The 119761-nt window shown below is 39.0% G+C and overlaps 3 protein-coding genes across 10 annotated transcripts; 1 reads left to right on the forward strand and 2 right to left on the reverse strand.

The window, feature by feature from the left end:
* Positions 1 to 8027: 8027 nt before the first annotated feature.
* Positions 8028 to 95865, reverse strand: LOC5569526 (embryonic polarity protein dorsal). Of its 8 annotated transcripts, none has more exons than XM_021848337.1 (9): positions 73235 to 73483; positions 72077 to 72337; positions 57751 to 57816; positions 30096 to 30515; positions 29642 to 30036; positions 29496 to 29574; positions 27621 to 27686; positions 26211 to 26273; positions 8028 to 8765 (listed from the first exon to the last, which is right to left on the reverse strand). In XM_021848337.1, exons 2-9 carry the CDS (start codon positions 72105 to 72107, stop codon positions 8146 to 8148), a joined length of 1740 nt encoding a protein of 579 aa, XP_021704029.1. In that variant the 5' UTR covers positions 72108 to 72337; positions 73235 to 73483; the 3' UTR covers positions 8028 to 8145. The 8 variants fall into 8 exon arrangements, 7 of the variants coding, with proteins under 7 accessions (XP_021704029.1, XP_021704028.1, XP_001652840.2 ...); XM_021848336.1 differs by having other exon boundaries at positions 73206 to 73483; XM_001652790.3 differs by having other exon boundaries at positions 73058 to 73483.
* LOC5569528 lies at positions 67871 to 69462 on the forward strand. The gene is made up of 2 exons (XM_001652789.2): positions 67871 to 69178; positions 69241 to 69462. Exons 1-2 carry the CDS (start codon positions 67886 to 67888, stop codon positions 69391 to 69393), a joined length of 1446 nt encoding a protein of 481 aa, XP_001652839.2. The 5' UTR covers positions 67871 to 67885; the 3' UTR covers positions 69394 to 69462.
* Positions 69368 to 70999, reverse strand: LOC110677244. Its single transcript, XM_021848338.1, has 2 exons — positions 69722 to 70999; positions 69368 to 69658 (listed from the first exon to the last, which is right to left on the reverse strand). Exons 1-2 carry the CDS (start codon positions 70886 to 70888, stop codon positions 69464 to 69466), a joined length of 1362 nt encoding a protein of 453 aa, XP_021704030.1. The 5' UTR covers positions 70889 to 70999; the 3' UTR covers positions 69368 to 69463.
* Positions 95866 to 119761: the final 23896 nt, after the last annotated feature.

A 119761-nucleotide genomic window follows, 5' to 3' on the forward strand; every position in this document is an offset into this window, starting at 1 on the left:
ATTAGACACATTTAAATTTTTGCTTCACAATTCCGATTGTGATGTATTTGCACTCTGTGAAACATGGCTTTCTTCTGAAGATGATCTTAACTTCTACGATTTTAACATTATACGCCAGGATCGAGATGATAATTACGGGGGTGTGCTTTTAGGGATCAAAAAGTGCCACTCATTCTACAGAATCCCCATCCCGACTTATCCAGGCATAGAAATCGTTGCTTGCCAAATAAACGTAAAGGGTAAAGATCTTTGCGTAGCTTCTGTTTATATTCCTCCAAGAGTTTCAATAAACCGCCGTCATCTTTGGAATGCAGTGTCCTTGCTCTCATCCCCAGTTCTAATACTGGGTGACATGAATTCACATGGTACTGGATGGGGCGAATCTTATGACGATTATAGAGCGGCTATTTTCTATGACTTATGCGACGATTTCAACTTGAACATTTTGAACACAGGTGAAGCGACACGTATTTCATCCGACGGCAAAGAAAGCCGCATTGACCTATCTTTGGGTTCAAGTTCTCTATCATTCGATTGCATGTGGAAGGTTATCGATGATCCCCATGGTAGTGATCACTTGCCCATAATAACCTCTATCAGAAATAATCTTGAAAGGTCAGAACAGTCAATTCAGGTTCCTTTTGACCTCACTAGGAATATCGATTGGCAAAAATTTGCATCAGCGGTAACTTTCGGTATCGAATCATTCAACACTCTCCCACCGTTGGATGAGTATCGATTCCTAACAGAATTGATTTATAAAAGTGCATTAGAATCCCAAAAGCAACGAGTTCCAAGTGCATCCTTCAAAAGACGACCAGCCACACCTGGTTGGGATGATGAATGCACTCAGTTGTATCGTGAAAAATCTAATGCCTTTAAAGCTTTTCGTAGATATGGTACCTCAGAACTTTATTTAGAGTACTCGAAGCTCGAAAAAAGACTGAAGAATCTTATTAAAGCGAAGAAGCGTAGCTATTGGCGACGTTTCATCGATGGCCTCTCGCGAGAAACTTCAATGACGACGCTTTGGAGAGTGGCTCGCAACATGCGAAACCGCTCATCCTCAAATGAGAGTGACGAATACTCCAATCGTTGGATATTCAACTTCGCCAAAAAGGTCTGCCCAGACTCAGTTCCAGCTCATCCGCCTTTTTGGGAAACTCCAAGAGACGATTCTTTGGACAGACCATTCACTATGCTGGAATTTTCTATGGCTCTTCTTTCATCAAACAACTCCTCTCCGGGACGCGATATGATTAAGTTCAATCTTCTTAAAAATCTCCCTGATATCGCTAAAAGACGGTTGCTTGACCTGTTCAACTCATTCATGGAGCACAACATTGTTCCACCTGAATGGAGACAGGTCAAAGTAATAGCTATTCAAAAGCCTGGGAAACCAGCGTCTGATCATAATTCGTACCGCCCGATCGCTATGTTATCATGTTTAAGGAAATTGTTAGAAAAAATGATCCTATCCCGACTCGATCACTGGGTCGAATCAAACAACATGCTTTCCAGTACACAATTTGGCTTTCGCAAGGGCAAAGGAACAAACGATTGTCTAGCGTTGCTTTCATCAGATATTCAACTAGCCTTTGCGGACAAGGAGCAATTGGCTTCGGTTTTCTTGGATATTAAGGGCGCTTTTGATTCAGTTTCCATAGAAATATTGTCAGAAAATTTGCACAATAGTGGACTACCTGGAATATTGAATAATTTCTTGTACAATCTGTTGTCAGAAAAACACATGAGCTTCACTCTCGGTCAACTGTCAACTTCCAGAATTAGCTACATGGGCCTTCCCCAAGGCTCATGTCTGAGTCCCTTGCTTTATAATTTTTATGTTAAAGATATTGACAACTGTTTGGAAGAACCATGCACGCTAAGACAACTTGCAGATGATGCTGTGGTTTCTATGAAGGGCCCACGAGCGGAAATCTTGCAAAGACCATTGCAAAATTCCCTTGATAATCTATCCACTTGGGCTAGAAATTTAGGGATCGAGTTTGCTCCGCAAAAAACTCAACTGGTCGTATTTTCAAGGAAGCGGAATCCTGCCCAACTAAAGCTTAAGCTTTTGGGAACAGACATCGACCAGTCTTTGACTTCAAAATACCTTGGGGTCTGGTTTGATTCAAAAGGCACTTGGCGAACTCATATTAGGTATTTAACGGAGAAATGCCAACAAAGGATCAATTTTCTACGAACAATTACCGGAACATGGTGGGGTGCTCACCCGGAAGACCTCATAAAACTCTATAAAACAACCATTCTCTCTGTTCTAGAGTATGGCTCTTTCTGTTTTCTCTCAGCAGCAAACTGCCACTTGATTAAATTGGAACGAATTCAATATCGTTGTTTGCGTATCGCCTTAGGGTGTATGCACTCGACACATAATGCGAGCCTAGAGGTTCTGGCAGGGGTTTTACCGCTACAGAACCGATTCTGGGAGCTCTCGCTAAGAATACTTATTAAGTGTGGAGTGAGCAACACACTCGTCATCGAAAACTTCGAAGAATTGCTCAATCTGAACACTCAGTCAAAATTCATGAGAGTTTATCTCTACTACATGTCATCTGACATTAGCCTTCCATGTTATAACCCTCCACGTGTACGCTTCTCCAATGACAGTTCCTCTGTTGAATATAATCTGTCCATGAAACAAGCTATTCATGGAATTCCAGATCAACTTCGATGTATAACTATTCCACGTATTTTCAACGCAAAGTTCCAGAATGTTGATTCCTACAGGAGATATTTTACTGACGGGTCACGTATAAATGGTTCCACTGGCTTCGGTGTCTTCAATGAAAATTCTTCCGCCTTCCGAAAACTTCAGGAACCTTGCACGGTTTATGTTGCTGAGCTGGCAGCAATCAACTTCGCATTGGGGATGATCTCAAACATGCCCGCAGACCACTTTTTCATCTTCTCGGATAGTCTCAGTTCAATCGAGGCACTCCGATCGATGAAACCTGTAAAGCATGCATCTTACTTTCTTACAAAAATAAGAGAGCAGATGTGTGCACTGGTCGAAAGATCATATAAGATTACCTTTGTATGGGTCCCCTCACATTGCCTAATTTATGGCAATGAGAAGGCGGACTCTCTCGCAAAGGTGGGCGCTGAGGAAGGTGAGATTTATGATAGACGAATTTCACACGATGAATTTTTTCATTTAGTACGTCAAAGTTCTCTTCACGGTTGGCAAAGCGATTGGCTAAATGGCCAACTGGGACGGTGGTTACATTCCATAATTCCTAGAGTTTCCTTGCGAGCCTGGTGGAAAGGTTTGGACGTAAGTCGAGATTTCATTCGCGTAATGTCAAGACTTATGTCCAACCATTACTCGCTAGATGCACATCTACACAGGATTAACCTCGCGCTGAGCAATATTTGTAATAGGTGTGGTTCCGGTTATGATGACATCGATCACGTAGTTTGGCAGTGCCCGGATATGGACGCCTCCAGAGCGCAACTTTTGGATACCCTTGCGGCCCGAGGTAGACAACCCTATGTTCCAGTTAGAGATGTGTTGGGCACCCGCGATCTTATTTATATGGTCGCAATTTACGATTTTCTTTGCTCGTCTTGTATAAAAGTTTAATTCTCTTGTGTTCTCTTCCCCAGTTTTTTTTTTTTTGTGTTTTGTCCCCTTTGTGTTGGATTGAGGATCCTGGCCATCCGGCAGTCGAATACCGGCAAGAAATCGCTACCAACGCCATGAAACAAAAATCAAGATGCCACGTTATACCTCCCGGATGAGCTGCTGAGAACCCTGATCCCAATCCCTACCATGTCCTTCCTTCAAAAATTGTGACCACTAACCTCGAGCTGCCACGAGTACTCTGGCTCCATCCCACATTAATGTTGAAAAAGTCAATTAATTGTATGTAAAAAAAATACAAAACATGAATTTCGGCTCCGTAAAGCGTTGAACGCATTTGAGCCTCAAATAAACGAACTAGATAAAAAAAAAAAAAACTAAAGAGCCCACATTTGCTAGATCACCATCTCATCGACGCTATGTAAATTCACGCATTTTGACTTGCCACCCATCTGAATCCGCAGTTCATGGGACGTCGAAGCTTCAATTTGTCATGCTGACGTCGATGTTCGTGCAACATCCCAACAGACGGTGCGATCAGTTCGTCAAACAATTGGCTCCGCCCACCGGTGGTTTGAGAAAAATCAAACTCGTTTGATTTTGGCCGACAGATTCACCAACCGTCAAATCGGTTTCACAAACTGTCAAATTGGTTCCTCAAGCAGCATCACACACGGTCAAATAGAACACCAACATGAGCATCAACCTGGGGGCGGAGTCAATGTTGGTCAAACCGTCTGAGCGTCTGTGGGGTGCATAACGCTACTATGGGGCTCTGCACAAAAATGTTCCTCTCCCTTTCACTCTTCCATAAAATTTGTAAACAACAAGGCCAGTAAAAGTCAAAATCCCATGCAAAATCAAAACAATGCAGAGCCCCATTAGTGAGCTGGCAGAGCAGTTGAAAAGTCTTCAAAGTGAACTAGAAGGCGCTTGGTCGGCATAAAAAAAAGCATTGAAAAACCAACTTCAGTCACCAGAACAACTTCTCGAACGACAGTCAGACCAAAGAGATTTAGTTCACTGCTTGGAAACAAATCTTGAAGTAATCAAATCCAGCGCTAAGTTAGCCAACATTTGCCTTCAGTGTGTAAACAGGTACCGAATAGCTACAGTCATCTCTCCCTTACTCGATATTGAAGGGACCATCGAGTTAGGGAGGTATCGAGTTACAGAACACAAAAGCAGTGCAATTGCGTTCCAAGGGACCATCGAGTTAGCCATGAAAACCAACTTTTACTATGGTTCTCTAACTCGATATCAAGATATGGAATATCGAGTAAGGAAGAGTTAACTGTATCAACAAGATCCCCTACCGTGTTGGAGAAAACGTCAAAGACCTAGTGCGAGGAGTCCTAAACTTTTTGGGAGTTATCGAACTGGAGGCACACACTACCGACTGCTTCAGAATTCCGGTAAAGCCATCCAATTATAGCGACCGTTCTATCTCTCCAACTATCGTCGTAGTGTTCAGACAAAAAGAAGCGAAGGAAAATGTTCTCAAACTGTTTTTTGGAAGCAACAAGCAAGCCAAGCTAGCCGTACTTCACTTCGGCCTTGCCTTGGAGTACAGATTTCCATTTACAGATTTCGAAGTACTGTCAATTCAGTCGTTCAGAATCCGAAACCTTGCGCTGCGTCTCAAACAAAGGAAACTCATCGATTCGGTCTTTACCCGAAACAACTCAGTGTCAGTTTGATTCGGAAAAGATACACTCTCTTCTCAGATACCAATCATCTGCTGCAACTGACAGCTACGGCTATTGGCGGGCATACTTCAGCGGACGAGTCATCGATCTTCTTTGACGCCATATCTGCGGATAGTCTGGATAGCTACCACCAGAAGCAACAAATAAACGATCAGTAATAACAAAAGAATGACCATGGCAGCCAACGGTAGTCACCTTCGAATTGCACATTTGAGCGTTCGTGGCATCGAACGACACATCGATGGAGTTAATTCTCCATAAAAAGCAGTACCACTTCTTCGGCCTGAGCGAGACCAAACTTAAAGTCAGCGCACCCGTCGGACCAATCAAGATTCCAGGCTACAACTTTATTCGACATTCGCTACCCTGTGGGAGACGACGGGGTTCCAAAACTTGTGAAGGAGTAGGATTGTATGCAACGACTGCATAACACTTTGTACGACACGCAAAGCTACACCAGAAGCTCCAGAGGGAATTCGGTTTTGACCAATCAATTGTCCAGTTGATCGAGTCCTTCTAACAAGATAGAAGCCAGGTGGTCAAGCTTGGAGAAGAAATCTCGGCAGAAAGGATTCTTGTAGATGGTACTCCTCAGGGATCGTGCCTCAGTGCGTTGTTGTTCAGTTTATTTATCGTGTCATACCGAAATTAGGTATTGTTCAGTTGTCAATACCTCAATTTGGTTTTACGATGGTATTGAAAAAAAATCTTTAAAACAATTAAAAATACTTCATTGAGGTATTGAAAAGCTATTGAGGTCTGCTGGAGGTATTGAACTACAATTGAAAAATTTCATTTTTATATGAAAATCCATCAAGTATTATTGAGGTATTACAATACCTGATCTAGTTATCAGTTTGGTGTTCGTAGAATATGCTTGAGGTATTATTTGAGGTATTTTACCTCTTATGCAGGGCTCATTCATACCTCATTCAGGTTGTAAGTATTGGAAATTATCTGGTATGGAATACCTCAATTTGGTATTCAGTAGTTATTTTCTTCTGCTCGGGTAAACAACCTCTTCCCGAATCCGAAGAAAACCCAAAGCATAGTTTTCTGCAAGGCAGGACGGATCACTCCTAGTATCGATATTATCTTATGATGCACTTCCACAGTTATCAACTGGGATGATAAGAGATCCCGATCTTTGGAATATGATGACCAACATGGTGGTGTAAATAATGTCTGGCTTACAGCGCAACTGGCGAGGAGAGCAGCGCTTGACGTCGGGACGTCGGGGCGCTGATGAACCGGAAGCCAAGCTCCCACCGGAATTGTCGGACTAACCTCGGCACTCGATAAGTCAGTCTGTTGATGAGAGGAGACCATCGGGCGCGATACGAGTAGGCTAGATCCTCCGTCGGGGACTAGACCGAGTAGAACGAGCGTAACGTAGTATCGGTAATAAGTCGTCGAGGCGCCTGTGAACCGGAAGTCACCCTCCAACCGGAATTGCAGAACCGACCCTGACGCTTGGCCGACCACCATCGAGTCGGAGTAGGCTAGATCCTGCGCCGGGGACTAGCTGAGTATATCGCGAAACAGCACCGGCAAATGGTTGTCAGAGCGCCTGTGAACTGGAAGTTTCCCTCCAACCGGAATCGCAGGATCGACCTCGGCATCTGCCCGGATAGCATCGGTTCGGAAGTACGAGCATATCACCGGCTTGAGGCGTCGGAGCGCCAGTGAGCCGGAAGCCATCCTCCAACCGGAATCTCTGGGCCGACTTCGGCACTCTACCGGCCAACAACGGAGTATGAACAATGCGAAACGTTACCGGTTTCGGGAGATATTCCCGCGTCGAGGTACTCTCCATCGAAGTAGGCTAGCTTCACCGTCGGGAACTAAGCCGAGTAGTATCGATCACAACGAACCACCGGCTTTGGGTCGTCGGGGCGCTTGCGAACCGGAAGTTATCCCTCAACCGGAATCGCAAGACCGACCTCGGCATCCAACCGGTCCGCCATGACGAGCAGAAAAATGGAGTCAAGCGCACCAAGAAAACACAGCAGCATCCATCGAAAAATTCTCACATGGCCCAGGCGTGTGGTCGGCCCCAAAATGTGAGTGACGTTGAAGAGACAAATTGCAGCCAGATTGAATAGAGCAAGAGGTGACGCAAAGGCGTAGAGGCATCAACAAGCCCTCTGCCTCCTGAAGTAATACCATGATGTAGTTCCAGGAGGACATCGGACTTGTAGCCCAAGCCAAAGAAAAGTGACGTGGTACAGAGTTGTTTTCCCCTTTTTTTTCTCTGTTACCGCACTCGAGACGTGCATCCGCAGTAGACCGTAATAGACCGTTAAGTGAGAACCACAGAGCCTAAACCCCATGTGCAACCCAGATAGCCGGATTAGGTGAAAGTTTCTAGCTTTGCTAGAAGTGCGAAAATTCTATAAAAAAAGCTTTCTTAGCCAAAGTTGCCATTTTCACATTCGTATATCGTGTGGCAGGTACAATGATACTCTATGCCCAGGGAAAACAATGACATTTCCATTATGAAAAGATCCTGGAACGACTGGGAATCGAATCCAGACATCTTCAGCATGGCTTTGCTACGGCTACAAAGCACTCGACTAAGGAAGGCCCTGAATAATACATGATTAACGTTAATCACCCAAAATATGGTAAGCATAGATAGGTACGAATTATTCATTGCTGTTCGGGTCACCATACAAGGTAATTCGGATTCAGAGAACAAGCTTCCATTTATATCAAACAAATACATCGTTTAAAACTGTCAAAGACAAAACTTAACAAATTAGATGTTAATTGGTAAAATCTATGTACAAATCGTTCGTCGCTTCTCAGTAAAGGTGCACTTGTTCACGGTTTGTTCAGGTTGTTGAGGTTCGTTGATAACCTGTCGAAACTGTCCGAGAGGGTTTCGGCCTCCTGTTGGATCCGTTGCTGTTCCTGCTTCATATCGGACAGGGTGTGGACCATCAGCGATTTCAGCTCCGACGAGTCCATGGTTAGCCAGGGGCTGCTGATGTTGATCTCGCCTATGCTGCCCGAGGGTTGAAACGAAGGAACCGCCTGAACCCCACTGGGTCCCGGCTGAGGCAGTTGATCCTGAGGGTCTATGAGATTGCTCACGTTGAACTGCTGTTGGTTGTTCATGTTGGCGGGTGGTTGGAACTGTTGTTGTTGTTGCTGCTGTTGGGGTTGCTGCAGGTACATGGGTTGGCCATTGGTCGGGGGCAGTGTGGGAAAGGCGTACTGATTCTGGAACTGTTGGGTGCCCCCCAGCAGGAAATCTGCATTCATCACATTGGGTTGATAGCCGCCCGGTGTTGGGGTCACGCTGGTTCTGCCGGCATTGTAGGGAGACGTTTGGCCAACTGGGGTGGTGTTGCCGTAAAGTGGGGATCGCTCGATTGGGGACGGGGACTCGTTCGGTTGACGGTAGTTTCCAATGAAGTTAAACGGGTGCGTCGGTGAATCTGGAAATGGAGAATTTAAAAATGGTTCAAATGGTTTGAATGGTTTTTGACATCTTACTGAGTAAATTCTTCTAAATCAAAAGTTTCAAGAAAACGCTACCAGCTTCAAGTTGGAATGTACTGAGCAGATTAAGTGCAGTTCTTGCTGAAACCAGGCCGCCATCGGCACATGTCGTTAGAATTCCAATTTTATGTCACTGATCGCCACCCTCTAGTCTTAACATATAATGACATAAAATATTGGGACGGACCTGGTGTAGTGGTTAGAACACTCGCCTCTCACGCCGAGGACCTGGGATCGAATCCCATCCCCGACATAGTCACTTATGACGTAAAAAGTTATAGTGACGACTTCCTTCGGAAGGGAAGTAAAGCCGTTGGTCCCGAGATGAACTAGCCCAGGGCTAAAAATCTCGTTAATAAAGTCAAACCAACCAACCACATAAAATTGGAATTCTAACGATGTGTGCCGATGGCGGCCTGGTTTCAGCGAGAATTGCAAAATTTAATTTGCAGTCGCGATAAGCAGGTAGTCATGGGTTCAATCCCATACCCGTACCTTTCCCCATACTTTGTAGTTGTATCTTGCCTTTGATTCTATCTACTTCTACTCCTTAATCTGTCGCATATAAAAACTATTCGTTCATAGTAATCGCTAGAACCAGAGACGGACAAAGAACCGTTTCTTTACGCTTCCATTCTTCCATAATTAAACACACATAGGCAGTCTGCTAACGGAAAGCAAGCCTCTTTGCCATAAAAAAATACTTTACGCGTATATCTTCTCGCATGAAATGGCGTAGATGCAGGGATATATCCGGTCTACTGTGAACCAGTTTTAATGGAACATCAATTCCTCCCCCTTCCCCACATTAGTCTGCATTCTGACGTTGCAGGCGCCATTGTTTTCTAAAATAGAAGATCACCAACACTTTTACACTGAGGGTGTTTGTTAGTCCCAAGCAATCATTTTGTGGAAGTGCAGTTAAGCCAGCGATACCGGAGTAGCAACCATGGGCGTTCGTTTAAGCTCAAGATCTCAGTTTCATGCGATAACTGAAATGGTTTTCATTCCAGACGGTTGTTATAGCCATTATAATTTTTATGTTAGTTTTTAAAGTTTGCTTGAATAATTTGTGTTTAGATTTTTGATAGTTTTTGTTCAAGAGTTAGGGATTCCACCATACGCGAATGGAAGTGTGGAAATGGAAGTGCCTCCGCGAAATATTAGATTCGGTTGGTGTCATTTTTTTTAAGAAAAGAAGTGTCTATAGCGGAAAGCCCAAGCAAAAGGTGATGATGCATTGAATCCAAACCTTAAATTTTAAGAAGCACAGGTCTGGAGATTTGCTGGTGATGACCAATCGATCATGTTTTCAGCTTGAACCACTGTCTGGTTCTATATATTTCTGCTCTTGAGGGTATGAGTTTTGGCATCGTTTCATATTCACCAAAAAACAAATCGTTTTATTTTGCGTCACCGCGTCGCCGGAGTTGTTTTTTTTTTCTCGTTTTAGTATGCACGCGTTCTGGAGCGGACGAGTCAGGTTTTCGCGTCGCTGCACAGTGGGACGAAATAAAAAAGTGGGACATGTGTGTTTGTGCTAAAACTATTGGGTTTAGCGTTTTGACATGTTCTACAAAGTTTCATCATCAAGATGATATACACTTGTGTTCAGAATAATAGTAGTGAAAGCTGATTTCCATACAAAATGCTCAACTTTGGCATGCTAAGGACTGTTCATTGTATAAAGTGGATACCTTGTGCATGCTGTATATCTTTTATTTCACCTACACTTTTTATATTAAATTTTAGGGGAGGGATTATTAGAGTACGTTTAAAACTACAAATTGAACTTTAACACTTCACTTTTGCAAAAAAATAAAATACTTAAATCACTAGTAAGGCGAGCGAATACCTTTAAACTCTAATGTGTGTTATCAATGAAATTTAAATCGCTTTTCTGTACATCGTACGTCTAGTATTGTATAATGTTGTGATAATAAAAATTCTCCAAAATAATTAAATTTCACACGAATATGGAAATATTAGCAGCAGCGAAGAAGTCTATCCCACGAACCAGTGGCCGAAGCGGACCAAAGTCAGTGCCATGGTGGTGCCCCGAGGCAAAGGCAGCCAATCGACGACGACGAAAGTGTCTTCGAGCACTCCGACGCCTACAGCAGACGGACCCAAACCAACCCGAGGCTTTGGCAGAATTCCAGGAAGCTAGAGCAGCAGCACGAAGAGCGGTCAAAGAAGCGAAGGAGAAATCATGGGAAGATTTCGTAGCGAAAATTTCCCCAAACAGCACGATGACCGAACTGTGGCGAACGGTCAACACATTGCGTGGCAACCGACAACAGCGACCGGTTGTACTGAAGCGGGCAAGCGGGTTTACGGACAATCCGAATGATGCAGCGGAAGAACTAGCGAAGTACTACAGCGAGAGATCGGCGACTTCAAGCTACCCTCCATCGTTCCAAATGGAGAAAGCGGCAGCTGAACTAGAGTCCACAGATTTTTCGCTTAACATCGGCGATGTATATAACATCGATATCACCCTAGCCGAACTTCTGTGGGCTCTCGACAAAGGGCGAGGTGCCTCAACAGGTCCCGATTCAATAGGGTATCCCTTGCTTCAACGGCTTCCCGTGTCCGTGAAAATGACGCTATTAAATCTTCTCAACAAAATCTGGCGAAGCGGCGATTTCCCCACCAGCTGGCGAAACACAGTCGTCGTTCCCATCCCTAAGCCAAATTTTCAAGACTCCGGACCTGCTGCATTCCGACCAATTTCACTCACAAGTTGCATGTCCAAGCTTTTCGAGCGAATCATAAATCGTCGCTTGATTACCGAACTGGAGTCAAGTGGGCGACTTGACAAGCGTCAACATGCTTTCCGTGCTGGACGTGGCACCGACACATACTTTGCGGAGCTAGAGAGGTCACTACCGATCACTGATGAGCACTGTTTAATAGCGTCTTTGGATCTATCGAAGGCATACGATAGAACCTGGCGCCACGGCATACTACGCACATTGAAGTCTTGGCGTATACGTGGCAGGATGTTCAACACGCTAAAAAGTTTCTTCTCTGAACGGATTTTCCAGGTGTCTGTGGATGGACACTTGTCTCGTGAGCACGATCTGGAAAACGGAGTACCGCAGGGCTCGGTACTGTCCGTGAGACTTTTCCTAGTCGCAATCCAACCCATCTTTCGGGTACTACCGAAAGTTGTTGAAATACTTTTGTACGCCGATGACATCCTTCTCGCAGTACGAGGACCGAAATCTGCCAACGTCCACCGAAAACTGCAGGCCGCCGTCAAGGCTGTCGACAAATGGGCGAAAAGCGTGGGCTTCGCCATATCTGCGACAAAGTCAAAAAGTATGTGCAGCCCAAATGCACGTCGAGAACCAGCGAATGAAATCCAAATCGATCGCACATCAGTGCCTAAGACCAACCGTCTAAGAATTCTGGGTATCACTCTTGACCGAACACTATCGTTCAAACCCCATTGTCAAGTGGTTAAAAAATCTTGCGAGTCTCGTCTTCGGTTACTCCAAATGATTGGGGCTAAACTCTTGAATGGCCTTGTGGGAATGTATAGCCTTCCAAATCAATGTAGCGTCTTCTCTGCGGAGGCGTACGCCCTTAAGATGGCGGTTTCGATCCCAAACCTTAGTACGGAGCTTGTGGTATTAACGGACTCGGCCAGCTGTCTTTTAGCTTTAGAAGGGGGGAAATCCAAACATCCCTGGATTCAGCAAGTCGAGCATATAGCCAAGAACAAACCGGTTCGATTTTGCTGGATTCCAGGACACGCTGGTATCAGCGGAAATGTCGAAGCCGATAGACTAGCGGGTGAGGCTAGAGGACAACCAGCAAACAATATTGCAATACCAGGAGAGGACGCTCTGAGAGCGATGAAGCAAGGTATACGGCACCGGTGGAATAGGCAGTGGTACGAATCCAGAGACTCGAAGTTACGAGAAATTAAGAACGATACGCACAGATGGGTAGATTACGGAAGCGCAGCCGATCAACGAATACTAACACGGCTCCGAATCGGCCACACACGGCTAATCCATACCTTCTTACTAAAGAAAGAATCACCACCAACATGCGAATGCTGCGGATCAGTGGTTGATGTACGGCATTTGATCCTTGAATGTAGAAAATTCGACAGACAACGACAAGGAAATGACATTAGCTCAACAAGTTTACAAGATGCATTATCGAATGAAGAAATTAATATGAAAAAGATTTTAAAGTTCCTTCATGACACAGGATTGTATACAAAATTATAAAGTTACTGTTAAAGCTATAGTGAACTGAATTGTATCAGAATGTAACACACTTTCTAAACGACACGAATGCACCCTTTTGGTGTCAAGTGTCGAAAATAAACAAACAAACAAGCAAACAAACCCACGTCACATTTAAAGCACAAAAGAAACACAATTGCTTTATTCTTAGAAGACCTTTCAAAGTACCGTAAAACGGGGTAACTTTGATAATGCGGGTAACTTTGATAGTGCGAGACCCCCTACATATTAAACGAAATAACGAAGTGTCTGTCAATCAGTTAGAAAAACGAATGCAATAGTAAAGAGTTTTAGTATGATTCTCCATGTCAAAGCTATTTTCGTTGGAAACAAGTGCATTTGAGGATTTTTATGCAAATATTTGAAATTTACAAGATTTTAGCATTTTTGCAGCGCTTACAAACAATCTGTTCTACGACCACTATTTGGTAATGTCATAATGAGTTCGTCACTAACCCATGACAGCCTAGTTATAGTAGAACATGAATTCGGTCTCAAATCTCTTAGCGAAAACCATTTTTACAAACAGGGACAATTTTTGTAATCTAAGTCAGAAATTTCCATATAGCTTTAAACGTCTAAAGTTATGCAACTTCCTATAAATGTTCCATAATTCATTCAATCTTGTTCGATTTATACTCCATTATTAAAGTTACCCCAAAACAGAAAACAGACATTCGATTATATGTCAAATTATATATCCCTTCAGAATAAATCTTTTGGCAATCTATCAAGTGCAATCGATAGCTAGGATGTCAGTACTTGTTTTAAAAATATAAATTGTAATTCTTTGAAACAGCGTGCATACATATTGAAGTTTCTTAGAAAAAACTATCAAAGTTACCCCGTTTTACGGTACATTGACAACCAACAAAATTGGCAACACTGCTGTGATAAAATCGATTTAATATTCCACGTACTATTTTCATAATATGTTATTCTAAGATTACCAATTGGAATATTCGGAGAAAACCGTTTACAATTTGCTGTAGATCGATAAATATGCGTACATGATTTTAGAAGTATGAGACTTTTTAGTAAAACTATCATAATCAGTCAAATTTATACTTAGTACTGTGGTTTAAACTCACGATTTAGCTCTCGTTTATACAAATATAGTATCTTTAGTAATCCAAACAAGTTTTGAATACGCTTTTTACTTTTCTCTTTTTCTGGGAGTGAAAGGATGGTGTATCAGCAAATTTGGTCATAGATGGATAATTCACTAATGTTACCTGATGTCAGAGAATGGTGGAATACACATTGATTTTTTTAAAGCCATACTTTTAGTAGAATGGTTTAGGGTACAAACATACAATTTATTCATAAAAATTAGGATTTTTGTTTTGCGAAAAAAATATTAAACTTTGACGAACTGTTTTTCTTGGGAGTTTTTGAAAAAAACTGTTTAGCTCTTCAACCAAAAGCATTTTCTAAGATCTTATATTTTCATAGCATTGTAGAATAATAGTTGAACAATGCACAGAAAACCGATTACGATTTTATCAATAAATAAAAAAGATATAGCATAAACAAAGTGTCCACTTTATAAAATGAACAGTCTTTATAAGTTTGTATCCCTATGACCAATCGGTATGAAATTTTTACAGAGAACTACAAATATACTGTTATCACAAAATATTAAATTTTTCACACTGCCTATTAAAAAGTTAAGCACCAGTTGAAATCGCTCAAAATAATAGTAGTTACAATAATTAAAATATCTGGTGTATTTTGAGTTTTTGAATTTTTCTTTGCTCATTGTTTCTGCAATTTCCACTCAAACTATAAATGTATGGATAAGCCAATTTTTTTGAAAAGTTGTTGATAAAGAAAAAAATACAAAAGAAAAACTACTATTATTTTGTGCGATTTCACCTGGTACTTAACTTTTTAGCCGCTAGTGTGAAAAATTTAATATTTCGTAATAACAGTATATTTGTAGTTCTCTGTCAAAATTTCAGACCAATTGTTCATAGAGAAACATAGTTACAGTATGCCAAGGTTGAGCATTTTGTATGAAAATCAGCTTTCACTACTATTATTCTGAATACAACTGTACACTGAGAAAAAAATACTTTTTTTTATTTATTGTCAAAATGGAAAACTGTCTAAGAAAGTATTGTAGGCGACATCATTTCATGAAAGTTTGTCGAAGACGGAAAAACTCTACCTCTTACACTGACGAAGTAAGAAATACAAAAAAATATGTATTTATTTATAGGAAGTGCAACTTTCAATTAAATAAACTGCTATGGACCCCGCAATTAGTTGTGCATATATTAACCCTCTCTTTCCCATGGTAGCACAGGTGATCTACCGATTTTCAATGAACGCTAGCTAAATCGAATTGGTACGAGTAGCTTAATGATGATTGGAATAAATTTATACGCTCATTTGTCTCATCAAACATCAAAATAAGTGACCTAAGGGTCAAACTATTGAAAAACAATCAAATTTTTTTTATTGAGATTTTGAATAATATAGCTTATTTGGAACAACTTTTGTTCAAGCACTTTTTTTTAGAAACGCCATTTTGATAGTTAAATTGTCGAACAATGCTGTGGGAAAGAAAGGGTTAATATAGATTGAGGAATATCATGATGCTTAAATTAGCTGCTACTACTTGCAACTTTACAAGATATGCACACTTCAATTGGATGTGAAAAAATGGGCAAAATTGTCGTAAATCTTCAAAATGAAGAGCTAGCACTTCAGTGTCTTCGGCAAAGATGTGTATTTTCACAGCACCTTGAACATTATAAAAATGTTGAAATTCAAATTAAGAAGTTATGGAGAAAATATGTTTTCAAGGGGGTACCCATCACTTCCCCCCTAACTTCGTCAGTGTAAGAGATAGAGTTTTTCCGTCTTCGACAAACTTTCATGAAATGATGTCGCCTACAATACTTTCTTACACCGTGCTCCAATTTTGACAATAAATAAAAAAGTTGATTTATTTTCTCAGTGTACATCACATGTAGTGAATTTTTTTTCAGTGTCTTAATGAAGTACTCAACAAATTATGAAACTTTGTAGAACATGTCGAATCGTTAAACTCAATAGTTTCAGCTCAAACACACTTTTTTATTCCGTCCCTTTGTGTATCGTATGAAAAATTTTGATTTCATGGTTTCTGAACTGCAGTTAGATTTAACAAATTTTTGAAGAATTCTGGCAAGCTTTTTGAGGAATTAGTGCCAAAAATTGTAGCAATTTTCATTGAAATTGAAAGGAGCAGGAATTCCTATCGAAATTTTAGGACCACATCGTTCCTATTTAGTTTTAATGGTCTGGAATTGCCAATGGAAAGTCTCGTGAAATCTATATAGCTTTTATTTTATAAAATTGCTGTCTCCTCTAGTAGTCTCAAGAATGATACAGATTAAATCAAGCACTAATATGACTTCCTAAAGTTATTTGAAAGCATCTCCTTGAGCAATTTTTCCAAACTTTTTCGAACTACCCCCAAGAGGGTCTTAACTTTTGTCCTAGAGACCCTTTCGGCCTATCAGTATTCGACTTAACGACCTTCGGGCTGTCAAAGTTTCGCCAATGGACATTTTGAACTGATTTTACAGCTTTTCCAAGAAATCAACTTGGTCTTTCCGCAACTAGGGTTGTCATGTCTATAACGGCTTAAACCAGCCGAACGCGTTTTGAAACAAAAAACCAGAAGTCACGGTGCTCCCCTGACCGTTATTATCAGAAAAAAATCTCCATCAAATTTGTGCTCACCAGTCGTTTTTTATAGCTAGGTTGCATGTCTGGGCAAAATTTAAAAAAAAAGTCGTAGGGCCCGTTTTTAAGTTACGCCCTTTTGATTGTTTAAGTCCACAATTTCAAAGGAAATCTGAAATATTTAAATGGGGTTTCATTCACCGTGATTATCAGAATAAATATATTGCTAGAATTGGAATCAAAGTTGGTTTATATAGTTATTTGTAACTTATGGGTGAAGTTTGGAATGAGAAAACCCACAAAATTTGGAGTTACGCCCTTTTGGAGGTTCATTAAATACACTAATGTGAAATAGAATTATCAGGCATTCTAATATCGTTAATCATGTTCAAATGTTTTCAATGACACATTGTGCTTATTTGCCATCAAAGTGTTTCACAATTAGCTGATTTTACTTAGGCTCAAATGCTATAAAGCATTACGGAGCCAATTTCACAATTTAACCAAACTAGTTTGGTGAACCCATGTACTTACGATTTAGATTAGTTTTCATGAAAATCATTGATACAAGTTGTGTAACGAAACCCATGTATACGTACAGTAGGGGACCGAAATCTATACAGGCTCCGAATACTTCATACAAATAGTAAGCGTTATGGGTAGCAGTAGTAGAACAAAAATTACAACGTAGAAAACAGCGATACAAAATGAAAGAAAATAATGCAAAGTTTAGAGCATCCGTTATCATTTTGTTTAATGGAATTTAAAATCGCAGCACTTACAGAGCTTAATTTTAATTATTTTGTCTTCGTCAGCTTGGGAAAGTTTGGGCCGCGCCCAAAGTATGATTTTTGTTTGTGCAGGGTTACAGCAGCTGTTGAGTCTTTACATAGAAATCTTCAGTTTGTGTAGGATTTGAACCATGTTATGATTAGTAGACCAGCAAGTAACCAACAGGGCCACAGAACAATTTACAATTTTTCGGTAACCTAAACTGGGATTTATGCAGAATTCATGAAGAACTCTGTTTTTACCATGTGTTATTAGTCTTTTTTTAAAATACACCCCTTAACTTTGAATTCCATTACCCCAAACACTATAAACCTGAAGACCATCACATCGGGTTCCAGTTCGTTGAATGGTATTACAGTTAACTCTCCCTTACTCGATATTCCGTATCTCGATATCGACTTAGAGAACCATACTAAAAGTTGGTTTTCATGGGTAGCTTGATGGTAAGGGATCGCAGTTGCACTGGTTTTGTCTTCTGTAAGTCGATTCCTCCCTAACTCGATGGTCCCTTCAATATCGAGTTAGGGAGAGTTGACTGTACTTCGAATTCCATTATCACGGGGCATTTCAAAGTATTTATATATTCCGGTCAATAGCATTCAGCGTAATAGTGCGTTCAGCGTGATGACACTTGGATTAATGATATTCGGGGAAATGAAATTCGAGGTTAAGTTATAGAATCATCTCAAGAGAGTTTTGGTTGTTAAGGTAGACAAGTAAAATAAGGCTTTTACTATTGTATTTATCTAGGACTTTTACGTGTTTGTGTAATCGAAATGACCGGGGAACATATATGTAAAGTTGTAGATTTGTGAAAAATCTAAATTAATTTGTGAAAAATGCTATAAATGATAACATAAGTATTGACAGTGGTCTTGAGTGACATAGTTTGGTCAATACTACATTACTCGGCAATTGAAGTTTATGTTCTGGGGTAGTACAAAGTTAGCCGGAAAAGCCGAGGGGATATAGTTGAGCTATAGCAGTTCATACATACACAGACAAACATACGTAACACTCTATTTTTTTCACAACACAGCAGAATAGCGCCCAATTCAAATATTTTGTAGTTGGCCGACGTGCCAATCGTGGCGCTCACATCACTTTTGGTCGAGTTTGACGTTTGCTCAAACCTAGTTCGCGGTTGGCCAAATGAAGTATTGTTAGCACTGGCGTAAATGTTCACGTGACTATGATTTAAATTGATAATTGTTCTAGTTGTTACGTCTGTGGTACATAATTGGCTCCGTAATGCCTTATAGCACTTGAGCCTATGAAAAATCAGTTAATGGTGAAACACTTTTGCTGCATGTAAATGTAATGTGCCATTGAAAACATTTGAACATGCTCAATGGTATTAGAATGCCTAATTATTCTATTTAAAGTTCGTGTTTTTAATTATTGCACCTCCAAAAGGGCGTAATTCAAAATTTTGTTGATTTTTTCATTCTGGACTCCACCCATAAGTTACAAATAAATAAATAAAGCAACTAATTACCACATTTTGATGATATATTGCTTCTGGTAGTCACGGCTAATGAAAACCCGTTCAAATATTTCAGATTTCCTTTGAATTTGTGGAGTTAAACAATCAAAAGGGCGTAACTTAAAAATGGGCCCTACGATTTTTTTTAAACTTTTGCCAGACATGCAGCTTAGCTATAGAAAACGACTGGTGAGCATAGATTTGATGGAGATTTTTTTCTGATAATAACGGTCAGGGGAGCACCGTGCAGAAGAAATACGGTCAGTAGAAGACTGAACCGATAAAAAGAGATAACTGTCAATCGTACCAGTCAATGCATGGTGATCCTAAGCCAGTATTAAGACCATAAATTAGTGTTTAGCACTAAGTGAAAGTATTCTACACTCAAGTGTAATGAAAAGTTTTGAAAAAAGAAGTGTTTGAGGCCGATATCACCGTAACAGTTGTGTACCAGAATGAACATTACGCGTGACATTAATTGCAAATTAAATCGCATGGGAAAAACTTACTGAAACGATGGGTTGGTTTTCGGCTGACGAAATCGTCGCCCCAACCATCACCGCGTCAGCACCGAATGGTCACCACGTAGCACAAACCATTGCACTTTGCGTAATGGCTGGCGTAGCCGTGGGCTACATATTGGCAAAGAGTATTATCAGGTGCCACCGCCAACAAACTGAGCGGGTTGCCGAACGTACGGCACGGCTGGCGACGCTCCCAGCTTAATAAGTGAAAACGAGAAACCAACGTAACAAGTGAAACATGAAAAAGACTAGTTTTCTGGTGCTCCGTTAATTTTATTTTTCGTGTCAAATGTCAAAAAACTAAAATTTTAAGAGATTTTTACGATTACGCGGTACACAGTGACTCGTTGCATCGAGAAACAGTAAAGTGCTCGTCAGAGAAAAACAATCGGCTTGATAAACCAATCGAAAAGAAGAAGTTCTCGTTTCGGACTAACCCCGCAAAGAGATGAACAATGGCAGAGAAACGGACGCTGCACGAGGAAACTGATATTGATTAGCTACGAGGAAGTCCAGGCCAAACAGCAAATAGGTGAGGCCGTATTTGGAGTTGCAGCAGCAGCATTGGCGAAAATCGAGCCACAAAGCAGCCACGGGATGGCGCGAGACGCTGTTGTTTGAATATCGAGAACTCAACCAGACAATGGAAAATTATTAACAACAACAGAGCAGGGGGAGTAACCAAATAAACTGGTAAATTAAAAAAAAAAAACATATTTACACAAAAAAAAAATTATTTTAGGTAACAAGGATAATGAAATCAAAACAACCAAAAACATGAAAAACTAAGGAAAAAGAAGAAGATTAACGATAAACAAAAGAGAGAAAAGCAGAAATGTGTGAGTAAACCAAAATTTTTTAAAAAATTGATATTTTTTTAATGGATAGATTTTTTATAATCCAAGATGCAATTTTAAGATTGCATACTAGCTTGAAAAAATGTAATTTCGGACTAGAGAAAAAAAATAGCAAGATTAAAGAATTACTAAAACTCAAAGATAGATTGAGAATCATAGTAAAAGATAAAAAAGTAAGAGTAAATCTATCAAAACAATATAGAGATCTGAGAGTGATCATAAATGATTGTATCAAATTATTAAAAAGTTCAAACAAAAAGGACCTATCCATTCAAAAGATTATTAGTGAAGAATCAGACTCAGAGGAGGACCACTCGGAATCATCAGACGGGGAAGAAACCTTACCCAAGATGGCTCCAAAACTAGATTTGGGCACTGCCCTAAAGCTGGTAGATAAATTCAACGGGGAAGCTGAAAAGCTTTCCAGTTTTTTTGAAACTCTGGACCTCCTTAAAGATTATAACGATGGAGTTCCAGAAATCGAAATTTTGAAATTTGTAAAAACTCGATTGACTGGTCCCGCGCACGGTGTAATAAACACGGCGGTGACCATGGCCGAAGCCAAAAGGCTTCTAAAAATTAAATTTTCTGTAAAATTTATTCCGCAGGCCATTGAGTCGGAAATGGCCACGATCAAACAAAACAAGAAAACTTTAACGGACTACGGGAAGGAGATTGGTGAGCTAGCAGCAAAGCTTGCAGCTGCTCACGTCTCCAACGGAACATTCGCAGATGAGGCGGCGGCTGAGGCCATCGTACAACCCATCGCGATCCGAAACTTCATGCAGGGTTTGAAGGACTCTAGGACGCAATTTTTCCTCAAGGCAAGGAATCCAGGCACACTTACCAGAGCGATAAGTGATGCTCTGGAGGTGCACACCAATGAGGAGGAAACGGCTATGTGGATGCATGCTGGCCCCTCAGGGTTTTATAGAGGAAACTATCGGGGAAGAAGTTCTAATTTTCGGACAAGAAGAGGAAGCAGAGCAAGAGGTTTCGGTTATGGCAGAGGCCGAGGTAGAGGCTTCCACCAAAACCAGCAACCTCCCGGAAATAGACAACAACCCAACAATAATAACAACTATCCACAACAAAACCGTGGTAACAACAACAGAGATAGACACGTACATGCCAATGTAGCTGTCCAAGAACCTCAACAGCGACCAAATCAACAACAGGAAGAAGATGTTGCGAATATTATCGAGCTTTTTCGTGAGTAATGTAGGGAAAAGGCTACCATCGATAACATTCAACATCAAAAATGAACAGGTACCATTTATTTTAGACAGTGGAGCAAGTTGTTCTATTATTTCAGCACATCTTGTTCCCCGTGAAACAGCAATTGACAAAAATGACAAAATTAAAATAAGAGGAATAAATGGTTCAACTTTGTCGTCAGGAAGTATTAATATTTGTCTTTGCTATGGACAAACAGTTTTTGGAATCAAGGCTTATGTTGTCAAGGGATTACCCCCTAGCATACCTGCCTTGCTTGGAAAAAATTTCTTGTACAAGTATGAAACAATATTAAACTTCAAGGAACAAACACTAATTGCATACGTAAACAATTGCAAAATTAAAATACCATTCAACACACCAAATATGTCATTTATATGTGTACCCGCTAGAACGGAGATCACAGCATTTGTAGAGGTAAATGTAAACGAACCTCAGGTGTTATTAAGTGAGGAAGTCAAACCATACGTTTTTATAGCTAATTCAATTGTAAAACCTAACAATGGGAAGATCCCAGTAAAAATTTTAAATGTATCAAGAAAAACAGTTCTTTTGCATGAACTGCAACCAAAAATGGAAAAGCTTGGTCAATATAATATAATTCAACTTGATGATGTCAAAACTGACTCGAATAGAGCTGAAAAATTGTTAAAGGAATTAAAAATTAATCACTTATCTCGTGAGGAAAAAGCCACGATTCGAAAAATTTGCCTGAAGTACAACGATATATTTTGTCTATCAGACGATAAGCTATCGGTAACCAAAATTTTATCACCATCGATTGCCGTTAAGCAAAATACGCAACCAGTATACACAAAACCATATCTCCATGCTCCTCGTACCCAAAAAGTCATGCGATGACAAAAAAAAAATGGAGGATGGTAATTGATTACCGAAAGGTAAACAATTCTCTTCAAGATGATAGGTTTGAATTAGGAAATATCGAAGACATTATAGATTCTCTGGCAGGGGCCAAGTACTTCACGCACTTGGATCTCTCGCAGGGATACTATCAATGTGAGATAGATCCTAAAAGTAGACCTATAACAGCTTTTTCAACAGCCACTGGTCAATTTCAAATGACCAGGCTGCCAATGGGATTAAAAATTAGTCCCTCAACTTTTTCAAGATTAATGACAGTCGCGATGTCGGGACTGAATATGGAAAAATGTTTAGTTTATCTAGACGATATAATAGTTTTTGGCAAGACACTAGAAGAACACAATAAGAACCTTATTGCTATTTTTGAAAGACTTAGGGGAGTTAATCTTAAATTAAATCCCGCTAAGTGCAATTTTTTGCAGCAAGAGTTGCTTTATTTGGGACATTTCATATCGGAAGAAGGAGTTCGACCTGATCCTTCGAAGATAGAAAGTATAAAAAATTGGCCTGTACCTAAAACAGCAGATGAAGTTAAACGTTTTGTTGCTTTCGCCAACTACTATCGAAAGCACATAAAAGATTTTTCAAGGATTTGTATTCCATTGAATCAGTTGACAAGGAAAGGTGTAGTATTTGAATGGATACCAGAATGTCAACAAAGCTTCGAAATATTGAAAACTAATTTTGTTAACCCACCAATTTTGGATTACCCGGATTTTGAAAATTCTTTTAAATTGCAAACTGATGCGTCAGGGTATGCTTTGGGAGCAGTGCTGTCTAACCGAAAAAACGGAAGACCAGTAGCATATGCATCCAGAGCACTGAACAAATCAGAATTAAATTATGGAACTATTGAAAAGGAACTATTGGCTGTAGTTTGGGCGATCAAGCATTTCAGACCATATCTGTATGGAAGAAAGTTTGATTTGGAAACAGACCACAGACCATTAGTCTATTTGTTTTCAATGAAGGAACCTTCTAGTAGGCTAACTAAATTCAGGTTAGCACTGGAAGAGTATGATTTTAGTATAACGTATATTCCAGGAAAAGACAACGTATTGGCAGACGCCTTATCTAGGATGACAAGCGACAATTTAAAAGAAATAAACAAGAAAATTGACCAAGATGTTCTAGTGACCACGCGAAGTAAATCAGCAAAAGAGAATTCTGATGGGGATCCAAATAATGAAATGGCTGGCCAGCATTCATTATCAGGATTGTCAATCGAAGTAATCTTTAATGAAAACAAAGTAATACCTGAAGCAAGATTTGATGCTCCAAAACATCAAATTAAAATTAATCATGCTGAAAGAAATGTGCAAAATAAACAAAATAAACGAGCTCGTAATAAAGAATACTGATCCAGGAAAACAATTTTACAACATGATACATACCAACAACTTAAATAATGGCATGCCACCATTGAGAATAATGGATCAGAAGATAAAGCACATTGAAAGTAAAATGGAGAAAGATCTCATAATAAATGATTTTCATTTACTGCCTACGGCAGGCCATGCAGGTATCGCGAAAACACTAAAGAACATACAAAGGCGATATTTTTGGTCGACTATGAAAAAGGATATTTCCAATTTCATAATAAACACATAAAACCCAAAAATGTACCACAGATCGTAACAACAACGGCAAATAGTGCATTCAGCAAAATCTATTTAGATTTGGTTGGCCCACTTGTGCCTAGTTATGAAGGTCATTCATACATATTAACAACACAGTGTAAATTGACAAAATTCATCACTGCGACACCAATATTAAACAAATCAACCAAAATTGTTGCTAAAGCTTTTGTAGAGAATGTTATATTAAATTATGGAGTTCCCGATGAAATTGCTACTGATCGAGGAACAGAATTTATGTCAGAGTTATTTACAAAAATTTGTGAACTTTTAAAAATTTCTAAATTAAATTCAACTGCTTATCACCATCAGTCGATAGGCGCATTGGAAAACTCGCATAAGAGTTTAGGAAATTTTTTGAGAATCTATGCAGCAGGAAATCCTGGAGAATGGTCATCATGGACCAAGTTTTATCAATTTGCGTATAATACCACAACTCATCTGGAGACTGAAAAAACTCCATTTGAGTTAGTGTTTGGAAAACATTGTAAACTGCCATCAAGTTTAAGCGATCCTCCTCCGATTCTGACACCCATTTACAATTTGGACGATTATTCAAAATTACTAAAAATAAAAATTCAAGCAACACAACAAGCAGCACACAAATCATTAACTGAAGCAAAAACAAGAAGAACTCTAAAATTAAATACAAACACAAAAGAATTACACTATGTCACTGGACAGTTATTGTTAATAAAAAATGAAACAGGGAACAAGTTTAGTACAGTATATGAGGGACCGTACCCTGTAGTAGAAGACAGAAGACCGAATGTAGCGATTCGAATAAAAGATAAGGTAGATTTAATTCATAAAAGTAGGACAAAACCTTTTATAACAAATCCATCAATTTTATAACCAATATAATACAGTAAAATATTTTTAGGACGTGTGGCGGATGAGCTCGCTACCACTTTCGTTTTTAATTATACCAAACAAATATCATTCCATTTCACATAAATGAGTATCTCTAATGTTAGTTCTGTAGAGTCTTGAGAAGACTGAGCTGGAGATATGAGATATCAAAGGCGATCTACAATGGATCACATTAGTTAAACACATTTACATTTCAAATTATTAGAATTAAAAATAAACATGTATTTCAAACTAAATGTTTTACGTTTCAACCATTATAAACTAAATGTTTTAAATTTTCAACTATAAGATAAAAATTTAAAAGTAAATAAATAGGGCGTGTGGCGGATACACCCCTGACTACGCCTGTGGAACGCGATCGGTAGAAGTAGAAGTCGAACGACAGAATGTTATGCTGGATAATCATAACATTCAGCCGTTGTAGAACGATGAACTACCAAATGCTTACACAGCAGAAAGTATGTGTCACGCCACTCAGTAGGTAGGCTAGCGTAAGGAAATGATTTTTGAATAAAGCAGATATATACGAACCACCGACTGGACAACATCATTCTATCCAAACTAATCCAGTCAATGCAGCTCAATTGTTGAAATCAGGTCGGTTTTAGAAAGTCACTTTTCTAAAACCAATTTTTGAAGCTCTGTGAAATAAAGCCGTAGTTATATAGAGTACCTTATTTTGGTTTACATTACTTTATACTTATGTATGTAAATTTTTCAAATTACATTTTTTTTATTCATTTCAATAGGTTGAAAATCCACCCTTTTTTATTTTACCCTCCCAAATATTGGGTAATTAATTTTTCAATAAATGTTATTCACTATATCATCAAAATTGTGCCACTGAATGTATTAGCAAAAACAAAAAAAAAGTTCTTGAAATCTTACGCATTTTTAAGATATCAATTTTTTAGAAGCTTGGAAGATTTTCTCCACCATCTCGTAGCAATTTGAAAAATTTAATTGAAATAATTGAAAAAAATAGGAAAATTTATTGAAATCATTTCTAAATACATTGTAAGGTATTTCTGGTCATGAAATTGTTTGTGTGTTCAACACAATATTTTTTAGATTGTACCAACATTTTATCCTCACATTAATTTCAAGCCAAAAATTAACCCACGTGTAGATATTTCACCACTTACCTCTAGGTTCCGTTTTGATAGCTTCTCCCGGCACATTGCCCAACGTTGCGTAGTACGGATGGCCTGCAAAATTGAGAACACTGTGTTAAATTTCCATTTGACTTTCAAATGATAAATTCGATCGAATGAACAGATTTGTTAGTAAGCCAACATGCAAGAAAAATGAATTAAAGATACAGACTAATGTACGATGATGGTAACCAATTGATCGTAAATGGTTGTGAGTGACAAACAGAAAAGCGTCTTAAACTTAGATTAACCTACGAAAACCATGCTCGAGAACGAAAACAGAAAAACGCACAAAACAAGAGCAAGTATGACTTACATTCATGTACAATGAACCGAGCTTCCACCAATAAACCTAAAAGTTAACGTCTTACATCTTGACAGAGAGAAAAAGAGAAAGTCCTCGGTAATTGTTTGTATAATCAAATGGTATATTTTATTCCACGTTTTATTGCACCAAAAAACTGCCTGTACGTCTTCGCGCTACAAAAATCCTGATCTTTCAAAAATATTTGGATCATCTTCAACAGGCATTTATTATCTACTAACAATTGTGTTTACTTCTTTTTTAATAAGTATTTGTTTTCGCTACGTTCAACATACAAATATTACAAGTAAAAATAACCTTAACTGTACTAATCTTCCAAGTAGAAAACATTGATCGCAAGTCTGAAATAATTTTCAGATAAAAAAAAAACACGATTATCATTCTCTTCAGCTGTTTCAAAAAACTGTCCTCAGATCTTAAGTATTGAACGGATTTGAGCTCAAGTTTGTGACTAGTATCGCTTGATTGTGTTCTCTTTGATCTACCACCGGCTTTGTGGGTTAGTTTCGATCCAAATTGTCCGATTCGTCGATTGTATTGTGCTTGATTAACTTGTTCAAATGCCTTCGATTTTCGTACAATACCAATTTCTTTGTCCCTAATTAACAATGTGTTATGCTTGGCTTTTAGCCAACGTTTCAACAGTTTAGTATCCAATGAACAAATTTTCCAATATCCCAAATGGCTTAGTAATAGGTTTTTGCGTTTTTTTTTATTATTCCAATAAAATACCAACCAACACCAAAAGAGTTTTTGTTTCTGTTAGCGCTAGTAACCATCAAAGTAGGTTACGTCGAATATCAAACTAGGCGCCGAATCATATGGGTGGTGAAGTGCTTGGTAACAGAAGGACAGGACCGCCAACCCATACGAGTACAGAGAGCGAAAGAGAAAGAGCGTTATGTCGGTGAGTGAGTGAGAGCATGTGAGTGATAGATTTTTTTTGGGTTTTAAATTAAAATGATGCTTCGATGCGACTGTTAGTGTGTACTGCATGGCAGATGACGAAACGATATGGGAGGTTGAACATTTGAGAGATAGAGTGAGATCACGGGAAGAGGCTGGAGGACACTTACGGGCTGCTTCTGGCATGTGTTCTGGGGTGTCCCCCCAGGTGTTAGGCTTGCGTTTCTTTCGTTTGGCTACAAACATATGGAAATAAGTATAACATGTCAATAAAAATGATTAGCTGATGGTTTTCGTGTATGGGGGGGTTGTGTGTAAGGTTAAGATTTATCTAGAAACATGAATGTGGGCAAAATTAGATGCGAAACAGTTGCGGTGTTTTGCTTAGACATCAGCGCTGTAAGCCGTACTATTAGGGCGTAAGTATGGAAGGGGGCCGGGCTCGACGGGGGCGTAGTAGGCGGAGGTTTCGTCAAACTCGCTTAGCGCGGCATTTGGCGCTATCGAGGTGTAGAGAGCAAAGTGTTCGGCTTCGGTTAGATCCACGCTGGGATCAAGTTTGATGCCGTAGTCTCCTTCGACTAAATTTTTTATACTGCGAGCATCGGCAATGGCCACAAGTTCCATATTGCCGTCCTGGATAGGAACGTCCAGCTGAAGGGCACTGACTGCTCTCCTGTCCAAGGGAGGAAGGGAGGCTGTGCTGGCCCGTTCGTATGAATCATTTCCCGGAAGAGACAGATGAGTGCCGCTTCCGGTGCGGGTAGTGAGGGTAGTTGTGGGACCATCCCCCTTCAGAGGGATGTAGATCACATCTGGATTGGATTCGGTAGTTGGTCGTTTGGCGGAAACACTGCTAACGCTGCGAGCTACAGGCTTGCCTGGTTTTCGCTTATCGCCACCCTTTTCGGTGACCGATGTCTTGCTGCGAACGGAGTCCCGAGTGGAATCGTTCGACTCGAAGTTTGCCAAGCTGGGTTCCTTGGAAGCTCCAGGAGTGCTCTTTTGAGTAAGGGTTGTTGTACTGGCGGAAAGATCAGATTTGCTCTTCTTGCGGGAGAACAATTTCGAGAAGAAACCGGATTTTTTGTTCTTGGGTAACGTTCCGTAGTCGTTTTTGGTTGGTGAAGCTGGAGGAGTGGGAGGAAGCTTTTTGTTAGGGGGACTATCGGGAGATTTCATAATGATAATCTGATCAGACTGAGGACGTGGAGTGAGACTACGCATGGAACCCTTCCGAATGATACTGTGGAGTAGCGCTTCGTCACCGGTATCGATGTTGGCATTTTCTTTGTTCTGAGAATTGGGTTTAGCACGTTTGGGAGGAAGAGGAGGAAGTTTTTCGTCTTCTTTGTTTTCACGTTTTAATGAGCCAATTTCAATGGAGGGTGGACAAATTAGCATGGGTTCAACAGCATCGTAGACTCCCGGTTCTAGTTCTAGTTGAAAATGAGGTCTTGGTGGAACTGGAGGGCCTAACGCAAGAGGAACGGGATTCTTAAAGGCACGTTGCAGACTAGTGTAAGTAGCGGCATCGTCAAAGACATCGTCAATATCCATCTTATCTCCAGTTCCGTCCAAACCAGTGGGAATGGTCTTTTCCAAAATTTTCAACTCGTTTTCGATGATCATATTTTCACGACGCAGCTGATGATCAGTGTAAATTTCATCAAGCTCAGCCACTTGTTCCAGCAGTTCGTTAAGAGTCTTATCTTCGTCCTCTTTGGGAACTTGCTGTTCAACGGAATCATTCGAGAGCAACTGATTGTCTTCACTGGAAACCGGACTATTGTTGTTGACGTCGTCGAATTCGTTTCGCTCGATCCATTCGGTCGTTTTCTGATCGCTTGGAATTTGCTCCGCCACAATTGGCTTGTTCTCAGCGACTGGAGTGTCCAACACTATAACTTCATCGGATTCCTGTATCGGAGGGTTCTTTTTCCCGGTCTGAACTGATCCCTCCAGAAGGATCTTTTTGAAGACCTCATTTTCCGGAGAGTCATTTTTCAGTATGTCACGCTTTAGTGACCAGAATCTACGCCTACCTGAGTCAAGGGGCGTCAACTCGAATGGCAGCGGTTCGCTGGTAGCACCGTCCGATGGCCTCTTCAGTTGGATGTTCACCTGAGGGTATGGAAAAACTTAGGTTAGATAACAGGTCGCAAACTTGAAGATCATCAGATCAACTCACCATGACAGGATGTTCCACCTCCAGCGTTCGGTATCGGGGCGTCCGGAAGCAGATCGCCACCTGTTTGTGCACGTTGGTATGCTGGAACTCGCCGTATTCTTCCCACACGATGTTACCGTGCTGTTCCTCGTAGAAACGCACGGCGATGTCCTCTTTGGCGACCTTCTCACACAGCAAAATAATCTCTCTGCCACCGGCTACCGGAGCGGTTACGTCACTTAACTTACAGATCACCAGATCGGACATGGCTTTCTTATCGTAGATCACATCGGACACCACCGGCTGCAGGGGCTCCGTGAACCGGCCCCGCTGTTGACCCTCCAGGAACACCTGGAAGCACAGACGGATGGCGTTGAGATCGATGGTGGCAGGCTGCCTGGCGTGACCGTATCCAGCTAGAAATAAGAACGGTCAAGTTAGATATTGCCGAGTGATCATCATCTAATCTACTTACTCTTGAACGGGTCCACCCGAATTTCCTCCCGCAGACGGAGCGCTTCTTCGATGTCCTTCTTCTTGACGCACTGGATGCCCAGGTTGCTGAAGGTGTAGCTCATGGTGCTGCTGTTGATCTCGACCGTGCAGACTCCCTTCTTGCAGCCCTCCTTGCCGACCAGATTGTGCGGGTGGGGCCGGTAGGGCGGGTCCTTGGTTACGCAGGACACCACCACCACCGCTCGGCCCTTGTAGCCCCGGATTTCGATCCCGGGGAAGGTTTTCTGCTCCGGGGTGCTGTGGACGCCGGGGATCGACCCGGCGGAACGGCCTTCGCACTCATACCGGAACCGCAGCGCTTTCGACTGGGGCTGCTCGGTGATGACGACGTGCGGTCTTTCTTGCGCTGTTGGTGGCATTTCTTGGTCGATTATATCAACTGGAAGAAGATGGGATAGAAGGTTTTTGAGGTTAGTTACGGTTCCATGGTAAAAACTGAGTTTTGAGTAGTGCAGAGCTTAAAACAAACGTGGAGCGTGAGGTTACCGACAGCCTGCAGATTGTGGCTAGTTACCTTTCCTACGGGATTCGGGATTTGACGGAGGTTGCTCAAGAGGCTTGGTAATGTGGACAACGGGGACAATCTGGGTAGGGGTCGGAGGTGAACTACCTGTGGTGGCCGTATGATTTACAATGACGTTGTACATCCCGGCCAGGGGCCACCGTTTGAAGGCATCGAATTTGTGAAACAGATTTTCGTGTTCATAGTCTGACGAAGACGTGGACGACGACGACGAAGCGGATGAATTGTATTTGTAGCGCTCGGAGCAGGCGGTGGGCTCAAATGGCGCGAAAAGTTTTGTGGGGAAGGACATTTGGGCACGAGGAGCTTCTGAGTCGTCGATGCGGGTGAACGGATGTTATCACTAACGTGTCGTACAAGACCGGAACGCCTAGGAAATGTTTCAACAAAATGTGCCCATATCGTACAAAATATATAACTTAGTAGTTCCGAATAGCAGGCATTTTTGGTGAATTTCTCAAGATTTTTGAAAAACAGAGAATTTCTATGGGATACTCCTTCACGAGTTCACGAATTTGACGTTTGAGCCAAGCCAAGCAAGTTTTGCTCGTGTGTTTTACCACCAACATAAAATGCGATAGAACTAGTTATAATAAATGAAGGACAATTTCGCGAGTAGACATATCACAGAACATTGAATTACATTTGTAATGCCTCTTTACTACTAGGAAACGCCAAACTTTGAGCTGATGACATGGAATGACGAGAATTCGTTTAAGAGGAAAATAACCATCATCGTTTTACAAATTTTCAAAACCAGTTTTTTTGCTCAAAATCAAAGGAATGTTCATGAAAATCTATCATTGCATTACACTTGCAACCTGTAATGCAATGATAGATTTTCATGAGGGTTGCTTCAAATTTGAGCAAAACAAAAAACTGGTTTTTGGTTGGCAATGATTGCTGATGATTGAATGATGGATTCTTGAGCCTTAAAGGAGGACCATCCGTCATCAACTCGATATTTTTCAAAAGCAGTTTTTGCGTTCAAAATCATGAATATATTCATGAAAATGTGTTCACTGAAAACAGTGAACACATTTTCGACGAGTAAATTTCAGTTTTGAACAGAAAAATGGCTGTTGAAGTTTCGATGATTAAGATGACGGATCCTTGAACGTTAAAGTTTTTGGATTCTCTAGACAATTCGTAATCAAACTTCAACATTCCACCGCAAAATCGCTAGTGTTTGGAGGTGATGTTTACTTCAAAATTTCGAAATCATCATCTCCAACTAATACCCTCCGTCCATGAATTATCGTGGCGCGTCGATCGTCGACGCATATTGGAACCTTATAAATGTACATTTCTCGCATCAGCATGTATTTATTATTGAACAATAACATCAAAACAAACGCATGTAGGTATGATTTAGTTAAACTCCTGTAGGTATGCATTATATATGCAAGCATAATTGAGTGCATACGTTTACTGCACCACTAACCCGCTTCAAAAGACAAAATTTGTGTTGTTTTTGCATAAGGGTTTCTCTTCATTATTGCTCTCTTTGCGTTATTGCAGAAAACAGATTTTCTTTTCGTAACATATTGAAGTGACAGCATAGAAATGCAGTTAAGTGGTTACCATTAACAACGCGGTTATTTTTCCCAACCCCCCTAATGGTCATTTGTTCATACACAAATTTTACAATTCGTACACTGAGGCAAAAATACTTAGGTTTTCTATAAATCAAGACTTATGAACCAGCCAAATTACGGTTTCATTGCAAGCTTAAACATTTCGAAAATGGGATCATAAGTTTCATAAGTGAGAGCTTTGAATTCTTTAACAACAATTACTTGAAGTAATTATCATAGCAATAGCTAGAAGAACTACTCCGCTTTCGATGTTGGCTACAAGTTAATCGAAAACAGATCACATTTTATCATAACATGTCAATTTTTGAGCACGCCTGAAATAAAAGGCGAATAATATTATCGATTGATAGTTCGAATTAAATTATTATCATTGCGTTTGATTGATTGACTTATGAAATTTATTACTGAAATTCTTCACCACAATCATAAGCAAAACTTAAAAATTTCAAAAATAATCGTTGTGGCGCCAAATCATAATTATTCCTTAAGAAATTATTAAGTTTTTTGCCTCAGTGTAACCGTGGTCATTGGTCAGAACCTTTTCCCGCCCCCAATAAATGACTACGTGGTTTATGGATAACCCATAAGCACGCATTTTTGACGTTGGATAACGTCTTACGGCAACATACTGGGGTACATTTTCGAAAAACGAAAATTGCTCGCGTCACGAAAAGTAGTTAGTTTTTCGAGATTTTTGCACCAATCGATTGGAAATCTTTCTACGAATCGACTCCAATAATGAAAACTATTGATTTGAATGACTAAACTATTGATAAATGGGTAAATATCCAGGCATGTCTTATTTTCCATAGAAAAGCAAATTTTCCTTGCTGTTATAAGGTTTTGACGTTTTAAAGTTTACATGTGACGTAATTTCGGGTGAAATTGATAATTTTTAATGGTTTTTCTAGTATGTTTTCAATAATGTTGAAAATGCCAAACAACTAAATGCAGGAAAACATGTACGACGGCCAGCCTCTTTGGCTCATGTGCCAAATTTTTCTAACTAATGTGTTTTAAGTGCTAAAAATCATTCCTTAAATAGAAAATCGCGGATCCCATTTCGGAGTGAAATTGATCACTTGTCAATGCGACTCTACATAATGAATATGAGCTCCCTGAATTCGAATATGCTTGCTCAATTCTTAATAATGCAATATTTAAGGAAACAATAAATAGTTAATTTCAAGAATTGCAATGAAAACGCCTAAATGTATGCAATTTCCTAAGGAAATCCCTGATATATAACAGAAATTTAATTATTTCAACCGTATGAGCTAATTGGTACGAGTTTAGAAGATGATATCGGGCTTGGGGATATATTTTAAGCATCCTTACATAATTTACTTACTTTGAATAATGCCGTTGTCGTCGTCGCTACCTACATGTAAATGCATGCTAGAGCGATCAGAGTATCAACTTGTCAAACAAAGAGCTAAAACTAATCAGCAACAGCTTTGTTGATGTTTTGATTTGGTAATAAAGTGTCGATCGAATCGAAATACGCACACAGAGAAGACTGAAAAAATGCTAACACCGCCCGACCAGAGCGACGGGAACCTAGGTAAAACTTTGTTTTGCCATTTATCTCCATTGAAAACTAATCAACCAAAATTATAATTGATAAATAAATAAATTAATTAATCAATTAATAGTAATAGATGAAATGTCTCTGGTTGTAACTCTTTTACGTCGAATGCATTGTTGTGACCCTGAAAAGGGCCGTTTTGTTTGAAATTGTACTGCAATTCAATTTAAGCGCGTTCTCCACGGATACGACGAGTCAGCTGGATGTCCTTCGGCATGATGCTGACACGCTTGGCGTAGATCGCGCACAGGTTGGTATCCTCAAACAAACCGATTAGTTAGGCCACTCGCTTTCTGCAGAACCATGACGGCCGAGCTCTGGAATTGCAGATTTACCTTCACATTTCCCCGGATACCAGGACGAAGCAGAAGAAGTTCGTCGTGGTGCGGAACTTCTTCGAGAATCAAAAGGAGATCATGCCGATCATCGTGACTGGCAACTTTAAGGTGATTATAAAACGAAGCCAATCTTTGAATTTTCCAGAGCACAAAACTGGAGAATCTGTCATCAGTTCGCGTTGAAAAACCAATCAAATTGCTTGCTTGCTGAAGGTGACCATTGGGATAAATTTTCAACGCGGAGCGCTTTTCGGTTCTTTCGTCTTGTGCTCTTGAAAATTTGAGGTGTGGCTTCGTTCTATAATCACCTTAACATCGATTTGAGCCAAGAGGAGAACATGGAGTTCACGGACTTCATGGAGATGTACCGCAACCTGAAACAGGCTTCGGAACTCACTAAAGCAACCAATCTAAGTTGATCATGCAACGTTCAACCGGGATATTTGTTTGGGTAGCAAGAGTTACCGCTCATGCTTCTTCTTCCATCGACCGGTTCTATCGGTGTTGAAGTGTTAACCGAACCAACCAAAAATAACACACAATGTCCATAATAGGTCAGCATTGACATGCAACAAATAGTATGAAAATTGACTAGATTTTTTATCAGTAGAAATCTTCAATAAGTTCGTGACTGTCTCAAGCCAGGAAATAGAAGAAGCTAACGTTATCCAACGTCAACTTGGCGGTTGTATCTCGGAAACAACCTATTACTTTTTTCAGCAATTTTAAAATCTAGTTAGAAAAAAATTCTCCATAATTTTTTCCAGGAAATCCATGAGTTCTACCTAACTATTGTCTTCAGTAATTTTCCCATTTTTCCAAACTTACCCTAGATTCTCCTCCAAATATGTTTTTACTAATACTTGAACCGAATTCTCCAGTTGTTACTGTAGGAGATATTCCAAAGATTTCCACAGAATTTCTCCCGAGGAAATCCACAAAGGTTTATTGCAGAGTTTTTAGTTTCAGGATTTTGTTTTTCAAGAAACCCAGAAAGAATTCTTCCGCCTATCCATCATCTTAAAAAGAAAGGAAAAATCCAATCCTCTGAATGTCGTTTTTGTCAAGCTGAAAACGAAACTGCGGAGCATTGCTTAATCAAAGAATGTTAACATTTGGTAAAGGGTTATTAGAGCCCTTGGAAATTTGGCAAGGTAGTCCTAATAAGGAAATAGACTTTATAAAACGAGTTGTGCCCAGTTGGGAAAGTGTGACACATCAACGAATGTCTATCACATCTCAATTGTGAAAGGATATTTGATGAGCACCAAATAAAATATGGGTCATACCACAATATTCCTCAATAATGGAAGCAGTGGTTAAAAGGCTCTACAGATGAAAAAAAATCCATGTGGATTCCTTCAAAAATCATTATCATTCCTTGAGGGGTTCTTCAAATAAATCTTTTTTTGTTTTCTAGGAATTTCTCCAGCATTCAATCCAAATATTATCCCTGCAGTTTTTCCAAATAGGGGAAGTGGTGGTAAAATGAACAGGGGTGGTAAAATGAACACCGTGCCTTTTACCGAGAAAAAAACAAATTTCAATGAATTTTTATTACGCACGGACGATTTAGAGCATAAATCCGAGTGTTTGGATTGATTCGGAGGTCAATTGAAGTAAAAATATCAACGAAAACTAAGATTTTAGAAAACCACGTTTGAAAATTGGAGCTGACGTAACTTTTGGCTCGGAGGTCTTGAGGTTTTTCAGTGATAAGAATATCGTTGTGATGTGATGTCAAATCTGAAAGTTTTACATTTTTTTTTTGAATGGGTTACAATCATCTATAGATAAATTTTCGGGAATGCAGCGAAAATTGTTAAAAATATTAGTTTTGCTCACGTTTTTTGCATGATGTTCATTTTACCACCAACAGCTGTTCATTTTACCCACATAGTGCAGGTAAAATGAACATTTCAATTGGGTTTTGCTGGCGATAAAAATATGTGAAAATTTAGCTATTTTGGTCTGAAGTCGTGTTGCTGCTTTAGCTAACATCCCTGTTTTTGATCGTGTGCGATAAAACTATACATATTCCTCGTTTTTCTATCAGAAACAAGATGATTTCCTTAAGGTGTTCATTTTACCACCCCTTCCCCTATTTCTTAAAAGGTTTTTCAAAACATTTCCATGCAATCTTCAAAAGTCTATTTAAGTTACACCAGTCAATACTACAATTATTTTACCAATCATTCCTGCACAAATTCCTTTCGAAATTCTGTCCAATGTTGTTCGAAAAGTTCCTTTAGGTAGTTCCTCCGATGTAATTGCTGAAAATATCTTCAGATTAATTTCTAGCTGAAATCTTATATAAATCCTGAAAGCTAATTTCATAGGAAATCCCTGGAAATTTCTGACGGCATTTCTGGAAATGTTATTGGTCGAATTTTGAAAGGAAGTGGTGACAATTGTTGTCAAATCTTTTGTACACAGTGAAGCAAAGAAAAAGTTACTGGATAGAATCTTGGAGAAACTATGACTTTCTTGAAAAAATGCTCAAAGAATTTATGAAGAAATTTTTATGATTTCCAGAATAATCTTTGGAGAAAATCGATTTCTGTGGTACTTTTTGGGAAAATTTAGGCTGAACTCTTGAGGTTTTCTAAGCAAAATTCTTGGAGAAATTCCCTAGGAATATTCGTGGACATATTTCTTTGGATATATCAGCCAAATTTTCCGAAGTTATATCTGAACATACCTAAAATAATTTCTGATGAAATTCCTTGAGAAGACCATGAAACAACACATACGGTAATACTTGTCGTAATGTCACGAAGAATTCTTTAAAAAAATCTTGAATCTTAGAGAAATATCTGCTCTGATGGTATAAGGAATAAAACTCCTATTAGGTTTCGTTTTGTTTTCTTGATAACTAGTTGGTCTATCTTCCGCCCTCTTTTTATTCCTTTTAGGATGCTTTATTTCAGGCAACAGGTCTTTATTATCACATCTTTAAGGTACTCAGTCGCTACCAGTCGAGTAAAGACGGAAAGCTTTCTAAGTCTTGTTATAACGACTGACATCCTTTGCGTTTGGACCACTTTCAATTTCCAGCTTAGGAATCCGAACGTGGATGCGCCTCTGATTTATTCTATTTTTATTAGGGAAATCTGCCCAAGCTAAAGCAGCTAAACATTATTTTGCTTTGCCATTCTAAGCTCTTAAGTTTTAAGTGGTCTCTTTCAAATGATTCTGAATTATGGCTCGTTACGCATCAATCTTCGTGAAAAATTTCTGGTAATATTGGTCATATACAGGGATTGAATCCTGAGAAAATAGAGAGAATCTCTCACGTATCGCTCACTGTAACTATCATAACATGCTGCACATTATGAGAGACTGTTTATCGTGCACTGCTACAACTTTGATCAGATTGGGGGGATAACAGTGCATGATAAAACCCCTCTAAACATGCTCCAAGCCTGGGGGCACTATTGCTATTGGAAGTTCGTGGATTGTTTATGGTGCCAGTAAAGAAAAACACCTATCCCCAACGGTAAACAAGCGAGAAAAATGGGTTTTATCATCGCTCTCTCTTTGGGGCTCTCGCTCGCTGCTTCCATTTATCAGACTTGTTACACCTTGCGATACAATGACGATCGTGGAGCGCAACAGATGGGATGCTTTTCTTTGCTTGCTTTGATCGTGCTTCACACTCAAATGAGAGCGAATTCTGCAATGCCTGGTCATATACTATGATATTCCGGAAGTCCATCAGTGACGTGGCCACTTTTGAAATGGTTTTAAAACATTTTTGGTGACACCCCGAATTCCCTGATTATACAAAACAGTTCATTGGAGGGCGTTTGGAAAATATTTATCGCTGCCAGGTTTGTTCTGAGAATCTAGTCCCTTAGGTAAGTGTCTATGATTTAGAAACCAATGGATTCTGAAGACTATTGTCCATTCTGCTGGATTCTGAAACGGTCAGTTTTCAGATGGTTATTGAACGTTGATTGCAACATATTAAGTTTCCAGAAACATCCAGACACTAGACTAGAATGAAATCAAAAAGATGTTTCAGAAATTTTAGATTCTATCCAGCCTTTCACAAGCGCCAATGGCTGCCGGAAACACGCTCGCTTTATGGTAGGGATCGGTCGATATGACGTTTAGCTTGGGTCTGTTCAATCAGAGAGTATTATTATACTGGACAAGGGTGGAGAGCATTTCGACTTTGTTCATAAACATTATTGCAATATATAACCATCAATAATTAAGGTAATTCGAGGAATACGTTAGTGTGCGTGTCATCCCGTCAGTCGTAAGAAGAAACCAAGCCTATCAATGACGTCACTTTTGTACCGCTTTTCATTAACACTCATCCATCGTGTCTTCTGCGTAACATCTTTCTGAGTCTTATTGAATTTGCTCGATTGAAACTACGTTTGACGGTTCAATTGGAACCTCTGGTTTCAGTATTTGTGCTTCTCTATAACAAATTTTCTGCGTTCAATATAAAACGAGCCAAGCCAAACGACCCTACCAGAAAACGGGCCTGCTTGCGGTAGCCAGTAGCGCTCCTAAAAAGCTGTATAACAAATTTCTGAAGCGGCTTTAAGAAGTTGGTCTGGACAATACAGGATTTATTCAAAATGTTCAGATATTTGAGGAAAATTAATTCAAGTTTCTGTAAGCAATCACGAAGGCTATGATGTATTCAAGTCTCACTCTCTAGGCAATTTTTAGCATATTTATCAAGTTGGCAATCATTAACTCATAGACTTTTCTAGATTCTACGAAGCATACTAGATTTTTGGAACAGTCTTTGGAAAAAATATGAATGACGTTGGATTTCTATGATATTTTTTCTGTATATTTGAAAAGACGTCGCAAGCAGCAGACATCACAATACATTGAAACATCTTTTCGTTGTTGTTGTTTTTTCGTTTTGGCCGTCTCCTGCTTTTTACAAACGCTGATGGCCGCCACAAACAAGCTCGCTTTCTGGTAGGGACTAGGTGATCTGACATTTGGATCGTTTGATAGCAAATCGATAAGATCGATCAAAAACTTATCGATTAGTTGCGTAATGAATCATTACAGCACTGGTTTCAGTTGCGTAATGACTATTCCCGCACTGCATACTTCAGTGCAGAAAAGTAGGCCGTTTCATGACAGATTGGCGTGATGGAAAACAGCCTATTACGATGAGAAATTGCAAAAAAATATATTTCAGGATCCTGATGGTATTCGTTAAAAGAATAGCTGTATTAGCATTGGAAACATATGGATAGCATTGAACTATTGGTGGTTACCACAATCAACATGACCCTGTTGAATTTCAACTTAGAGTGAGTTACTCACAAATATAGGATAGTGTCCCGCTACATTACGCGTTATCTAAATGCTCAATTTGATCAAAGTTTGACAGAGAATGAATTCATCATTTGGTGGTGGTTATATTTACCGAATTACGGTTTTGTACATGTTTTCGTGAAACTTAGAGTGTTATGGCAAACATGAGAATGTGAGTAATGTTTTATGCATGAAAAACACATATACAACAATGTCAATGAGTCTTTCAATCACCTTTTAGGCGAATCCTGACCTGAGCTGATATCGATAAAGAGAAGTTAACCACTGTAGTTACGCCGTTACGATACAAAACGCGAGAAATGTTATTTGTGGGCTCTTTGCTTTCTGTACACAAATAAATAAATTACCTACAACGTTTGCAAAATAAATTCATGGCACACTTGTCTTCTTGCCCTATGATCACAGCAAAAAAAAATAGAAAACGATTTTCCGTGCTACTATGATTGTCTTTTCAAGCATATTGCCAATAGTTTGGCATCGAGCAACCCATATTTCATTGGCTTTATTTCTGATTTGTAAATCATTGGCTAAATGTGCTAACACGAAGCTCAACGAATAATCTGAGAAACTTTCTGGAGGAGAGCTAGTTAATCTTGTGTTTATCACGCTTTCAAGCAGTCTCAGCTTCCAATATATTCTATCCAGTGAATAAAACTGTTTCTCAGAAGCACATCAACGCTCCCACCCTCAAAATGGATCAATCTGATCGAGTATTTTTAAGTTGTTTACTTCTAGGTTATTTGAAGGTCACATCGATCGCAGATTTTCCGATATTACATATCGATCGTCATCGCTCCTCGTCATGGAGAAGCAAATTATTCAAACATAAAATTTCCAATAAGTAGAATTCAGCTCCGCACGCATATTATAAATAGATCACACAGTTCCCCAACTTGTTTCCACACTTGGAACCACTGGCCGTCGTCGATCGCCACCATTCGGATTCCGTCATCTCAGGGCATCTTCTTCTGGTTCGGGGTTTGCCAATCCGTTCGAAGCATTTCCTTCGTCTCGATGTTCTCACATCGTTTATGAATTTTCCCACACCTACACCAACACTGACCGACAACTGATCGATCGATGATCGTACAATCGTTAACAACCGATAGCGCGTCGAAAATTTCTCCACCAAAGATAAACGATTTTCGCTAGGAACGGACGCGATTTTCCAACTCAGTACAGCTCCTTGCACAAAAACCGGCAAATTGGAACGAAATCCGTACTTGAACACCGTACCACTGAACAAACACACGCACCGAGTAGAATGCGAGAGCACAGCAGGCCGTGAACATCCCAATGGGTTCGAGCAAAAATGGAGAATTTCTATTTTTAAACAAATTTTCAAACTCTCTTCTGGCTCTGGGGCCCCGGGATGGAAAACGGGCGGCGGTACAGATGACCGCCGCTGAAACGGGTGGATCTTTTTCACTTTGCTGATGGGTGCGAAAAATTTTCACTTTCATCCAAAAATCGTTCAAAAAGGATAACCCTTTCCTTTGATTTCACGTGACGTTTTCCTTCGCGTCGGACTACCTTGTGCAGAGTAACCTTTGACCAGTTACCAAACACACAGAAATACACATCGCAGCAGGCGATTTATATCAGCGAAACCATGGTGATAAGTACCATAAATTTGTACGTTGATCCTCCTTCGATCGATCCGCAAGGCTTCCAACCACTCTCGACAAGGCACAGAATGAAGTTTTCAACGGAAGTCTTCTCCGTGGACAGATTATTTCCTAAAAAAACTGTCAAACCGATAGTCGAAAAACAGCAAGCACTATCAGTAGCGAATTAGTTGCGCGGCTTAGAAATCTCGAACTGATCGGAAAACGAGCGCTCCCCGATGGTCTTGGGATGAGTTTTCCCTCGTCGTAGGAAATCTGCACGAGAGCGCTTGCTAATGTCTCTGCTTCTCTCACGAGATGGTGGACGTTCTCGCATCGGCATTCTCGATCGAAACGCGTGATAGCGTCCGAAGGAACACACAAACATAGGTGCAGGTGTGCACAGTAGGGAAAACAGTATTCCGAAGGCAAAATACTGTCAAAGTTCGAATTTGAGATTTGGGTAAGGGTGCCATCAAAGTAGTCCATGACAGTTGAGACCTTGCTAGCAATAAATCCAAGTCAATCTCTATCTCTAACTAGGAACTAAACCCTGTCGAATTTGGTACATACTGATCCTTATGATTAGCAAATTTAATTATGAATAGAATGATAGAGAATTCCATTGTAATATTATCTATTGATGCAAAAGTTTGTTGTGATGGAGTCATAGTTTCTCATAAAGTTCAAATCATTGACTTGGAATGGGGCTCTGCACAAAAATCATCCTCTCCCTTCCACTCTTACATAAAATTTGTAAACAACAACGGCCAGTAAAAGTCAAAATCCCATACTGAATCAAAACAATGCAGAGGCCCATACTTGCGAATTGTAGGGGGAGATCCCTCAGTACTGGACACTTAAGCCATTAAATTCATAATTAAAAAAAATATTGGTTTTATGTTATCCTGTATGAATGATAAATATATCAGTTTTGTAGCATACAAAAATAAATTTGAATATAAATATGAATTTAACAGTACATTTTGATGATGTATTCTAGTACCAAATTGACCAATAATAAAATGTGGCTCATAATACCGGACACAATCTGAAAATGGATTGATTTCTGTAAATTTGTATACTATCGAATGCTTTTACTCCACGAATAGTATTTCAAAGCCAATTTAATGCATTTGCTAGATTTACATGAAATTGTTCATGTAAGTTTGTCTCATTTTGCAAGATGGCCACCAAGAATCTCTTTCAAATATGATGAAAAGTAACACATTTTATGATGTTGTTCTAAATGTTCATTCTTCTTATTACCATGTTCAACAGAATCCATGAAAAATTAATATATTTTGAGACACTGGTGCAAAAATCACAAAGATAATATAATAAATATAATATGATAAAATCGTAGAATAAATCAAGCTGTCCAAAACAGGAGGTACTTGACCAAAATTGTAGTTTGTGCACATTTAGTTTGAATATGGTACAAAATTATTTATACTGTCATCTCTCCCTTACTCGATATTCTGTATCTCGATATTTCCCCTAACTCGATGGAATGCGCGGTCCCTTCAATCTAGCATGCTTTGATACCTCTGTAAGTCGATACCTCTCTAACTCGATGTTCCCTAACTCGATGCAATCTGTTTCAGTTTCCCAAGTAAGTTTACCTCTCTAACTCGATATTTTAATGAAAAGTTCCAAATGTTCTCCAAACGTTAATAAATTTCATGAATTTGATTATTATAATTAAATTCATAGTGAAATTAAGGTTTACTGCCAATTTCTGGGTGCTAAAATTTTTAATTTTTGCTGATCGGTAAAAAAGTGTCACATAGGTAAATGTGTTAAAATTATATTGTTTTTCACCAGAAAATAACTATTCTGAATGTATTTTGTCAAAATAATAAAAAGTTTAAAATTTGAAAAATATGTGTTCTGTATCTCGACTCGATACCCCCCTAACTCGATGGTCCCTTCAAAATCGAGTAAGGGAGAGTTAACTGTATTTTCAAATTATGAGTAGGGGAACTTACGTATTGTCGGCAGCCTAAGCAGCAGAACTTTTAAGAGGGCAATTCTACGCAAAAATAGACCACGAAAATTAGCAGGAGACACCTGAACTACACTTGAGCACTCTTCATTTATTAATTATTATACACAAACAAACCATTTTATTCTCTTAATCTTTTATTTTTCCTCACCAAAGTCACGACACGAGGCACTTGTTCTTTTATCGGCAATGCAATTACTATTGTCGGCAATAAAAATGTTCACTTCGGCAATCCAAAACTGCGCAAAATCTAGTGTATGTATTGATAACATTTCGTATTTGTTGACAAATTCTGAAATTAAACGTCACTCATTATGTTCTACTCGTTGAAAGGGCCAATGCAGAAAAATGGAGACTACACTGAGAACAGAGTTGCAGTCATAAATAAAATAGCAGAGAGTCATAATATTCAAGTTATTAAAAATGGCCTTCAGTGAAGTCACCATAACTTCGGTAATTTATAATCAATTTTGAAACTTCCAGCACCATTATCTTAAAAATTTATGAAAACTTTGTAGAATATCAAATTTGTGCAAAATCAAAACTAGTTTTAATAAAAAGTAGTTTACTCCCAATGTTTCCTAATTTTACTAAAAATATGTCTTTGTTTGACCATAACTTCATGAATACTTAACCAATTCCAAATCCTTTTGCATGGTTTAGAAGCTTACTTAATTGTTTTCAAACTTTTTGTACGCCACATTTCACTAAAAAAATGTTTTGACCAAGTTATTCAACAAAAACATGATTTTTTAACGAAATACGCCAGATTTTGTTTAAATTTTTGTCACTTATATAATATTTTAAAAACTGAAACTGGTTTTCCTCATTTGTTAAACTCTTGGAAAGGACTTGTCAACAATTTTTAAATAATTTTGAAACAATAATATTTTTGCTCATGTTAAAAAATATATGCACTACTCAACTATTCAAAATGCTTTATAAACACAAGTTTAGGAAAAATATAATTTTTTGGCGAAAAAACTTATATAATCCAAATGTGCCTATAGTAGCACTATTTCTAATTTATGTTCCTATAGGAGCACTAGCATCACGGCGTTGGAAAAATACTAATCAAAACAGTATTTTTACAAAACTTTATATTTTTCCTACAAAGTGTGGATCAAAAGCTTTCGTTTGATGTAAAAAAGTTCTTAATTCATCAATTATTTTGTATAATAAAAATGGTTTCTTACAATAGTGCTACTATAGGAACAATAGGTTTACTATAGGTGCAAAGGAGCTCAAATTTTTAAGCAAAACTAATAATTTCGACTTTTTTTTGAACTAGATCAAGCTGTGTTTCAACGGTACTTAGATAAATCGCCCCTGATCTCTAGGTCAAAAAATATTTTGGAAAGATTTATAGCAAAACGGCCGTGAAAAGCCACTAGTGCGATTATAGGGGACTGTCCACTAAGGGAACACCGACAGTTTTTGTTACAAAGCCAAAACCATTTTTTAGAAAAATGTGTTGTATGAACAGTATGGAAACAACTATTTTTTGCTTCAAAAACATGTATGTACAAATATTTGAAATCGGTTGAGTATTTATGAAGTTATGGTCAAACAAATATGAATTTTTCAGTAAAATGAAGAAAAATTTCGAGAAAACTACTTTTAACAAAAATTGTTTCGATTTAAGACAAATTTGATGTTCTACAAAGTTTTCATAAATTTAATTTTGAAAATAATGATGCTAAAAGTTTCAGAATTTGTTAGAAATAACCAAAGTTATGGTGACTTCACTGAAGGCCATTTTTTATAACTTGAAAATTCACCTTCAAGACGCTTGCGCCACCCCTAAATCTCAATACTTTTGGCTCAAACTTTGAGGATTCTCTTCTAAAATGATTTGAATTCATTTCAGCATACGAAATTTTGGTTTTGAGAACCTTTGAAAAATAAGCCGCACTCTAGTGCCTATGCGCAAAAAAGGGACCGTCCATAAATGACGTGGCATTTTTTGGCCAATTCTTGACACCCCCTCCCCCATCGAAGCCTATTTTCCCATACCTTATACATGGTTCGTATCAAAGTCGTAGACCCCTCCCCCCTTAAATGCTTCGTCATTTATGGACGGAAAATTCTACACTCAGAAATAAAAATAGTCACAGAATTACTTAAGTTTATGCAATAATGACTATTCTCTCTTTCATTCTGGTGTGAATTTCTACACTAAATGTCATTTCGCCTGGGTTGAAGCTTAGCGATGCTTCAACCCAGGCGAAATGACATTTAGTGTAGAAATTCACACCAGAATGAAAGAGAGGCAGATAGAAAATAGTCAAAAATTACTAAAATTTAGTAATTCTGTGACTACTCGTGTTTCTGAGTGTACAGGCTTTATTTTAATTTTTTTTACGTTCATATTATTCTCAGTGTATGAGAAAATCAGAATAGGCCCTTTGCAAATCAATTCACTTATGATTTGACACAAATACATCATCCTCTGATTGCCTGTAGAACAACAGGAGTGTTGCCAAAATAGTTAACCTATTGAAAGACGTATATTTTATATGTTTCTCAGTATGTTGAAGTTTATGCGCTACAATATTCAGATAAGGAAAGTATTGAAAGGCTCAATTATTACCAATGCATGTTTTGTTGCCTAGTTCCAATGAATTAATTAGTTGTGTTTGATTTTTTCAATGAATTTAAATTGTGAATAAAAAATACACCGCAATCGAATATGGTCATCAGGCAACCTATTCCCGTAATAAAAAGTGATTGCCGAGGAAAGCAAAGTGCATTCATTTTAATTTGTGATTTGAAGCATAAAAATTCAGTATTTCAGAGTGCTTTATAGATAAATCAGAAGTTTAATAGTGCATGAGTGATCGGTGCGTAGCTTTTGTGACAAATTGGTATTGGAGCGGAGAATTGGACATTTCAAAGTGGTGAGTTTTTCTTAAGCTGTTCTTGTGTTGTTTTATTCGGCAGCTCATGAATGACAATAATTTCGTATACATTTATTTCATTCAATGATAAAACCCATGTTATATAATATTTTTGTGAAAGATGAGGTTAACATGGAAGATTATAGTTCAAGGAATATATTGAGTACATTTAAGGTAACTCTTGTTCCGTAGATAAATTTTAACAAGGACGATAAGTGAGTGCTGCCGAAAATACCCTCAGGGTGCCGAAGCCATCATTTACCCTATATTCAATCAAGCTTACGTGATCCAAATTATTTTGCCATGTTGAAACAAATTACAAACTTTTAACTTTTAAACGATTTTCAAATATTTCTACTGTTTAATAAGGCATGAGTATTACGCGTTGCAAGAATAATTTTGATTCCTGGAAAATCCAGAGCAATCTACCGGAAAATTTTCAACCGAATTCACTCAAGCCACCCTTGAAACTTTGTATAAATATGATGCGTATTCTGTCATTGTGTAATTTCTACTGTTCTTTAAAAAAATCGACTCGAGATATCATTTTAGTTATCTTAATGATTTGGTTGAGTCAATGCACCTGGGACATAACGAAAGAAACTGAACGTACAAAACATTAATATGCTAACTGGTAGGGATTGCTAGGTGTCCTTGAAAAATTAAATTGGCAGATTCTGAGACGTTTGAAGGGACGTTCCTAAAAGATCCATTTAGACAATAAAGGGTTGGAACAAAACAAAGTAATTCATTATTCTCCAAATCCTACAGCTATCCACTCCTCGTTGAAATTGCCCCTTGGACGCTTTAAGGTTTAGGGCAATTTGCCCATTATCGCGGTATTTCCTATTATTGCGGTATAAGAATTAAACCCTCATTATTAATCAAAAACTCTATGTTCTATGGATATTATTGATGATGATGTAAGCTCATAGTATTCCCAAGCTGTACCAGATGAATGCTTTAAAAATTAAACGATTTTGATCGTTGGAAGAACAGTTTTAAATGATGCATCAAGAAAAGCCTATATTTTTAACCAGTCTCTCTATCTACGGGCGGGTTTTCATAAGCTTAAATTTTTAAGTTTAGAACAGAAACAATTATTTGTAGCGGGTATATCAGTTCAGTATGGATGTAGTTACATGATAGGTATTGAATTTTGAATAAAAGTTCTATATTTTTGAGAAAAGCATATACCGCAATAATAGGACAATGAAAATAGCTTTACGCCTATTATTGCGGTATCTGTAAATCTCATTCAAAAATTCGATTTTTCAATAGTAATTTTAAATGTAATTGCTGGAAACATTGATTATATTATTAGGATACTAATTAGGGACATAATTTTGAGTTATTCATACATTTATTTAGTTAAACAAAAGGTTTATGTTTATTTTTACCCTGTAGTTCCTCTTATTTACAAATATTCTGCAAATAAACACAATGTTTTACCAAAAAATCACGTAAACTGACTGAAAATCGGAACACATGCCAAAAATACGTTGCAAAACTAAGGTATAAGATGATCGCAAGGAAGCAATCCTTTAAAATTGTGTTGCTAGTAGGAAATATTTTTAAAAGCATCAAAATTGTAGGTTATACTTAGGTCAACAAATTCATTTCTTATATAGCGACTAGTGGTCTCAGATGGAAGAACCTTGTCTATTCACTTTAACATTGTCCATCTACGACGAAAGAGGAGACGAAACTGGCACACTGAAAATATATATTGTTTTATATTACGAAATCGTTCGTTTGAACTACGAAATTATTCGTTGTTTTCTGCAACGAAACAGTTTCGTAAAATGTATGCAGCCAGCTTCGTAATATGATTCAAGCTCGAAATCAAAACAAACAATGATTGTTATAATGTACTAAACATTTCGTAATGGAAATTCGTTTGTTTCGTATACAGAACGAACATTTATACGCGATTCTTTTTACCTCCCTCGGCTGCGGTCGTGTCATGTTGTATTTTACGAAATGTGTCTACGAAACCTTTCGTTGCAGAAAACAACGAATGATTTCGTAGATTAAACGATCGGTTTCGTAATACTAAACAATCCGTAATACGAACAACACGATAACGCACACTGCAATACGATTTTAATTTCAACACCGTGCTTAAGTTCTCTATAATAGGACGGATACCCTATACAACGGCTATGGGTTGGATCGCCTATGTCTTATTCCAACGGCTTTGAGAATCCATGGACTCATTTAGTATATTTCACGACTGTGGAAACTTTCCGATAAATATGGTACCCCGAATGAAGAAATTTAAATAAATTTTGTACCAGCGGTTCGTGATAAGAAATTACGGCACATTTCCCCGCAATAATTCGAGGATGTGTTATTCTACGCAAACATTTCTCTCCATAATAGCTTTCTTTTCTGGAATAAATATATCTCTAAATTGGAATTGCGATATTTTCCATTGATACAGTAATTCAATAATATTTCGAAGTAGACCAATGTTAAACTTGCATTAATCAGTTAATGCACAGTATCTAATTGTAAACGGCTCTACCCCATTTGGCATAACGACTTTTTGACATAATTTGGAGAACACATTTCCACTTTTATCTTTGGACTCGTTAATGAGGTGCTTATAACAAATATGTGTCATCTTCGCCTCATTTGTATCGCTTCATTGAAGATAGTAATTCAAGGAGTAAAATTTGGCGCCATAGAATGAGCTCGCTCACGCTATGTTGTTCTCTTAACGTTTATACGGTGGCCTACAAATTTTGCTAACAAAGCGTGATTGTTGTCAAAATGGGGATGTTGCCAAATTCGGGAATTTAGAAATGTTAAGAAAAGAAAGAAGAAGTTAAGAAGAAATGTTAGAAAACTTATGTTTTTCATCATTCTAATGCATTAAAATATCACAAAATGCATGATAACTACTACAAATGATGCTAACAATGTCTGGTAGCCCTCTTTAGTTCAGCTTTTGACTCAAAAGCAGAGACATTTGTTACTGTTTTAGAGTGCAAATGTGCAGCTTTAAAGTCAGATTACATTGAGAGTAGCAGACACGATTGAGGATCTTTTCGGGTGGGTTTATTTATGGGACATCCTGTGCAGAGAGTGCAATTTTGGTAATCACACGTCTGAATAGTGAACAAAATTTTAAGTTGAAAAAAGTGTAAGTTCCTCAAAACTACTAAGCTAGAATCAATGTTATCATAGTTCAAATGTAATGTCAGGAATAAATAGAAAAAGAGAAGATAAAGCTTATCCATCAAAGTTAATCAGTTATTGTAAGGCTCGTTAAAAAATTACACGCCTTTTTCGAATCAACCATGGCCGTTTTTTAATGCTTTTTATCGTGATTGGCACCGCCATGCAGACATAAACAGAGTTAATTTCGAGATTTCATTAAGAATAATGTTTGTTTGCTGAGATTCGGAAAATATTTTGCTGAGAGTTGCAAAATTAGCCATTAGAGAATTGGAAGGAATTTCTTGAATAAATTCATGTAAAAAAATAAATGTGAAGCGGAATTGTTGCAGCAACGTGAAGAGTAATATTCGAATTGAAAATAGTTGAAAGATTTGCTGCTGAAATTTTAAATTTCATTCGTTTGATTTTGTTTAGGGAAACAATTTTTGATTTTATTTATGCGGGAGTCTCTGTAATAACCGTAAAAATTAAAGCTTAGATTTTGCGAAATCAGTAGAAAAAAGTCTAGTAAACATTACATCTTTCTACATTCTGCAAAATAATGTGTGAACTTATTTTTTTATTACAGTTAACATTTTTTGGTGAAATTTTTAATTGTAGATGTGCCTTGCAAAAGTCTAAAATAGGCATCCAGATATTCTCCTATACCACTCTTCAAATGTCGCAAGCATGTGGTCAGAAAAACTTTTGACTGCTAACGAAGCGTCAATTTGGTCTAGATTGCTAGAAATAATTTCCAAATGTCTGTATTGGATAGATACGACCTGAAGGAGGAAACCACACAAATTTTAAAAATATTCAAAAAATTGTGAACATGGGCTTTTTTTTACTCGCTCATAGAATTCATCTATAAATGTTCATCAACACCCATTCTTAACATTTTGTCCAAATAGTCATCTACAGTTATGAACAAAGTTTCTCAATAGTTTCCGCAACAACTGTTACTGAAACGCCTACAGAAATACCTAGAAGAAATCACACCAATTATTCAATAATATTGTACGGATTAACTAATCAATGATCACAAGATACTTTGAAAACAATTCAGGTTCAGACCGTCATTTATACAGTTTGCCTGCTTTATAAGACTTCTCCTACATGTTAAACGATAACTTTGAAATATGCGAGTTTTACTCATAAGTACGTTCCACATTACCTTTCTTAGCTCGCAATGTTCACCATCATTTTCATTTTGACTTATTTTCAAGTTGTTTTAACTCAAAATATTTTTCAATGTGTTGCCAAAAACGGATATTGCTGACGGTTTTGTCGGTATGCAGTCAGATGAAAATATATTAGAAATCGTCTAAACTAGCTTAATTATTCACTAGAAATTTAAGTTTTCTTCCCTAATCCTTGAACGAGCAGAAATCAAGTATTAAAAACAACCAATGTTAGAAAGAAGCAGAATTTTAAGAAGGATTCTTAGGCTTGAATACTACAAAAATCAGTTGATGCATACAGTCGACTCTCCACATCTCGATATCGAAGGGATCATCGAGATAGGGAGTGATCGAGACCATGCACATAATTTTGAATAATTACTAAATTAAAAACCGCTCCGTTTTCAAAAAAATAGGGAAAATAATAAACAATCAGATGTCATTTGCTGTTCCAACAGTATTCAGAGTCACGAAAATCTGGTCTAATATCCTTTGATGATGAGCATACCGGCATATGGAGAGAAAATCGGGAATGAAAATCACATCAAGATGTGGAGATATCGAGATTAGGAGGATATCGGCATATGGTGAGGGAAACTGTATGTAGAATGAAGGGACTGGAGAAATTATCGACATATGGAAAGATATCGAGATGTAAATCATAGAGATGTCGAGAGTCGACTGTAGTTAATAATTCAGTAAATTTTTTTGATCTTCTTTTGAACATTGGCTGTTCTTTTGAGTTTGTAGTATATCAAATTATAGGCACATCAAGATTGATGTTCAATTATATCGAATTGCCTTGGCATAAAAATTATGATTCGATAAACTACAAACTCAAAAGGGGCTGTCCATTGACCACGTGGTCATTTTATTTAGAATTCTCAGACAAATTCCATTTCCCTACTCGGGATTCGTGGTCTTTTGTCCGTACAAAAATATTAGAATATGTATGGAGCATGATCATTAGCCAGACAAACCCCTACCTTCGTGGTTTATGAACGGCCTTGGAGAACAGCTAATGTTAGAAAAAAGGTGGTAAATTTCAATGATCTTAATTACAGTCGAAGGTTGTTATAACGACAACTTCTATAGTGACAAAAGCTCCCTTGGAACATATTTTGATATTATTTACATTCTTTATAACGACTTTTCTCTATTATGACGGTCCCTTGCGATGTCGTTATAACAAGCTTCGACTGTAGTTATCTTATCACTGTGCATCAATTTAAGACAAATTTTGATTGCTAGGATTATTGGAAGGGACACTTCACTGGTTGAAGCAATACGCAACGTTTCCCCAAACCCCTACCTTTTAATAACTAATCACTCACGTGATGCTCCCCTATTATTTGAAAAAGAATATCAGAAAAAAAAAGTGGAACAAATGATTTCATCCTTTCAAAAAAAAAAAACAAAAAAACAAAAAAAAAATAGCATTATAAATCGTGGAAAGATTCCGATAGCAAGTCTCCAACGATATTCTTAACCTGAGATGTGATCCATAATATATTTAAAAGAAGCAAAAATTTTTCTTAGTTGAAGAACAAACATTTTTTTAACTAAAAATCATGGCTAATATTTGATACTTCTCTTCAGTAAACTTTATTTTTATCAGACAAATATTATTCTAATTTTAAGCACCAAAATTTAAAAGGCTGAACATTTTGAAATGTAGAGGAAAAAAAAACTAATAAATGTATTTTCATTTTTGAATTATGTCAAATAACTATTATGCCAAATGCTCATTATTCCGAATGGTATTATGCTAAACGGCATTATGCCAAATGGCTTCATGCCAAATGGAGTACACCATGTTGCTGATTACTTATAGTAGAGGTAAGATACACACTGTCTTCGGATAAGTTAGACAGCTCATTGAAAGACATTTACTGAATGAAATGGTCCTTAGTTTGGAATCAACTCATTAGAAGGCGCTAGTGTTAAGCATTTGTTTCGTTAACCCTTAAGTACCACGATGATTTTACCTTGCTGAAAGTTATATCATTTTCAATAGATCAGTAGTCTTCTAACATTTTTAGGCACAACTTCCTATCAAATCAAGTGCATAACAATAATATACGCATGGTGTTTCAACTCAGGTTTACAAACAAACCTGCTCAATAAAATATCTCCTACTCCTACCAAGTTTTGAATTCAACGGCTGTGATCTACCGTTGAATGTCCTTCGCAAGGTTTCGAATTCTCACTCACTCTCACGATAATGGATTTATCCCTCACAGCAATTTTCAGCGATAAGTTGCCTTGCGATTTTAGCCGTCAACAAAACAAAGTGAAAATAGATTATTGTCCATTTCCACAGCTGTGAGAATTTTGTTTTCTCTTTCTCCTATCCACGGAGAACTTTTCCTGTATCCATACCCACGAGCAGCAGTTGCTTCAGAACCCTGAGTCCTTCGTTTCGTTACCATATTCAAAAGACCATTTATGCAAGATTTGCACGTCAACTGCAAAGAGTAATTCAGTTACTCAAGTTTCAGAGAGCTTTTTGCCAACAGTAGTAGTGCTGGAAGACTCTAAATTTGGAGATCTAGGACCGTTGACTTAAAAACTAAGTGGAACCTAATTAAATAAACCTATATTGGTACTACCCGGGGTCAATTGTCGATCTGATGACCTAGTACTCCAAATAGTTCTTGAATACCCGAGTGTTGTAACGTATTTTGTTATTCAGTTAGGGCATTTTTTCTAACAAAATATGTTGAAAATATATCTCATTTTGTTATTTTCCATAACTCAATTATAACAAAATTCGTTATTATCTGAACATGAAAAAAACATACATGTATAAGCAATTGATCTCAGATTTTGTATAACAAATTGTGTTTTAATTATGTTTTGAAACTGATTTTGTTTTAATTGTGTTATAATTTCCTCCATCAGCTCAAAGTGCTTCTAACAAACATGAAACAAACCTTGTTATTTGTAGCAAATCTTGATATAATTATGTTGTAATCCACTGATCGGTTAACCTTGAACAGGTATTGAACTCAAATTTTGTCAGAATATAATTGAACATAATCCTCTGAGAGATCACTGGTTTTGCTTGTGGATCTGAAGGCCTGTTCTCAAAGAAGTTTTTGTATAGCCTTGAAGGTTCCTTGAACTTTAAAGAAGATGAGAATATGAATATGAATGCTGTTCCTAAGCCTTTGAGATATCACTAGTTACGCTCGCGGATCTGAACATCTCTACTCGAACGTGATTTTGAATAAACTCAAGCTCGAAAAATTGGTAGAACTTAAATATATGAACCTAGATTGTGAAATGTCACTCGTTACGAGTGTACATCCGATGACCTGTACTTCAAGTAGTGGTTGGACCCAAATCTCGGAAAAATACAATCAAACACGCCCGTATAGGTATCAACCATGGTCACAATCCTCCGAAAGATCACTGACTACGCTTGTTGATCGGATGGTCTGCACTCTAAGAAGCTCTTATAAAGCTTGACGTTGAACGCAAAACTTGACAGAGTATACTTTCACGAACTTGTACTGATATTCTAGTTATTCAAAACTACGAGAAATCATTAGTTAAGGCTGGTTTGCTATTGACAAGAAAATAACACACATTTCTTTGATCGCAAAATTTGTTGACCCATTCAGTAAAAGAATTTCTTTATTTTTCTTGAGCGAAGCAGCAAGCTTTAAGCTTGTATATCTAAATTGGATATTAGCGTTTGGAAATCCTCGCCTACTGCGTCTACTGGTTCATAATAATCGTATACCAGACAACCAACGCAACGGTAGAAATGACCACGCGTAAAGTCCATTCACAAGATAATAACAAAGAGAAAAGAAATTAGAAACAACAACAAAAAACGTAAACTCGAATTGACATCCACCGCAAACAAATCAACATATTCTGCCAATCATTGAGACATCGTTCACTTGCCAAAACTCATTCTAGCGAACACGACCAAAGAGTGAGCTCTACAAAACGGAAAACGAAATCCTCGTCGTCCTTACTCTCCATGACGCAACGTCAGGAAATGTTTATAAATAATGCTTAACGCATCGTCTTTCGTGATAGAGGAAAATCACTCAAAAAAAAAACCGGGAGGAAAACACTCAACGGAGACGTGCCAAATTTTCGTGAATTAACGACTTTCTACCTCGCGAAACCGGCAGTAGAGAAAAAGGAAACCACGAAGAAAAACTGGCGACAAATGAAAAAACGTGATCTCAGCAGCATGATCGTGTGATACGAAAATAAATCCGTGCGACGAGTGCTTCACGCGCCTCTCGCTCAGGAGACGCACTCAGGTGCACCACCAAGACCGACTCTCGCAGTGGAAAGGATTTTTTTGCGATTCGTGTGGGCACAGTTGTTTTAAAACTGAAAATCCAATGAATATATTTCAAACTTTGAATTCAAACTCCAAAAGTATCAAGGAATCCGGGGAAAATATAATGATTTATACGGTTTCGGTCGTCTTCGAGCCACTGTGAAGCGGGGTGGTGTTCGAAACATTTTCGCTTAACCGCCTCGTCGCCTACTTAGTTGCGCGCGCGGGATACTCCCTATGTCGAGAAAAAAAAACTAATGATCGCAAAATGATGCCGCACACCAGGCAAGCCTGCTGCGATCGTTGTCGTCGTCGTCGTCGTCGTCAAAACGATGACGAGTGATTTGTTTTGAGAGAAAAGTGTCGCCAAATTTTCGTCTTTTTTCTGCTTCGTTCTGCCGTAATGACGTAATTGTTTTAAGATAGTCCTGACGGTTACTGTGAACCGGGATGAATGTGCGAAGTGGAAAGGGGAGAGGGGCAAATGGCGTTTGGTCGGTCATTAAGAATTTCCCAGAAATCGGTCGAAACCGTAGAGCGGGTGGGCCTTGAAGCAGCCATTGAGTCACTGATTATTTTCTAGACTAGGTACTGGCCAAAAGACTGGCGGTGGCGGTTGAAAGCGTTTATCGCAACTCAATTTGCTGCGAGGTTCAGTTTTCGATGATCAGTGGCGGGATGATTCACGAACCAGTGGCAAATTAACGGTTGGGAAAATGGTTGGAAATGCTGTATTTGAGGGAGGATCAAGTGACAAGCGTTATTGCAACGCATCATCGCTACAGTAATTAATGCTGTCTAGTCGTTCGGGGCATAGGGCTGTCAGTGGTTGACGGGACAGATGGAACGACAGCTGTAGTGGGTTCAGCTAAATGCTGAGATGACTAATGTCAAGTTTGTCGATCGTAAGGTGGAAGCCACAGGCCATTTATGTTACGTACATGTGGATTCCAAATTTGTTGATAGCGATAATTTTTTTTGCAATTTCTCATCGTAATAGGCAGTATTTCATCCCGCTAATCTGTCATGAAACGGTCTACTTTCCTGCACTGAAGTATGCAGTGCGGGAATAGTAGTATACGGAATAAGTTGCAGAATGATGATTTTTACAGCACGAGTCGTCATTTTATCCTACGAGGCTTGCCGAGTAGGATAATTACGACGTGTGCTGTAAAAACCGAGCTCTGCAACGAGTTACGTACAACATTTTTTGCAATTTCGTAGAAGACCACTTGAGGGTATGTTCAGAATGTATTCACCATTATTTTACAATTTCTGAAAAATTATTTTGTTATGATTCATTACGCAACTCAAAACAGTTGCGTAATGAGAAAGCGTTGCGTAATGAATCGTTACAACACTGGTTTCAGTTGCGTAATGACTATTCCCGCACTGCATGCTTCAGTGCAAGAAAGAAGGCCGTTTCATGACAGATTGGCGTGATGAAAAACAGCCTATTACGATGAGAAATTGCAAAAAAGAATTCATGCAACTGAAACCGGTGCTGTAATGATTGTTGCGTAATGAATCATAACCTAACAATTTTTCAGAAATTGTAAAATAATGATGAATGTATTCGGATATAATTTCTGATACCCTCAAGTGGTCTTCTACGAAATTGCAAAAAATGTTGTACGTAACTCGTCGCAGAACTCGATTTTTACAGCACTCGTCGTAATTAACGTAAATTAACGACTCGTGCTGTAAAAATCATCAATCTGTAACTTGTTCCGTAAACTACTATTCCTGCACTGCATACTTCCAGGAAAGTAGACAGATTGGCGTGATGTATTGATACAAAACAGCCTATTGGGAAGTATGCACTTCAACAGAAAAGTAATCGCCTATATCGATGCGTGGGAAATTTCTTGCAAGAAATGCTCAAGAAAAGCATTTTACTTTGATCGCAGTACGCAGTTGAAAAGAAATGTCAATTCAAATGGGACTCACTGTAGAAAATTTCTTGACCATTTCTTTCCGCAGGAATGATTACTTTTCTTGAGCTGAACAGCATACTTAGCTTATTGATGTTAAACAGCCTATTACGATGAGAAATTGCAAAAACTACTATTTCAGTTTTATCTGTACTTCAATACACATCGGGACCTTCCCTACCTGAGTGGTTAGAGTCCGCGGCTGCAAAGAAAAGCCACGCTGAAGGTATCTGGGTTCGATTCCCGGTCGGTCCAGGATCTTTTCGTGATGGAAATTTTCTTGACTTCCCTGGACATAGGGTAACATCGTACCTGCCACACGATATACGAATGCGAAAATGCCAACTTTGTGTAAAGAAAGCTCTCAGTTAATAACTGTGGAAGTACTCATTGAACACTAAGCTGAGAAGCAGGCTCACTGGGGTGAGGATGCAATGCAAAGAAGAAGAAGATATATTTCAATATGAACTTCAGGTTGAATAAACTAATATTTCTTATTTAAATCAGTAAAATGATATCGAGAAGACTCGAAGGACCTAAAGTAAAGTCAATATTTCGAAACTTCAATAGTTGAGTTGAAGTGCCAAATAATAAGGAAATCCATGGCACCGACAAAGTTTTCACCAATAAATCATACATCCGATAAGATTTTCGTTATCATGGAGGGTTTTACCCGATAGCGCCAGAAGCCAAATCATACAAATCAGGCATATACAATGTTTTCTTCCCAATAAAAAAGTTGTTTGCTCAGACTTTCCGAATTCCGCGCCGTTTGCAATCGGCCGTAGCGTCTGCTGGTAGCTCATCCAATGCCTACTTAGGGACGCGACGTATTTATGTGCCCAGAACAAATCAACCCTCGGTCAGTACCTTCGTCGCGCTAGAGTAACGAGTGAAAATTTCGATCCGCCTTGAACTTGAATCCCCCGTTTCTAGTCTACCCTAGAAAATGAGATTCACTTGCACCTAATAAAAGTAAAACAGGGACACCAATCCGTCTAGCCGAAAGCCATTTGTCAGCGCCGTCAAATCGCAGACCAAGTTTGTGCCCAATTCGAGTGTGACGGCGCGACATCCTCGTGCTCCACGCCTGCTGTGTTTGGTTCGTGATTTTCCAACTACCGATACTTACTGATTAGGTCCAAAATGTCATCCGTTACTATGAGGTTGTTGGGCAGATCCGGCAGGCTGGGATCATCTGGAAAGAACAACACGAGCACAATTATTGGCGGTAAGTGATGGGTAGCGTGGGAAAAATACGCGACTGACTGTAATAAAAGCGGATTCCACCCGCACGCCCAAAAGAATGCAAAGAATGTTAGGAATTTTCATAGGTCTTTCTCACATCCGTCAGGTTCGGTCGTAATTTGCTCGGTTAACCTATTGTGTCTTTGTGTGTGGAATTTCAAAGTTCGATTGGAGTAAAGCTAAAGTATTACTTTTGATCGTGGATTTCATGGGATTTTTCAACCACGTAGTAGGCGATAAACGACTGACGGATTTCAGTTGGGCCGCAATAGGTTAATGTTTACATCTAGATACCAATCAGACTGCTTCGATAGATTTAAGTACTCCTGGCTTCAGGTTGGTAATCAAGAATGCATAACTCAGTGGGGTGGCATGGTGAAATGCCTCGCGGAAGGAGTAATATATTCAAATCACACCGAGAAAGCAGCTGTAATACACGTACAACAGTGAGTGGAGTGAGAAAGAAAGGAATGTGGGTGGTAAAATCCACCCGCTGGTTTTAATGGCTTGTTTTCCTTCAACCTGTAAGAAACGAGGAAGTTTGGGTTGCGTGAGTGAGAACCATTCAAATGGGGCTAAATAATCGATATTGCGCCAGGTTTCGGAATTTGTGTGAATGACCGCCGCCGTTGGCAGGGATTATGAATTTGAAGGAGTTAGGACCACAAAATACTCAAACTATATTTTCAATATTTCAACTGTTTTTCTTCGAGCACCAGATGGTCAACCTTGAATCACGAAAAGGAAATGACTGTTACGACCGAGTAGATTTACCGTACAACCGATTAGTATTATTATTCCATCAAAGCGAAAGTTTTCCGGGCGATTTAGATTCACGTCGCCATAACGATCACCATCAGCGTCACCGTAGCAGGCGTAGAAAACGCAGCCAACTTGGATTAGTTTATTGCCTGCTTGCACTAGAAAAAGGACAAATCGAACCGTTTGTGCATCACAACAAAGATCTCGACACGGGTGAGTGATCTAAAATAAGCGATCCCCCTGTCGACTCGAGCAAAGATGGCCACTGAACGCATCGTGATCTTTTGTTTTGTTGACATTCGTGCGGCCAGAGCATCTTTCCCCGACAAACAAGGAAGAACAGCGACTGATGTCGTCGCTGTTTTTCCAACCGTTTTTCCAACTGGTGTCACACTCTGACAAGTGCAGCTGCAACTGCATTCGCTGATTCTTTTTTGCAACTCGACGATGACCCTAAGTAAGTGGCCGGGCGACGATCGTGCACTTGATCATGATCACGAAAGCGAGAATTTTCACATCTGACACTGACACTTTTCCGCGACGTGTCGCATTTGTGTGTTCGGACGCGTGTTGAGCTTGTGGGTGGAAGGGGGTGGAAAAAACAACGGAGATGATCGCCTTTTTTCGCTGCAGTACTCGATACAGTGAAACCTCCGTTTACGTAAATTGTATGTTCGTGGTAACGCAGATTAATGTTACGTAAATGGAATTCGTTCAGCACATACTGATGAATGTTCTGTAAGGTCTAAGCTCTAAGAAACGTCTAATCGAGCTTGCGATTTTCATGGGGTATTATACCCTATAATAGGCCTATAATACTGCCCATACTCGCATAATAGTCCCATATTATTTGGGATTTCCTACATAAATGGGACTGTTATGCGAGTATGGGCCGAATAGGTCTTCAAAGTTATGAAAACAACCATTGATCATCGGGAACATTATCATTGCCTTTTACAGTCGCGCAAGATCAAACAATTGTTATATAGTTTCAAGCTCAATTTCCATTTAACATTATCCAAGAGCTCTCTTGAAGATCTTAATGATTCATCAGATCTTCAACAACTCAAAAAAGATGCTCATAAAACATGTTCTATCATGTTCCAGTTCACCAAATATTTACAGGTATCCTAAAACATCTTTTGGTTGAGGCTTTCGGATGCACATGCGTTACCAGTGATCTCTCGGAAGCCTATGATTAAGGCCCATAATAAAGCAGACTGAATCTCGATGTTAAATGAATAAGGTTTACACTCATAGAGGCTCACACAGTTATGCTAAACCAAGTTTTAGTTAATCAGAGCTATCAGGTTATTGATGATTTGTTTGAGTAAAGGTTTCTAGCTCTCAAACATGTGATGCCTTGAAGGTAAATGAATAAAATTTACGTACAAACAGACCTAAAAGTATGTCTGGCCAATATTTAAGTCCCACGACTGATTGAGATAATCCAAGGGTTCTATTGAGAACAGGTCTTCAGATGTATAACCTTAACCAATGACAATTTCTTTATTATACTACAGAAAATCTTTCAAGAATTTCGTAGGATTCTTCCGAAAAATCCTTCTGGGAGTTTTGGCAAAAATCTCACGAAAATTCTTCTTAGTTTCCATCGGGAATCCTTCTGAAATATTAAAGTTATCTCTCTGATCGCTCTGTGATTCTTCCGAAAATGTTCCTGGGACTTTCTCTTGGATTATCCCGAAAATTCCTCTTGGATTTTATGGAAATCCTGTCAGATTTCCTTCCGTAAAAATTTCCTGCAATTTTCCCAAAAATGTTTCTACTATGATTGCTTTCCAGAAGGATGGAATTATTAAAAAAGATCTGGAATTCTTGTGAATATTTTATGAAGATTTTTCCAGAAATCTTTCGTGTCTTTAAAAAACTGAAATTATTATATTAAACCCTCTGAAATTTTTCCACAAATCCATCAGTAATTCTTTCGTTTTATCCATGGAGCTTTTTTGGCTATCCCTCTCAGATTATTCCGATTTCTATAGTATAAAATCTATTTTTTTACTGTCAAATTATTCCGTTCAAATTCTTGGGATTCTTATCAGTTAAATTCCATGAAAAATTTCTAAAATTCTTGGTGACATCTTTAGAAAATCTGTCTTGAATTTGAATGGAAATCTTTTAAGAAAAGTTCCGGACAGCTCTGGGTCTGGGACTCTCAAAAAATACCACTGAGATTCTTATGGAAATCTTTCTAATACGCTTATCAAAGTTACTCTGAAATAGTTCTTGAAATTCCGTTTGAAATTCATCTGTAAATCTTCCTGGACTTCTCCTGAACACCACTCTGGAACTATTCCGGAAAATTTTCAGGAATTACAATTACAAATTAGAATTACAAATGAAATACATGCAAAAATCCATTTGTAATTCTTCCATGATACTTTTTCAGATTTTCACAGGAATCCTCAAATAATTATCCCAGAAATCCCCCCACAATTCATGCAGAGATCTCTCTGTCGTTCTTTAGCAAATTATTCCAGGATTCTCCCGAAAATCCTTCTACAACCCCAAAGAAATTCCAACAGGATTTCCAGAAATATAGGGTCCTAAAATTTTTAATGAAATCTTGTTTTTATTTAATAACACGAAATAGCATGTAATTGCAATTACATTAGCAATTTTTCCCGCTCAAATAACGGCACTAAAACTCAAATTGGCACTAAAATTGGAACAAGGGCTTTAGGACTCTATTCCAGAAAGACATTCGGAAAAGTTCGAGAATTATTGTCTGAAGAATCCCAATGATATTTTCAGAAGAATACCAGAACGATTCACGGTAGAATCCCAGGAAAGCTTCCGTAAGTGTCCTTGAATGATATCTGGATGGTATTCTGGATGAATCTTCGGAATGATTCGGAATGGATAAAATTCGGAAGAATCTTAGAAAGATATAATGAAACCTTCCAGCAAGATTTCCGGAAGAAATCTAGGAGTATTCCAGAAGAGTTTTCGAAATAATCCTAGAGAGATACTCTATAGAAAAATCACACGAATATTTCTTAAAAAAAATCCAGGAGAAAGATATCCCGAAGAATTCTAATACGATTTTCGGAAGAATCCAAGTATTATAAGGATATTGACAAATAAATTACAGAGGATAAGGATTTTCGAAAGTTTTCTCGAAAGATATCCGAAAGTTTTCCGAAAACGTCTCAGATGATTTTCGTTAGAATATAGAAGAATTCTCGTAAGAATCCCAGGAGTATTACCGGAATAATCTAAGAAAAACATACGGAAGAATCTCAGAGTTCAGCGGAAACCCCGAAAAATTTCAATTAGAGCCCTAAAAAATCATTCGAAGAATCCCTTAAAAATATCCGGTAGAATTGCATCAGGATTTCGATAGAGGTTTAAATATTTAAAGAATTTATTTTCCAGGATTTTAATAGAAATTCCGAGGAGATACTCGCAAAAAAAAACAGAGGGCTTTCAAGAATCCCAAATATATGTTCATAAGAATCACAGAGAAATATCTAGAAGAATGCTAGAAGTAATACCGGGAGAGTTCTATCAAATTATCTTAGAGCGATGCCTTCAAGAATACTAGGGTTTCCAGAGGAACTTAGAGGGATATCAGAAATAATCCCTAGATTTCCAGAATAATCCCAAAGGGGTTTGGGTAAAATTGAAGAGGAATTTAAAGAAGAATCCCAGGATCATTTCCCAAAGGATTGTTGAGCGATTTCCTCAAGAATAGTTAAGGATTTTTTTCTTATAATATGAATAACAGTATTATGATTCAAATAAATTTTTCGTGTAGCATTGGATTTCACTGTACAGGCAATTCGTAATATTAATATTGCATTAAATCTATAAATCTTTATCCAAGTGAATTTTCCACATCTTAATTAATTAACGGTTCAAAGAGTAAAATTCCATTCTCATCAAGGATACTCATAAACTTTTTGTTTGATGATACATACTTGAATTATATCGTATAAAAAAATACCAATTAAAATTAAAAAATAATAATTACAAAAATTTGTATGTATGTATGGAAGATAAAAAAAATGTTCCCTGTGATGGGATGACAATTTTATTAGAATGAGCCTCCTTCACATAGGGATGATTTGATTTGTTCGGATGGTTGATTTTTTTTTCTATCTTTATTAACGAGATTTTTAGCCCTGGGCTAGTTCATCTCGCTCGGATGATTGATTTCAGGAGGATTTTGATTCTCTATAAATAATAATTTATTATTTTTTCGCAGTAAATTAGAATTGAAATATTAAGTCTTCTGTAATCAGATACTTGTTGAACTACATGTCTAGTAATTCGATATTTCAAATAAAATTTGCTAAACTGAACATGAACCAACGAGCATTGCTTTAATGATATTTTTTTGTACTCCACAATCAGCATATACATCCTCCTAGTTTAGTTTATGTATATACGAATTATTATTTCAAATCATTTCAACTAAATTAGTTTTGTTGTCGACTCTTGGACACGGCAACATGTTGCAAAAGCAGAATAATAATAATAAAAGGTCATTTCAAATCTAGTGTTAATCTCGTTCCGTGTGCGCGCTCTTTCTTGGGAACCGTCAAAACTGACTTTTGTGCGGCTTCTCTGTTGCGCTCTCCTTCACAACTGAACAACTCAGCACGATCCACCTCGGGATGGATTGGTGAGCTGCCTGGTTGTTGCAGATGAACACTTATCGTGTAGCGCGACATCATCATTGCAACCAAGATTGCAACTTACCAGAAAACGATAGGTTGGATTAACAACAGCCCTGAAGTCCATCAAATTATGGGTACAACGGTTGTCTAAGGTTATCTTAAAACTTGATTGAGTACAAAGCTTCTGGTCAACAAGTTTCAGTAATAATATTTTAAAAGTAAGCGAACAATGTGTTCTATTTCGTTTTGATTCATAACTCGCTCCCAGATTTCCTATAAACTACTTTGAATATTGACCTTCAGACTGCAAGCGAAGTATTTTTTTTTTGGAATTTGACTTGGTATAACATGATTAGGGGAACTGGGGGTAATATGCCCATAGGGGGCAAAACGCGCCACCATCGATTTGGCCGAACGATGTGTTTTAGAATGCTTTTTTTTACCCTAGATCATAGAAAATGGATAGAAATGCTTTTCCTAATATGTTTTCATGTGGTTTTCTCAACCAAATCGATAAAATCGTATAAAAACGTTTTTCGCTGTTTTCGTTGCAATTTTGTGCGATTTTCAATGTCATTTTTTAGCTTAGCTTAGCTTAGCTTAGCTTAGACTGACTACACATATCAATGGTTGCTATTCCGTGATTGACCGAAGTCAGTGAAAATGCACAAAGAATCAACTAGAAGTTCAGCTGGGATTGGCCATAATCTTCTTCAGTGTGCATAATTCAGTGCCTCTATTTATACAAGGTCAATAACGGCGCCGGCCACGTCCTTGCAGTCAGGTGGGATTGAGGGAAGGAATGTTAGTGTGTAACCTTTGCTATTTGGAGACCGTGTTTGCCTCTGCATCTCCACAAAGGTTACTGGGAGGGATGTTTGTCAATGGGGAGGATCGTTGGGTCAAAGGATTCACTTTGATAAGCGATTAGACCATGATAAACAATGATTTGTGAGATATATACATGCTTATACGTAAATATAATTGTTCATATAATTTCTATGTAGAGGAAAATTATGCCGACACTTGAGGTGACGAACCATTCAAAGTTTGTTGGACAAATACCTAAATGTAACATTGCTACAGCTGTCAGTACGAAAGCATGTGTTATTATATTTTACTCATTTGAAAAGAAACAAAAAACTTGATTGGGTGGGACATCATCAGAAGGCCGGCTCCAAAGGCACGTTCCCCACCAGTTGGGAGATTTGTGAATAAAGTGAACCTTTCGCAAGTCTACACTTGTAGTGTCGAACCATTCAAAGTTTTTTTAATTACAAAAATAAAGGTATATAAGGGGTGTTCTGACAAAAAAATGTTAAACATAAATAAATCATGAATCAGAGTTTGTGTCGACACTCACAGTGACGAACCATCCATAGTTTGTTGAAACATCATATTTACATCCCACCATTGTAACGATTAAATGTGCAGTCATACATTTTATAGATTAGAAATAGTAGCATGAAACGAGCTCACCAATTGATCCGTTATCCTTGACTGAGCAGCCACAATCCACTTTCAGCTTCACTCGTTTGCTCGGCTAGCACTCAGAAAAAAAAAAAAAAATAAAAAAATAGGCGCGTGACCCGAAAAAAAACACGGACGACAGCTCGGGCTTTCTTGACGCACTGCCCAGGAGCAAGCGTCAAGGTCGTCGAAAGATCAAAATGAACGAACCGATCGCGGCACTTTTTAACTTACTCCAACCGAACTCCCCGATCACGCCACTTTTTCACTTACGAGATCGACGCGCGACATGTTTGATCCTGCCCTCGTCGCTCGCTCCGGCAAAAGCAAGCGTCAAGGTCGAAAGATCAAACAGAACTCCCCAGCAAAACGCGCGAAAACGAAACACAAACCCCGGCGTCCCGAGAACAAACTGTCTTGCTTGGGCTTTCCGAAACACTGCCCAGCAAAACGCGCGAGAACGAAATACAAACTCCCGGCGTCCCGCAAACGCGCGAAACTAAAAACAAAAACAAACTCCTGGCGTCCTGAAAACAAACTGTCTTGCTTTGGCTCTTCCAAGCACTGCCAATTTTCAATGTCATTTTTTAGGTCGATAAACAACCAAATTTCTGGAACTATTGCCGAGAGCCAACTTGTGCACTGTCATAGTTTGTATTACGTGCAAAACATATGTTAAATTTGCCCTCAAAAAGCTTATTGAAGGACCTAAACTTTAATCAACTCTGGGGGCAAAACGCCCACCCCTATTTCATAACACCAAAACAGCCGTTTGAATTCAAATTCTACCAAACGTAATGGCACGTTGAAGTTACGCAAAAATTGGAACCTTACAAATGTACATTTTTCGCATCAGCATGTATACTATTATTGAACAATAACATCTGAACAAACGCCCGGATGTATGCAACTCATATACAAGCATGATTGTGTGCGTTCGTTTACAGCATGACTAACGCCGAACTCAAGCGGGGCGTTTTACCCCGCAAAACAATACATATGCAGTTAAGCAAGCATTTTTAAAAAAATAATTTATAATCCCCAGAAAAGTTAAAATGGATAGATGTTTCTACTATTTGGTAGAAAACATATTTGTCTATCCGACCATAATTAAAAAAGTGCATAAAATAATGTTTTTCACATCTAAAATCGCTGTTCTCCTTAACGTGGGCAAACTACCCCCAGTCCCCCTAGCTACATTTGTAGGTCTGACGACCAATGCGTTTAGTAGTTCTTTAATATCCTAGATCCTCGGTCATTGTACTCTTAAATTAAATGAGTATTGTTCGCAATACTCGAAGGTGACAGATTACACTTAAAAATCTGAACAAAACAAAAAACAATAAATTTTAGGTAATTATCAGTCGAACAGCCTGTACTCAAAAATTGGAAGAATATATTTGAATGAGTCTTCATGGATGTCAACCTTGTTCATAATCCGCTGAAAGATCACTGGCTACTTTTTATAAACCTTAAGTCCTTTTTTTCATAGAGTTAGTAGCTGACCTAGAACACTGAGGCAAATTAAAATATATCTGACATAGTTTCACAAAAACTCAACTAGACAAATCTTACTATACTATTTGATGTCAATCCACACAATTTGATAAAAATTATGTTTTATGGGCAACAACTCCATTTACGTAAAAAATATTCCCTTTGTGAAAATTCTAAGTCAGCATAAACGGAGGTTTCAGTGTACGGCAAGAAGAAGATCTGTTTGCACAAATATTGCATTTGTGATGATCCGCCTATAATGAGTGAACGCATAAATATTGAACGCAACGTTAACGAGTGTTTCGTTGCACGGCATGCTTTGATTGGCGGTTTCGTGAAGAATAATATTTACTTATGTCATTTTCCTCACCGATCATTGCTCTGCCTCTGTCAACCGGAAAACATGGAATGAATGGTTAAACGGTCCATGTCGTAGGGATGTTCCCCCGAGCTAAACGACCATTCGTTGGCAATGCAGCCATTAACTCATTTACACGTATTTTTACGGCTGTGAAGTAATAAATCCGAGAAGTCACCACCATCCATCACCACTTGCACCGAGATAGCCGTTGTCTTCCGCACGGGGCTTCTTTGTGTCATGAGGAAACCACCGCGGCAACCTACTTGGATCGAATGGAAAATGCAATGCTCTGATCTTGAACTTATGTCACCTCACTTGGGTGCATCCAAGTTGGCCGTTTCAGTTCGAAAAGAAAGGATTATAAATAATTTTCGCTGGCATGGCACGCTTCGCTGAAACAATTCCGATTTCGTTTCCATCGAGTTCGAGAGACCGGCGCCCGGTTCTTTGATCCACTTGGGGTTAATGTAATCCCTTGCGTCGCGGGAAGGATGCTCAAGGTGAACAAGCCGAGAACTCGTTTGGTGTGTGAACATGAACCAAAGAACTTGTCACATCACTCTGATAAAGAGCATGGATTCGTCGTCGCGTATTCTACGATTGGCATCGCATTATGTTAACTTTGTAAGCCTCCCGGGATTTTTTGGCTAATTCATCCGAGCAGAGCGGCGTCGTAACTTTTTTTCGAGCGACTAGAGCACAATATATTTCCTAGCAATCAACTTGTACACGCCACTTAGCAACCGTAGTAAATATTTGCAGCTTCCAGCGTGCATTCTTCGATGGTAATTAAAATAGCTCACCTCTCACAGCTGGCGGGGTGATCGACGGAGATGATGCAGCCGCAGCTGATTTGACATTCTTTGTGCCGGGGGTGCACTTGTCTAAATTCCTGCGGTGAATTACAAATGTTGAAAGTGTCGAAGAACGTGCGGAATTTGTCAGCGTGGAAGCAATCGTCTAATATTGCCAACAACACAGTAGGCGAGCAATGCAGGGGAACTGTTCGAAATCTAGTGACATGTTCCAGCCCAGGCCTACTCGTGTGCTTCCCAGAAGTGCCCCTAAGGTAAACATGGAAACATCTGATGGTTTTGTTTGCGCGAACGATCTAAGCTGCATTTCCGTAGATGGAATTATCGCCTACTTTTCCAGTGAGAGCAGATCCTATGCCATAAAGATAAAATCGGACTGTGCATTGATAACAGTCCGATATAAAATGCAAAGTGGAGTTGTCTTCAGGCCTAGTTTACTCACTGTGTCACGGTCACGGAAGCTGTACGATGGCAAGCGCCTTAGAAGTGATTCTGTTAGTGCTGGCTTGTGCCGTTGTCCGAGGGGACCCATTTTTCGGCAATAACTATCAACTTCCTCAGGGAGCTGCTCTGTCGCGATATGCATCCGAAGTCGTTACGAATCTCAACAACGCTCGGAACTCGCTATCTTCGTACGTGCGTTACCCTCCGACGGCTTCGCCAAGTTTGAACGAAGGAGCAATCACGCTTAGGGATTACGTTGGAAATGTCAGTTTGTTGGCGGGAGGTGTGTATTCGGAAGTGTCCAGAGCAGCCACGGATCGCACAACGGCTCCGGTGGTAGTATTTTCGAAGATCAGAACCCGACTGAACGATCTGCAGCCTTTGCTACAGAATGGATCGCTCTACGTGGACACTTTGGCAGCAAACTTCGATTCCGAAGTGGACAATAGCACGTCTTCCTACTTTGCCACGTGGCACGCGAATCTACAGTCTGACAGCCTTCATCTTTCGACACTTCTTCAGAACGTCAGTCAAGTGATCGATTCGGTTGCAGGACAGGGTCTCAACACTCAACAGTTCATAGCGGCCCTATCGGCTGACGGATTACTGCAAGACTTGGTGGACGCAGTTCAACGATCATCTGCCTCTTCCGGCCATCTGTCATCCACTGTCAGCAGTTTAGTGGGTGCCATTAACACGGCTAACAGTTTCCGGTCGACCGCTAACTCTCGAATCCAGAGTGGTCGGTTATCGGCAGTCTCAACTGTCAACAGTTACATAGCCTCGTCGAACGCTTCATTCAACTCGATCCTCGTCGCGACAGACACGCTGTTCAACCATCTGAAAACGATCAACGATTCGTTTGTGTTCCGCTGGCCGCTTCTGTTGAGCGATCGCGTAGAACAGAAGCTTGACCTCCTGAACCGTTCGATCGAGAATCTGATCGTAAATCTACACTTCCGCCGAAACGTCGTCGAGACGCACTACCTGGTGACGCGTCTGGTGTTTGCGAACGAGAACGAACCTCAGGCATACTTGGAAGGTGAATCGGAACAACTCACGAGACGACTGGTCAACGTGATTCAACCGGATGGTTGTGCGTCCAATTTCCGTACGCAATTTTTGGGGCTTCCTTCAACATCGCAGTCGCAACTCACGCAGTGCATCAACAGCCAGCTGGGATTGGAGCGACAGGGAGCCAGCCAAGTGCTATCGATTGCTAACAACTTTTTGAGGGGTTACGTCACCGCCGTCTACGATAGCTTGGAGATTTGCTACAGCCATCCGTTCGAGAAGATGAACGATTGCTTGGATGATGTAAGTTCAGAGGTGAATTTCTAAGCTAACGAATGCCTAATCGGATTTCTTTCTATCAACAGATTGTCGAGACCATAGACTTCGGAGGAAAGTTCTTTCTCTTGGACACGGTAACGTTCTATCTGTTCGAACAGGTACAAGCCGAACTGATAAACTGCCATACTCGACTGCTGAAGTACGTGCAAAATGTAGGATTAAGGGCTAACTGCCAGTAACAGATGTTTATTCACTAACAACAACGTAACAGAAATACATGGTAACTATAGTGTTCCGCGAAGTCAGAATTCACCAACGGCCACGTGGTCGATTTCGTTTCTTGTTATAAAAGCACATCTCCTGCAGGTTGTGGTAGTTCAGGAAGTATCCGATCTGAGCGATACAGGTGTTGAAGTTGCTCTGAATCTCACTGTCGATGAACGTTTCAATCTGCTTGGATGCCATGAAAATACGCCCGTTTGCCCAGGTATTCTCGAAGCCATTCTGCAAGATTTAATACAGGCGTAATTACAGACCCCTTAAGAACTTCCATCAAAAGAAACTTACCAAATCCAAGCAGTAGGTGACCTTCTTCGGTGCGTACCGGAAGCAGATATCGAACGCAGCGTAAGATGCATTGATTGCTGAGACGGCAAAGTTTTCGATAACGCTGTTCACCGTTTCGAAGGTTTTTTCCTCGTTCGCCGATTGATCCAGCAGGCAGGCGCTTACGTGAGTCATCGTAAAGTTCGGGAAAGCCAGCAGCTTCTCGATGTAGCCTTCGGTGCAATCGTTCGCGAGCATCGGATCGGCCGATACCTGGACCGTTACTTGCGTCATGTAGCTCATCGGGGCGGATATGAACGATCGCGATTTCCACTGTTCGATCTCCCGGTGTTTGTAGAGGCGTAGGTTTTCGAAGCCGAGCATCACTTTCTGTATCATGTTCTCGAGAGACTTCTTCAGCGCAATGAAGTAGTTGATGGTGGATTTGGGGAACATTTGTATCTTCTCTTTCATTTTTTGGTAGAGCTCTTCTTCGTAGGTACGCAGATTGTTCAGCGATTCGGTAACATCTTCGATCAGAGTTGCCGATGCATTGAGATAGTTATCGATCGATTCGTTGAAGCTGCGTTGGGCGGCCATGGCCCGACTGGTTGTCTCCAAGGTCCAGGCTTCACCCTTCTGGATTGCATCGGAAACACGAGAGACGTGTTCAACCAGCTTATCGGAGGTAGCGAGAAGATCGTCCAGCGCTGGGGTGACATCACGTTGATCGAACATCGCCTCCGACAGGCTGATCGATGCAATTCTCATATCGCTGTTGATTGACCGGAACTGGTTGTGGTTGTAGAGGTTGTAATCGACGTTTTGCAGCAGAGTGATACTGTTGACGACATCATAGCCATTCAGGTACCGAATAGCTTCGATAAGGGTTTGCTGTATTAACTGAAGGTCATTTTCCTCGAACTTCTCAAACACTGGGGTAAATTTGCTCGTTAAATTCGAAACATATTCCACGAGACCTTGAGCGGCTAGTTTTAAGTAATCCGTCGTAGGCAAATCCGATTTCAGGGGTTCGATTGAGCTCTGCGCCGAAGATATGTTCTCCAAGATCAACGTTGTAGCGTTGACCACTTCTTCATCTTTGGCCAACGGGTTATCCGCCAAGGCCGTGGCGAACTTTGAGGCTATGAGTAACCAGAGCAGCTTCTCCACTGACACAGTTCTCATTTCCTCGCGATTGTTCCGTTTGCTGTCGATCGATCGATGCACTCGCGCTTGATTCTAGTTCCGTACTGAGCCATCGGGGAGGAAACTGCCCCAACAACTCCCGGTCATTGTAGAGACAATGATCTGTGCCCGTGTGTGCGGTGGGGCTTGCGGAAAATTCGCTAATCACTGCATCAACACTCTGAATTGATGCCTTCCCCCTTTGAAACGGCCATCACCGAGCGGGCAATAGTGGTTCGAACGCTCAACGTCGGTCAGGAGAATTTATATAATACACAGCGAAAAATGGAAGCAAATGCATTTCAAATCGATGGGACTGGGGTGGTTTGATGAAGGGAAAAACTTGAATTTCAAAAATCGAGTTTTGTGCATCATGGTAGCTGTGATGAAATTCCTTGCGTATGGCATTGAAAAAAACACTGAAAGAAATTTTCTTCCAAATTTTGGCGCATGATTTCTGTCAAAAGACCACCCCGTCCGGTTGATCCGGGAGCGGCATATGGAAATATACTCATCACTATCCATCACCGGGCTGCACTTGGGTTGCAATCAGCTAGAAATTAATCGCGTGCACGCCATTGAAAGCTTCTCCACTGGTCGGAGAGAAAACAATGGCGACCGTGGACGCTATTCTTTCCCGCTGGGCACCGTTTTACATACCCGAGTATGGGAGTATTCAGCCTTAGCCCAAGGTCACTCGATGATAATGGGCTTGGGCGGTTCAAATATTACATCTTTCCGACTCATTTGGATGGTCAGCTGAATCTGTGAATGACCATAAGTTATGGGGCATTTTATGGTTTTAAGTGGAATTTGGAAACCGTCGGATTTTCAATTCAATGGGTTGAAAACCCCCCGTCCTGGGAATTCCCTGGATCCAGGCCTGTCAATCCGGTTGATCGGGAAACCACCAAGTCTGCCCTCAGCTCGTGATTAGTATTCCTATTGCGCCGCACGCAATTGCTAATAACAACGCTCGAAGCGGGTAAATAAATTGTCGGACTATGATAATTTAGCGATTCAGTAGAGACGCGTTAGCATTTTATCTGACGATCAAAATTGTTGTCATCTTGAGAAAACAAACGGATAAATTTCAAAAACGAATAATCCAATAGCTAATTTCTGATGTATTGTGTGTAAGTGGTGTTGACAAAATCAAAGCAACCCGAACAAAAATTTCCAACGTACCTTCCATAACGTTGTTGTCGTTTGGTCCCATCGCGTGCTGGTTCTCGCCTACTGTGGCTTTCTTTTCGACAGTGGACAATACCACAGCACCGAGTTGAGGTTGTCTCAGTTGGTTCGAACCAAAATATCACTTTTGCTGTTTAATCAATCACTTAACAAGTACTATATACGTTTGTACACTGTGAACTGCTTGTTTTTGTTTGGAGCTTGTTTAACCACCACCAAATGATTGCTTCATTTTTCAAAGTCTGTAGTCAAACTCTGCAAAGGAACACATAACAGACGATTAATTTTCTTCCTTCTTGGAAGGTAACTGGGATACTAAAAGCTAATAGCAAAAACCGTGCACTACTGCGGGTAAAGCGTGATTGTCACTACTACAAGGCGGGGCGGCGGCACCAACCAGAATAACTCTGTTGTTTTAGAGTTCTTTTCGTTTGGGTCGTGTATTGCCCGAAACAGGTTTAACATGTTCTCGCGAAGCACCTTCATTCGATCCGGAATGATGGCGATGAGATGCGATCGCTTAACATAGGAGGCGGTGGAGTTGGCATGGCCTGCTAGGGGCTGAAAAGCTTAAAGCAATAAATTTCAAAACAACAACAAAATTAAGTCAAGCGGGATATAAAACACAATCTGAGACTTCGTTTCATTTGACCGTGCATATAACTATATCGATGGGCATACTATTGCTGGAGTTAGGTGCGAGCTACTGTAGAGTGATTTGAATGTGTTCGTAGCAGTGTATGGAAAAAGAATCATCGTCTAGTGTTGGTTGATTTGTAATCCATTTTGCACAAAACTGACGACGACCATTGGGATTGATTGCGGGGTCATGATGGGCGAAAGGTTGGCCTGTTGTGGAGTGATAACCGTGTTACAAGGGCATTTGGTCGATTAGCTCTAATGAAGTTTTAATGGTTTGAAATCCCTATAAGTAGCCATAAAGCGATGCAAGCATATTCAAATCTTCATTATTACGTTTTTAGATTGTTGTACGAGCTTCTTCCACTAGTACGAATGTCTGACTAAGTTGAGAGCACAGTTATCACGTTTCCAGCGGATGACCAATGTTGATCTTCTTATTCTTCTCCTGATGCACTTTTACGATTTTTCTAGCCAACTATACCCGTTTTATCTTTAAGCACCGAAACGTACTATTTCACTGGGTTCAAATCCACACCGATTAGCTTCTCTCCATCCAAGAACGACAAATCACCACCGTAAATCCATCCACTCTTCGATGAAGTCTCTATTAAAACTTGTAAAACCGGAGGCAGTTGGCAGATGCGATCGATCTCGCACATTCGCGACACTTTGAAGGCGGCACTCGGATTGTTACTGAAAGGAGCAGAACCGCTTGATCGGATTATGAAAGCAAACGAAAGGCACGACGACACGAGACGGCACACAACGGCGAGAGAACCGACCACCATACACAATATAAACAGTGTGTATAAAATCGCCACGTCCGTCGGGCCGAATCAGCGCGCGGTAATCGTAGTAGGCAGTGGCGGCAGCGGGTGGATATAGGGAAACAGTTGTATCGACACATGTAAAAGCGCCGCGCGCATGGCTACGGAAGCTCGCGATCATAGCAGGCTGGGTGGTGTTAGTTGCACTGATTGCGGTGTAGCAACTGTAAACAAGCGACTAAGTGAGCAAACCAAACATAAAAAAATGCGATTCAAAATGTTGGTGTTGGAGTTGTATGGTTGTGTGCAATGTGTTCGCATCAGCGATGCCAGATTGCCGAGGCATCGCTACCGTATATTTACTTACAGGGTTTCCCAGAAAGTATGGGCGCGACTTTGATAACGAGAGTCATAGCATTTTTTATTGCAAACAAATATTTTCGGATTTTTATTTGATTTTTATTACCTGTGATATTTGTTTTCTACCACATCACCATATAGTGAGACTACCCAAGGTATCCTTAGGAGAACTTCTAGAGGAATCTTAGAATAGCTTAGATAACTTCATTAGGCAACTTTGGTAGAACTCCTAGAGAAATCTAGGTAAACTGTCACAGAGATATCCCATACGAAATCCTTGTATTAATTCCTGGGAAATGTCTTAAATGGTTCTAGGAAGTATTTGAGAAAACATTTACAAGAATTTTCAACATTTCTCCTGCATTTCCGAAAAAAAACTAAAGAAAGAATTGATGGATTTATTCCATTTACTTGTAGAGGTTCTCAAAGAAAACTCTGAGCCAATTGATAAAATATAGGATTTATGGAGAAGAAAATTGCTTAGAGATATAGCTGAACAATTTGAAATATTTGGGAGAATCACTGGAGAATTTTTGAACGATATATTTTGAAATATCTAGAGCAATCTGTGGAGAAATACTATGATACATTTCTACATCAGTTGAAGAAGGAATTCTAAGTGGTTTTAGAACGATTTTCTTTGTAAATTCTTGGAAGGTTTTGTAGAACGGACATTTCGTTCATGATTCAGCAAGTCATTGAAAAAGTTCAAGTTCAGTTCTTTTTTTTGAGAGGACGAACACAAAATTATTGCGACACATTTAACAGGGCATAACTTTTCTACCAATGGGTAAAAATCAACCAAATTTTGCACACTTTCTCATTGATGTGTATTGTTTACATGATGTCAAACTCGAAGTCGTGTTTTTCGATTCAACGAATATAGAGGTGAACCGTCTCAAGAGTGTTGAAGCGGTTGACGTTAGACCACGGCAAAGGAGTTGGAAGAAAACCGGGACCGAAGAACAAAAAGACGGAGGGAAAAGTGAAGCGGATGATTAAAGCAAATCCCAACGTCTCAAGCCGTGATTTGGCTAAAAAGATCGGCATGTCGAAGAGGTACGTCCAGAATTCAAAGAAGTGAGCTAGACTACATACATACAAGGTACAGAACTTCCCAAACCGCGATGAGCGGCAACAATCGACGGCTAAAACTCGGGCACGGAAGCTCTACGAGAAGATGCTGTGACAAAATATGGACTCTTGCGGACTGAGGAGTGAGCCTTTCGTGACAAAGGGCACAGTAAATGGCGAGATCTGCAAATCTGAGTGCCTCGAAAAGCGCTTTTTGCCGTTCTTGCAGCAGCATGACGAAGCTCCAATATTTTGGCCAGCTTTGGCATCATGCCACTATTCTAAAAGTGTCCTGGGGTGGTATGAGGCCAATTCTGTCCATTTTGTTCCAAAGGACATGAATCCGCCAAACTGTCCGGAGCTGCGCCCGGTGGAACAGTACTGGGCAATAATGAAGCGGGAATTTTGGAAGTGCAAGAAGACAGTCAAAGACGAGAAGGACATGTTAAAAAAATGAAAAAAAAAAAAAAAACTGAGAAACTGGTACCGGATGACACTGTAAAGACTTTGATGGAGGGCATCAAGCAAAAATATCTTCAACTTTACACTCATGGCTCCATCGATTAACTTTTCTTTTGATTTTTGAAATAAATATATGTATAAAACTACCCTAAAATTTTGGTTTGATTCTAAACATTATAAGAAAGTTGGCATGACATTTTCGGTGTCGCAATAATTTCGTGTTCGCCCTTTACCCTTAAAAATACTTATATTCAATCATGCAATTTATTTTGTAGGTATTTTCAAAAAGGAAGAGCTGGAGAATTTTTTTTTGAGTAGTCTTGAGGAAGTTGGAGAAGTATTGGATGAAATATTTAAAAGAATCTCTGAGGCCGAAACGACGGTCATTTCGTTTGGAACGAAATTCTGACAAATAATTACGGGTCTTTGTTTTAGATTCCTACACTTTACCAATATCAAATATTGGCAATAAATGTTCTTAACCATTAGTCAAATCGGGCACAACGTTTCAACAGGACGTAATTGTTTTTTTTATAAACAACAAAAATGAAATGCACGGCATTGGCGTAACAAGGATTTTTTCTAGAGGGGGCCAAGGGAGGGCCTAGCAAATTCTTGGTTTACCGAAGTAATGTCGGTTACAATTTTTACAAATTTCGTTATTTGCATAGATTTGTATTGATCTTATTTGTCTATGATTTTGTCCCATTGCTGCATAGCAGAGTTCACTACGGAAAATAATCATTTCTTTTCTAATCAAGTAAGAAAACTCCTTCAAGAATTGTTCCGAAAAACTCACAAGGAATATCCCTTTGTAAGTTTTCCACGAATTTTTCAGGTATCGGATATTTTTTTACGAATTATTTCCGTTCTTTTCTATTGCATTCTCTAAGAACTCTTCTATCAGTGTTCATAAAGTTTCTCCTGGGATTCCCATGGAAAGTCATTCCCAGAATGAATAGTTCCTACAGATTTTTTTTCTCCTGAAGTTGCTTGAGGCTTTGTGATATTACCAGAAAATTTCTCAAAAAGACCATAGCAAATTGCTTCAAATAATCTTTTGAAGAATCCTAAATTGTAAACATTTCTCCATAAATGTCCTACGTGCTTATCTATATAAATAAAAATGGAATGGTGTTTGTGTGTCACGAAATGGCTTATGAATGGGTGAACGGCTCGGGATGATTCTTCATCCGCTTTGTTCGTCAAGGGTTCCGACGTGTTTGTCTGTCCCATGATATTCACCAGGAAAATTGGAAAAAACGAGAGTGAACAGAACTGTCATTTTGTATGGGACGATTCATAGCATTTTTCAACAGCCTACTTGATGGCAAGACGAAGTTTGCCGGGACAACTAGTTACAAATAAATTCTAATTATTAGATAGTTTTAAATATCATCCAGTTGTTCATTTATAATTAAATGTTCACCAATATCTACTTCAAGATCACCAAGAAAGGATCCTTTCCACAAATTCTTCAAAAATTGCCTCAACAGTTTTTCCAACTTTGTCTTTGAGATTCATCCTAAAGTTTCAATCAACATCAACAAATCTTTCATAAGATCTTTCAGAAATACTTCAAGGATTCCACACAAAAAATGCAGCATAAATTATCCAAGACGTACTGCAAAAAAAATAATAACTATTTAAAGTTATTCTAAGGATTCCTCAAGATATTCCGCCATATTTTCACAAGCAACTAAACAAGATTCAATCGCAAAAATGTTCTTCAAAATCCCATCTTGATAATATTTTTTTTAATTGCCTGCCTAAGAAATTTTTGAAAGTACAACCTTATTACAAAGTTAAAATGATTGTTCTTTCCTAAACTCTTCCGCAAAATAAAAAAAAAAACAAAAATTTTCTGAGCAATTTATTCAGGGATATCGGTGGAGAATCATAGAAATGTTTCTTCTGCAATTTCGTCCTAGGATTCTTTGGAATTATTCACCAGAGATTCATCCAAGTATTTTCTAGAGTTTTTTTTTCACTTTAAACAGCATCAGCGATTCTTCTGGGCATTTTTTAAATAAATTTTTCAAAAGTTTCACTTAAATTCGTAATGTGAAATTTTACTGAATCTTGGAGGAAATTTTGGCATTACTTCGATTTTTTTCCTTTAGATTTTTTAATATGATGCTCTTTGGAGTATGTAAGGATTTTTTGTACGAATTTGTTAAAGGAAACGTAATGTGAAGGAAAGAGAAACAACAAAATGCTGGTAGAAACAACAGATGCTATAAGTAAAAAAAGTGATCACAGTTAACTTAACGAGTAAGGACTCGATATCCAAGGGACCATCGAGTTAGCCATGAAATCAACTTTTACTATGGTTTTCTAACTCGATATCGAGATACCGAATATTGAGTAAGGGAGAGTTAATCGTATTTATAATCTATTTGCTAGAGGTGAACGACTAAACGATAATTGAAACCTCTCTAATGCATTTAAAAAAAATCAGAGTTGTGTACAAGCCACGATCGCATGACGTTAACTACGCCAAGTGATTTTCTGCATTTGAATCATGGTCCATTGTCATAGTTGCAGTCTGGTTCAAACTCTAACATAATATCGTGACGGTCGCAACATTTCAGATTCTAAATTGATACGTAGTATATTGCCGTAAGACGTAGTTAACTTCAAAAGAAGAATAAGAAAAGAAGAAGAAATCGGTTTGCTTTTATAGTGCACTTACCAACCCAAAAGAATCGTGGAAGACAATTTGGACGTCTTTGGTTGCATAAGAAAGGGGTTGACATTTTCCCAATTTTCGACAGTCTATCGTCAAAAATCAAAAATTTTCTCCATTTGAGTAAAATGTTGTATTAATTTCCGACCGATTGGTGGGAAAATATTGAAAATCTACCGATAAATGGCTGAGTTATTAGTATTCAAAATCTTACATAATACCGTGACGGTCGCAACATTTTAGATTTTCAATTGACACCCAATACGGAGATGAACCAGCCTAGGGCTGAAAATCTCCTTAATAAAGCTATAATAATAATAATTGACACCCAGTATATTGCCGTAAGACGTAGTTAACGTCAAAAATTCAAGAACCCCATCAGAATCTTCTTTAGAAATTATCCTTGAAATCTGGCAGATTTTCTGCTTTGATTTCTGAACCCCCAGACATCTACCAGAAAGTCTCTAAGAACATTCAATTCCAGAATAAAGATTATTGGCAGAATTGATCAATTATTGTTTTTAAAGTGACGTGCCAGAGGTTTTTCACCAAATTTCCTCTGAAGATTCGAAGGCAAGAGACATTCCTTAAACACTTCGTAGATAATTTCTTTATAATTCGGAGAATTGATTTTTCATGAACTTTGCAAAAGAACTTTTTTGGGAAAACTACATAAAAGAATTTGACAAAACCAATGAATTTTTAAAGGCATTTCGAGGGAAAAGTTTGTGCTTTCGAAACGTAATTAAGTATTTTTTTTAATCCCGGGAACGTATTTGTGGATTAAAAGTACACGGCAACGCGGATCTACTCAAATCTGAGTTGTTTCAACGCAAAACCGTAGTTGAACCCAATAACCCAAATTTGGCTAAATTTCCAAGGCCTCCATTAAGTACTTTGCCTTTAAAGCCATGAGAAAAATTTACTTAAATTTGGTTTGATTCAACGCAAAATTAAGTTCATTCAACCCAAGTTTGAGAATAATGCATTTTACCCAAATTTGGCTTATTGGACCAAACTACCCCCATTGAGTAGGTGCAGCTCTCTCTGTTTTTGACAAAATTGGTGGGGAAGAGTGAGAATACCGAGAGATTTTGGGTTGACAGAATAATCGATATACTTAATTTTGACTTTAACTCAAAAAATAGGTAAACTGATTTTTCCGTGTATACATAGGAGAAATGGTTGTCCTCCAGGAGGAATTTACGTATATTATTTGAATAATTTCCAAAAGAGATTTGTACCAAAACAGTCGTAGTCACTTTTCGGTATTGCTTGAGGAATTTGATTATTATTACTAAAATTTAGAAGAATATAAAACTTTTTTTTAGCAATATTATTCAAAAACGATGTGAGAAGAAATAGTACTATGACCGATTTTGTTGTACTTGTCTTATAAGCCTTAACTAGGTTGAAATTCCTTGAAAATATCTGTTATGAATTAGGCCTTATTTATTAGGCGCAAATAAAAAAATCGAGCTATTTTATGACTAAGAAGTTTCTTCAGTAATTTTGTCTATTTTTTCAATTAATTTTGTCGGATATTATATGAGTTGTAGTTAATGTATGGATTTATTTAGAGAAATGTTGTGGATGATTCTGGGCCTGCCCCCCCTGTTCCTACGCCAATGATATTGGGATTAGGCAGCAGTGGAATAAAAGTCTGAGTTATACTGAATAACGAATTAAATAACGATTTATTAAATCAACGATGCGCACAAAACGAGTTCACTTTTTAGATAGAAAATGGCGCGCATTGCATAGCCAGCAGAGGAAACATTAGACTGGTACAATTCACATGAATGATTAGGCTGGCACAAAATGTTTATATTACGAGGTCGTTGCTCCTCTAACACTCCTCCTCAACGAACGAGTCCACCTTAAGCGGATAGACCCAGCATTCCTGCCAACTTCCGGTGATTGATGGTGCCAAGTGGTTTTGTCAATATATCTGCCACCATCTCGTCGGTCGAACAGTATTCCAAGCTTAACACTTTGTCCTCGTATAACTCCTTCACGTAGTGCTGCTTGGTATCAATGTGTTTTGAACGACGGGTAGACCTCTCCGAACCAACAAACTTTATGCAACTTTGGTTATCCTCTCGAATAGTGACTGGACCACTTTGTTGCACACCAAGATCCTTGAACAGAGACAGCAACCACACCAGCTCTTGACATGCCTCGCTTAACGACACGTATTCGGATTCCATGGATGATAGCGTCACACAATTTTGTCTACGGCTCACCCACGAAACCGCTCCACCCGCATAGTGGAATACGAATCCTGTCGTTGATTTTCGGGTTCCAACATCTCCAGCCCAATCGGCATCGCAGTAGCCAACCAGACCGTCATTGCTACCGAACTTCAATCTCCAGTCCTTCGTAGTCTTAAGGTAGCGAACTACTCTCTTCGCCGCCACCCAGTCCGCTTCTGTTGGAGCACTTACCTTCCGGCCAAGTATCGCAACACATGCCGCTACATCTGGTCTAGCACACACAGCTATGTATAGCAGCGCGCCAACCAAACTCCTGTAGGCTGTTGTGTCCGATAGCAACGGACTTGTATCCTCCATCCGAATATAACCGGTTTCCATTGGCGATTTGGCACTTTTCGCTTCACGGAGGCCAAATTTCTCCGCCACTTTTTGAATGTAATTTTCCAACGATACACTGTATTGTCCATTTTCAAGTCCAATCTCAAGTCCGAGAAAATAGTTCACTTCACCAAGATCGGTCATTTCAAATTGTTTCTTCAACGCTTTATACACTGCACCGATCTGGGATTCATCTTCACTTCCAACCATAATGTCATCAACATACACAAGCAGATAAACCCACTTCCCATTCACAACTTTGGTATACAAGCAGGAGTCTGCTGCACTCGGTCGAAATCCCATTTCACGCAAAACACTATCCAGCCGACGATTCCAGCACCTGGCCGACTGCTTCAGGCCATAAATGCTACGCTTCAATCGACACACCATGTGCTCTTTCCCAACAACTTCGTAACCAGGCGGTTGCCTCATAAACAACTCCTCATCTAGTTTGCCGTACAAGTAGGCGGTTTTCACGTCGAAGTGCTTCAACGTCATTTTTCTGCTACTCGCCAAAGCTAGAAGAGCTCGAAGAGTTGTGTACCTGGTCACCGGAGCGAAAACTTCATCAAAATCTTCCCCGTACTTCTGGGAGTACCCTTGGGCTACCAGCCGGGCCTTGTACTTGGTCACTTCACCAGTCGCATTCTTCTTCGCTTTGAAGACCCAACGACAACCAACTGCTTTCCGGCCGGGCGGCAAATTCACCAACTCCCACGTATCATTGTCGGAATGTGATTTCAATTCGTCCTTCATCGCTGCTGCCCATTCCTTTTTCTTTCCACAGGTCAAGGCTTCTCGCAAGTTCCTGGGCTCGAACTCCTCGGAAACACTTTCAGCCACGAAAATCTCTTCGATCAACCTGGACGGTGGCTTCCCTTTCGTCGACCGCTTCGAACGACGCAAATTTTCATCCAACGGAAAATCGTGAACAGATGAATCGCCTTCAGAAGCACTACCATACCGGGAATCGTTAACGTCATCAACTTCAGATTCTGTGTCGGTCTCCAAATCCGGCGCTTCAGCAGTTTCTTCCACTTTCTCCGGCGGTAAAGCCAAAGGGACTTCAAGAACTCCTCCTGTCGCAAAAGGCTCACAACGAACAGCTTCCTTGACGGTACACAGCTCAAGAAACTTTGCGTCTCTGCTGATCGTCACACGATCCGTCTCCAGATTCAAGAACCGATAGGCTTTACTTCCTTCCTCGTACCCGATGAACACCAGTTTCTCAGCCTTCAGATCAAGCTTACGGCGCTTTTCCTTCGGAACGTGGACATACGCTTCCGAACCAAATATCCTGAGATGCGCATACGACGGCTTCTTTCCGCTCCACAACTCGTACGGGGTCCTGTCAATCGCAGACGATGGCAAACGATTCTGCAGGTAATTTGCTGTGCAGATCGCTTCGGCCCAGAACCGCTTATCGAGTCCCGCTTCGGACAGCATGCATCGCATCATCTCCACAAGGTACCTGTTCTTGCGCTCCACCACACCGTTTTGCTGTGGCGAATACGGTGCCGTTCGCTGAACCACGATGCCATTCGTCGAGAAAAACTTCATCAACGAAGCACCCACGAACTCACCACCGTTATCAGAGCGAAAACATTTCGGGTATCGACCAAATTGGGTTTTCAACAAAGCGCAATACTCACGAATTTTCTCCTCAGCATCAGACTTCCTCTGGAGCGGGTAGACGACGGAGTAACGGCTGTAGTCATCCACCAGAGCAATGTAAAAACGATTACCCCTTGGTGTAGCTACCTCCATCGGACCTCCTAGGTCGACGTGAATCAGCTCTCCTACTACTTTCGACCTTGTCACAGATGCCTTCGGAAAAGAATCTCTGCTCATCTTCCCCTCACAGCAACAGCCACACATCGATTGCACTTCACAAGAGCCCATCTTCAACCCGTGCCCCAGGTCTTCACGCACTATTTTCATCACAGCTTGTGGATCTCTGTGGCCAAATCTACGGTGCCACAAATGCGGACACAGTTCACCGTGCTTCGGATCCACTAAGAACGCTTGTTCTGGAAGTTGTTTCAGATGATATAGACCACCCTTCCTTTGACCCACTAACACTACTTCTTCTCCTTTTAGCACTTTGCACTCGGATTTGTCAAACATGACTCGAAACCCCAAGTCGGCAATTCTGCTGACTGACAGCAAGTTTCCTGCCAACGATGGCACATGGAACACGTTCTTCAGTTTCACATCCATCCGAGCTCCTCTTCCATTCACTGAAATTAGCCGCCCAGAGCCGGACCCGGCCGATTTGATCGACTTTCCATCAGTCAGACAGATTGTCGTCGCTTTCGCCACATCCACCTCTTCAAGAATGCTGGAGTTGTTCGTCATATGCGCTGTGGCACCCGAATCCAGATACCACACGGCAGCGTCTCCAGTCACGCCAGCAGCAAGACAAACCTCTCCTCCTGACTCCGATTTCACGACGATGTTTGCTTGCTGTGACTTTTCTTTCTCCTGTCGATCCTGCATCAGCTTCCGACAGTCGCGCCGGAAGTGCCCCTCCTTCTTACAATAATGGCACACTTTGTCTTTCTTCACTGTTGGCTTCTCTGTCGGCTTCTTCTTCCAAGATCCGGTTGCCAACGCCTTTTCACTCAACGACGCGTTTTCAACACGACGCCTTCCCTCGTCTAGCAGCTTGCCCTTCACGAAATCGACAGTCAGATCCGCATCTGGTCGACTTTCGAGAGCCATGATGAGGCCACCGTAGGACTCCGGCAGGCTGGACAGCATCAGAGCCACGAACCAGTTGTCCTTCACGTCCTCTCCTAAAGCAGACAAGCGAATTCGCAATGCCGTCATCTGCTTCAGGTGTTCCGCCATATCACCGTTATCCGACATCCGCAACGTTATCAATTGACGCACGACGTGAATGATGCTCGAAAGAGAAGAACGCTCGTGGTAATCTTTCAGAGCATCCCACATCTCCTTCGCCGTGGACTTCTGCATCACATGGATCAGTTGGGCGTCTTCCAGTGCCAACCCGATGACCGCCTGCGCCTTCTCGTCGTTACTGACCCAGGTCGCATCAGCAGCTGGAGGCTTCGGTTGAATTACCACATCCAACAATTTCTCCCGTGTCAACAAAAGCCGCATCTTAAACTTCCAGATCGCGTAGTTCTGGTCGTTTAACTTTTCCACCGATACTTTCGCGTCCGCCATCTTGTCTTTCCGACACGACCAAACACGATTTTTCGGTTCAGGAAATTGTCCACACAATTCACACTCGCGACGACACAAACTCACGCACTTTCCACGATTACTGGGCCAATAACCTATTGGGATTAGGCAGCAGTGGAATAAAAGTCTGAGTTATACTGAATAACGAATTAAATAACGATTTATTAAATCAACGATGCGCACAAAACGAGTTCACTTTTTAGATAGAAAATGGCGCGCATTGCATAGCCAGCAGAGGAAACATTAGACTGGTACAATTCACATGAATGATTAGGCTGGCACAAAATGTTTATATTACGAGGTCGTTGCTCCTCTAACAAATGATGCACGGAGAAAGTCGAATACTGTCTCCGGCTTCGATGAAAGATGTTGTTTAGAAAAGCACTTGCGCCCTTCTGAAATTTTGTTGGCGAAATGTTTTTTTTTTACAAGGCATATGCTCAGCGACCAAGCAGTAAAAAAAATCTGAAACGGAGGGCACGAGTTGATATCATATTATTTATCAAGTGTATTAATGAATGTAAATGTTATGTTTTGAATGCAGTTAGTGGTTGAAATTCTACATTCGTCGAAAGTCTCAAATTGCTTTGATCTACAAGCGTTTCCGTAGAGCTGGCATCGCTGTTCCGCACGAAAACATACGCAAACCGGAACCCTCAGGTCGAAAATTCAACCGATTCTATTGGCCAAATGTCGTTCAGTGTAGGAAACGCTAATTGAGCGGCGCATGCGTACACCACACACGCGCAGCCTACTGCGATCTGGTTGTGTGCAGCGGTTCGCGACGAATACGAAAGCGTGTGGCCTAAATGTGTGCATCAGGTCGCGATGAGATTTGATTGGGCTGACGTCAGAATCACGGTATAGCCATTGGCCAGCCAGCTCTCACACAGCGACGGCCACAATTTTCATGAATGGGAAAAACCCTACGCTGTGGGTTTTACCGAGTGCACACGCGGCTGCCGATTTTCGCGCCTCCTTCCCAGACATCAGACGGGAAGATCCCGGGTCGTGTGGCTTCAAATTTGAATCCAATCACGATACAACGGGGAGAGTGCTTGCGCGCGTTGACTAATCATTTCGCTACACGGTGTGTCTGAAACTATTTATCTCGAAAATAATTGTACACCAATTCTGCAGCATGAATTTGAGAAAGTTATCATGATCCTATATCCATTGAACACTCAAAATAGTTATGATATCCACGCATCGTCTCTGTAAATTTGAAACCATTTGGTCGGGAAAATTAGATGTTACAGTGTTTTGTACATTTACCATTATATTCATGATGTCTTATTTTGAACTATACTATTTAATTCCACTAGAGTTTGTTTCCTTTGACAGATACGCTTATTTTGACCTCAACAGTCTTCAGTGTGTTAAGTATTTTCAATTTCATGGAGATGGAATGGTGGGTGCCTTTTTTTGTTAATAACGGTCTTAGACACGCCGAGGCTAGAAAGCAATTACCTATACTGGCGGCAGCTTCTGCTGATAGTGTGCGTCTACGATTAGGCAGGTGCTTGTACGCGGGGCAGCATCCCATTATCTCTGGACGTAGGTTGCAATGCTGGATCGGGGTTTGTTTTCGAAACATGTCAGAGTAAGGTTTTTCCAGCACAGGTGGTTTGACCCAAACATCGTACAAATCGTAGCAGGCGGGATGATGAGGTCTGGAAGAGGAGGACGCACGACGGTAGATTCGATTCGATCGTTGAACAGTAACAACGGATCGGCCAGAATTGCGTCATCGCTGGAAACGGCACTCTAGGGGATCCCGCAAGATGTTTACAAAGGAACGGGATCGTCGCCTTCGTCATCATCATCACCGGTCCACGTGCTTTCTGCGCTGCTTTGGGACTACCGGGCGGCATGGGGAATTTCGCTGTGCGAAAGTGAACGTTTGGGAAATTGATTTTTGCGGTGCTTAGATCGATATCGAGTCAGCACAACTCTTATCAGGCCATAAACGTTTATGGTGTTGGTCTTCAAGGGCGGTGCGGTATTGAACTTTTCTGTTCAAAAGTGTGGTCATTATAATACAGTTTTATAACAACACGATCGAAAACATGACTTGCTTCGATGGGCTCACGATAGCGAGAAAAGATTGTGGTATAGTAGGCTAGCCAGTATGAATGGTGAAGGCACTTCTCAGAAGACTCTTCACATCTCGACATTTCTCGCTATCACGCTGATTTTCTCAGGCTCTTCAATCTGCATACAATATTTCCTTTTCGCTGTGTTCTTGTTAGTTTTTATTTCAGATTTACTCTCCGCGTGTCGATATGTCAATTCCCTCAAAGGTTACTACACTGATTTTAGTGATCCAAAGAAATGTTTCAGCTGTTTCACCCCAATTTCATGGATACACATTTGTGTTTTATTTTTTATTTCTGAGCGTTTTTCAATGTAGTATTCAATAGCCATTTCCTGAATTTTCATGAGTGTTTGGCCAATCGATCAAGTTTTCAGCATAAATCAGTATAAACATGTCAAATGGTCCTATTTGCAAAAAAGACTTGCTTTGAGTATGCTCTCTTATGGTAGCTACTAGCTTGTTTCAACAAGTTTAGATATTATTCTTGCATAGGGCAGTTATCAGACATTGTTAGAAATGCCTCTAGGATGTCTTATCTTACGTGCCATAGGGGGGTCGAAAAACCGTTAAAATTGTCTTACGTAATTGATGGACCGTCCCTAACCAAAAGTGATCGTAACCAAGCCCGATTTGAGCTTTCGAAGATCAAGATACTGGCTCATTATTTTCAATTTGTGTGAGCCTTTTTTGAGGGAGATTTCATTAAGTAATCACTCACTCCCTCTTCAAAACTTTGGTAAAAATAACTATGTATATATGATTATTGATCATTTGTTATTGAGTTACGTGGGAAAAAAGGTTTGCTGATAACATCAACTCTTGGCCCTATTTTAATTAGTCACAAAAATTGCCAATACAAAGCACATACCGTGGTGAGGGATGACATTTGGCCAAGGGGTTCATTGTTACCGCCCCTTTCGATGCGTTCCTTGGCTAGTATGAAGGTCAAAATAGTTATTTATGCTGAAAGTTGCAAAATGATGATTTTTTCAGCACGAGTTGTATATTTATCCAACGAGGCTCGCCGAGTTAGATAAATACAACGAGTGCTGAAAAAATCGAGTTTTGCAACGAGTTGCATACAACATTTTTTGCTATTACGAAAAATGCCATTCTATTGAATTATTTCTAACAGCACAATTATATTTCAAGCGTATCTACATAGCCTTCCATGTGACGCATAGTCTCATTAGTTTTCAATCAGGTAAGCTGTGACACAGCAGCCTGATCTGGAATATGACAGTCACAATTTTTTCACGCTTCAATCGACATTTTATTGATCTGCTTGCGATGACGGACCAGGTAAGACGCCGCATGCAATTTTCGACTTATTTAATTTATTTATCATGTGCCAACCTGCCTGCACAAACCGTGAAGGAGCGTGAAGTTAGATTCCGGACATTCTAGAATTAAATCTACAGTAATCTTAACGAGCACTGAGTGACCTGATTCTAAAGCAGAATGGTTCCCTGGGCTCCCTTCAGTCGGATACGAATCGCCTATAGTTTGCAGAAGCAGAAACATAGTCAAAAAACTACTTACTAGTCATTGGGATACACAGGGCAGTTTAATAAATGACGTATGAAGTGGCACAGATATTCAGTTGGTGACTCCCAAAACAGATCTGAAAAGTGTTACTTTTTAGCACCGAAACGAGTGCTGAAAAGTAGCACAGTGTTGTCCATTTCCTTGATATAAAGTTGGCTCATAGGCAACGGAATGGCAAAACTGTAATTTATGATTTTCTAGTGGCTATTTGTAACGTGCTAGCTACAAGAAGCCACATTGTTTATCTGACATTAGTTCGCCGCAAAAATAGTGACCCAAAGTCAACCTCTTGGCCCAATATTATCTCGCATGACGGTATGTCTCTAACTTGGTTGCATATTTCGTGATATGGGACAACTTTGCGTAAAACGTAAGGTAAAAAAATAATTTAGAAAATCAAAATCGTTTCATTGCATTGCACTATGAGCAAGAAATTTAAGCTGAAAAACCGTTTTTAAATAAAAAGAATTACAGAGATACTATTCATTATTTAGAACATTTGCGATTGTACACCAAGGATTGTATTTGATTTATTACTTTAATTCATTGCACTTAATGCAGTTGAATTTTGTTCAAACTAAAAAAATGTTTTTCAGTCTAAAAAATGGTTTGTGGATAAAAATGACAAGAAAAAATATTGTGTGTACACTTTTGGAAAGCAAACCTAGTGTATTTTACATGCTTATTAGGAAAAAATGATGATAATTAAAAAATACCATTGATAGTTAGTTTTTTTAATAGTCTGACTTAGAACTTAAAGTATTCCACCGTATTCGGCTTGCAATCAGTTTTAGGTGGAAGTCGAAAGGTTACCAAAAGTTTTTGCATATATTAGGGGATGGACGAGATAGATGGGTTCAAGTACATGATTAATTAATGATTAATTAAAGAGTTTAATGACAGTCAGAAATCTAGGTTGAATCGGACAATATATCACAAAAATAAATATTTTTTAAATGATTCCTTCGAGACAAGCAAACAAACAACGCCTAGGTCACAATGACTCTAGTTTAAAGTAGGCATTTAGTAAAAAAATTTCTTAGAAGAATCAAACCAACCATGGTGATTACTTTTCAACCAGAACTGAATCATTTGTAATATTTATCACAAAAGTTTTAAAAGTCAAGTACAAAAAGAAAAATATAGAAAATCTTCCCGTTTTAAAATTGATGATTCAGTAAGAGTTAATTATTGATATTTCCCAATAGATTACAAAGGAATTAGGCAATCTCATGTACAAAACTTATTCTTACGATGGAATTTCATAGCAACACAGTATAAACGGTGAAAAGAAAATGAAAATAAAAAGGTATCTTCAAATGTCCGGGTCAGAGCCCTAGGAGGAACAAATAACTCGAAATTATCTATGCAAACCATATTTTGGTATCATAACATAATAAGGTATTATTCAGTTGCCAATACCACTTTTTAGTATTATAATGGTATTGGAAAAAAAAAATATTTAAAACAATAAAAATACTTCATTTTAGTATTCGACGGCTATTGAGGACTGCTGGAGGTATTGAACTACTATTGAAAAATTTCACTTATATATGAAAATCCATCATGTTTTATTTAGGTATTACAAGATCTGATCTAATTATTAGTTTGGTATTTGTAGATTATACATGAGATATTATTTGAAGTATTTTACCTCTTATACAAGGCTCATTATACTTCATTCAGGTTGTAAGTATTGGAAATTATCTGGTATGGAACACCTTAGTTTCGTATTCAGTAGCACTTTTCTTCTGCTCGGGAGGCCATCAATGAAGAATTAAAGAACAAAAATATTCGAACCCTTAAATCCGAGTATCATTTTACTACTTTTTCAAATGGCTAACACATTCATCAGTGTTTTTTCCTTCTTTTAATCAAAGTCTGTTCTTCCTAGTTATAAATTACAGCGGATTTTGTAAGCTTCTAGGCAATGCAAATTACCCTGATCTAACAATTGACAATACATTCGAGATGAAAATTCATTCGGTGGCTTCTAGGTAATGCAAATTGTCCTGACCTATCCCTGGTAGTCAATCATGTACGAGATCTGGACAAGAATTCTTGGGTCTTGTATAAGAATTTCATGCATATAATAATATAACTGAGTTCAAAAGCTTGAGTATATCAGGGGGCGGGTTTCTGGCGTTTCTTCTATTCAAGTGAGCCCTAAATTACATCCAAAGAATTCCTGAATATATGATTTCGAAAGTGAATTCGATTGAAATTGAAGCGTTTCAATGAGAAATTTGTGCCTTTTAAAATACCATAGCATCTACAAAAATGTAATTCATAGTTATTTCATCCACTTTTTAAACAATGATTCTGTGATTCTATGACGATTCAATGGCTTTGTCACAGATTATGTGTAAAGAGAACAAGGCGTTTTAAAAAAATATATAGTGACAATGATCTGGGGCCTTCATTAGCCGAGTGGTTAGAGTCCGCGGCTACAAAGCAAAGTCATACTGAAGGTGTCTGGGTTCAATTCCCGATCAGTCCAGGATCTTTTCGTAATGGTAATTTCCTTGACTTCCCTGGGCATAGAGTATCATCGTACCTGCCACACGATATACGAATGCGAAAATGGCAAATCTGGCAAACTAAGCTCTCAGTTAATAACTGTGGAAGTGCGCTTAGAACACTACGGTGATTAGCCGGCTCTGTCCCAGTGGGGACGTCAATGCCTAGAAGAAGAAGAAGTAACAATGATGGATGCATTGAAAATATATTGTTAATTATCGATACATATTTTTAATAAATAGTTGTCAATGCGTCATCATGATTACATTTTTAGGCATTCTAAACTGAGAACGTCATAGTGTATCTTCATAATACTTTGAGATATGTGTGAATAATATCTTTGACAACGAACAATGTATTTTGTGATATGCAATATAAACGAATTTCAATTAAAAATGCCTTAATGAACATATATTTTTTTGCTTACATTCTCAACTCAATTCAAAATTAATTTTAGTCGTCCCAAACACGACTTTTTCCTCAGTGAACTATGGCTCAGTGAACTTTTTCCTCAGTGAACTATGCTTCCTGAAATTTGTCGTATTCGGCCATTTTTTTATAACTGCGAGGGCCATCTACTGGCATAGAAGGATAGTTCGAAAATCGTCCCTACGGGTGGCGCCACAATCTAACTTGTTACTATAACGTTCTAGAGGCTTGGCGTGTTCGTCAAAATTGTCCATTTTGATAAAATGAACAACTATCTCACAGACGCCAACATTCAACAGTCTTCTGTTTTCGAGTTAGTCGAACACGCCACGTCTCTAGAACAGTGGTTTTCAACTTTTTTGAAGGTGTGAATCCTCTTCAAAGTTTTAAAAACTTTTCGCGGATCCATAAAGTTGATGATCACTGAACACAAGTTTATGACTACTTTTCAAAGATTATTCATGTATCAACAGACATCTTTGACAGACACATTCGATAATTTTCTCAGTAAACCACCATAGATAATGGAATAACACTTCCAAGATCATTCGGAGTCTACAAAAAATCTTGTCAGGAGTCTATCAAACAGCTTTCAAAGAAAATTTCTGATGGATCTTACAAAATTCTATAACTAATCAATTAGTTGAGAAGATTTCAACAAAAACTACCACCAGAATCTAAAAAAATGTCTAAAGGTACTTAGAACGAATCGTATTTTTTTGTACTAGATTTGAAAGATAAAGAATTCAAAAAAAAGTTGCAACAGAGTCCGTAATAGCATGATGGGATTCGACCCCTGCAAGCTTCTTTGAACATTCTAAATAACTTTTCTATTCGCCTTTTTTAGAAACCAGACAATAGTTCTTAAAATATTACCAATAACTTCGAAAATCTCGTTAAGAATCTTAGTAGTTTTTCAAGGATCCTATGAATATCTTTAGAAAATCTCATTAAAAATCCTGCTGATGGATTTAAGAAGACTTTGCCAATGGTTTGTGTGCAAACAGTGAATACTTTCAATTTTGTCCAATCCCGTGAATAGTTCGCTTAGGAACTCCCCAGAAACTTTTAGAGGATTTTACCAAGAAACTGGCAAAATATGTCAAGGATTAGCAATAAAAAAAGCCAGTAATTTTTTACGTATATCGCCTGGAAATATTTTTTTTCCGGCTTGCACTTAAAGTTAGTCTTGTAACCTACCCAGACAACCAGAAATCGCATGAAAGTTCACGTAATAACTTGTTTATTTATACAAATTACATCAAACCCGCAACACACGGTGGATAAAATCGTAAGGTTGATGAGTTTCCTCGCATAGAACGCTATTTTTTCTGAGTTCATTTGTACATTTTGTTTTGTCCCGTACACTCATACATCGTTAATAATTTATTTTAATTCGTTTTCTCTACAACATGTCAGTTCCAATCTATGCTCGTCTAAGACAATTGTTTTTTTTTTTGGTGAAATATTCGCATCTTTTTCGACAAAATTTGGCTTTGCGGATCTCATTGAGAAATGTTTCTTGAGAATGATTTCATTGCAACACTTCCTTATATAGGCATATTGTTTCTGACGTCAATCATGTTCATCATCCTTAATTATTCATATACTGTTGCTGCACTTCATGCCAGCAATGCACACTGGGCCAGGAACATAATTTAGCCAGACAAAACCTCTAGCACTTTAGGGGTGCATTTTATCGGGTTGGAGTCTGAGGAGACTTGTTAAGGTGATTATAAAACGAAGCCAAACTTCGAATTTTCAAGTGCACAAGACTGGAGAATCTGACAACAGTTCGCATTGAAAATCAATCAAATTACTTGCTTGCTGGTGGTGACCAATGGGATAAATTTTCAGCGCAACGCGCTGTTTGGTTCTCAAGTCTTGTGCTCTGTGGTGTCGCTTCTTTCTCTAGTCACCTTAAACTAACAAGTTACAGTCAAACCTCCATGAGTCGATATCTGAAGGAACCATCGACTCATGGAAATATCGAGTCGTGGAAACAAATTCCTTGGAAAGCTGTTTGAGAGGACCATCATAGTAACCATGACATTTTGTTTTTAGTATGGTTTCATGAGTCGATATCGAGTAATGGAACATCGACTCATGGAGGTTGCACTATAGTTGGAAATTTCACCGCATAGGTGGCGCTGCGATGCATATATTTTTATTTCGCGTTTCTACGTTTTAGGCAAAGTTTCAGAACGTGTATATTTACGGCAAATTGTCGAAGACACAAGAGTTCTAGGACTTCAAATAACCGTCATGCTGGGTGACATTGTGCCATAAGGGTCACTTTGGGACAGCAAATTTAAACCGGAATAATAAAAATGCTGGTACGCTTCAAACTGGATGGCCATGGATTAGTTTTTAGACACCCGTACTAGTCATGAGATGCAAAAGGGCGATCAAAGTAACCCCCTAGGCTTAATGTCACCCCGAACGGCGCTAACTTTTATCATCAAATTAAAGAACAAATAAATCCAAGATAAGCCTCCGAAGACACCCACCCGGAAAAATGCACTCCTAAAGCGCTAGAGGTGGCCCAGTGTGCAATGTACTATAAATCTTTGAATTTTAAAAACTAGCTTTCAATTGGAAAATAAAACATGGACATAGTATTTGATTTAGTTTATCGGTTATGGATAATTTTTGGATGATCCACACCCAAAATCAATAATTGTTTAAAGATATTGACACTTTCATAAATTAATGCCCAATTTTGAACAACTTGTTGTTCATGGTGTAGATGGGTGTAGAATTGCAAGAAACATTAATACTTTTTGTATCACTATCAAAAAATAGAACAGAATAGCTAGCCGACTGGAAAAAATCAGTTCAAAAGCTAAACATTTCAGTTGCGTGGAAAACCAAACAAAATGGTTTGTTCTTACGTCCTCTAGATAAACTTCGATATTTGTTAACTGCTACGATTATTAGAAATTCATGTCTGTTGTATGAATATGACATATGAATCATTTTGGTGCCTCTTCGAGGTGAGTGGGGGTTGGTCATTTAATTGTACACATTCAATTGGTTGTGGTATTTATTACATGCGCATCACTGACTCATGTATCCCCACTGACGATATGATCTCTTGCAGTTCATTCCAACCTCTTTGTACTATGCTGGTTTTGTTATTGTTTTCACTACTATTAATTATTAATTATGAAACATAGTATTGAGTGAAAAAATATGGGAAACACATCGGAGAACTACTCATCGCTTATGCACTCTTTTTGTTTCTCGAATAATTTTGAAAGACACATTCCTTAAATCTTTGATTTTTGTAGTTACAATAAATTCTCTATTACTATAAATCAAGTATGTACAGTCGACTCTCCACATCTCGATGTTCTACATCTCGATATCTCTCCCTATGTCGATGATTTCATAAGTCCCTTCAGTCTGCAAACATTTTTACTCTCCATATCTCGATATTCTCCTTAACTCGATATCTCCATATCTCGATGTGTTTCTGTTGATTTTTCGCTCTCAATTTTCTCTCCGTATATCTAAGGTTACTAGACCAAAGTCTTGGATTCAAAATAAATTAGGAGCGCAAAATGAAGTCTGTTTGTGTATTAATTTCTTGGCAACGGAGTGTTTTTCAATCTAGTATTCATCAAAAATTTGTTCTTTGTCTCGATCTCTCCGTATCTCGATATCGAGATGTGGAGAGGCGACTGTACTAAATTCGGTTTTCATTTACTTATAAAAAATCAATACAACTACGTTTCAAGAGGATATCAAGGTAGCCATGAAAACCATCTCTTACCATATTTTCGATAGCAAGATATGGAGTATCGTTTTATGAAGAGTTGACTATACTATTACTGCTTAAAAAGTCATTAGAGTTTCAAAGCATTAAATTATTGTTTTCACTGTAACACAATGATCCTGTGATTGCAACACACAACCAATAATTTAAGTAATACAGTCAACTCTCCATAACTGGAAATGCTATAGAAAGGATCAACGAGTTATTGAGCAATTGCAGTTCAAAGGACCATCACAGTAGCCATGAAGTCCAAATTTACTGTGGTGTTTTAGACCTCGAGATACGGAATATCGAAATATGGAGAGTTGAATGTATAACGGTTATAAGTCGGCAACAGCAAAAAAAAAACAATAAAACAAATTTTGTGACAAAATCAATCTAGAGTAGAGCAGAGTAGAACTAGAAATGATGAAATTACATATATATTTTTAAAGATTAAGAATTATTTTTTTTCCATTATTGATGTGTTATAAGTTTTAGAATGAACGACAGTACTAGTTTAGATGTAACAAAATGTAAAATGATGGTTCTATCTAGTGGGAGTGCTCGCGATGATGTGAGCACAGGTCATCAGTGTATGGAATCGCTCGACAATCGCATGCAGACGGAAGAGTAGTGGGCAATAAACGCAGCAGTGATTCAAACATTTGGTTCAAGGCATTGGAAGCATGGGGGAGAAGCAACTCCAAAATACAGAAAGCATATGCGACTCACCATACAATTACACGCGGGCCAATATAAATAGTTGTAGTTTCTCGGCAGGTGATTGACGTCAGTCCAATCTGGAGGATTCAACGCTTGCTGCGACTACTTCTTCGGTTCCCGTTGATCAATTAACACTCACAGTTCCACCAAAAAGTTGCCCCCGAACGGTATATTGGTATTTTCACACACAACACTGGGTCTCGATGACAATGGTTAAAAACGTAAGATAACAACGGGCAAGATTACAACTCGACTTGATAACAATTGCCTAGGTGTACTCTTGGATTTCCAACTTTTCGTTTTTATTGGCGGATTGCAACAAAGTACTTCTGAACCCGGTGGCACCACTTGTTCGTTTGGCCTGCTTAGATCTCTGTATTACAAGGCTTGGAAATACTCGATTCTCACAATAAGTTACGCGTCGCCAAACAACTAGCCGTGGGAAGCAAACGGTGAAAATCCTGGACAGATAGATTCTTTCTGTTTGACACACTGGTGAAACCCGTCGCTTATGTCGCCTAATGATTGCTTTTATTGTTTTGCGTTGCTTCAACACGCACCTGCTCGTTACTAACTTTGAGCGTATAAGTCACTGTTTCTGAACAAACAAATATCTTCTGAAGAATCCACCTTTTGGGTGAGGTTGTAACCACTTCAAGCGCTGAGAATCGTCTGACCGGCGAGGGACAGTTTTCCGGCTCGCGGTACGAAACTGTTCTGGAAAAGCACCGCCGAGGAAAACACTCTCGTGGAAAACAAAAATCGCTGCTCACACACTCACGACGACACGACAGTGCTGCTGATGGGTTGGCGGTTGGAACGTGTGTGGTGAGCTATTCTCCAAACGCAGTAGGCACTCGCCGCGGTACCAACGCTGTTCACGCGAGCTCAGCCTTCTATGTACTAATACTGTCCGAGCGAATGAGGCGTCCATGAGGGCAGCAGTGTGATGCACGCTTTGTCCAAAGGGGGTTATTATGCAGCTTTAATGAAGCTCAGATTTCGTTTCACAAGAAGTTGTTCTTGATCTTAAGAAACAAGCTAGTGAAATCCGCAAAATATTACACCCTGAATGTTCTAAGAAATTGTATTGTAGAGGATGTGTTTTGCTTTCGTGCTGAGAATTTGCTGTCTGAATTGATAGCGGATTGTACTTTGCCCGTGCTCTACAACAGAAGTAGTAGACAAATGGATGTTTTAAGGTAATAAACCTCTGAATTTTATACAAAGCATACCAACGGCAGGATTTCTTTTCATGAGTGCTCTGCAGGATATTTTTAATGCAATACCCTGATAGCCCCATTTGCTTTTCCTCTTTTAGATACCCTTATACGATTGATTTGGTCTTAACCGACTCTGATCATGTCCCTGTTATATTTCAAATACAGTTGAATCTCCATGAGTCGATGTTCCGTAAGACCAAGCTGAGGGTCTTGGGTTCGAATCCCCCACCGGTCGAGGAACTTTTCGGGTTGGAAATTTTCTCGACTTCCCAGGGCATAAAGTATCAATCGTACCTGCCACACGATATACGCATGCAAAAAGGTCATTGTTACAGTAAGCTCTCAGTTAATAACTGTGGAGCTGAGGAGCAGGCTCTGTCTCAGTGGGGACGTAACGCCATATTAAAATCAAATTTCATGGTTACTATGATGGTCCCCTCAAGCATTTGATCAAGCATATTGCATTGTCTAAATACGCACAACAGTCCCATGTTTATAGGAAACCCCATATACCATGGGACTTTTATGCGGATATGGGCAGTACAGTACCAACATAAAAAATCGATAATTTTTTTTTCTTCAACTTGCAATTACTTTGTCAATTTTCAACCGATTTTGATGATTCCACCATGGTTAGATCAGGAATCTAATATAGTTTTTTTAAGTTATGAATGATTTTGAAAACAGGGGTAATTTCGCGAAAGTCGCGTGGGGTACCTGAGGCAGCTCATTAATAAAATAAAGACATTGAATCATTATAAAACATCGACAGACAAGACCTACCCGGATTTTCCGACATCGGTTCCGGTAGGTCTCAACTGCGGTTCTTATTGACTTTCCTGTACCAGAGTATTCTGACGTTTCGAAATTCATGATTTTTAATATTGTATTGAATAGGAATAATTGCATAAGTAAAATGGCTGACTTGGATCCAACCAAGTATTCTAAATTCGGTTCCTTTACGGCTCAAATACGACACTTTTTGAACAGGCCTTGGTACCTTGCGACAGCTTAAAATGCATGATTTTACATGAAGAAAAGATCTGACATAGTCGAGTGAAAGACGATATCACACCCGGACCTTCGTCATTATTCTGGCGTCACATTCCAACTGGGACAAAACATGTTTCTCAGCTTAGTATTCTTGTCAGCATCTCCGCATATATAAACTAAAAGCTTTCTTTGCCAGTTCACCATTTTTACATGTGTATATCGTGTGGCAAGCAATTTTTAGGCAAAATGTAAATATGATATTATATTGATTTTAAACATGTCTAAATATGATATCTTATTCATTCATGGTCCTCCGGAAATCTAGGGGGTCAGGCCCTGCAAGCCAATCGTAAAAACACATTAGCTCAGGAACGTCAACGAGAGAATACGGACCGGAACAATCGACAAAGACCACAGCGACGAAAATGGACTAGCGATTGGAAACTCGGTACGTGGAACTGCAAATCTCTCAACTTCATTGGAAGTACTCGCATACTCTTCGATGTACTGAAGACCCGCGGTTTCGACATCGTAGCACTGCAGGAGGTGTGCTGGACAGGAGCATTGGTGCGAACGTTTAGAGGTAATCATACCATCTACCAGAGCTGCGGCAACACACGCGAGCTGGGAACAGCTTTCATAGTGATGGGTGATATGCAAAGGCGCGTGATCGGGTGGTGGCCGATCAATGAACGAATGTGCAAGTTAAGAATCAAAGGCCGATTCTTTAACTTCAGCATAATCAACGTACATAGCCCACACTCCGGAAGCACTGATGATTACAAGGACGCATTTTACGCGCAGCTCGAACGCGAGTACGACCGCTGCCCAAGCCACGACGTCAAGATCATCATAGGAGATTTGAACGCTCAGGTTAGCCAGGAGGAGGAGTTCAGACCGACGATTGGAAAGTTCAGCGCCCACCGGCTGACGAACGAGAACGGCCTACGACTGATAGATTTTACCGCCTCCAAGAACATGGCCATTTGTAGCACCTATTTCCAGCACAGCCTCCCGTATCGGTACACCTGCCCGAGGAGGAACAAATAACTCCTCAATAACTAATGCATACCATATTTTGGTATCATACCATAATTAGGTATTATTCAGTTGTCAATACCTCATTTTGGTATTATAATGGTATTTGAAAAACAATTAAAAATACTTCATTTTGGTATTCGATAGCTATTGAGGTCTGCTGGAGGTATTGAAAAATTTCACTTTTATATGAAAATCCATCAAGTATTATTTAGGTATTACAATACTTGATCTAGTTATCAGCTTGGTATTTGTAGAATATGCATAAGGTATTATTTGAGGTATTTTACCTCTTATGCAGGGCTCATTCATACCTCATTCAGGTTGTAAGTATTGGAAATTGTCTGGTATGGAATACCTCAATTTGGTATTCAGAAGTTATTTTCTTCTGCTCGGGTGGAGATCACCTCAGCAGACAGAATCGCAAATCGACAAATCGACGTTTTGATCGATGGACGGCACTTCTCCGACATAACCGACGTCAGAACCTATCGTGGCGCTAACATTGACTCCGACCACTACCTGGTGATGGTGAAACTGCGCCCAAAACTATCCGTCATCAACAATGTACGGTACCGACGCCCGCCCCGGTACAATCTCGAGCGGCTGAAACAACCGGATGTCGCCAATGCGTACGCGCAGCATCTTGAGGCAGCGTTGCCGGATGAGGGCGAGCTCGATAGGGCCCCTCTTGAGGACTGCTGGAGGACAGTCAAAGCAGCCATTAACGACGCTGCCGAAAGCGTTGTCGGATATGTGGAACGGAGCTCAAGAAACGATTGGTTCGACGAGGAGTGCCAGGAGGTTTTAGAGGAGAAGAATGCAGCACGGGCTGCAATGCTGCAGCATGGTACGCGGCAAAACGTGGAACGATACAGACTGAAGCGGAAACAGCAAACCCGCCTATTCCGGGACAAAAAGTGCCGCCTGGAAGAGGTGGAATGCCAAGAGATGGAGTTGCTGTACCGTTCCCAAGAAACGCGGAAGTTCTATCAGATGCTCAACACATCCAGCAAAGGCTTCCTGCCGCGAGCTGAGATGTGCCGGGATAAGGATGGGAGCATCTTGACGGACGGACGCGAGGTGATCGAAAGGTGGAAGCAGCACTACGATGAACACCTGAATGGCGCAGAGAACACAGGTACAGAAGGTCAGGACAGCGAAGGCGATGGCTACGTTAGCACAGCGGACAGCGGAAATCAACCAGCTCCCACGATGGGGGAAGTTAAGGATGCCATTCAACAGCTCAAGAACAACAAAGCCGCTGGCAAGGATGGTATCGGAGCCGAACTCAAGATGGGCCCGGACAGGTTGGCCGCTTGTCTGCATCGGCTGATAGTCAGAATCTGGGAAACGGAACAGCTACCGGAGGAGTGGAAGCAAGGCGTTATATGCCCTATCTACAAAAAGGGCGACAAACTGGAGTGTGAAAATTATCGTGCAATCACCATCCTAAACGCCGCCTATAAAGTGCTATCCCAGATTCTCTTCCGTCGTCTATCACCTATAGCAAACGAGTTCGTGGGAAGTTACCAAGCAGGTTTCATCGACGACGGCTCGACAACGGACCAGATCTTTTCCGTGCGGCAAATCCTCCAGAAATGCCGTGAGTACTAGGTCCCTACGCACCATTTGTTCATCGATTTCAAGGCGGCATACGATAGTATCGACCGCATAGAGCTATGGAAAATCATGGACGAGAACAGCTTTCCCGGGAAGCTCACAAGATTGATCAGAGCAACGATGGACGGTGTGCAAAACTGCGTGAAGATCTCGGGCGAACACTTCAGTTCGTTCGAGTCTCGGCGGGGACTACGACAGGGCGACGGACTTTCGTGCCTGTTGTTCAATATTGCGCTTGAAGGCCGGGCTTAACAGTCGAGGCACGATTTTCACGAGATCCGGACAATTTGTTTGCTTCGCGGACGACATGGATATTATTGGGAGAAAATTTGAAACGGTGGCAGATTTGTTCACCCGCCTGAAACGCGAAGCAACAAGAATCGGGCTAATGGTGAATGCGTCGAAAACAAAGTACATGCTGGTTGGCGGAACTGAGCGCGACAGCGCCCGCCTAGGAAGCAGTGTTACGATAGACGGGGATACCTTCGAGGTGGTGGACGAGTTCGTCTACCTCGGATCCTTGTTGACGGCTGACAACAATGTTAGTCGGGAAATACGAAGGCGCATCATCAGCGGAAGTCGTGCCTACTATGGGCTCCAGAAGAAACTGCGGTCAAGAAAGATTTATCCCCGCACCAAATGCACGATGTACAAAACGCTCATAAGACCGGTAGTCCTCTATGGGCATGAGGCGTGGACTATGCTCGAGGAGGACTTGCAAGCTCTTGGGGTTTTCGAACGCCGAGTGCTTAGGACGATCTTCGGCGGCGTGCAGGAGAACGGCGTGTGGCGGCGAAGGATGAACCACGAGCTCGCTCAACTCTACGGCGAACCCAGTATCGTGAAGCTAGCTAAAGCTGGAAGGATACGCTGGGCAGGGCATGTTGCAAGAATGCCGGACAACAACCCTGTAAAGATGGTGTTCGCCACGAATCCGGTCGGAACAAGAAGACGTGGGGCGCAGCGAGCTAGGTGGATTGATCAGGTACACCAGGACCTGGAGAGCGTGGGTCACAGTCGAGGATGGAGAGAAGCGGCCATGAACCGAGGGAATTGGCGAAATATTGTTGGCGAGGCTTTATCAAGATAATTGATGTAAAGCCAAATAAGTAAGTAAGTAAGTATCTTATTCATAGACCCGGGAATATTCTCTCCAGAGCAGGTTTTCTGCAGACTAGCCATAATTTATTTTCAAAGAAAACTCGATACTATAGATACAACATTTATTTATAGTCTCAGGCTTTTGATGAAATTCATAGGAGAATTTTTGAAGGGACCTTAGGAGGAATCACTGATATCCTAAAGGAATCTTCGAAGGAGTTACAGGAGGAATCAATCGAGGAATTCGTGAAGAAATCTCTGGAGAAATTACTGTAGTTATTGAAAAATGCTCTAGACATACCCCTGGAGAAATTCCCAGAAGAATTTTCGATGGAGTCCCAGGAGGAATGCCTGAGAGTATTCCTGGAGCAATCTTTGGAGGAATTTCTGAAAGAATCATAGGAGAAAATCCAGGAGCAATCCTCCAAGATATTCCTTAAGTTATTCATGAGACTATTCCTAAAGGAATCCCTGGAGGTAGTCCTGGAGAAATCCCTGTAGCAGTCCTGGAGGAATCTCTGGAGTTTTTCCTAGAAGAAATCCTGGAGGTATTCCTGGAGGTATTCTTGAAGGGATTCCTGGAGGTGTTCCAGGAGAGATTTTTTGAGGAAATCAAAAGAAAAAGGCTTAGATCTAATTTTGCACGAGAACCTAATAGACATTGAACTCTCGTGCAAGATTCTGCACCTGCTCATGAACGGCCCGTTCTTTTCAAAATGCACATTGAAGTTAAAAACCCCAAAAATTATATCAGAACATAATGAATTCCTATCATTACAAATGTATGGAACCTTTAATGTTTCTTAAAATCTTTTCAAAACTTCCGCATTGAAATGGACCAATGCATGTGTTCACTAATTTGACGTTTCAGCGGTACCATACTCACTGGTTGCTACGGTCACATAAATAACACGGCACCGCTCAAATGTCATCGCGTGAACTCGTGCATTGGTCCATATGTAGTGTGTCTGCCATGACGACAGTTTTCACAAGGTTTCTTTAATGACAGGTTTACCGATCTAAGCAGTCAGTGGGTGCGCGGTGTGGTTGGCTGCGGGGAAGGTGGAAGTGACAGCTGGCGAGTTGGCTAGCTGGCGGGTTTCTGAATACTCTACCGTTTCTATGGGGTTGTTAGGGAGTGTTTAATCCAACAAACAAGATAAAGTGAAGTGAAAATTTTCTCCAGCATTGATCAGCTTTTCTGTCGCGAATCGAATTTTAATCGTTAATGTAGTTTTCCGGTGTTTTAAATTGCAAAAGAAGATGATTCCATACGGAAGGTAAAGGATGGACAGTTAAGTGTTATCACGAGCTTGAAAGGTGGTGAAGGATCGCTGGTGATGTGTACCCTATGAGTCTAAACGGACATTCAATACGTATTTTGAGCCTGATAATCCGTGAATTATGAAGCGACAGATAGCATGGCTAGCGTAAAAAGCTGGATACTGCTCGAAAATTTCAATTGATGTCATCTTGTAAAATATTGTAAAATTACTCCAGGGCGTTGGTAAAGCTTGCTATTTCCAATTGACGTTCTACAGGGCGTTAAAATGCACCTTCAAACTACTTCAGGGCATTGATACAGCTCAAATTACTCCAGGGAATTGATAAAGCTTGAAATATCAGTTGATATTCTACAGGGTGTTAATTTACCCCTAATCTACGTAAAATAAGACCAAATTACTCAAGGGCGTTTATACAGCTTGGAAGCAACCTCCCACAACTTACCGTTTTTAAATTAAATTAAAAAGGCTCACCGTTACTTACTTTTTCCTTTGAACAATCTGTGGAGTTCAAAATCGTTGTTGGCAAGCGGGAGCCCCACGAAGTACCTTTCATTACATTCTGACGTTACTATAGGAGTGAGGCGTCGAAGTTGTGCCATGCCTACTAGATCATTTGATGTCCGATCCGACGCTACATTCTCGGACTTCTTTCAACAGGCTTTTGATTGTCCTTATTTCTGTCGGATCCATAATATTAAATCGAATCTCTTGTATCGATTCGATTTTTCCACTCTTAAGCAAATTTACAAGAACAACGGCTCAAAATATGACCAAATCCCTTGCATTAGGATTTCATATTGTTTCAACATAAAAAAAAAACGATTGAATACTAATTGATAAGTTATACAAAATGATTAATATTCAAGAAAACCACTAATAGAGCTTCAACACTTCACTTCTCTTTTTCAAAATCACATTATTATACAAATTATACTTTATTATACGATATTTTTTTTATACACTTGTTGCACGGATATGTTCAATTGCCTTCTGCAAAAAGAATAGTTCAGTTCCTAACGTTATTCTTTTTCCGTTCAACTTATGCAGATAATAGGTTCCTGATAAAAGCAAAATGCGCACTTCATAACTTATTATTCAGCTCTAAATGAACATAATCTTTGAATTGGATAAAACAGATGAAACACTTTCTTCTTTTTTTTACATTCAAATATTTCCATCGAAGCAATCTGTTTGAATTCTAAAGCAAAACAAAATATTCACTTCAAAGCCTGCATCGTGCAACTCAAATAGTTGAGCTGATGCTGGTGTTCAATAAGAGCAACAACAAGAACAGAGAGAAACATTGCTGCTTCAACGGGTAGTAAAGCGACTAATATTGCTGTCTGCGTTCGACGTGCAAATCTATTCTAACTTGGCTTCAAATGCAGTAACACAAAGTAACCAAAGGATACTGATTTGACTGGATTGACTGATCTTCAATCAGTCAATCAGTTTTCTCTTATTCATAGAAAATACCACATTGCTGTTTACTTTTTTATCAGATTCAGACTTCACTCCACAATCACTCTGAACACTTATTTTCACACGCGGTTTAAGAAGTATCGACACAAACACATTTTCTAGTGGACACTCCCGCTTGCTAACGAATCCAGGCTCACCAGAAACACGAAAATTTATTTAAAATTCTGGCAGGTTCGCCAAATGTGGAGTTCAGAATCGTTGTTGACAAGCGGGAGCACCCAGAACCTTTCATTCCATTCTGACGTTACTATGGGAGTGAGGCGTCGAAGTTGTGCCATGCCTACTAGATCATTCGATGTCCGATCCGACGCTACATTCTCGGACTTCTTTCAACAGGCTTTTTGATTGTCATGATGGCTGACAGGGTTGAAAGACAAGATCTATGACAATGTTCATTCAGTACCACACACAATCCTCTGAAACTCTTTGGAAAATAACTGCTATGTAATAATTTCATCAAAAGAAAAACTTTGTAGAATGTTATTTGTAGTTTGTCTTTCAAATTTCATCCCATTTGGACCACCAGAAGCTAAGATACAGAGCCCCAAACTGACTATAATGTATGCATACATATTTTTATGCATTTTGATGAAAATTGTTAAAAAAACATAAAAACATAATGTTAATCGTCGACTAAGCATGACTATCCAGGATGACAGTGCTTGCAAGAGACACTGCAATTCCAAAATGTGAAGAAAAATTCTAATTTGTGATTACAGACAATGATCTTAAATTCGCAATACGCTTTGAAATTATATGGCAGGATCTGCAAAACAGAAATTTAAAAACGTTTTCAATTTTAAAAACTTTTTTTTTCAAAAGACCCTGGCTCTAAGCCCATCTGGAAATGAAATTTAGAAAGAACCTCAGGAGCCAATTCCGGCATTGATAGAGGAAAACAAATTATTACTAACTAATTGCGAAAAAGCTCAAAAACTTGCTATGCAGTTTGAAAACGCGCACAATTTCAGTTTAGGACTTATTAATTCAATAGAAAATCAAGTTTCTTAAGACTTCGAAAACATTCTTAATCAAGAGAGCGTCTACGAAAATTCCTGAGTGACTGATTTGGGAGAAGAAAACTATTAATAAAAAAATCAAAAATATGAAAGCTCCGGGCGATGATGGAATTTTGTACATCCTCATCAAGAAACTTCCAGAAAGTAGCTTATAATTTTTAGTTCATATATTTAACAAATGTTTTCAATTAGCATATTTTACTGACAAATGGAAAAATGCTAAGGTTGTTCCAATTTTAAAACCAGACAAACATCCTGCAGAAACTTCCAGCTATCGTCCAATCAGCTTGCTTTCCTCGATCAGTAAACTTTTGGTAAGGTCATTTTGAACAGAATGATGGCCCACATCAGCGAAAATTCAATTTTTGCCAATGAACAGTTTGGATTCCGCCATAGTTATTCGACCACTCATCAACTTTTACGTGTGACAAAGTTGATCCGTTTCAACAAATCTGAAGGCTATTCGACTGGTATTGTCTAGAAGAACATAGAAAACGCATTCGACAGTGTTTGGCTTGAAGGTTGATCGTAAAATTAAAAAACTTTAATTTTCCAACATACAATGTTAGAATAACTCAAAATTATCTGTCAAATCGTACACTTTAGGTTAATTATCAGAACTCCAGGTCTGAAAGACTTCCTGTAAGAGCTGGTGTTCCTCAAGGCAGCATATTGGGACCAATATTATATAATATTTTCACATCTGACGAATTCCATGTCAAATCGGTCAGTCACTGAACTCGACCTTCTTCGATTTGGATTAAATTTTGCACATGGTTTTGGTATGATAGAATTAGCGTTTTCCATAAAAAAATGACCATTTTGACTCAAGTGTAACTTTTGAAAATGGCATTTATATTTTTGCACGTAACTTTTTTGAAAAATTCGAAACTCCGAAACTGTTGATTTTAGAGAAAAATGTTCTATGAAGAAGTTGTAGTGAGCCGTTTGGACTATAGGAAAAAAATGTACACCGAAAAAACATATAATTTATTTTCATTAAAAATTCAAATATAAAACTTAAATTTTAAATTACACAAAAACCTCATTTTTAATATTTTTTAAATTTTCACCATAGAATCTTGGTAGTACACAGATGTTTACGACAAAGTTTCATGACGGAGAAATTTTTAATAAAAAAGTTTTTCTAAGAACAACTTTTGGTCGAATTTTAAAATTTTGATTTTTTGTCAAAATAAATACGTTCTGATGACACAGTAAGCAACTTGAAATGATTCTAAGCCATAATGATTATATGAATAATTTCTCTAGAAGTAGCCATTTTCGAATTATATCAAGTTTAATGCAAAATATATTGTTCAAATATTAAAATAAGCCATTTTCATAAGTTATTCGCGTTTCTTTCTTTTCTTTTCTCTGGCGTTACGTCCCAACTGGGACAAAGCCTTCTTCTCAGATTAGTGTTCTTATGAGCACTTCCACAGTTGTTAACTGAGAGCTTTCTTTGCCGATTGACCATTTTTGCATGTGTATATCGTGTGGCAGGTACGAAGATACTTCTATGCCCTGGGAATCGAGAAAATGTCCTTTACGAAAAGATCCTCTACCAGTGGGATCCGCACCCACGACCCTCAGCATGGTCATGCTGAACAGCTGCGCGTTTACCGCTACGGCTATCAGGGCCCCGGTAGTGGTATTCTAGTTTGTTTTAAATTATTTGGGAAAATTGCAAAATTTTTAAAAATGCAGATTTTTTTTAAATGCACGGTGAATGGTAGCTTGAGAGTATATGATGCTGGTGTAGTCAGAAATTGTTTCTAGGAACATAAGAGGTCTTGAGAAGAAAAATAACACATTTTTACTAACATACATAAAAAACCCTCCAAAACTGCTAAACCATTCGTATTGTATATTGCGATTGTGCGATATTTGCCAGAAAACCATTCGCCAGAAAACTATTCGCCAGAAAGTACCATAGCGTAAGTTTGTGAGACATGCTTTGAGGGATCTACCGTGGCGTGATCCGTTGAACTTGCCTCCTTACGATCATCGTTGCAGATTGCTGGGACTGGAACCGCTGCACGTCCGGCGCAAAAATAGCCGAGCTGTTTATGGATCGAAAATTGTTCGTACGGAGGTTGATTGTCCTGCTTTGCTTCAACATGTGCAATTTTATGCTCCAGAGCGCGTATTACGAACAAGGCAACCGATTCAGATAGCTTCCAGGAATACTGGTTATGGAGCAAATGATCCGTTAAATTCCATTTGCAATGAATTCCGACAAGCTTATGGTGTATTTGATTTTAACTTGACGACAAATACTATTAGACAACGCTTAAGCAGAACACGTTTTATAAATTGACTACGTTTACATTTTTTGTGTCAGTATTAGTATTTCATTAAGACCATGATGTCCGATGGAAGTAATCAAATAAATAAATAAATAAATAAATAAATATGCCAGAATACCATTTGCCAGAATGAACCATTCCCCAGAATGGACCATCCCCTGGATTTTTTATTTTGTTTTTATTCAGATGGATCAAGTTTGCAATTTTAAGAGAAATAATCGAGCCAGTGCGTTAAAACGTTTTGTGGGATTATTTTTCTTAGTATACTCAAAAAATTAAGGGTCTCTTGGACACTAGATGACTTAGTGAGCCAGTTTCGAATGTACGTTTTGGGGATTGTGGTTTTAGTATTCTAATTGTTGGACTAGGTACACATGGTTTAGGGACAAAATGTCGAAAGACAAAAGGTCGAATCCCAAAACGTCGAATGCCAAAACGTCGAATCCCAAAACGTCGAAAAGGACAAAACGTCGAAGGGACAAAACGTCGAAAGCAGTAGTGTTGCTAAGGAAAAAATTGTTGCGATGCGAACGGTGTTGGAAAAAGCAAAATTCGCAATTTTCATCACAGTAAGCATAGAACAAATTTTCACTAAAATGTCAATTTCTATCCAGACAAGAAGCAGTGAAGCACTTCGAAAAACAAATTCGCCGTACCTCTGGATGCTTATAACAGCAAATGAATAGAAAAAAGTAGTGTAACGTGCACTGGGACGAGTTGGAAGGCAAAGTTTTGAATACGATATCAGTAGATGTGAACAGGACGTTGTTTCATTTGTAGCGTGTCAGCTACCATTTTATTTTATCCCAGCCACTTCAACTTGCCCCTTTGTACTTTACATTTTTTTCCTACGACTAGTGGGCGAACAAAATTTTAATTTGTACTAAAGCAAGATGCCTCAGAATGTGATGATTCCAGCATTTTACGTAAGATAAATTTGTTTTCACCTAAAACAAAATCTTTGTATCTCAATAGGTTCATTTTTGTGTGGTTATGTTACTGTTAATAACTTCTCAAAATTTAATACAGAACTTGGTGAATTGAATTTGCTACTGGTTAAGCTTAATGTTGGTAGATAGAGTATTATTCATTTTTATAAGATACATCCGTTCTTTCAACAAACTAGTGACATCAATCTCATCAAATTTACGAATGGATTCTTGATAATTAGTGGATTTTTTATTCTTCTAAAATGTACTCATTCTTTTATTGAAAATGTAAAAATCAATCAAATAATTAACTTTTTTTTCAATGTTTGACTAACTAGCACTTTGGTGAGATACTTAAAAAATTATTTTATAACCTGAACATCAAAAAATTTCTTTTCAAATTCAGATAAATTTTAGTTATTTAGCATTTTATTTTTATTATCACTTCGAAGACGAGCTATAAATTACGATATCATGGTGATAATAGTCAAATCGAAATATTTTTCAATGCCTCAACTGTTTAAAACATTGTTGAGTGTTTGAATTTGACGTTACATTATTATCGATTTCCTTCGCATTACTTATTAATCGAATAGGTCAAAGTCACTACAGCGCAAGTTTTGCCAAACACCCTCGATTTTTTTTTTCTTTGACGTTTTGTCCTTTCAACGTTTTGGATTCGACATTTTTTTTTATTTCGACGTGTTGTCCCTTTAACGTTTTTCTTTTTCGACGTTTTGGAATTCGACATTTTGTCTTTCAACGTTTTGTCCTTTCGACATTTTGGCATTCGACGTTTTGGCATTCGACCTTTTGTCTTTCGACGTTTTGGCATTCCACGTTTTGTCCCTTCGACGTTTTGTCCTTTCGACGTTTTGGCATTCGACATTTTGGCATTCGACATTTTGTCTTTCGACGTTTTGTCACCCAACCGGTACACATGGCTTCCTCACGGTTAAAAAATATCGATTTTTCGAGCATTCAATGATCAATATCATCATTTGAAGCTTTATAAATTTGAATTGAAAAGACTGCACTTAATCCTGAGGGACCATGAAACTAGAAAGCAGAAAACCTGGGCCTCGTGGCCGTGCGGTTAGAGTCGTCAGGCATTTAAGCGCATCATGTCATGGGGTGTGGGTTCGATTCCCGCTTCAGCCATTGCAACTTTTCGTCAGGAATGTTTCTCGGCTGTGCCACTGGAGCATGCTTGTCCGTTGTCTAGTGTTAAGTTTCAGTCTGTGCAGCTAAATAGCTGAAGACGGTGTCCGTGTCTTTTTTTTTAAACATACAATAGAATAACAGTTGCATTCATTAAAAACTGCTCCATTATGTATGCTTACTGATGTAACGATTTTATATTCAGCATAATGGATAATAAAGTAAGTTTTTTTTTAAATATATTGTCCCTGTAAAATGATATTATGGTTTGGAAGACTACACAAGAGATTCGCCCTTCTTTTCGGCATAAGCTGTTCTTAAAAGTTGTGATTCTTTTTATCGACTAATTCATTGAAAAATTACGAGATTTCAATATACGTTGCAACTTTTGTTATACAAATGTTATAGCATGAAATAATGTTATTTTATAATTAGTGAATTCCATACGATTTTCTTTCTGAATTTTTCAGTTTCAATTAAATGTTTTTTTTTATACAATTAATTTTTATAGGAAATTATGGTTTGGAATATTTGACAAGTAGTTTTCTCTTCTTTTCATCATAAGCTGTTCTGCAAAGTTTTGTTGCCTCTTAAGGGCTATTGGAAATTTATAAGATTTCGATGTACGTTGGAACTACTTGTGCCGTCTGTTCGATGAAGTAATTAATGCCTCCAATCGCAAACCAAAGTTACATTTACTATAGCAATTTTCAGGAGCTTTCACACAAATGAAAACAATTTTAAAATTAATAAGAACATCCTATATATGAAGAATGATTAATTCTTATTTTCCCCAAAATTATACCAAGTAGCGATAGGCAATGATTCTTTTTTGAATACTTTTTCGTGTACTGAAATTTCGGTGACCATTATCACTAAAAACCTTTTGGTCTATTATTACCCGAATGTTGTTCCCTCGAATATCATTTCCCCAAACGCCAGTTACCCGAATGACACCTTTCCTCGCAATCCATTCTCCCGAATGACCCGAAATTTGTATCGATCGTGGTATTAGGATAGAACCGCCCCCTTCTACCCTCTTGAACGACCACGTGGCTTATGGGCGGCCCCAAAATAGATTTAGTTCAATATGAAGAAACAATCTTCAGAGACAGAGTGGTGAACTAGAAAGAATGCTGAGTTTGGAGAAACTTTAAAGAACCGCTGATCAAAAAAGAAGGATGCATATCATATGGACCGTTTAGCACCCTGAAATATACAATAAGTTATGATAATTATGAGTGCCAGAATATTTTCGAGAAAATAGGCCACTTGAGCAAACGGGATATTCAGGGAACTGGCATTTGCGGAACTGGTGTTCGGCAGTACGACATTCGGGATATCGATATTCGGTAGAAAGCAGCACAATCCCAATAAACTGTCAATTGAAAAGCAAAAATTATCGAGAAATTCTGTACAATACAATATTCTGATGAAGAACAGCTCGCGGTGAAAGGAAATGCAATTTTTTCGAAGTTAAAACTAGATAAAACAGCTTTGAATATTGTATCAAAACTTCATAGGCAAAAATTTCGCAAGAGATGTAGAATAACAGTATTATATTGTCTCTGCTCTGTGCAATAGTAGAAAGCTTAAAATGAGAAGAACGAGATTATTACAATACTCTTGAAGATGTGAAAATAGCACAAGTCGAATATTGTGACGGCCATCTTTGGATTCCGAGGTATTTCACCATGCATTAATCAAAATCGACAATAAAAATAATTGGGGAATGGTACTTTATGGCGAATGGTTTTCTGGCAAATGTCATTCTGGCGAATAGTTTTCTGGCAAATATCGCACAATCGTATATTGCAATACTAAATTATCTCAAACTTATGCATAAAACTTGAAAAACAAGAATATCAAAAACCATACTCCGGATAATCGAGTCACCGGATAAACGAGTCCGACCTGTACTTGCAATATTTGAAGATTTTTCTTATGCTTCCCAAATGCAACTAATAAAATTCCCACATAAATCAAAAGCTCGTTATTTGAAACCTTCAATAGACATGTTGTAACGAAGAAAGGGTTCCAATAAATTGGTCAGATGAAGCCAATATCTAGGACTCAAGAAAGTCAAAAATTTAACTTTGGAAAATTTAACTTTCAAAACTCACATTTAATGCATTCAAGCCAAATGTGGCAAATATTTAAAATGTCTGTATCCACTTATTACACTACACTACAAAACATTGTCATAAGCACAACATTTTGAGCTGGTATTGTTCAAATCAGTTACATAGAATATGTAACTGTTGAAACATTGGATAAAATGTCGAATACAATTATTAGTTATATTAGACATAAACCGCAATCTTCTTTGCGGTTGAAGAATGGAATACAGTGAACACATTTTCACGTTAACTTCCTTGATTTGAAGGTCAATCCAAGGCGGAATATTTTGCGGTTTTCACTAGCTTGTATCTTATGTTCAAAACCAATTTCCTGTGGGAGAGAATTTTTGGTTCCTGAAAATTCCAGAATAACCTCCTTTAGACGTAGCGTGGCAGTATGTGGTTTACTGTGTACGGCTGGATGCGATGATTTCTGCAATTTCACCGAACGGTTTTGTGTGTTTGATCGTCCATCGGTTTGGATTCCAATCCATAGTTGGGTATTTAAGAGTAATGCATCAATTATTGGCATTAAACAGAAAAACATTTCAATAAAGATCTATGAGCTAGCAGCTAGCAACCAATGTTCGTCAGACTGTAGATTCGATGTTTTAGGTTTGACCGAACCGTACGAAGACCGAACTGCTGCAGGTGTGTAGAGCAACAGACACTCGTGTTGACGCGCGATAGAACTTCGCCTGCGGAGAGCATATGGTGGCAACCTGCTCCAGTGTGGTTTGGATTTCATGTATAGGTGAATGCACTATGATTAACACCAATTGATGGCTGTGATGACGCGTGCGCAAAGTTTGTTTTGGATGCTTCGTCTCAATAGAATATACGCACGTTCCATGTGTTGTATGTACGGAGAGGGAGCGTCCATACATTTCTGAGCGATGTTTGAATGAGCAGACTTCTTTGTATGTAGCGTAACTCACTGTACCTACCATACGCCATCTATGAAAGCTCCCAGAGCTGGTTGTGCGAATTCGAGCACGGTTCAGAACGGTTAGAGCGGGAACCTTTTGCGCGACGACGTCGTTGCTTTGGGAAAACCGGCTTTTTGAGTTCTAGTATTGTTCTAGCTCAACTTTGGTGACTGTGATTGAGTTGATAGAATATTCTTCGTATTCTTCTTGGCGTTACGTCCCAATTGGGTATTTTTTTAAAAGAAAAAATACCTAATTGGAGAAGTCGAGAAGAGATCCTCGACCAGTGGGGTGCGAACAGATGACCCTTAACCTGCTCTTGCTGAATAGCTGCGCGTTTACTGCTACGGCTATGTCAGGTATTTGACAGAATATTATCACTTTAAACATTCTATTTTGAATTCTGCTAATCTTAATTGATAGTCTATATTGGTACAGCATACATTGTGGCAGGCCTGAAATGATGTAAATAATGAGTTCTGAATATAGAAATCAACTAAGAGAATCTACGGTAATATGCAACCTTGAGGCAAAACGTCCCACGGTGCTTTTTTAGGCATTTTGTGAAGTGATTGGGAACCATTTTTCATCAGGAACTGATAGTAAGTATTCCAAAAATACGATTCAACAAGAGAATAACCACAAAAAAATGTCTCATTTTTTTCAAAATATTCATAGAAAATCGTTTTGCCACAGAGGTGCATATTTCCCCAGATACTCTTACATTTTGAACATTGTTGTCACCTAATCTTAATCATTTTGTTTTTTGAGAATTTCAACAATAAAAGGATTTGATTCAAAAATTATAGGAAATGAACAACCCATAACAACTGGGAAGTATTATAACTGCTTGTGGTAAATTTTCTTTGGGGATGCGGACACCGGTTCCGAAGCAGTGAAATAAATTTTACATTATGAAGCTCAATCATAGAGCACTTGATGTGTTGATGTTTCAAAGGACAGTATTTACTCATCTTCAAAAAATGACTCCAAATCCGGTTCTACTGTACATATCCGGAGAACGAAGTTCATGCCATTTAGAGACCATGATTAATTCAAACTTAACATCCATTTCCTATAGCTAAGTGTTCTGTTTAAACTTAGTTAAGCTTTTATTGGCATTTTGACATTATATAACGCTGATAATAAATCTTCGAGCTGTTTAGTAGAATACCTATAAGTAGATGAAAAAACCGAATTTAGAGTTAGAACTTCTAGTGGAATTAAATGGTATAGTACTAAATTCGGTTTTTTCATCAAATTATATAACGCATTTATCGTAGCAATTGAAAATATCAACGATTTTTTATTAAAATGATTTTTTTTCTCCAAAATTTGTTCCAATGTTTCACCATTGGATATTCTATGTAACTCATCTAAACTATGCCAGGGATGGAACTTCAGAATCTTAAAAAAAAAATATTTTGAATCCACTGCATAGCATTCTTTCTGGCATCACAACTGCTAGTCCATATTAGTATTGCATACAACATGCAAAGCTTGTTCTTAAGACAAAGTTTAGATTTGTTTGTTGATAATTCGATACAGACATTTTATATACAGGTATGTTCCGTTTTTATCAACACGATCGGCAATTTTCAGTTGACAAAAACGGAACCGTGACACAAACGGAATATTTTTTCTAGACAAAATATTTTACATATTTTAAAGGAAAATTGCAGTTATGTCAGGATAAAACACATTTCATTACATAAATGCACAGTATTTATGTTTAGGAGCTGTGAGGAGCATTTTGATTGTTCATTCTTACAGGTTCGTAACGGAAGTTGGTAGCAGAGTTCTATCAATCAATATGATTTCGTAATAAATCATTAATAGTTTTAATTTTCTTGGTTAGAATTTTATTAAATGTAATATAGAATATTAAAACGATAATCACATAAATGTCCTTTACATCATAAGGTGCGTCATATTTGTAAAAAAAACTACAAGAAAGTGGGTCAAGCTGATCATAGTTTTTTTTCAAAAAAAAAAAAAAATGAACAACAAAAAAACTTTTTTTTACTATCCCTCCTCATCCTTCCGCTTCTTCTTTTTAATATTCTTCTTCTTCTTCTGTATGGCATTACATCCCAACTGAGACAGAGCCTTCTTCTTAGCTTAGTGTTCTTATAAACACTTTCGCAGTTAATAGGGGAATTTACGCTGCGCTTCTTTTGTAATTTTCGCGGCATTAGCAGATAAATTTCATGTTTTTCTATTTACATTTATGCACTGCTCAACAATTTCACATCGACAGACATGTTAAAGGCTTTTTGGAATCGTTTTTACAACGCTTCAAACATCTCTTGTCAGTGTGACTATTGTCGGCAGCATCATTCTCTTCGGCAATTTTCCCATAAGCACTGTAGGCAAATCTTTTCGGCAGTTCCAAAGCAGTCGCATTTTGAGGCGCGTCCATTTGAACTGATGACATCTCTGGCGAAATTGTTTGTTCCTTCTCGGAAATCTCGTCAGCGGGAAGTTGAAAAAACAAATAATCATCTGAATGTTTTCAATGGTGTGTTTTGGTAGGAAAATACTGTGTATTTTGCGTTTATAATTTTTGACTTATATATAGTCGAAACGTGCCAAAGCCGTAAATCACCATATTTAACGTTGCCTGTGCTTTGAATTGCCAAAATCTTATCAGTAAAATAATTGTGGTGATCTAAAGTTATTACTACCAACTTAAACAGGGATCGTTAATCTAGAATCATCGGCTTTTAGCTTAACGTTTCACGAATAAACTGGCAATAAACTACCATAAAGTTCTATTTTTTGTTAAATAAACATAATATTAAATACTTGTGGTCCTGTCAAACTTCATTTTGCCATCAAGTAGGCTGCTGAAAAATGGTATGCAATCTCCCATACAAAACGACAAACTAGTTTTCAGTTGTTTTTCGAATTATTACAGAGAATTTTTCAAACCGTTTCCTTCACTCAAACACATCGGAACACTAGACCAATGCAACAGTGAAATAATCATGTAAGTCTGTTCTCAAGCCATTTTGTGACATACAAACACCATTCCATTTTTATTCATATCTCTAGAATTAATCCAAATTAAAACTTTTTGGTGAGAAACTCTTTTGTAAAGTTTTATGAATATGCGTATAGCTGTTGGTAAAGGGCTCTTAATTAACCGTTTAGCCTCCATGTGGGGAAGGGGTTCATGTTTGCTTAAAGATCAAGATCCCAGCAAATGGCAACGTGCGCGACGTGGAAACGTCCAGTTTTCCAAATTGTCAGCCATTCCAGCCCTTTACCTTCTTCCTCGATGCAAACTTATTATATGGAGATTCCAAAATTTTCTATAGATTGCTTAGTTTTGCTGGACCTCTTCTCCTACCCATTGGAACAGGATTTATTCAATGGCTGTTTGGTATAATTTGTGCTACGCTATCGAGTTTGAGAGATAGAAGATAATGTCCAAAATAAGACGGAGTCAGTCTTATCCAAAAATAAAATCGATCATGTCTTTTGCCGTTGCCTCAACATTGTTGAGGAATAGTGCATTCGATATAAAATAAAGAACCGAACAATCACGAAAGGGCTTAAGGGGGGAGGATGGGTCGAAAAACTGCCAAAACTGTCTTACGTAATTACGGTGTTCATTAATTACGTAAGACAGTTTTGGCGGTTTGTGTCTATCAAATTTACATAGAAAATTGATGCCATGTTCTTGCGTTGCGTTGCGTGGTAACGGAGTATTTCGAAGATTGCATACTGAAGCTGTCATGTTGGTTACTTTACCACTCTTATTCCAATTGCTTATGGAAATCTATTTTGGAATGAATAGTTGTCCAATCGGAAGTCAGAGATGAAAAGACATGACAATTTCCATTGCCGGCCACGCCCATCTTCTCCGTTATGAGGAAAGCAAAGGATAATGATGGTATGACACCTACTTAAAGAGAGACTAGCGACTCACCGACGCCCTCATACATGTCAAGGAGTTGGATATAGGAAAGGGTGATGGCATTGGATTCATTATAAGCGAGTGATGCGACCGAATTCAAATTTAGCGTATGTGTAGATGAGAGTATCTTTTGTTATTTGGGGACAAGTGTGAATGAAGTATTTTTATCAACGTTGGGAGTGATGTAGCTAAGAAAGTTAATGTCACTCCATGCGCGCTTGTTTTCCAGGGATGGGGCACAGATATTTCCACCTTATGTCCTAGCTAATTAGCTTTGATTGAAGCGCCATTACTCTCTGAAACAAGAAGATAAATTGACCCAACCCTATGACACAGAAATAGCCCAGATTGCATTGAAAAGAAGCAGTTTAATCGGAACGAACTCGCCAAAGCCATTTGTTTGTCCTAACGCCGAATATAGGAGCAGTCTCCGTAAAAAGTTTCAACAAAATGATTTGTTGAAAAATCGAATCCACCTCCTCTGGATGATTCCGCATTTTAATTAACAGCATGGGTGCATCGTCGATAAAGCTCACGTAATGGACAGAGCAAAACTGGACATTTCATTTTGGTTTTAAATATTCTACGTAGAGGCACAATAATCGTAATCAAATGCGGTTTTATCACTTTTTTTTAACATTTATTTTGAGAAAGCACTAACCATCATCATCAGATCTCCTAACCATGCGAACTAGGCTTTATCATTGTATTTTAACAGAATCACACTTTTCACTGACGAAAAAAAAAACTATCCGGGTGGCGTAGTACCGGCCGAACCACCAGCGGAATCACGAAAAATCTAAGATGCAGAACGCCACAAGTCATGTTTGAATTCAATTTCCGCACAAATACAACACTTCTACCATTTTACAAAACTTCTGTAAGAACATTTGCAATTGAAATAGCACCATCAGGCAATTAAATTTTCACATTATTCGATTTGGAAATTTGCGGAACCGAAATCAGAAAATTCTTATATGCCATGTTAAGTAAGAAAAAGGAAAATTGCAGAGCTCTCTTGAGTACGTATTCAACTAATCATAAATTACAGTTGTTGCTAGGACGTGGCCAGAGCATCTCTCTATTGTTGAAGGATTGGTTAATCTTTTCCAACAGACCATGCTAAGTTTAAAAACTCCAATTGATTAGTGGATAGGAAAAAGTCAAACCTTATTTAACTCTCAAACCCCCAACGTCTGACTTTTCATTAAAAATGAACTTTAAAAAATCATAACTTGGCCAATTATTAATCAATTTTGGATCTTTTGGTCTCAAACAAACCGCATACTCCTCAAGATTTATTGTATTCCGGAAGAAATGGGATTGGCCACTTGGTTCCGGAGTTATTCCGGATTCAAATGGGGTATATTCGTTCCGGAAGTGATAATTCCCTTAGATTTTTCAAGATTAGCGGTAAGAAAATAATTCATTGTGTACTTTCTATAAGTAAAAAGCTGCCAGAAGGTCGAATGACATTGGTTCTCATTGATTCTGGCCATTTCGGATACCCGGTCACCTGGCACCGGTTCCTGAATGTACCCAGAGAGGACATTTTCTGAAACTCAAAGAATACTACCGTGCGACGGCTCAAAATTCCTGATTTTTTATCCGGAACATCATAGATATACTGCCAAAGACCAATATGAGGTTCTGTCCACATCCGGATACCCCGGAATCGGTTCCGGTGGGGCCTCAGTGGGACACTTTTGTAATCTTACTCACTCATATCGTGCGACGGCTCAAAATTCCTGATTTTTTATCTGGAACATCATAGATATAATGCCAAAGACCAGTATGAGGTTCTGGCCACATCCGGATACCCCGGAATCGGTTCCGGGAGGACCTCAGTAGGACACTTTCGTAATCCTACTCACTCATACCGTGCGACGGCTCAAAATTCCTGATTTTTTATCCGGAACATCATAGATATAATGCCAAAGACCAAGATGAGGTTCTGGCCACATCTGGATACCCCGGAATCGGTTCCGGGAGGGCCTCAGTAGGACACTTTCGTAATCCTACTCACTCATATCGTGCGAAGGCTCAAAATTTATGAATTGTCATCATGAACATCATAGCTATATTGCCATGGACCAATATGAGGTTCTGGTTACATCCGGATACCCCGAATTGTTTATCCAACAGCATCACTCCATAAATCAATAGAAAGGTTCTGACTAGATACTTGAAATCTTAGCGAAATGCTGAGGCTGGTTTGAAGGAAACAGAACCTGAACTAAGACACAGAGCCTGGACGCGGAAGCAGAACCTCTCCGTGGAGATATAGCCAGGAGGCTGAGCTGTAGTCTGGAGGAAGAGTTAGCATGGACAAAAATCTAATATAGATTTGAAGGTCAAAACGCGTTGAACAAATTCAGCGTGATGCGAATACTGACTCATCTAAGGAACTGGTCAACAGTGTTGGAAGGAACTTGGTAGTCTGGAGAAATTGATGCTAGGTGAATTTGGTTGGGAGGAGCTCAGGGAAGAGCTTGGCAACTAATTTCAATACTGTCGTTAGCAACTATAATAAGGGATACAAGGTGTAAAAAATGGCTTCATTTAAAGGACGAATACAAATTAATAAAATGATGTAGTTTATGAACCAGCATCAAAGCTTAACAAATGATATAGAATTTCATCATATGACTATCAAAGACATTTCAAATTTCTTTATTATTTAAATTTGGAGCACTTCTTCCACAAGATTAACTGATATTCTAAAAATAAAATTATACTTTTCTCTAGTTAATTGCATCAAGGTTAACAATAAATTGTCTAAGAATGTATTTAGCATAGCGAACGAATTCCAAAAAACGACATGTTGTCATAACGGATATATAGGATTAAAAAGTCAAAAGAATTTGTAGCGAACATGTCTTAGAATTTTCTCTAAATATTTAATTTTTTCAACAACATTTATGAAAGGGACTCTATAAATTTTGATAAGGTATAGTGTAGCGTTGGGCGATTTTGAATCGATGTTCCAAAAATCGATGTTTTCCTTCCGATTAATTGAATCCTTCCGAATTTTTTAAATCGATGTTTGGGGCATCTGAAATCAGGGGAATCGATTATCTTCATTCGATTTTTTATTTCGATTCATTTCATGAACTTGATGAATATTTCTTAACGGGCAGATGGAAAAGAAAACAAATTTTGAAATAGTCTTGCTGTAGTCAATCATTTTTGAGGAATTTCAAAATTTTTTAAATTATCAGATGTTAAAATCAAATGCAAATGCATTTGATCTTATTTTATACTTCATAATCATTAATATGAATTCGATTCGAATCGATTAAAAAACATCGATTCAAAGGATTCGATTAAATCGGTGAATCGCTTCGACAGTTCAAATGTGAATCGATTCAGTAACATCGATGTCATAGACAAATTTGCCCAACGCTAGTATAGTGCCGTTTGATTTTGTCAGAATTCCAAAAAAAAAATTATGTTGCCAATATCGAACCGTGTCAAAATCAAACAGTTGTTTTTAATCGTACTTTTGTATTTATAAACACGGATTAAATTTAAATATTTTGAAAAAAAAGACACAAAGAAACATTAGGATAACCAAGATCGAGGACTTACCCACGATGTATTTTTTTTTTTGTATATGAATTTCAGTACATTTCGGACTCGGTTATCCGGGATTTGAT

This window comes from Aedes aegypti, chromosome 2 (genome assembly GCF_002204515.2).
Source record: "Aedes aegypti strain LVP_AGWG chromosome 2, AaegL5.0 Primary Assembly, whole genome shotgun sequence".
NCBI lineage: Eukaryota > Metazoa > Arthropoda > Insecta > Diptera > Culicidae > Aedes > Aedes aegypti.

Bases quoted from the DNA above. Each gene is read 5' to 3' on its own strand.
- LOC110677244 (XM_021848338.1), bottom strand. From the start codon at position 70,888: ATGAGAACTGTGTCAGTGGAGAAGCTGCTCTGGTTACTCATAGCCTCA. The intron at 69,659-69,721 runs GTAAGTTTCTTT...TAAATCTTGCAG, and splicing joins TCACCTACTGCTTGGATTTG to AATGGCTTCGAGAATACCTG.
- LOC5569526 (XM_021848332.1), bottom strand. From the start codon at position 30,951: ATGTCCTTCCCCACAAAACTTTTCGCGCCATTTGAGCCCACCGCCTGC. The intron at 30,037-30,095 runs GTAAGTAGATTA...TCTTATTTCTAG, and splicing joins TCGGGTGGACCCGTTCAAGA to CTGGATACGGTCACGCCAGG. The intron at 29,575-29,641 runs GTGAGTTGATCT...CCATACCCTCAG, and splicing joins AGGTGGAACATCCTGTCATG to GTGAACATCCAACTGAAGAG.
- LOC5569528 (XM_001652789.2), top strand. From the start codon at position 67,886: ATGGCAAGCGCCTTAGAAGTGATTCTGTTAGTGCTGGCTTGTGCCGTT. The intron at 69,179-69,240 runs GTAAGTTCAGAG...TTCTATCAACAG, and splicing joins TGAACGATTGCTTGGATGAT to ATTGTCGAGACCATAGACTT.